Below are 144179 nucleotides of genomic sequence, written 5' to 3'. Positions count from 1 at the left end.
GGTGAGGATATACATCCTGCAAATATTTTTTCTCTCTTGGTGTTTCTATAGAGGAACGCAGAAATACACCGAAAGAAGGTATTTCCTTCTTTATTATAAGTAAATCCTAAGATTTAAAGCTTATGCACGTTTTACACAGTTACGATAAGCAAGTTGAATACCCTTAGGCATGATTGTGATTTTCTGTGTAAATAGCGCACAGGTTGATATCTTCGAAAAGCCCTACAAGATAAGCTTCACTTGCCTCCTGTAAAGCCATGACATCTGTGCTTTGGAAGAGATCTGCCTTAAAGTCTTGTGGGACTCCACGAACAAGTAGCTGGAAGGGAAGCTTTCGGATAAGTAATTCTGTTCTCTGCTGATAGCGACGAATTTCTCGCAGAGCCACAGTACCAGGCCTCTAACGACGGGGCTTTATGACTCCACCGGTAGCAGGAGCACTCTTTCTTGTAGATTTCGTGGCAAGCTGCTTTCTAGGAGCTTTACGTCCAGTAGATTTCTTTGCAGTTTGCTTGGCACGTGCCATTCTAAGAGTTTACATACTACTTTTTTTCAAATAATAGCGCCCGCCTGCTACTTTTTGAACGAAGTCGTTGGGATGACATAAGAGTTACGGGACACGATAGAGCCACTCACCAGATAGTGACAGCAGTCTTGCTTGATCAGTTAGAATGGTGCTTGTGCGACGAATTGGGAAGGCTGGCGATTTATAAGAGTTTGATAGGGTCCAATTTATGATGGCCGGACAGCTGGGAACAATTGTGACTTATCGGATGTTCACGAGCTGCTGTGATTAGTGTATTCCAAACGTGGGAGAAAGAACAGTGAAACTAGCAATAAACGACATGGCATGGAATGACTACACCTCATTAAAAATGTCATACGTCGTAGACTGTCGAGTTTGGTAACATAAAATAGGGCGCAAACTGGCACAATAAACAGCAGATTTAACAGTGGTAAAAACACGAGTGTGTGTGACCACACAGTTCAGTATACTATTAGATATGAGCCTCCACAGCTAACGTCCCACACGTGTGCGAATGTTAATCGCACGATATCGTGGATTATGATTAGAATGGGTACGTGCCATGGCACAACGTTGCATGGTCCGATAAATCATAATATTGCCTTCATTGCATCTGGTCAGAATCAGTCGTCTTCCAGTGGAACCCAGGCCGGTAGCCAACCCAAAAAGTGGGGGGAGTAGAAGTTAGGGGAAGCAATCCAACCATATTATAGTTCATTTGCAAGCCTACCGTGAAAATTTTAGGGGGCTGGCAAAAATTTAGGAGAGGTCGGCCCCCTAGATCCCCGTTGGATACGGTTCTGGTGAAACAGTTAGTCTTCTTTCAGACTATGTGGCGTTTGCCGCGTGCTCTGGCACGGCGCCGTGATTACTTGATTACCATTAGTATATATGAGGCTTTTCATATTATCTGGCAACGGCGTTTCGCCGCGTACGGCCGCCTTAAACATTACGGCGCCCATCAAGACGCGATGTTGCACCACGCCTTACACAGCGTGTTGATTACTATTGTCGCTTATGGTTCTCTTCAAACTAGACGGCGCGCGCCTGACAAAATTCTGTATTGAATGGTGCTAGGAGTTGCTTTTGGCTATCTTAAGAAATGGATTCCATGGAAGAGAGAGATTTAGAGATATTAATTAGTTTGTTGGAGGAAAGGCCCATACTGTGGGACAAATCCTTGGATTCATACAAGTAAAAGAACGAAACAATAGCTGCTTGGAGGGAGGTTTGCACCAGATTGAATTCCAATTTTGAGAATATGAGCGACAGTGAGAAAAAAATATTTTGATGAAGGGCAACTTATTTGTTTTGTGTTGCATTTATTATTTGCATAAATTAAGCAAAAAATTAAGAAAGGTATATTATAACATTTAGTTTCATCGTGATTTATATCCTGTTTTTTAAAATTAAGTTTGATGTTGTATTACTTGGGATACATATTTTCAAAACCAAGTTACAATTGGATACAAGTGTATAAATATGAAGATCAAAATTTTCGAAACGTAGAATTTCCAACTATACCTCAGAGCTACGGCAAGTCTTTCAGTCGGTGAAATGGCATATCTTAAGTGGGTATTTCGCCTTAAATTTTTTCCTTTTATTTTCTCTAACAACTCATGAAAAGCTACTATCGACATACTAAAATAATTTAAGAACTTCTTTTGATCACTTATTAATTCACTAAATAATAGTACAAATACACCAGCTACAGGTCTTTGAATATTCAAGATATGAACCCATTTTCTTCCTCTGTGTCTTCCTCTTTTAGAATTTAAGTAGAACCTGTACAAATGTAATAACCTATCTCGATCATACATATTGTCTTTATCGTAAAAACGACAAATCATTTTTTTCCGGCAAAAAAACTGCCGTGATGTTCACGACAAAAGTCATATGTATCACGGCACGAGTTTTGTACACACGGCGCGGCGCCGTTTACGGCACAGCATGTAGTGTGAAAGAGGCGTTACCCGAAACGTGGACAATAGGACAACGATAGCTCGTGATGGCTTCATTAAGATTTGGGGAACCTTCACATGTCATCATGATTCCAGTACTACGTGTGGAAGAGCACCTTGATGGCTCTTTGGCCATATTTTCAGCTGGCAGTGACATCTTTCAGCAGGTTAGCTCTCCTCGTCGTAATGCTGCTGTGCTACAGTCGTTCGAGAAGTACAGTGATGGATTTCAATTGATAGAATGGCCTTTGAACTTATCCAGCTTAACCCAATTAACCATTTTCGGGATGTCATTCAAAGTCAAATCCGAACTCATCGTGGAATTTACAGGAATTAATTGACTAGTGTGTGCAGATATGGTGCGTCATGCCTCTAGGCAATTACCAAGGCCTCATTCCCTCCATGCCAAATCGGATTGCTGCTGTCTTGTGAGCCAAAGGTGGACATTCCAGATATTTGGTAGTTGGTCATCATGTTTTGGTTTGTCAGAATGTATATGTATATAGATACACAGATAGATAGATATAACCTTATGCTATGAGGCTCTTGCAAAACTCGAGTGATTTGGATCCCACGTTAAACTATAGATCAACGTTTCACATATCCTCGGTGCTGAATGGGACGCTAAATATCGAATCAATCATATCAAGACTACTGTATATGTTAGGATCATTTACATGTTAGTATTGTCTACACACTCAATTTAGTTGTCTATGGAGAAAGGGAAACCTCTTTTCTTGCTGAAAAATAAGTGAAATTTCGTTTTTTTCTGTGGGCCTTCTCCCCAGGCGATTTCTTACGCGGTCTCAAAGGTGTTGCCTATTATGCATATCTGATCCATTCAGAATATAATAACTTTAAAAAAAGAAAGAGAAGTTTGCTATATTATAATGTATAAAATAACGTGAATAGAAGGAAATCGCATGAGAAATGACATTGTAATTCTATCAGAAAATCAGTAATATGATCCATCTCGTCCTTCCAGTGTTAATTGATAGTATATTTTTCAATTTTGTGTTATTTTAATTTGATTGTTATGTTAAATCACTTTTATGTGTTTTAGTTAATCATCAGTCATCAGTCATCAGTAAAACAGTAACTTTTCATAATAATCAATTAATTTTCTCAACATCCTTAATTTTGTCCTTATAAATTGTACATTAACTTCTACAAATCAAGATAATTTACACTAGTAGTCACAATTGTAATATTTAATTTTAATTCTAATCCGTTAAGTTTTTTGTTAATTTTTCCAACTGTGATGTATATCTATATCTCTATACAATAGAACCTGCTTCAACATATCCTTTATTAAACGGAAACTTAAATACGGAATAAGTGTTAAACGGAAATATTTAACGGTCCCATGAATTCAGTGGCGAAAATCGTGTTAAATTCCCTTCATTAAACGAAAACTGTATTACGTGGACAACGGAAATCAAAATAAGCCTCTATTTCGAGTTTCAGAGTGCAGCATTAAGGAAGTTTATTGACATCCTATTAGAGGTTAGATATATTTTTCACAAAACAGGCAACTATGTACAAAACGAAGCAGACACGACGTCACGAAAAGCAGACACGAAAAATTTCATATGGACCTGTGTGCAAAAGTGCATAGTTTCAGAGCTAGGGCTGTCGAAAATCGCGAAAAAGCAAAATTTCAAGAAGCTCTATTTCGAATTCGATAAACTGTGGATGGTAGTCCTTGTGAGCGTAAAGGAAGTCACGCATACGCCATCCAAAAATGCATATTTCATTAATGTTCAATGGGTGTACAGAGTATTCCATGCAGGGTGAAATTTCCAGACATGCAATCAACCGAATTTTGAGATATGCTCTGACTTTATGATTGGTCCAAAGTAGGCAAACGATAAGCCTTCGTAGCAGAGAACACGGAATCCTTTGGCGTGATGTCAGAAGTGTTAAGAATTGTCAGCAGTACAGTCTCTCGTACTCGGGAAAATGCATGCTGCAATGTTTTCTTTCACGCTTATAAATGAAGAAAACGTGAAATATACCGTGACGAAATACATCGCATCACACGTTATTCTGAACACACACACACACACACACACAAAAAAAAAAAAAAAAAAAAAAAAAAAATGGAGCTGCCGGTTTCTAATACTTCCGATTTCCATCCGAACCACTGGATGTCCATTGGTGTTGAGGCTTATCTCCTATCTACTTTGGACCCTCCTTGAAATCACGGTATATCTGAAAACTCTATTGAGAGCATATTTGAGAGTTACACCCTGTAGGGAATACTCTGTATACCTATTGAAAATTGACAAAATATGCACTTTTGAATTGTGTATGCGTGGCTCCCTTTATGCTGATAAGAACCACTATCTACAGTTCCTAGAATTCGAAATATGGCCTCTTGAAATTTGGCTTTTTCGCGACTTTGGACAGCCCTAGCTCTGAAACTATGCACTTTTTGCCATAGGTCCATATGAACTTTTCTCTTATTTTGATGTGAGGAATCAGCTCTTAGAGTTTGTCGGTATAATTCATTATCACTCTGTATCTATTTATCTATATCTATCTATCTATCTATCTATCTATCTATCTATCTATCTATCTATCTATATATATATATATATATATATATATATATATATATATATATATATATATATATATACATACATAGATATCTGATAAATTAGTTACTAGCAAGTAATAGAAATAATAAAACCTTAACACTTTCGTTAGATATATCACCAGATAAGAAGAGGGAGGTATTTCTGGTATTTAATATACGTGGTTTGCTGTATTACATATACATTTTCGTGAGCCGGGGGGAACTTCGATATTTAAACCCCACTGACCAAAATATTATGAAGAAAATAAACATTTACTGTATTAGGATATAATGGTATATACAAAAAAAATCACGCTTGTCCTGAAAGAATATAGGATTGAGTGTTTAAACTTTCACATTGATGAAATTCTGCGTTCATCACTGGACAAGATATCCTTCTATAATATGAAATATCCAATTAGCAAACATTATTTGAAATAGAAATAATAGCTATAGTTCGAAATATAAATGAGAATAATATTATTATTATTATTACTGGATTATTATTACGGGGAACAGGTTATTTTGTATAGACTCATCATCATCATCATCATCATAGGTATTCTGCCGTTATTGGCAGGTCACTTGCTGCAACTGAAAAGCTTCCATGCTCCACGCCCTTCCGCTAACCTCTTCGTCTTCATGTACGACTTTTCTGTTTTGATATCGTCCATTAATTTTAGTCACCTTCGCCCCCTCCCTCTCTTTCCTGCCACCATATCCCTAGCACATCCCTTATGATATAGTTTCTTCTCATCCAATGTACCAACCAGTTTCTTTTCATCTTCTTAATAATATCTAAGATTGTTCTTTTCTCTCTCATCATATCTAACATACTCTCATTAGTTTTCTGCTCAACCCAGATAATTCTTTCCATTCTTCTCCACACCCACATTTCGAAAGCTTCCAGTCGTTTCTCATCATTTTTGCGTAATGTCCATGTTTCTGTCCCATACAGCACAATACTCCACACGAAGCATTTTATGATTATTTTTCTAGAATAGTACCTTCTTCCTCTTAAAGGTTTCTTCCGCCATTCCTATCCTTGCTTTTATTTCACTTTCACAGTTCATGTCATCACTAATAACAGTACTCAGGTTTCGAAAACTAGTCACCTGTTTTATTTTGTCCCCCTCTACTTCTATATTTGACACCGATCCCTTCGTTCCAATCACCATGGCTTTTGTCTTTCTAACATTTATTTTGATTCCATATTCTTCACAGCCCTTCCTCAAATTTTCTAACATCTTATTAATTTTATTTTCAGATTTCGCCACAAGTGCCATATTATCTGCAAACCGTATACATCTAATCATTCTACCTCCTACCGAAATGCCGTTTTCATTATGAAGGTTCTTCTTCACTATCTCTTCTAGATAAATATTAAATAAGGTTGGCGAGAGACAGTATCCCTCTCGAACTCCCCTTCCAATAGCACTCTCCTCTGTTATTTTCACCCCTATTCTAACACTTACTAGTTGGTTCATATATAACTTTCTTTTATATCGACTAGTACCTAATTATTCATTCTCAATTGTGCTTTCATATGATAAAATCTAAAAATATATGCTACTGTGTGTCTTCATATAAATATACATTTTCCACATGAACATCAAAGAAAATTATTTATTTTATTTTATTATCATTATTTTTTAGAAACACGAAGCGCATTGCTGATGTTTGGTTTGGAGAATACAAGAGATTTTTCTACGATGCAAGACCGAATGCTAGAGATATAGACAGTGGCAAGTATGTTTATTCATATAACATAGGATGTTAACTAACATTACTAATATGTAGACTATAATTAACGTAGACCACAGAAAATAAAAAGGTACGGACCACCGCACTAAATTTTCTCGCTCCAAATCCTCAAACCAAATAATGTACTACAGTTATTAATCAAATATTTTCTTCTGAAATAACGAACAAAATTAGATTTTTTTTTTTTTTTTCGGAAAATTTCGTCCAAAGAAAGCTCGTCCGCAAAAGTAAACTCCCCTTCTAGGTTTTTCCATAAGAAAATGACTTACGCAAAATAACATAACCTCACAGGTACTATTTCACGAAACTTAAAATTTGATTCTGATACTGTGAACGGTATGGCCTTTAAGTGAATGTACGTCAGAACGAACAGATGTTTAAAAATATTTTTTTCGGTATGTTTGGACTATGAAACGTGTAAATCTGCTAATATCTCAAATTCGTTTGTTTTTTTCGATCATTATACTTACTTCTTTACTTTTGTCGCTCGAAAGTAAATATAATAGAATATGGTATACTAGTAACACAGCCACACACAAAAATAGAAGTACTGTGCAGCGCATCCCAGGGTAAGAATTCGATGTGTTTTGTTAACAGAATCCAAATTTCGAAACCCCAGGAGGATCGATCGTTTCAATTTTTTTATGGGCGAAAAACTTCAGCAATTTTAGATAGGGAGGATACACGTAATACAGCCATACAAAAAAAAAAAAAAAAGTTTCTGTGCAGCATACCCCAAGGTATGGATTCGATATATTTTGGTACACAGAATCCAAATTTCAAAATCCCATTACGATTGACCGTGTCAATTCGTTTTTATGAGCGAAAAACTTTAGCGAATTTGGATAAGGACAATACACGTAACACATCCATACGAAAACTTCCTATGGACAATTGAGAGAATATGGCCCGTAAAAACAAGGTAGATGGTCGAACCATTTTAAACAAGATTGTAAATGGAACGAGATAGTTGTTATTTTGAATCGTTGAATCGTTCATATAAAATCCGGTAAAATATTCTGCAATTAATTATATTATAGGAGATATATTTGAGTTGTTTTTCAGAATTAAATATCAAGGGAGCAGACTACTAAAAATGATACAAAAGCTAACCATTTTTCTTTTACCCGTTTTTCGTAAGTGGAAAGAGATAATGAAATATAACCTACCACAATGATATATGTTATTCTACACCCGAAAATACGAATCGGAAGAATTTTCAATGTTGTCATCATAGAAATTACAGTGTGGCCAGAATATGAATTACCCAAAAATCTAGATTAAGGCAGTGACTAGAAAAATGAACTCAATGGTAATTGATGACTTATTGTGTTGTCTTGGTTCCTTGTTAACTACTTTTTAAATAATATTTAAATTTTAATAATGTATGTGTAATTTTAATAACTTTCTGTTTATTACAAAATAAATAGAAATAAGCCTTCTTAGACCCTTGTCTGCAACCAAATACACATCTGAATTCCCCCCAAAAGTTAGAGAGAAATCGGCGCCCTTGCTACACCCTACGTTATGCATTTCAGGCTAAAGAAAACAGATGATTAGTAGAACTTAGTTAATGTTTATGAAAGAATTGATGAAGTTAGAAACATAAACTTCAAGCAATCCCACAGACTTAATGTTGTCCACTACAAACTGACATGGCGTAGAATCAAACCAGGGTTCCTTGCATCAAATGTGACCGCTCTCAAATTTAACCATCGTGCTCCAAAAATACTTGTAAAGTTATGTATACGTATATTATGTAAGAAACTAAAAGTATGAATTGATTTTCAGAAGTTGATTCAATGAAGAATAGAGATTTCAAATTATTAAATTTATTTGTACTTCAGAAATGTTATGTATATATTTTAAAATTCAGAACTATTACAGACATAATAGTTTGGAGTAATAATGGTATCACTTATCTCATTTTACAGTTTAAGCCTGCAACAAGAAATCAAAGAGGAATTAAAATGCAAGAGCTTTCAATGGTACCAGAATAATATATTTCCGGAGCTGAAGTAAGGGTATTTTCTATTCGTTACTTCTAATATTTTATTTATGTGAATAAAATAATTATTGTTAATTTTTCACAAAATTACATGATATTTGTCATTATCTAGGTATATATTTTGTTATATCATAATCTTCAACAAAATTATTTCCATATTCACATACAATAGTTTGAACTGTTGTACATATCTATAGTGTGTGTTAAGTATTGAGTTCTAAATACTTATCTATAAAATAAAGAGTGAATTCTCTAATGAAATTTTAAATATTTTTGGAATATAGTTATCTTAAAACATGAGCAATGCTATATTTGTATAATATATTGGTATTATAACATTTGATGTATTTTTTTTTTTAAAAAAAATATTTTTCCTTACACAATTAAGAACATATTTAACTTCCTGATTCAAACGTTAAGTAAGTTTATACTTAATAGCAAACTTAGAAACTACAGTAACAGTTACTGGCAAACTGTTTACTGTCTGTTACTAGACACGTCCGAAACACACTAGACAGAGAAAACTAAATACATAGAAGTTCGTCGGGATCGTAATACGGCAAATTATGGATGCGTTAAAATATCAAATAATACTTTTGATAAAGTGCATACTTTCAAATATTTATCTATGATCAATATTAACAGAGGAAAACCATATTCACGAACAAATCAAATGTCGACTAAAAGCAGGGAATTCGTGTTATTATTCAGTTCAAAATCTCTTGTCGTCACGAATTCTGTCAAGGAATTTGAAGCTTAAAATATATAAAACGACAATCATACCTGTTGTCCTGTATGGTTTGCTAAACATGGTCGCTTACTCTGAAGGAATAACATAGACTCAAAGTATTTGTGAACAAGATCTTGAGACGAATATTCGAATCCAAGAGGAACGGAAATGGAAAATGGCGTAAACTTCATAACGTGGAACTACATGGTTTATACGGTTTACTAAACATTGTTAGGGTTATTAAATCTAGGAGGTTCAGGTAGGCAGGAATGTAGCCAGGATTTAAGAAAGTAGAAACGCTTTCAAAGTCTTGACTGGAAGACCAATCGGAAAATGACCATTAGGAAGACCTAGGCGCAGATGGGAGGACAATATTAAGATGGATCTCGCAGAGATTGGAATACAAAGTAGAAACTGGATCCAGTTGACTAAGGATAGAAGTTAGTGGAGAGCTTTTGTGGACGCGGCATTGAACCTTCGGGTTCCATAGGCCATAGTGTTTGTTTTTTAGTTAGTTACTTGTAATATGCCATTACAGTCTAATGATATTATGTTTTTAATAGGAGGGTGCCCGAAATTTTTTGCACCGACTGTACCTGACGTTTAACAAAAAAATTTCTGGCCGTTCATATAATTCGTAATTTTATTTGTTATTCTATTTCAAATTAACATGGAAAAACTGTAAAAATTCATTAGGAATTATAGTTTTGGGAATCAATACCTTTATTTATATTTTGAATTGGTTATAAGTTTTGTATATGGATATGTAAATGGATTATTACAATTCTTACGGTGTCAGTGCTATCTGAAAATATAGATCCACTATTGGACGGAACTGTCCAGATCAAATAACCAATCTAAAATTCGACAGAATTTTCAGGACCACCCTTCACCTCTCTTTTAGATACCTAGGTCCTTCTAAAATCTAGTTTAATCCAGATTTTACCAAATTTTGTTCGCTTCAAAGCCCCACCGCCAAAATGCTTAGTTTTGATTGGCTGATAAACCCACGCTATGATATTAGGGCGCAATTATTCCATTCCAAGCCGGAAAATCTTGCTGACAACAGCCAGATTTCGATCGTCGAGCTTAAAAGGTCGCAACGGAGTGAGAAAAACTGCAGTAAAAGGTAAAACTAATATAATAGTCGAATAACTACCAAGCAGGAAGCTACGGAGCCATAATTTGTTAGTTTTTCATAGTAAAAACCGGACTGAAGAAATAAAAAATAGATGACGCCATGTTGTGCAGATATTGTTAGTTATGGACAGGCTTTGTAAAGTGCATCAGTTTGCGAGTTTTCTTAGGAATCTATAAACAGTTTCGGAGGAGTGGTGTTTTCTCCCTTAAAATATTCTTATCCTTAAAATTATTCCTTTTCTAGTTACGTAAGGCCTGCCTCACTACCGTTTGTGTTCGTGTATGTAGTGGATGTGATTTCTTTTTGTATTTATTTATTAGTAACATGGCGGTATTTAATTTTGTGGTAGTCAGTCCAGTAATCACAATGCACGTGTAAATTTCAGTAAGGGCTCCTATCTGACTCCCAAATTGGGAGTACGGCTTCCAGCGGGATGAGTTGAACATTCAGTTTGTTCCGGGTTCCTGCCCCTTCAGGGCAGGGCTCCTATTGCTAGCTAATACTCCGATATGTCCCCTCAGGGCATCGATTAAATAGGTCGAGTAAAGAATATGATTTAGTAAATATAAGGGCCAGTTGGCCCTGTTCATTTCTTTCCTTTCGTTACCTTTCATAGAGCCGATTTAACATGGTAAAATCTGAATGATTTCTGTGTATATTTATTAGTATAACATGTATTAATGTAGTGTGTAGTATGAATGTGGCATGATGTGTCTTGTAGTTCGAGTAGTATGTGTATATTTGTAATGTAGTATCAGTGATAGTGATAATTAAGTGATGAAAGAGTGTGTTGGACAGTGTAGTATTTACTATGCGATAAATTTTTATTACTCCGTCATTAAGTGAACGTAATATAGTATAATAATTCCGTGTACAAGGTCACATTCAGTTGTTCAAGGGTTCATTATATCGTCGCTAGCCCTAGTGTCAAAAGTCAGTACTAACCGCCATTCTTCTGTCGAGGTGCTTAGTGATTTAGTTTTCGTGAAATTGACCTTTCTTTTCAAAATAAAACCTGGAAGGTATAATTCACAGCCTATATGGATGTACAGTTAGGTCAAGTGACCCAAAAGTAATATATTCTAAAAAATTTCAACATTCTGCCTAGTCTAGAAATCTAAATATTTAAATAAATAAACAATACGTAAATTTTTAACAGAAGTCGGGCGATATGATGCTAGTTCTTCGCTTTGAAAATATATTAAATGTCCATTTTTCTTCGTGGCTGTAGAATTTCATTGTTGATGCAGAATTTTATAAACATTAGACATTATCGCAGATAATTCTATTTTCAGTGAACATACATAGGATTTTTTTTTCTTTCGTTCTTAATAAAGCTACCAAGTATTACATAGTATTGTGTGTGTGGTAAAAGAGTCTTGGGTTCGAGTGAGGTTGTCGTGCGGTGATCGGAATGGGAAAATGTTTGTAGTGATTATAGATTTTAAAGTATTATGATGAAATGTGTAAATAGGCTGGGCGTAGATAGAGGAAACAGGGTGTTTGTAGAATATAGCGTCGTGGCAAATGAATATTAATGTGAATATGAATATTAATAAGTATATGAATATTGTAGTAAATGAATATAGAATATAGGACACCCATATAGTTAAATATATAGTAGCCCAGTGAATACTTCGCCGCGTGTTGATATATAGATATTGAATAGATATGTGTGGCTACAAACATCTCAAGTTCTGACCCCTGCACCATAATATCACGCGGACCGGAGGGCGATATATAGTCGGACTACGGTAATACTTTGTAGTTTTATGTGTTATAATAATAATCAACCATAGTAATACCATCTGATAGAATAGGTAGCATCATATAATCGCAGACTAGACATATCGAATAATAAATTATGAAAAGACAGTAGCAGTTATACAACAGGGCTGTAGTGAATTATATTTTCTGGTCGGTTTTTTTTTAAAATAGAATATCCTGCTCCGTGAGATTTTTTTTTTTCCCCACGTTACCTACTCGGGCTAGCTTACAATGTTCATGGAGGCGACAGCTCTGACTGGGTACCGAATCAAAACAATTAGTTATTGAAATTTATTTTCGCGTACCCGGATGTCGACCCCTAGTCCCTTTAAGTATTTTCATTTCTTTTCTTAGTTTAATTAGACGAGGGAAATTAACGACATCCCAGACTGTGGCGTGTCTGCGCAGGGTAGCTATCGGTGAAGTTTGGAATAGAAATCACCGATCCAAAATTCAGTTTATTTAATTTTTTTTTATTTTGGCAAATCACTAATTAGGGATATCTTAGCTATTACTCTAATTTCATTACTATTCTGGAATCTTCTAGTTTCCAAGAGGTCGGATGATTTTTTTTTCTTTTGAAATCCTAAATTAACGCCGTCTCTAACCTTCCGGAGGATTTCGGGGTCTGCAAGGGTGTTGACCGGATACGGTGAGTGGTGGGATTTCCCTAAAGCCTTTGTCTTTCCGAAAATCCCATTGTGGACACAGACTTGTCTCATCTTCGCAGACAGTTTTATCGGCTATTTATTTGGTAAGCCGAACCCTTTTGGCATGTTAAGAATATTTTGGCTATGGATTTTGTTGAGAGCGAAATTCGACTTCTAACTTTGTAGCGTTAGTTATTTCTCACTTAAGTCTTTGGCGCCCCTATTCTTCGTCTTCCTTCTTCTCTATCTCTCTCACTGTCTTCCTTTCTTCAAGTTTTTTTTTCAAATTTTCAACCTTCCCCCCCCCCCCAAGATTTTGAACTTGTTGCTTACGATTTATTTAACGTACAACTCTGATCTGAAATTACCAGCTGAGACGTTGCAAGACACGATTCATGAATGGAGTAGATAATGATTGGGTCCTCCATCACATTTTGACCTATCGCTGAAATGAACAAAGACTTAGTATTTGACGACACTTCGATTACGTTCTTTCACCGTCGTTCCTCTTAAGTTGTTTTTTTTTTTTTTTTTGATCCATTGGTCACTTTCCTTTCTGTTTTGGTTTTCGATTACTTTGTAGTTAATCTGGGCCCAGAAATTGTATTTTGGTTTATCTAGTTATATCCTTAGAAATGCTCTGTGTTACGTGCCTGCCTCACAAAGTTTTTTTTTTCCTTCATGATTTAAACACGAATTGATTATATAAAAGTTAAAAATTTATAGACGCGCGGTATCAAATAAAATTTAAATTTGTTTCCAAATGTAATGTTGGAAGTCATTTGTTTTCTTGGACAATGTTGCAACCTTGTAAAATTTTATTGTTGGGGATGATTAATTTAAATGTGTGCGCATTTATTATAAATATATATATATAGAGAGAGAGAAATAAATACTTCGAAATGTATGTGTAATTAGTATGTGAATATGATGTTAAAGTAAAAGTATGATATTAAATGTATTATGAATATATGTAAGAGCGCTCGTGTCTGTCCCCCTAGACGTGTATTGGTTGCTATAGTTTACCAGAAGTCTTCCGACGAATTTAAGAACGTAGATTTTGTTAAGAATACCGCCGTGCACTTAAGTAATTTTCCTTTTCTTCTGAATCAATGTAAGTGATAACCTCTGTAATTATATAATGGCATGCATTGAAAAAATATCGGCAGGTCTAAACGTAACCCACATCATAACAAATATTATCTCTGAACAATTAACCTAAAACCATTGTGGAAAGTGTACCTTGAATCCGTCTCACCTTCATATGTATCCTGTGACTTGACCAGTTTTTTTTTTCTTCTATCCTCAATTTGAACCATCATACTCCGTACACCTGTGGAAGATCATTTTTTTTTAAAATCCGAACCATGTATAAACATATACGAAAGTGATCCTAATGAAAGGTCTCGTGAAGTGTCCCAGTGTTGGATAAATAACTTGAAATTATTCGATTAATAAATTTGGAAATAGACCGTCTAAGAGGAGAAACTTCCTCTAGTGAAAGCTATTTTCTCGAAATCCCTAGATGGGTATAGACGTAGCAGTGTGCGATTGCAGATATAAACTGTTACCAGTTACAAACCAAATATAGACGACGAATGGTTTTGTAAACCAATAGATATATATATATACATATAGAGATATATATAAATGACCACAAATTAAGTTAAATGGAGCGAAACGTTTTGGACACTACGACTAGTGCGTGAGTTGTGATTTGGACGCTCGAAATTATTAATATTTTAATATCTCGACGTGAGGTAGAGACTCATATAAGTTCTAATACACCAAAAGTTTTTTTTTTCTTTCCTCTTTGTCCAATTTTTTTTAAAGTGAAATAAGTGTCTTATTTGCGTATGTCGCAAATCATAATTTGGCTTTAGCATGCCTAAGATATGATACATGTAATTATTTTTTTTTTTCCCATTTGTCAATATGATTGAATATATAAAAACTTACTAAAATTTAATACTATGTACTCTATTAATATATAACCAAGAACTTGTGCTTTAATATTTTCTTCATAATTATATGTTTGTCTTTCTTTTTTCACTATGAATGTAATAAACTATTTGTACCCTTGTAGTTAGTTGGTTTCCTTTAACCATATATACACTGTCCTGAGTGAGTGAGCGAGTGAATGCATGATAGATTTAATATAAGCAATTCTAGTGATATCATTTGTCATATTAACATCCGTAATATATGTGTCATGTTTTAATATATGTGTTAAGGTAAATAACCTAGGTCATGAAGGACCGTCACTAATGGTTTAAATCGGCTCGAGGAGTGAAGCAAAAATAGCAGGATAAGCCTAAATACGACATCTTTCTTCCAGGAAGTTGAAATTCTTATTGATACGATACATAAATTTATATTGAGTTTATAAGTTTGATTTTTTTTCTTTCCTTGGCTAATTCATATGTGTGGTCGATCCTAGAGGACAGAGTTCAGATGCTGGATAGTTATCAGTCACCGGTCGGAATAACTTTACAAAGAATTAAATTTCACTTTTCTCATTTCCAGGTCTAGGTCTGGGCAACCCCATGATCGTGGTGCCTGGAGCTAGGTCTGGGTGGTATGAGGGAACATGTGTCTATTCCGAAGCATTCCAAAATTGATTAGTTGTTAATAACATTTAGAATGATTCATCTTTCAACGACTTTCCCGACCTTTTACTATATTTCCGGAATTATCCAGTAATCTGTTTCTCATTAAAATACCCTATTTCTTTTCTTTCTTCTTTACCTACCTCCTTCTTTTACCCTTCTACTTTCTTCTCTTTCTTTCCTATTTCTAAATGAAAGAAAACGGAGTCATGATTGAGAGTAGTCGCTATTGGCACGGTCAATAAGTTGTTTCGATGAGTTTTCTTCGGGAGTCCGATATGGAATAATTAACAATAACAAAAGGTTTATTGGAAGTTACTTTATTGGAAAATAATCTGGATTTCAATCAGTAAGTGATCTTTCGTAATCGTCCTCGTTAAAGAAAATTAATTTTAGCGACTCCTCTCCTCTACATTAGCTCTTTTATCTTAGTTTTTTTTTATCGTTTTCTTTCAATATTGGCGACCGTTGACATCGGACAGTTACCATGGAAACAATTGTTTTCCCTGGTAACGAATCTGAAATTATTTATTAAACACTGTTTAGGATCGAGCACATATTGACTTGGCCACAAAAGGTGCATAATTAAAAAGTTATAGTGAGATTAAATAGTTGTAGTCATTGGCTGTTCTGCTATCTTTGTCTCTCTCTGTAGAAAGGGGGAAATGAAGGAATTTGTCAAAGTAAATTCTAAAATTTGAAAATGCTGGAAGTTGACCCAAGGAGGGAATTAGATAGGAGTCCCTTAATTTATGAATAGTACCTGAATAATAAGTCTTGTTAGTTGATAAGTATATAATTGCATGTGTTTATATTGTGTCTTTTTGGGTGTAAGCTATGGCAACCAATAGAGAAGTCGTATCACACGAGAACGCGGAAGTCTCATGTACACAATGTACTTTAGAAAGTAGTGAGAAAAGAGCTCGCGTCTCTCGTAGGCTAGTGAGGTGTCACGAATGTGGTCTGAAATGGATTCATTTCAGTTGTATTAATTTAGAGGATACTGCGGAAAATGCAGAAAAGGTCCGGGCTGGTGAGATAGTCAAATACTGCAAAGAATGTGAGGGGAAGCTCCACCAGTCGCGTGAACCCATGAGTTTATCCTCGGAGAGAGAAACTGAACATCCCGATTCAGACGGTGAGCGAGGGTTTAGTACCCCGAAGAACCGAGGCCAAATATCTCCAGTGGAGATATCTGACCTCGATGATGATGAAAGAGATGGGGATCCAATTGGTGATAAACCCAAAGAAAAGCAAAGGAAGACTGGGTCATCTAATAATGACGCTCTCCTCCTTTCATTGCAACAAATGCTACAAGAAATGAATGAAAATAACCGGGAAATGAGACGCGAAATAAATGAGAAAATAGATAATAATAGCCTGGAGATGAGACGTGAAATGAATGAAAATAGCCGCGAAATAAATGAAAAAATAGACAAGAATAGTCGGGAGATGAGACGCGAAATAAATGAGAAATTTGACACCTCGAAACGAGAAACCGAATCTCGATTCGAGGTGCTAACCCAGAAAATAGACAACATATGTTTGGACTTTGCTTCTTCAATAAACAAATTGAGAGAGCAAACGTCTACTGACATCGATTTGGTCAGATGCGAGGCTCAACAGTCCCTAAAGCAATTTCAGCAGGAGACTGAGGGTAAATTAGAGCATGTAAATTCTGAAATTGAAGAAATGGATACCAAATTAAATAAAATCGACAATAAACTGGAAACACAGCAGGCCGAAATTGATAGTTTAAAGTCAACCTTGTCAGATTTATCATTAGAAACCAAACTGGAAATGACTGACCAGAAAATTTCGAAAATTCAGAACGACATAGTAAATATTCGAAAAGAAATGACAAAATCTAGTCGCGAAAAATCAGAGGTAACCTATCCTTTCCCCGGTAGCGATTTCTCAGAAATATTACCTGCGACAACAACTACATGTAGCGCAGGAAAAGAAAATTTAATGTCGGTTGATGCACGGGATATTGCGACGCACTACCCCATGCATCGGTCAGAACCAAAGTCGTGGTTCAATTCTAATAGTGTGCCGAATCAGTCGAGTGTTGTGACGACTACGGTCACTAGCGTGAGTGCTCCCTCCTTACATGGAGGTATACAATCACATAGCGTGTTGCCGGGAAAAGGAGATGGGTGCCATTCTGAGTCGTTGTTCACGGGTGCGATTGGTCCGGGGATGGAGCCCAACATATTTAATACGACTAATAGAATCCCTTTTAATTACATGGGTAATTATAACACCGCTACTACGTCGTCGGTGGTAAATCCGGTGACGACTCCGATTGTGCAGGATAATATGTTAATTCCCACTAACTATTCCCCTGCTTATGTTAGTATGGGTTCCAAGGTTTCGCTGAGGGACATCGAACGTTTTCCCACTTTTGATGGGAATATTACCAATGGACAGCCTCGTGTTTTTCTGCGTAGATTGCAGCAGTGTTTAGAAATGTATCGGCTGACCGATAGAGAACGTTTACAAATAGTGGAAAAACTTTTAATTGCAGCATCAGGCGCGTGGTTTGCTTCTATTAAATATAGAATCCATACGTTTGACGATTTCCTGATCCTTTTCAAGGAAGAATACTGCAATGAACATATAGAGAGGCTTCAGAAACGCAACCTCCAATCTTTAAGATATGATCGAGCCAAGTATGGGTCCCTTCTGGACTATGCTTGGAAGATCATCGAACTGTACTACCAGATCGCAGAAAATCCATCGCAAGCCGAGCTAGTAGACATAATAGTGAACGCTCTTCCACCAGATGAGTCGCGGGCTATTGCTTCCCACTTGTGCCAAACGGTGCGAGAAGTTACGTCACGCCTAGCTGCTCTGTGTGGGAAAGAAACTGGAGGCCCACCAAAGAGGTATTTCGCCCGACAGGCAAAAGTTGTGAAACCCGTGAAAAGCAAGGCAACGGCAAGTTGCCAAACGGACTTTCTGAGTTACACCCAAGCTGGATCTCGCTATCCGAGTGGGAGTGGCTCAGAAAGCAATCAATATAATGGTCGACGTCTGTTCCGTAACCGACCGATGTTTAATAATCGCCGGGGTTATCGCCCCTATGACCGCACAATGGGGGAATCGAACCCGAATAGGGACGATAATAGGAGGAACTTTAACGGGGCGTACCGGAGAAGAGAAAACGGTAATGGTCAAGGCGGTAATGTTAACAATAACTGTGCAAACAGGTCTCAGAATTCTGCCCCTTCGCAAATACAAACTAATGGCGGAAATGGAATTCTAGCCACTCGAGGGATTGATAGTCGCGAGACCGCTGTCAAATCGACAAACTAATTCCGCAACTACCTGATGAAATGGGGGAGGATAGTTGCGGGAAAATACACCCCATTATTCTGAAAAATCAGACTGACCATGAATGTAAATCTAATTTGTGGACACAAAATTTATCATTTCGGGACTCGTTACAATTTGTTATAAAATTTGTTATAGATGAGGAACCCTTTGCTTCAAATGAAGAACGCTATTTTTCTGCCTCTCCCAGCCTACGAGGAAGTATCGGCGGCGTTGAACTTGTCGCTACAATAGATAGTGGCTCGGAGCTCTGCCTAATGGACTGGGAGGTGTGGAAAAAATTAAAGCAACGGTTTCCATCCGCTAAATTGAGACCATACACGGGCCTTACACTTGGCGCTTTCGCTGGAAAAGAAAGTTTTTCGGTTCAGGGCGTTCAAAATTTTAACCTAAACATACAAAATCATATATTCGAAATAGCCATCTTCGTCATAAAATATTTGCGAACGGACCTAATACTGGGATGTCCGTTTCTAGATAAATTCCATTGTATCATTGACCGGGAAAAGAAGGAGATCAGAATGAAAGATAGTTTAGGAAACACTGTTGTCGTTCCCACGGATCGACCAAATATAATGCTAGTGAAATTACCAGTAGAAGAGATTACAATCGGTGAATCAGGATGGCCGGTGGTGGATCAACCCATGCTTGACCCCAATTTAACTTGTCAAGCTGCCTGTGCAGTGACACCTCTCCACAAGGGAGGGGTTAACAGGGGAGATCAGCTGGATCCACTCCTGGGCACCGAATGCAATGTCTCGGAACAAGAGATTGATTCATATATTGTCACTCGGGATGACTTACCATCACCGATTAAATCAGGTCTTCGGAAATTATTAATAAAGTACCGTTCTCTTTTCTCTGAGTACCCATGCCGCGTTAACGCGCCTCCCTATAAAATACAGTTGAAAGATGAAGAACCAGTTGTTGGACCATGTTATTCCGTTCCTCAGGCTATACAACCTGAGTTTGAAGCAGAGTTGAATAAATGGTTACGGTTGGGGATAGCAATAGAACAAATGTCTCCATATCGAAATCCTATTCATGTCGTCCGGAAGGCCTCTGGCGGTGTACGTCCAGTTTTAGATCTGAGGGCTACCAACTCAAAAATTATATCTCCACAGGTGCAGGTAGAACCAATCAATGAGTTACTACACCGTGTTTCTCAGGCAATGTGGTTTTCGTCGTTTGATGCGTCAAGTGCTTATTATGGGATCAGTTTACACCCAGACTCTTACCAATGCACCAGTTTTGTGTACAAGGGAAGACAATATTGCCTCACTGTTCTGCCACAGGGGCTGAAAAGTAGTCCTGCTGTATTTCAATCAGTAATGACAAAATTTTTTAATGACTCGACCCGTTCTTTTGTTATTTTGTACTTAGACGATGTACTAGTAAAATCAACTACTGAAGAAGAGCATTTGGCTCATTTAGAGAGAACTTTCGAAATCTTTAAACAAGCAAATTTTTCATTAAATTTCAAGAAATGTAAGTTCTTTGCACGGGAAATCAAATTTTTAGGACATATAATTAGTGGCAGAACAATAAGGGTTGACCCTCGACTCAATGAGCCAATTCGTTGTTTTCCCGTACCGAAATCCAAGAAAGCGTTACAGAAGTTTTTAGGGCTTATAGGATGGAGGCGAAAATTCATTCCAAACTTTTCTGGTCTCACTGCTAATCTGTATCAACTCCTGAAAAAGGATCAGAAATTCGTACTGAACGACGAAGCCTTGGAAACTTTCAATAAACTGAGAACTCTTCTTAGTAATCCACCTGCATTAAGTCAGCCGGATTTCTCCTTGCCTTTTCACATCCATAGTGATGCGTGCATGGAAAATTTGGCTGGCCTACTTGCACAATATCCTTCAGATAAAGATAATCCTAACGTCATTGGATATGCCAGTCGACGGGTGAAACCCTATGAGTTGTCTCTTTCAATATCTCAGCTGGAACTCCTGTCAGTCCTGTTCCTCTGTGAACATTTTGAGCAGTATATCATGGGTCGTACTACTTATGTCCATACAGATAACGCGGCAGTCACACATGCATTCACCCAAAAGAACCTTGAACCACGAACCACCCGCATTCTATTGAAACTGCAGAAATTCGACTTAATTTTCCAACACTGTCCAGGCAGAGAAAATTTTGTAGCCGACACAATTAGTAGATACCCACCTGAGGTATTGCTTGAGCCCGAAACACATTATGTTCATTTTTTAACCAAAACGCAGGATGCTGATATTAATCTAGACTTTATTCGAGAAAATCAAATAACAGATGAATTATGTAAGAACCTGTTAAAGCAATATGAAAACAACCGTAATCTGGACAGAGTAACAATGTACTGTGGGTTAATTTATATTAAACCTTTGCGTATTCAGAAATGGCTCTTAGTGATACCGCAGAGTTGTATACCCCACATTATCAGTGTTGTCCATTCTACCGGTCATTTTGGAGTTCAAAAGTGTTATCGCTTTTGTCGAGCTATATTCTATTGGAAGAATCAAAAAACCACGATTAAAAACTTCATACGAAATTGCATAGAATGTGCCGAAACAAAGTTTACAAACCGTGCTATAGCTAATCAGGAATATCATATTCAAGCCACCGTACCCCATGAGACTCTGGGGGTGGACCTTATTGGAAAATTGCCACCCAGTCAGGGATATTATTATATTTTATCTCTAACAGATATCTATTCTCGTTTCGTTACCTTCCTCCCACTGAAAAAGGCTCATACTAAGGAAATAATCACCGTATTAGAGAGACGATACTTTCATCTATTGCCTTACCCACAGGAATTCTTATCCGATAAAGGACCGCAGTTCCAATCTAAGTTATGGCAGGACTTTTGTAACAAATACAAAATTAAACATAAGAAAACTTCCAGTTATTCCCCGCAGGCTAACGGCGTTACAGAACGTAGCCATAAAGAACTCAATAGATTAGTTAGATTATGGTGTCATGAGGATCAAACCACTTGGCACAAGTACTTAGTTAAAATTCAGGACCTTCTGAACAATTCATATTGTTCCAGTATTGGCTGTACGCCTGCGGAACGCTTTCTTAGTTATTCTGCCGTTGATAGCTATAGGAAAGTGTTCCCATGGCCCAAAGAGTTAGATTCCGTAAATAACCGTTTCCGATACGCTGAAGTAGAGGTAAAATTAAAAAGTCATGTTAAACAGTCGTCAAACGCTATAAATCTGCAAGAAGGGCAATTAGTGATGTTGAAACTGCATAACTTATCCTCACTTATAAAGCATGAGTCAGCAAAATGGATGAAAGTCTATACCGGCCCGTTTTTAGCAGTTAAATTATTGAAAAATTGCGCTGTATTACATAATCTAAAAGGTGAAAGTATCGGAACTCACAATTTCCAAAATCTTAAGCTTTTCAACTGTACCGAGGACAAAAAACGGGAACTTCTATCTCAATACCCAAAGTGAATGTTACACTGTCTCATTTGAGTGTATGAGAGTATGAGTGAGTAGTTAGTCTATTAATATTAATACATGTTAATTCTATTCAATAAAATTTTGTTATTCAAACAAAATTTTTTTTTAACGACGCCGGGGAACTGTAATATGCCATTACAGTCTAATGATATTATGTTTTTAATAGGAGGGTGCCCGAAATTTTTTGCACCGACTGTACCTGACGTTTAACAAAAAATTTCTGGCCGTTCATATAATTCGTAATTTTATTTGTTATTCTATTTCAAATTAACATGGAAAAACTGTAAAAATTCATTAGGAATTATAGTTTTGGGAATCAATGCCTTTATTTATATTTTGAATTGGTTATAAGTTTTGTATATGGATATGTAAATGGATTATTACAATTCTTACGGTGTCAGTGCTATCTGAAAATATAGATCCACTATTGGACGGAACTGTCCAGATCAAATAACCAATCTAAAATTCGACAGAATTTTCAGGACCACCCTTCACCTCTCTTTTAGATACCTAGGTCCTTCTAAAATCTAGTTTAATCCAGATTTTACCAAATTTTATTCGCTTCAAAGCCCCACCGCCAAAATGCTTAGTTTTGATTGGCTGATAAACCCACGCTATGATATTAGGGCGCAATTATTCCATTCCAAGCCGGAAAATCTTGCTGACAACAGCCAGATTTCGATCGTCGAGCTTAAAAGGTCGCAACGGAGTGAGAAAAACTGCAGTAAAAGGTAAAACTAATATAATAGTCGAATAACTACCAAGCAGGAAGCTACGGAGCCATAATTTGTTAGTTTTTCATAGTAAAAACCGGACTGAAGAAATAAAAAATAGATGACGCCATGTTGTGCAGATATTGTTAGTTATGGACAGGCTTTGTAAAGTGCATCAGTTTGCGAGTTTTCTTAGGAATCTATAAACAGTTTCGGAGGAGTGGTGTTTTCTCCCTTAAAATATTCTTATCCTTAAAATTATTCCTTTTCTAGTTACGTAAGGCCTGCCTCACTACCGTTTGTGTTCGTGTATGTAGTGGATGTGATTTCTTTTTGTATTTATTTATTAGTAACATGGCGGTATTTAATTTTGTGGTAGTCAGTCCAGTAATCACAATGCACGTGTAAATTTCAGTAAGGGCTCCTATCTGACTCCCAAATTGGGAGTACGGCTTCCAGCGGGATGAGTTGAACATTCAGTTTGTTCCGGGTTCCTGCCCCTTCAGGGCAGGGGTCCTATTGCTAGCTAATACTCCGATATGTCCCCTCAGGGCATCGATTAAATAGGTCGAGTAAAGAATATGATTTAGTAAATATAAGGGCCAGTTGGCCCTGTTCATTTCTTTCCTTTCGTTACCTTTCATAGAGCCGATTTAACATGGTAAAATCTGAATGATTTCTGTGTATATTTATTAGTATAACATGTATTAATGTAGTGTGTAGTATGAATGTGGCATGATGTGTCTTGTAGTTCGAGTAGTATGTGTATATTTGTAATGTAGTATCAGTGATAGTGATAATTAAGTGATGAAAGAGTGTGTTGGACAGTGTAGTATTTACTATGCGATAAATTTTTATTACTCCGTCATTAAGTGAACGTAATATAGTATAATAATTCCGTGTACAAGGTCACATTCAGTTGTTCAAGGGTTCATTATATCGTCGCTAGCCCTAGTGTCAAAAGTCAGTACTAACCGCCATTCTTCTGTCGAGGTGCTTAGTGATTTAGTTTTCGTGAAATTGACCTTTCTTTTCAAAATAAAACCTGGAAGGTATAATTCACAGCCTATATGGATGTACAGTTAGGTCAAGTGACCCAAAAGTAATATATTCTAAAAAATTTCAACATTCTGCCTAGTCTAGAAATCTAAATATTTAAATAAATAAACAATACGTAAATTTTTAACAGAAGTCGGGCGATATGATGCTAGTTCTTCGCTTTGAAAATATATTAAATGTCCATTTTTCTTCGTGGCTGTAGAATTTCATTGTTGATGCAGAATTTTATAAACATTAGACATTATCGCAGATAATTCTATTTTCAGTGAACATACATAGGATTTTTTTTTCTTTCGTTCTTAATAAAGCTACCAAGTATTACATAGTATTGTGTGTGTGGTAAAAGAGTCTTGGGTTCGAGTGAGGTTGTCGTGCGGTGATCGGAATGGGAAAATGTTTGTAGTGATTATAGATTTTAAAGTATTATGATGAAATGTGTAAATAGGCTGGGCGTAGATAGAGGAAACAGGGTGTTTGTAGAATATAGCGTCGTGGCAAATGAATATTAATGTGAATATGAATATTAATAAGTATATGAATATTGTAGTAAATGAATATAGAATATAGGACACCCATATAGTTAAATATATAGTAGCCCAGTGAATACTTCGCCGCGTGTTGATATATAGATATTGAATAGATATGTGTGGCTACAAACATCTCAAGTTCTGACCCCTGCACCATAATATCACGCGGACCGGAGGGCGATATATAGTCGGACTACGGTAATACTTTGTAGTTTTATGTGTTATAATAATAATCAACCATAGTAATACCATCTGATAGAATAGGTAGCATCATATAATCGCAGACTAAACATATCGAATAATAAATTATGAAAAGACAGTAGCAGTTATACAACAGGGCTGTAGTGAATTATATTTTCTGGTCGGTTTTTTTTTAAAATAGAATATCCTGCTCCGTGAGATTTTTTTTTCCCACGTTACCTACTCGGGCTAGCTTACAATGTTCATGGAGGCGACAGCTCTGACTGGGTACCGAATCAAAACAATTAGTTATTGAAATTTATTTTCGCGTACCCGGATGTCGACCCCTAGTCCCTTTAAGTATTTTCATTTCTTTTCTTAGTTTAATTAGACGAGGGAAATTAACGACATCCCAGACTGTGGCGTGTCTGCGCAGGGTAGCTATCGGTGAAGTTTGGAATAGAAATCACCGATCCAAAATTCAGTTTATTTAATTTTTTTTTATTTTGGCAAATCACGAATTAGGGATATCTTAGCTATTACTCTAATTTCATTACTATTCTGGAATCTTCTAGTTTCCAAGAGGTCGGATGATTTTTTTTTCTTTTGAAATCCTAAATTAACGCCGTCTCTAACCTTCCGGAGGATTTCGGGGTCTGCAAGGGTGTTGACCGGATACGGTGAGTGGTGGGATTTCCCTAAAGCCTTTGTCTTTCCGAAAATCCCATTGTGGACACAGACTTGTCTCATCTTCGCAGACAGTTTTATCGGCTATTTATTTGGTAAGCCGAACCCTTTTGGCATGTTAAGAATATTTTGGCTATGGATTTTGTTGAGAGCGAAATTCGACTTCTAACTTTGTAGCGTTAGTTATTTCTCACTTAAGTCTTTGGCGCCCCTATTCTTCGTCTTCCTTCTTCTCTATCTCTCTCACTGTCTTCCTTTCTTCAAGTTTTTTTTTTCAAATTTTCAACCTTCCCCCCCCCCAAGATTTTGAACTTGTTGCTTACGATTTATTTAACGTACAACTCTGATCTGAAATTACCAGCTGAGACGTTGCAAGACACGATTCATGAATGGAGTAGATAATGATTGGGTCCTCCATCACATTTTGACCTATCGCTGAAATGAACAAAGACTTAGTATTTGACGACACTTCGATTACGTTCTTTCACCGTCGTTCCTCTTAAGTTGTTTTTTTTTTTTTTTTTTGATCCATTGGTCACTTTCCTTTCTGTTTTGGTTTTCGATTACTTTGTAGTTAATCTGGGCCCAGAAATTGTATTTTGGTTTATCTAGTTATATCCTTAGAAATGCTCTGTGTTACGTGCCTGCCTCACAAAGTTTTTTTTTTCCTTCATGATTTAAACACGAATTGATTATATAAAAGTTAAAAATTTATAGACGCGCGGTATCAGATAAAATTTAAATTTGTTTCCAAATGTAATGTTGGAAGTCATTTGTTTTCTTGGACAATGTTGCAACCTTGTAAAATTTTATTGTTGGGGATGATTAATTTAAATGTGTGCGCATTTATTATAAATATATATATATATATAGAGAGAGAAATAAATACTTCGAAATGTATGTGTAATTAGTATGTGAATATGATGTTAAAGTAAAAGTATGATATTAAATGTATTATGAATATATGTAAGAGCGCTCGTGTCTGTCCCCCTAGACGTGTATTGGTTGCTATAGTTTACCAGAAGTCTTCCGACGAATTTAAGAACGTAGATTTTGTTAAGAATACCGCCGTGCACTTAAGTAATTTTCCTTTTCTTCTGAATCAATGTAAGTGATAACCTCTGAAATTATATAATGGCATGCATTGAAAAAATATCGGCAGGTCTAAACGTAACCCACATCATAACAAATATTATCTCTGAACAATTAACCTAAAACCATTGTGGAAAGTGTACCTTGAATCCGTCTCACCTTCATATGTATCCTGTGACTTGACCAGTTTTTTTTTTTCTTCTATCCTCAATTTGAACCATCATACTCCGTACACCTGTGGAAGATCATTTTTTTTTAAAATCCGAACCATGTATAAACATATACGAAAGTGATCCTAATGAAAGGTCTCGTGAAGTGTCCCAGTGTTGGATAAATAACTTGAAATTATTCGATTAATAAATTTGGAAATAGACCGTCTAAGAGGAGAAACTTCCTCTAGTGAAAGCTATTTTCTCGAAATCCCTAGATGGGTATAGACGTAGCAGTGTGCGATTGCAGATATAAACTGTTACCAGTTACAAACCAACTATAGACGACGAATGGTTTTGTAAACCAATAGATATATATATATACATATAGAGATATATATAAATGACCACAAATTAAGTTAAATGGAGCGAAACGTTTTGGACACTACGACTAGTGCGTGAGTTGTGATTTGGACGCTCGAAATTATTAATATTTTAATATCTCGACGTGAGGTAGAGACTCATATAAGTTCTAATACACCAAAAGTTTTTTTTTCTTTCCTCTTTGTCCAATTTTTTTTAAAGTGAAATAAGTGTCTTATTTGCGTATGTCGCAAATCATAATTTGGCTTTAGCATGCCTAAGATATGATACATGTAATTATTTTTTTTTCCCCATTTGTCAATATGATTGAATATATAAAAACTTACTAAAATTTAATACTATGTACTCTATTAATATATAACCAAGAACTTGTGCTTTAATATTTTCTTCATAATTATATGTTTGTCTTTCTTTTTTCACTATGAATGTAATAAACTATTTGTACCCTTGTAGTTAGTTGGTTTCCTTTAACCATATATACACTGTCCTGAGTGAGTGAGCGAGTGAATGCATGATAGATTTAATATAAGCAATTCTAGTGATATCATTTGTCATATTAACATCCGTAATATATGTGTCATGTTTTAATATATGTGTTAAGGTAAATAACCTAGGTCATGAAGGACCGTCACTAATGGTTTAAATCGGCTCGAGGAGTGAAGCAAAAATAGCAGGATAAGCCTAAATACGACATCTTTCTTCCAGGAAGTTGAAATTCTTATTGATACGATACATAAATTTATATTGAGTTTATAAGTTTGATTTTTTTTTTCTTTCCTTGGCTAATTCATATGTGTGGTCGATCCTAGAGGACAGAGTTCAGATGCTGGATAGTTATCAGTCACCGGTCGGAATAACTTTACAAAGAATTAAATTTCACTTTTCTCATTTCCAGGTCTAGGTCTGGGCAACCCCATGATCGTGGTGCCTGGAGCTAGGTCTGGGTGGTATGAGGGAACATGTGTCTATTCCGAAGCATTCCAAAATTGATTAGTTGTTAATAACATTTAGAATGATTCATCTTTCAACGACTTTCCCGACCTTTTACTATATTTCCGGAATTATCCAGTAATCTGTTTCTCATTAAAATACCCTATTTCTTTTCTTTCTTCTTTACCTACCTCCTTCTTTTACCCTTCTACTTTCTTCTCTTTCTTTCCTATTTCTAAATGAAAGAAAACGGAGTCATGATTGAGAGTAGTCGCTATTGGCACGGTCAATAAGTTGTTTCGATGAGTTTTCTTCGGGAGTCCGATATGGAATAATTAACAATAACAAAAGGTTTATTGGAAGTTACTTTATTGGAAAATAATCTGGATTTCAATCAGTAAGTGATCTTTCGTAATCGTCCTCGTTAAAGAAAATTAATTTTAGCGACTCCTCTCCTCTACATTAGCTCATTTATCTTCGTTAAATGTTTACTTTGTATTCTTTCATACTAGACACGCCCAGTAAACTAATACAACCGATAAGGAAAATAAGAAAACGAGCTGCGCCTGGGATCGAACTTAGAACCTTTTGCTGTGTTTTGTATTATCACACTGAAGCATTATTTTCATAGCACATTTTCATAGCAAAACAACACTAATTATCTAACAGACTCAAACTACCATGTTTATGCAATCTGACCAACCGAAAACCCACATGTTCGCGTCGAAGTCTATTCTAATAACACACCAAGAACATGCAACATGTCGATATGCTGTTAGTTTCTCGCATGCACGAAAGGTAGGGAAAAATAGGAAATTTTGAAACATCGTTGCCATCTTTTACAAGGCAAACTTCTCAGCTTTTACACACTGCGTAATATGTCGCTAAGTACTTGACCTATTGAATTCACATCGACAGTACGATGGTCTTTATGTCACACTGACTTGGTCTATAACGTTTACCTCATAGTGTACTAGTGATGTTTTCCGAGTTCTTACACCATTTCCAAACTCATATTTTTTTTTTTACTTGTGTTGTGGTAACACTGGTTACCTGATCCTTGTACACTTGCAGTCAATTTAAAGACTACGTACCATCATTTCATTTCATTTATGCAGCTATTTTTGACCTCACTGCCAATGTATGTAAAACGACATTCAACTTTACACTTGTTTGACGTTATTTCTCGAAACGTTGGCAACACTGAACTGCAAGTGCCATCTCTTTTGTCTCTATTGTCATTGCTCATTCCAATTACGACCTGAAATCTCGGTCATTCCATTAAAAAAAATATATTGGGATGACTACACTATTCATTGGGTGATGTTGCCTAATACGTAAAAGGATGTCCTCCGCCATGTACTTGCTTCATGCACAATTTCACTTCTCTCTCTCTCTCTTTTTTTTTTCTCCGTTATAGCGGATGATAAAGATAAATTGTTCACCATATATATATATATATATATATATATATATATATATATATATATATCAAACCTTTCATTTACGGTTATGTGTGATTTCACGTTTAACAGAGACAAACATTTTAAGTATTTGTATTTTTTTAGGTATATCTTTTTAAGTATATCTATATATGTATTTTTAAGTATATCTTTTTCATAAAGTTTATGATATAAAATTACTGTTCAAAGCCTTTGTATTTTAATAAGCATTCTCTAAAATTAATGCATGTGAATTGTGCTTCCATCTTCCGAGTTCTTTTAAACTATATGTTGAGGACATTTATATGTTTGTGGTCAATCTTTTCGACAATGAGATCTCGGAAACTACAGGCTCTAGAAAGATGACGTGTTCGCTGATCGATTGGAAATTTTTTTCGTAGATTGTCCAGTTCTAATTGAATATTTAAAAAAAACATAACCATTATTGCTTTAATACATTTTTTTAGGATACACTGGAAGCGTTAAAATTAAAAAAAAAAAAAAACTAAAGCATCATATGCGTTATAAATTCCACCACCACATTGTTGTACATTGGGGTTGTATATGACTCAGGCGTTTGTTTCATGGCCAAATAATAATGAAAAAGGAAGGATAACCATTTCTCGAGTGTAAGATAAATCTTTATTTTTTGAGTGTTTGCGCAATGAACACCATATATAACTGACATTATAATTAATTGTATATGTAATGTATTTGCTTATTACATACTGCATGCAAGAAGAAAGAAAACACTGGTCATACATGAATTAGAGACTCCAACTGGAAGTAGGCTCAAATCTTGCAAACGGTGCGAGATATTGAGAAAAAATAATCGAAAAAAATCTCCCCTTTATGATACCCCTTGCCGATTTATTATTATTATTATTATTATTATCAAGACGTCTTTCAATTGTGCCTGTAAAGGGACATGTACAGATGTTGTGAGGAATGAGAAGGAGATTTATGCTCATATGCGAATGATGCGCTGTGTAGAGAGCGCAGGTTCAGCTAGTATATAATATATAATTTTAAAATAAACATGACTTTGTCCAGTGATTTGTTTTTCTAAAGCAAATTATATATGATTTGTAAATGATAACCAGAATGGAGTAAGGTCTAAGACAAAATGGTAATTGATAGTAAAATCAACAGTTAATTTTAAATACTTGTCTACATTGTCTTAAATTGCATTAAAGATGTTATATTATTTATAAAACTAGCCTTTGGATAGCTGGGGTCTCCGCCCCCAGACCCCCGCGTTCACTCGGCCTACAGCCTCGCATCTCTTAAACCAATAATTCTATCGAATTTCAAGTTTCTTTCCCTATTTCAACTATCTAAAAGAGATATTGTATCGCAAGAAAATTCACATTTAAATAACATTTGTATTTCTTCATCCCCCCCCCTTTACAGCCCTTAAAACCTGAAAAATATTCACTTTTGACAATTTTCCTGTAGGTTAGTCCCGAAAGACTACAATCATGCGAAATTTCATCATTCTAATCCTGCCGGAAGTACCTAAACGTTTTGGGGTGTAAAAGACGTTCCATATAAATAACATGGGAAAGATTTTTCAGTTTCCCTATAAAACCACTTTACAATTGGAATTTTTTTTTTATTTTTGGTGATTTACTTAAGTAACACTAACGAAAACGTACAAGCATACCGAAGTTCAAGTTGTTATTCGAATTCCAAATACCTAAAATATGAGATTATAGGTCCAAAAACAAGCCCATTTTAAGAACATGGAAAGTTTTTTCATCTCCCCCTATAGACCTCTTAAAAATTAAAAATATTCATTTTTGGCAATTTTCCTGTGAGTTAGTTCCGAAAAACTACAGTCATTCCAAATTTCAATTTTCCACGTTAAACAAAAGTATCCCTTTAATTTGTCACTTCATGTGATTTTATGTATAGTTAAAATTTATTTTTTAATAACAACATATGCGTATAATATTGTGTTTTCTTTTGAAATGTATCAACATATACTCGTATTTATGTGCACATTATATGCTGCTTATTTATTGTATAACATTTAGACCAGTAATTTAAAAAGTTAAAAATCGAAGGATTTTGTTTTTTGTAATTTTTAAAGGACAATTTTTTGTACCTTTACAGGTAAACTATATTCTCAAATATAAATTAACAGAGAAAAAAAAGAAAAAAAGAAAAAACTTTCTTACCGACTTTCTGTTCTTTTGTTCTGAATTTGTTACCACTCCATTTAGATTATCCTTCTAATCATATAGGCTCCCAAATGAAGATAATGTGGCATTTGGCCAGCTGAAACAAGGGTCGATGTGTCTAGAGTTGGGAGCGAACAACCTTTTCCAATTCAGCAGCTGCCACGAAGGATTATCCAGCCAAGAGTGGGCTTACAGCAAAGCTGGGGTACTGCATCAAAAGGAGCAATGTTTAGCAGCAGTCAGGGAAACGAATGGACTACATATCGAACGCTGTGATGATAACGTAAATCAGGTAGTAAATTGTTTCAGTTTATAGACATTCAGGGGTGTAGACAGGAGGGAGGGGGAAATTACAAACTCGGTTCCAAAATAGAGCCCGCGGTGGCTCAGTAGTAGAGCAGTCACCTCTGCTGCATAAGGTCCTTGGTTCGATCCCAGCTCGCGCCAAGTGAGCTTTGTGGTGAACAAACACCGTGCGCGTGGGTTTTCTCGGGGTTCTCCCGTTTCCTCCTCCACTATTTGATTCATTTCTCATCATCACCGTATCCTTTAGCCTAGCCGGCATAACAGTGGGACATAAAACTTGGAGGTTTCATTTTCATTTTCGGTTCCTCAACAAAGTTCCTTTGTTATGTGTTTATTTAACGCGCTTAATACATACAGTAAATGAAGAATCACGTCAATACATTGAAATAATTACGATCTTTCCAAATGAAATAATTAATGTAATAACTAATTAATAATACACTTTATTACTGTAATCTGTTTAATTGTATGGAATCAGTTGCAAATTTATTACTATACGATTGCATAGTAATAATAGTGTCTGAGATTGATATGATTTTTTTCTTTTTTTCCCTCACTTTTTACCCATATAAACGCAAATCAAACAAATGGACTAACGCAAACAGTTTTAGTTTCCTTATGAATAGTTTATTAATAAATTTCCTCCAACTTATGACTAACTTCACACACTGTCAAAACCCATGCTTTAATAGGATAGCATAGTATAAATATAATATGTATGTAAGTGTTGTAAGTTAAAAATGATTTCATATTCTGAAAAAAGACTTTCGCTCTAGGTAGTTTCTTCAGTTGAAATATGTAGCTTTAATTTGAAATGAAACTAACCAAATAAAATATAAATTTGAACAATTTAAGATTAAGATAAATACAGAAATATTATTCAGCGCAAAATGCAATTTTTTTCCCACATCTCAACCTACAGTGTAGTATGATATATTTCCAGGTCTTGCACATTACAGTAAAGTAATGCCTCCACGTAAATCGTGGTAATTATTGTTTAGAATTAACAAAACTGTATATGAAAAATTGGAAAATTAAATCAGGGACACATTCTAAAGAGCGGGGACTTCCTAAATACGATGCCTCTTTCCGCCAAGATACAGAATGTCGAAAAAGTAACAAAATTAAACGTTAGAAATTATTTTTAAAATATTACACACACACACACACACACAAATTAATTTTGGAAATATTTAATGAAAATGAAAACTACAAGTTTTTCCCTTTACCATACATATGATTACAGTAGTACACTACCATTGTCTTGGCAAAATAAGACGAATGTCTGTAGTTCAGATTCTCTTTCTTTTTGCTTGTAAGTTGCCATCCTATGAGAAAATGTGTTTACCTCGGTGAAAAGTCTTGAATATATTCCCAAAATCAAAGGATTAACAAATAACAATAATAAATTACCGAAACATATTAAAAATTACGAAAAAATCACCAAAACTTAGGAAAAATGACCAAAAAAAAATCTAAAATCGGAAAATATTACCTAAAAGCTGAAAATTGGCAAAATATGATTTAAAAAAGCACTATAAAATTACCATTTTTTGTTTCAGAATGAAGTGTAACATTATGTGTATTTGATTGGCATTGTGTCCGCGATATCAGAGAACAGATGATGTTTCATCAACTTCTGCCCCTTATTTATAAGTGTTGTTAGCAACACTTAGTCTCTCATTCAGTTAGTGTACCTTACTACGTATGGCCGTTCAGATGATGTACGAAAAAAAAAAAAAGTGGAATGAAATTATTTTAGACCCCTGACTACAATTCAGTCTTGCTACATGGGGACAGCAATCGACGAAAGATTCCAATACGGAAAACTGTGATATACTGATGGAAAGATGTAAGAAACTGATTTCAGGCAAATATTTCAAACTTTGCAGTTGGTGATGTTATTGTGTGTATATATGACTTGAAATGATGGGTTGCTTAAGTTTTCGGTTTCTCTTATGAAAACGGGGATTGTCTTCTTAGTTTCATGCATCGGCATGGATCCTGCAATGGATTCAGGTGGCCAGATCAAGAAAACATCAGCCATCAGAGCCGCCTGTGGATAGTGTTTTTCGTCAAGTACTTCTATTAGCACTATTTACCCACCCTGATAGAGTTAGTAACATTACAAAGTTAGCTGTTGAACAGGTTACATTGTTGTATACGAAGAGAACAGAGAATAATAAGGTTAGAAACTCGCTATTAAAAATGTAAGCTCTAGTGTGATTTCCTCTTGAAAAATTTTATAAAGTAGACAAAAATCTATTAGTCATATGGTGAACTTGAATTGAATGTATTCTCTCAGTGCATTTGAGTATGTAACTTCCTTATTTCTGCACGGCATTCATGCTACCACGGGCTAAATGGAATTTAATATGTCATATTTCCAAGAGGTATAGTAATATAATAATCAAAATATTATCAATTTTTATAATTTTCTTTGAAAGAGCTTTGAAAGAAATATTCGCAAAATTTGGACATAAATAAAACTGCCACAATAAAGTTTCAAAATGGCGGTTGTTTTTATTTTAAAACCATAGATATACATTTTATTTTTTGTTATAGATAATCAAACAATTCTTCACAATATAATATGTACAACCATAATACCTTTTCACCAGAACTTGTTTCTCTTTAGTATCTCTGGTATTGTTGTTTATATTAATGAAAAAAAATCAGTGTATGATTGCATACTTGTCAGAGGCTGGGACTTCTCTTCCTTGTATCTTCCCTTCCAGTACCTACTTTTCCAAAATATTTTTAAAATACTGATATATGTGAGGACTTGCATATGCTAAGCTAACTAAAATGAGTCATGGTCACCTGGCACCATTTTCCTACAATTTGTATAATTTGAAATAGAAAGAACCAATAATAATAATAATAATAATAATAATAATAATAATAATAATAATAATAATAATAATAATAATAATAATAATTATAAACCAAGCACATACAGGAAGGAACCCTTGCATAGTTCCGAAGGAAATATGTTTACAGGAAAACCTAATTGGCTATGAGAAAGCACGTGATTGCTTGCCACTCACTATTCTTGAGGGAATTTATATCGATAAAAATGAACACTTTATCGTACCAAAACTAAAGGAAGAAACTTAACCTAGCCTAGAAATTCCTATTATACAAAAGTATACTAGAAGGTTAAGTTTTGTTTCCTTAGTTTGAAGCAATAAAATTTTAATTTTTACTGGTGAGATTTCCCTCAAGAGCCACCACTGCTACCAGTTAAGACACATGACGGCAACAATAGTAGCACAGTTATTCTTTACCTTGTACACCGGTCAATCATTTTGGAAATGTATGTATAACTCTCTGTCAGAGATAAAATTAACAAATAAATATTACTAGTTACTTAATATGCTAGTAGCTCCTGAATGTCTTGCTGATCAATTCATTTTTATTGTTGTTCTTTACAGAAATGGACACGACAAGGGCGTAAACTCATTCATACACTGTCTGGATTATGTTTGGAGACGGGAGTCTCACACAAGATGTTTTTGTCAGAGTGCAGATCAGGGGCAATGTCTCAACACTGGGATTTCACTGTGGAACTACAAACTCTGGATGATGGGTTCATTACTTAGCATTTGCTGCACTCTTCGCCTACTATTATTTAGTTGAGCCTCATGCTGTGAAAATTAAAATGAGGTTTATTTATTTAAAATGAAGGTGAATAAAAATGTGGAGGCCAAAAGAATCGACGAGAACAATACAAGTCGTCAGGAATGTTGATAAAGCTAACTTCTTCACCTTGCCTCCATCTTAGAAAACTATCAACCATGGTTGTGTGAATGTACAGTGACTAGGCTGACCATATTTCTTTGAGACATAAAACGGGACATTGGGATGGTAAAAATGGGACGTGTGTGTTGTAAAAGTATTACGAAAAAAAGGTTTTACTTCATCAATATATTACCGTTACCTTTGTTCCTTAGTATCAGAAAACACACACGAAGATTTAGCTAGATACAGAGGGAGATTGTAATCCAAGTCATGCAATGTAGTTCATGTGAAGATGTTGATAGTAACGAACAATGCGATTTTCTGATTATACAATCTACTTGTATCAGTGTTATTGATACCCGGATATAGGTTATTACTTATGAATAACAGTTTACTAATGAATAATATTAAAAATGGATCAAAATTGACATTTTTGTTAAAATGACGGGACAAGCGAGAAATAGAACGAAAAAGGTACTATTCCTTTCAAAACGATACGTGTGGTCAGCCTAGGAATGCCCTAAAACAAATTTTAAAAAATAAACATTTAAGTCATGCATCTGAAGACTAGTATTATAAATGTGACACTTAGATAAGGCAATTAGAAGTCACAGATCTGTAAGTCTCAGCTCACAGTAACCTAACATTTCGACTATGATAATATAAAACTACCATGTTGAATGTTACTAGGATAGATTCTTTGTCGAAATATAACACAAAATCTGATATTACGAACTCTACGAGTAGTCTAATTGAGAGTAGGCTAATTGTACTCGTATTAGAGAGACTATGAATACAATTAGCCTATTCTTTTGCACTAAGGAGTTTAGTTCCCTTCTTCTGGATACGGCTTTGGAGTATTATTCAACTATTAATTTTTATCTGGAAGCATAAACTATTAACACAGGATGTTTCAAAACAACACCGACAACGTTTCGGAGGTGGTTCCTGACACCAAGATAAGACAAAAAGTATAGACCAACCTGGGTGTACAAATGCTTCTTTTCGGAGTTATAGGCTGCCGAAAACATGAAAAAAAAAAAAAAAAGAACTTCAAAGGTCCATAGCTTCAAAACTATGGGACTTACCGTAGTCGGATCAAGACTTCACTTAGGAACTATTATGTGCGTTATCCAAAAATACATGTTTCAGAATCCTAAGGTACTTTCGCAACTTAGGGAGTTTTGGCTACCAGGGGTGCCCACAAGGGGGGGCTATGACGAAAACTGCGTCATTGAAATATTTGGGGGGGTTAAAAATCTATATAAATATGTTTGAGAGGGTGTAAAAATATTTCGAAAATATTTTTTTTCATGGAAGAACACCTACGGATAGGCAATTGAGGGGGGTGCGTCATGGACACGAGGGGGGGGGCACCACTGTACAATCTGAAGTACTCACCAACTACCTCTATAAAAAATGTTGCGAAAATACTGTAGGATTATGAAACATGGATATTTGAATAAAGCACATTTGAGGTTGGAGAGTACTTCAAATTATATGCCAAACTCCCTCTATAAAAATTATTGCATGAATACCTTAGGATTCTGAAATATGTATTTTTGGATAGTGCGCATATTAGTTCCTAAGTGAAGTCTTGATCCGACTACGGTAGGTTCCATAGTATTGAAGCTATGGACCTTTAAATTTCATTTTTTCATGCTTTCGGCAGCCTATAACTCCGAAAAGAAGCATTTGTGCATCCAAGTTGGTCTATACTTTTTGTCTTATCTTGATGTCAGGAATCACCTCTTAAACGTTGTCGGTGTTGTTTTGAAACACCCTGTATAACTATAATAACGAATATTTAGCACTGAAAATGAACGTTTCGACGAGTTAAAAACAAAAGTAGAACTAATCAAAATAGAACAAAACATATTCTGATAAACAAAGCTGAAGGACTCCATACTTTCGATAGATACATGAGATATGTGCATTTCCTTTATAGATGGATTGCTAGGACGTAGTTTCTAAACTACAGAAACTATACAAGACCCACCTATGGAGGTTAACATGTTGTTCCATAGGAAACCGAGACTTTATTTCGATTTTAATTTATAGTAACAGGCCAAACGTCATCATTCTTTTTTCAGTTGATTTTTTTAAGGATTCAACTAAGAAGATATGTTTATCTTTTTATCTTTTACTTATCTATAGAGACGAAACTTTTTCGCTAATGTGATATGTGCGAAACGTTAAAAAATGCGTATATGTTTCTGGAAACCTCAAACGTTTAGTTTCAGAGCCAGAAATCACGTTTATATTATCGTGAATTTTTGCGAAATTCAGCATTACTTGCGATAAATGAGAATGAAAACGAAAAAGTGGAATACTTGTTAATTATTGTCAATAATAACTAAAAAGCGCATTTCCAATATTATTATTTAAATTTTAAAAACGTTGCATTTACGAAAAAGCTGTGCGAGTTATTTGATCCAGAAACTGTTTCACTTCATAAAGATGTAGACATCAACAAACTGAACTATTGTTTAAATCATTGACGGTGTTTTGTGGTGAAAATGTTCATGATTTGTTGGTTGCTTACCGTGAATTTTAAAGTAATGTATTGAAGTTCTCAACAGTGAGGATAAGGAAGTTGACATTGTATAATTTTTAAACAGTTTCAAAGTGAACCACAGATCTTTTGCTTCAGTTCGCTACGTTCAATATGGTTGCCGGTCTCAAGTGTTGATGCCGAAAGATTCTTTTCCGAGTATTATATGATTGTTACTGACAGGAGAACAAACTTCAAGGAAGAATTGGTAATGTCTTGCTGCATGTCATTCTTTAACTAAGGATGAGGTTGGAGGAAGTGTTTAAAATTTTGCATTAATTTCTATATTTCAGTGAATACATTAGTTAGAATGTGCACCTAATCAAGGTATATCCTCATTTCTGTATTAGATATACACCTTATTATCAAAAATGTACTGTTTACAAGTTCCATAATTAAAAAAAAAAAAAAAAAAAAAAAACTTTTGCTACATTTAAAAAATAAATGAGACATAAATGCGAAAATTGTGATAATTATAGCTACAAAATATCAAAATTGTTGCGAAAAAGTTTCGCCTCCACTTATCTATTGTCCAAGGTTGTCCTGTTAGTTATCCTGAAATATGAATAAAGGCTTCGAGAATACTAAGAACTATGAGAAAAATAAATGGCTGTGATATATAAATATAGTGTGTATGTGTTATGTGTGTATGTAAAGTGAAAATGTTTGTCTTGTGGGTTAGTGCTTCTTTTTCATATATAGACAATTGTTTGCCTATATTTATGTACCAATACGTATATTTATGTTTTACAAAAGTAAAATATTTTTATTTGTATTTTAATGAGAAACTACAGCGTACACGCTTTACATAAGTAATTATGATGTAACCTTATATCGTTATTTCTGTTTTTTCATCATCAAATTCAAAATACCTGTTACCAGTTTCGTCTGTATACAGCAAATTATTTCATTTTCTAATATAGTATTAACATATATGTATATTATAAGTTATACTCACTACTCTGTAGAAAAGTGAAAAATTTCTTCAGGTAATTTCAGTACCAAACTTGTATGGTATCTTCAGGTGTGAAATGATAAGGAAATTTTGTACAAAAAGTGAGGTATGATACGTAGAATAGTAATAATATAGAAATTTAACAAAATCTCTAAAATATAATATCCTACAAATGAACATAACAGAAAGGTAAAACTGAAAGAAGTTGTGTCGAGAAGGAATAAATTGTGTCATCAAATATTTGACACAATTTATTCCTTCTCGACAAATATTTGACACAATTTATTCCTTCTCGACAAATATTTGACACAATTTATCCCTTCTCGACAAATATTTGACACGATTTATTCCTTCTCGACAAATATTTGACACTATTTATTCCTTCTCGACAAATATTTAACACGATTTATTCCTTGTCGACAAATATTTGACACAATTTATTCCTTCTCGACAAATATTTGACACGATTTATTCCTTCTCGACAAATATTTGACAATTTATTCCTTCTCGACAAATATTTAACACGATTTATTCCTTATGGACAAATATTTGACACAATTTATTCCTTCTCGATAAACATTTGATACAATTTATTCCTTCTCGACAAATATTTGACACAATTTATTCCTTTTCGACAAATATTTGACAAAATTTATTCTTCTTGACAAATATTTGGCACAATTGATTCTTTCTCGACAAATATTTAACACGATTTATTCCTTCTCGACAAATATTTGACACAATTTATTCCTTCTCGACAAATATTTGACACAATTTATTCCTTCTCGACAAATATTTACACAATTTATTTCTTCTCGACAAATATTTGACAATTTATTCCTTCTCGACAAATATTTGACACAATTTATTCCTTCTCGACAAATATTTGACACGATTTTGGAGAGAAAAAATGTTCGAAATTCCTTCTTGAAACAAAGTATCGTATCATTTACCCTTTCTTTATGCTCATGTGTAGCGAAGTGATTGGTAAGTTTGGTAACGACTGTAGTTTTCGGTGGAATCAAAGAGCTTTCCTTGTCGACTTATCATCATGAAACAATTGGCGAGGCAGTTAAATTAAAAGGAAACGATTCTGATCTTGGAAGCCATAAATAATAGTAATGGGACTATACGTACATTTGCAAACTAAAATACTTGGAAAGCCAGGTAATCGAGTTTTTAACCATAAAGATTGCAGTACATTTAAGAGAGAGGAGTACATACATCAAGTGTGTGGATTAAGAACTTCTATTTAACATGAGCCATTGAACATCTAGAATACAGAGTGGCCCAAAAGTAAGATACACTCCCGTACTGACCGGTCATGACAATTTATATCATTTACTTATTGTAATCCATACAATTATTGACTTAGATTCTTCCTTATCTGTTCTTAACTTATTTTCACTTATACCTTAAGCTCGGAACAAACCAAAGCAAATAAATTCATTATCTTCATAAATTAAAATGTCATACTTGATCGATGCTGGTGTGTATACCTACATTTGGGCCACCCTGTATATCTCTAGTGTATTTTTAATGGCACCAAAAGTCAATGTAAATGACAGATACATTAATGTAGCTGTACTAATGGAAGCTTCATGGGTATATTATAATTGTAATTTATTATAAGTAGAGACCGGATGTTTAGGCATTAAAAACCTGGAAAGTAGACAGGCAGATAGGCACTTGAAATTGAAAAAAATAGGCACTAAAATGTAACTCGAAATAATGAAGATAAATACTCAATACAATAAAAAAAAATATATTCGTCTTAGATAATGTTCAAAGAATATAGAAACATACCTGTTTGTTAATATCTTCTTTTACTGTATGAATAAACACGAAGCTTGACATGTATTCCTTGTATATTTGGTAAATGCATTCTCTACAGTATTTTATCACTACACATAACAGTCCAAATTTCATACACTTATCAGTACACACAGCTTTACGACAAGTTTTACGACATATTATCACTACAAACAACACTTACATTTCTCGGAAGAGACAGAATTCTTTCTTGAAATACTAAGTTATAAATTTTCTCCCAATAAAGCATTATTTTGATGAAAATGTATAGAATAGGCAACATTAGGTACTAAAGCAATTATTTAGGACGGAGTGCGGCGAAATAGGCAAATAGCCAAAATAAAATTGGCTTAAATTGAAACTATAAGCCCCCATATAAACTTTAAAACGTTATTTTTGATCATACCTTTAATATTACAGAATAGGCATTTTGCCTAACATTCGGTCTCTAATTATAAGCATGAATAATCGATTTCTTTATGGAGCTTTGTTATGGGAAAAATGGCAGACTAGTTCAATCTAAACCACAGATACATTAGTGCAGCTGTACCAATGGAATCTTCATGGGCATATGATAGTTGTAATTTATTAGAAGTATTAATAATCAATTTCTTTATGGAGTTTTGTTATGGGGAAAAATGGCAGAATAGTTCAATCTAAACGACAGATACGTTAATGCAGCCAGGGGCGGATTAAGGCTTTTGAAACCCTGGAGCCGACTATTTCAATGGGGCCCTACGTTACGAATAAAGATAAGAATGCTGGTGCTGTATTCGATTTTGCTTCGCAGATATCAATAATTAAAGAGAATTTAGTTTCACCTAAGGCTAAGATATTAAATATCGACACACGAATAAAAGGAATTACTCAGAATTCTCTTTTGATAAACAAGATAGCAATTGTACGTTTCAAATTTAATGGGAGAACATTTCATCATGGTTTTCGCGTGTTAAGTTTTCCCAAGACATGTTGTTAGGGAATGACTTTTTAGTATCTCAGAGAGCTCAAATTGATTTGAATAGGAACGTTTTATTGTTAAGGAGATTTGGAAAAGCTCCCAGATTTGCTGTAAGTAATGACAGAGGATATTTCAAAGGAATTGTCACCAGAAGCTACTAATTTGGTTTGTAATAAGGGTCCAATATAGCTTACTCCCTATAAAAATAAGTATTGTGAAGGCGCTGGTGGAAGAAGACTTAACTGTAGAGATACCGCGAGCATAGCGAGCGGGTAAAAAAATTAGCATGGGTCTGAAGCCTATAATAGGTTGATCGCTATATTTTAGTATTAAAGAGAGAGATGTTGGGGGGCCCCGGAGCCTGGGCTCTATTGGCTCCGCCCTTAATTCGCTCCTGAATGCAGCTGTACCAATGGAAGCTTCATCGGCATATTACAGCTGTAATTTATTACAAATATTAATAATCTATTTTTCATGGAATTTCTTACGGGAATAGTGGCAGAATAGTTCAATTAAACGACAGATACGTTAATGTAGCTGTACTAATAGAAGTTTTATGTAAAATTGTAATTTACTATGGATTTCCTCATGACGTTTCCGATTATTAACATAATAAATTATAACTTTAATATGCTCATAAAGGTTCCATTGGTATAGCTACATTAACGTATCCGTCGTTTACAAGTACTGTTATTTTTTAAAAATTTCTTTTCTTTTTTTAAAAAAAAGAACTTTACACACTCGACATATATAATGAAAAGTGTTATGGCTCATGTTTAAAAAAAAAAATTAAAAAAAGCTCCTAATCCAAATTAATGCATATCAATCCATACTAATCTGTCCACTTCTGCTACCTCTCAAGTGTCAAAATTATCGAAGAATTCCGTCTGTTTTCTACGGAATTGGATCATACTTTACTCTAGATATTTGCTACATTCACATGTTTGCAACCAATTGAAAATTTATGACGTTTTGTTCCGGCACAAAGTAAACAAGTAGAGAGGGGTAAATAGAAATAATTACTTACAGAGTTGTATGACATGTCTTGTGTAACTTCATGAAGATTAAGATTAAATTGGAGAATTGACTTCTGAGAAAAAAAAAAAAAAAAGACTATAAATATTAACACACATAATACAAACGTTTCATAGAATTTTATATAAAACTCTATTTCAGCAAATATTGTAAATTAAATGCTGAATGCTAGACAGTAAGAAATGAAAACAAGTTTTACCCATACCATTGTAAATATTTGATGTTTCCTCTTTTCGTCATACGGCACACGTATAGGTGGTAGCCTAGGTCGATCCACACCGGCTGAACATTTCTTTAATGGGGTTCTTGAAGTCATTGTTGCTGGCAATGGAGATATTCAAAGAATGTCTTTGAACATATCCCAGAAGCAAAAAAGTCTACAAATTATATCTATGGAATACACGCTACGCTTTATCCGAAGAACGGATAAACACTTCCCATATTCTTTCTCCTGAAAAGTGTTAAATCTTGCAAACTAAGCTAGTGCTACAATCTGGTCAACGATAAGGAAGTAAGTCTGTAGGCGCAAATGTTAAAATTTGAAACAGATATTTTACTTGTGATTAGTAAGTAGAAAGGAACGCAATTATGATTTTAAACCATAAGCATGTAACATCTCTGAGTAAATAATATGTACATACATTGTAATAAGAGAATAATCTTAGCGTATACATATGAATAAAAGACACTTACGTGATAGGTATGAACCAAACAAAACAAAACAAAAAAAAAAAAAAAAAAAGACACAGCTTTCAAGACTAAATGTCCCATCATCATAGTCTAGAAAATACAAAGAATACTAGGAAATGTCCATTCAATTATTACAATGAATCATATTACAAGTTGCCTATTGGTTATGAGGGATTCGGGGATCATAGAGATGCACTGTCCCTCACCCCCTAAAGATATGCGAAAAATTATAGTTAGAAAACGATATTTAACGTTTTCTATTTAACTATAAATTTAACTTTAAATTTCATTGGTTACAGATTATTGTTTCTTGAAGTTTAGCGACCTTTCTCAGCATTGCGGTTACATGAAACCTGGATCTACAGTTTATGAGAAATCTAAGCACCAAAATGCATTCAAATTACAATACTCTTCCACCAGAAATCGAACACAGAAGCTCCAACGCAGGAACGCGCACGCTACTCACTAGACCAATGATGAGGGCTACTGAGTTAGAAGCATAGTTATTTCTATCGATACGAAAATATTTCATTCTTATTATTGCTTGTATTATTATTCCTTGTATTTATTCAAGTGCTTTCTTTCTTTTTTTCAACGAACTTAACAAGTTCGTTACTGAATTTTCTGTCAGCGTGTCTGTCGGTTTATTTATTTATTTATTTATTTATTTATTTATTTATTTGCGATTTTTTCAATTTTGAACCCTGCATTCGATAGAGCATCAAAAACTATCAGAGAAAGTGATTAAAGTTTTCGCGTCACTCTTACCGTTCCTGAGATATTGGCCAAAAAATGGCCGATTTCCAAAGATTTAAGGAGCTATATCTCGGGAACCGTAAGTCATACAGAGATCATATTGGTGTTGATCAATATCTAAAAGGATGGTAAATATTTTGGTACCAAATAGTAACCAGTGGCCACTGTTCAACAGGCCACTGGTTTGGCCAATGGCCAGTTGGCCAGTGGCCACCAATTAATATTGGTACCAAAATGTTTACCTTCCTCTTAGGTATAACACCAATATCATCTCTCTATGACTTAGCGTTCCCTTGATATTGGCCAAAAGTGGCCAATTTCTAGATATTTAACGAGCCATAGCTCGAGAACCATAAGTTGTAGAGAGATAATATTGATGTTGGTCAATACCTAAGAAGATGGAAAAGATTTTGGTACCAAATAGTAAGTGGTGACCATGACCACTGCTTTGGCCAGTTGGCCAGTGGCCCCCAACTAATATCGGCATCAAAATTTTTACCATCACCTTAGGTATTGATTAACACCAATATCATCTCTATATGACTTACAGTTCCCGTGATATTGACCAAAAATGGCCAATTTCCAGATATTTAACGAGCCATAGCTCGGGAACTATGAGTTGTAGAGAGATGATATTGATGTTTATCAGTACATAAGAGGATGGAAAATATTTTGGCACCAAACAGTAACCGATGGCCACTGGCCAATTGACCACTGATTTAGCCAGTGGCCAGTTGGATAGTGGCCATCAATTAATATTGGTACGAAAATGTTTAACATTCTATTAGGAATTGATTAACACCAATATCATCTCCCTATGACTTACCTGTCCCGTGATATAGGCCAAAAGATAGTTCCGATTACGGGAGATTTAAGGAGCCAAATCTCGGAAACCGTAAGTCACGCAGAGATCATATTGATGTTGATCAATACCTGGGACGATGGTGAACATTTTAATACCAAATAGTAACCAGTGACCACTGATTAACTGTCTACTGGCCAACTGGCCTCTGTTCCCCAGATATTGGCCAAAAAAGTTCGAATTTCTAGATATTTAAGCAGCCGTATCTCGAGAACTGTAAGTTATAGAGAGATGATATTTCGCGAATTTTTACGAGAAAGAGAAGGTGGTGCGGATAAAAAGATTTACTTTTACATCTAGGAACAATGACAGTTATTCTTCCCGCTCCATCTATCCATTCTTTTTAAGTTCGCTCTGGCAATGCTCATGGATCATTCTCTACTGGTTTAAATTTGTAATTAGCTTTTATTTTATTTTTTTAATTTCAGCTTTCGACATAAAATTTATTTTGTATGTCTTTTTCTCACTGAGCTGAAAACGATATTAATGATCAAAGCGTTCCAAATAGTAACTTCTTTGATTTCTTAGAGTGGTTATATAACCTACAGTTTAGATCCGAACCTCTATAAGGGAGGAAAAAGTTTATAAAAATGAAATGAAATCTTTAAGTTTTACGTCCCACGGTTACGCAGGTTAGGCTAAAGGAGACTGTGATGATGAGAGATGAGTGAAATGGTGGAATGAAGAAAGTAGGAGGCAGGGGCGGATCCAGGACGGACTTCTGGGGGGGGCGGTCGGCGGTAATACTGCTACTTTTAAGAGCTCCAAACTTGTTATGGATGGGTTTATTTATATATAAAATAAGAAAGTTTCCTCTTGTGGGGGGGGGGGCGATCGCCCCGATCGCCCCCCTCTGGATCCGCCCCTGGTAGGAGGAAACGGGAGAACCCCGAGAAAACCCACGAGCACGGTGTTTATCCACCACAAAGTCCACACGGCGCGAGCTGGGATCGAACCAGGGACCCCAAGCACCGGAGGTGAACGCTCTCCCACTGAGCCACTGCGCCTTTTGCCTTTGACGTGCACGTTATGTGAACTCTTTTCTCGTATACAAAAGGGAGGGGGAGATTAAAAATAGTCAAGACGGAGGTATGGCGTGATATTATGTACGAATATAAGAAAAAGTACCAATTATCGTAAGTGCTTTAAGGTTTTGTTTAGAAACTTCTAAGTAACTAACCCTATGGTTTGTTCAAGGACCCCTAATAAAACTCGTCTTTGGATTCTATCTTGTACCCACCATATCCAGCGAGGATTCTGATTATTTACCTGATGAAGATCTTAGTTTATATCATACGAGGGACATTCAATTTATAACCAGAATTCCGATTCGGAGGGGACACGGTGACTCGCCTCCGGTACATGCGGACAGCATTGTTTCTATGTGTTTTCTCGGGGTTCTCCCACATTTTCATTCCATTACTTCTTTCATAATCATTCACTTCCATTAATTATTCGTCTATTGCAGACTACAAGGCATAATCTTCAGTGGGACGCAAAACTACAATTTCTTTGCGAAAAATCGTAAGTCAATGTAAACTGAACACTTAAATGTAGTGAATCAAAATGATTTGAACAATTTCAGGAATTGGTTTAGAAGTTAGTTCATACTCGTAGAAGGTACAATAAAATGAAATCCATTAATGGAAACAGCAAAAGTTCGATATTCTAATCATACGCATCATCAGTTGATGACGTGGCCACCCTGTTCCGTTATCTCACTCCTCCTACGACTTCTCTTTATGAGCTGGTTCTTGTGCTGGTCTAGTGGCTAGCGCGTGTGGCTTTAGCGTACGTGGTCCCGACTTCAATTCACGGTGGAAGAGAACAAAAAAATTCACAATAATCCACTTTTATTAAACATTCATCTCTTATAATCTACAGTGCATAACCATGGGACATTATTTTTTTTTTTTTTTAAGTCATTTCATTTCTTCTCTTTGTGAGTTTACCTTAAAGATAAGCTATAAAGACTTCCTCTATTTAATGACCTTATGACTTTCTTGGGTTCGATCCCTGGACGTTCCTGTTCACTAGCTGTTTAACGCAGTATCCTCAAGTCAGACTCAGGGGCGGATCCAGGGGAGGGGCGATCGGGGCGATCCCCCCAGAATAGGAAGCTTTCTTATTTTATATATATAAATAAAATCCTTCCCAAAATTTGGAGCCCTTAAAAGTACACTCTGTAAAGAAAAAATAGCGACACTTACTCGGATATGGTTTTCGCAACATACTTTAATCAATATGATTTTTTACATGAATTCCTGATAATATTACAATGCATATTCTTAATGAGCAGTTCATTCTTAATACTTGCGCCATAGTTTCAGGCTTTTGATATGAATTTATATGCATATATAAGTAGCTGTGTGTGTTTTGAGCAAAATCGTTTATAGGAAGAGTTATACACAAAACTGAAAAAGATCAACAACAATAGCAGAAAACAAGAAATGGAATTTCTTGAGGATAAGACATATTATGTGCAAACATCGGGAAGTACCATACACCAAACTAGTATTTTGTATGTGCACCATGGGCTTTCTGCAGTGCAGCGAATCATCGGAGACCTTTGGTAACAAGGCTATTGCAAAATGCAACCTCGATTTCACGGAATAACACCCGGATTATCTGTTCCTTGAATTCCATTCTGTTTGAGATAGTTGTCTATTTAATCTTCTACTCATATTGATCCACAAATTTTCAACTGGATTCATGTCAGGTGAGTTTGTAGGCCATATGAGTTTCTAAATAGTCATATTCTTGAACCACGTATTAAGGATTTTCGCTTGGTGACATGAAGCATTATCGTCCTGGAAAAGGAAGTAGTCCAAATTTTCTTCAGTAAAGTCGTCTTTAGCTGTTGTAAGAACTTTACGTACCAGAATTTGAAGATATTTTCGTGCATCAAAAGATCCTTCACATATATCCGTTGTTCTGACGTCTTTAACGATGAACCAAACCCATACCATCACTCAGTAACTGAGTAATTGCATCTCTTAAACAAAATCCTTGTCAAGTTCCTTGCTTGTTCGTATCCACAACTTCACACCACCATCGTTTCCCTCTATTCTAAACTTCTTTTCAACGAAGAAAACGACGTGCTTCCAGTTGTCATAAGTCCAAGTTGCATATCAACTCACAAAACTAGATGTTGAAATCCTCTGTGTTTTGTCAGTTTGGACTTTCTACGCGGTTTCTTCTTTGTAATATCCTCTTCATACAGTCAAGACAATACAGTTGTACGAGTAACTGCAGTTCCAAGATCATGTCAAACTACAGAAGCGATTTTTGGGGAAATCACTCCTGAAATCGGCAGTGCTATTGATTTCATTTAGCAATCTGCTCTGGGTGATGCTTTCATTTTTCTTGCAAACTATTGACGAAGGGACGATTGTTATGCTGTTTCCACTTGTGGATTACTCTTCCTGCCGTAGAATCATGGATTTTCAGTATTCCATCTATTCCCTTAGAGATTTGCCTTAGCTGCGCAAAGCAATAATTATGTCTTGTTCACATGGCAACAAGTCACATTTCTTACCCATCTTATTTGTTTACAGTCCACATGTAGCAACAATATCACATACAAACAACGCTGCACAACAACAATTTTGTCACTTGACAAGCAAAGAACAATCATAAAACGCTATTTACCTCAGCCTATAGATCACAAATGAAATACAAAATTCTCACTACAATAATCTACGAGACGCACTCAGTGCTATCTAGTGAAAATATTACTGATACACAAACAATTGGCAAGCGATGTCGAACACCACAGGTGTCACAAATAACGCAAATGAACTATCCCACTCTTCATTTCCTTCTATTCCTCTTCTAACGGGCTGCAACTATGGTTTTCTGTGTAAGTTCGCTTGAGAATTGAGGTGTCGCTATTTTTTCTTTACAAAGTGTAGCAGTATGACAAACCACCGCCCCCCCCCCCCCATAAGTCGGTCCTGGATCCGCCCTGGTCAGACTAGCTTGCTTCTTTCGCCCGTCTCGGCTTCTAGTCCAAGGTGAATATCTCGATTTTACTAGCAGCACAAACTGAATAACTAAACTACTGATGCAGTAGTTCATTTTAGCCGTGATTACCTCAAGTCAAGGGGCAATGTGAGATTTTCTTTCTTTCTTTTCTTTCTTTTTCTTTTTTAACAAAGAAGTGAAGGAATTCAGGGCGATTTTTATCACAGTCACTAACTCTCACACACATATATATAGGTATACATTTGCGAAGAGAGAATTTCCAGAAATTTTTCAACACGAAGTTTATTTAAAAAGTTAAAAATTTACACTGATTTCTTATGGCACTGCCAATAGTGTCATAACCTGGGCAACTTAAAGATGCGTATCTGTTGAATAATAGTCGCCACCGACTAAACCTGACACGTCGTGTTTGCAAAAGCATTGGTTACATGTTGACGTCTGTTGTGTGACGAAAGGTGTTAATATTGAATGCTTATGGAAAAGAAAAAAATCCGGAGCTGCCATATGAAAATTTACATATCAGTTAATAACATATTCCGCATACATTTAACAGTGATTTTTTAACATTCAAATTATTTTGACTTACCCGGTATATGTTGGAGATTTTCTGTGGACCCAAGTGACAGGTTGTATCATATACTGAGTTCGTATCGTAGAAATGTTTGTTTATTCTTTATTGTCAATGAATGCTGGTAGATATTAGAATTCACTTTGGGAGTAATAAGACTATTAGCTCATTGGCTTCTGAGGTGTCCAGTTGATAGCACTTGAAAATTAGTCGGTTATATTATTATTATTATTATTATTATTATTATTATTATTATTATTATTATTATTATTATTATTATTATTATTATTATTATTATTATTATTATTATTATTATTATTATTAGTGGTAGTAGTAGATGGCGTACCAAAAGGGAAGTAAGGTTCTTAGCTTTCATACTTCTAGGCCTATTTGGGATGAGAGCTTCATCATTGGGTAAACCAAAACATTGCTCTTCGTAAAGTATCTCAGTTCCCTATGCCCATTTTAACTAAATTTTTCAATTTTTGATCTCCGTTTTTAGTTTAACGTCCCACGTATATGTTCCAAGGTGATGATGAGAATGAATTAAACGGTGGAATGAAGAACCTAGAGGAAATCCAAGAAGACGGTGTTTGCCCACCACACAGCTTATTTAGCGGGAGATAGTGTCGAACCGTGGGTCCCATGCACCAGATGATCTCCTTGGAGCTGAGTCGATTTTCAGCTAATTAAGTTTTAAAGTGCTATATTGATAGTCCACTGGAAACTTGTATTTTGTTATTGTAGTTATTTTTGCATCATTATATTAGAAAATTTACTCACGTAGTCCAGTCTTCTTACTGGAAATAATTTATGGACATTTTCTCTAAAAGATTCTAATATCTACTGGCCACTTGATGGAGTGAAAGAGATTACATGTTTTTATACTGTGAAAATAATTATATGTATCTATTAATTAATGTTCGCGTGTTATTTATATTTTGTAACAAGAATATTTGTAACGAATGGAAGGAAGAATAAACGTTGGATAATAACAACTACAAAATCAAATACTTCTTGTTTATTGTCCAAAAAAAAAAAAAAAAAAAATCAGAGTTGTCGAATCATAATCATACCTGCTGTCACTGAGACTTTTTAATTCACACTTGTTAAAAAAATAAAGGGAAAACTCTAGTCTTATTTATTGCTCTTGATAAAGCAAGATTTCTATTCCTGAAATTATAAGAGTAAGATTTCAGAGGGTGGCACAAAAATCAGTTTACCCCCTCCCCTCAAAGAATATTTAAGTTATATGTATATTATGATATAATTGCACATCATGGTAAGTGATATATTTCAGTGACAGGATTGATTACGTTGTCGTGTGAGTTTAGCAACAGCGCACTTGTTATTCTTTTGTCGACAGCTGAGGCTCAGAGCTGTTGTGGAGTGATGAGTTCGTTGTATATACAGTAGGTAAACCACCTTTGCACTACTCTGTATATTAATTAACAATAATAAAAAGAAATGTGTTTATATATGTTATTTACGAAATAAGACATCTAAATTTATCACTAATCAGGAAACTTACAAGATTTATCTTCAACCATTTGTGAGCTGTAACTAGAGAACGTTTTATCTGAAATACCCAGTGTATACAGTATATATATATATAGGGTGTTCAAAAAATGGGGCTCATGGACTATAGATCACTATTCTATAAGTGAAATAAAGCGAAATATATGTATATAATTGTATTCCTTTCAGGCTCTCGTTTGGAGACGCGAATTGCACTATGTGGCAACGTAACAGTTAAAGAACCATAGAGTATCCATCAAATAGTTACATCAAGTCTTTTCAGATGGCAATTAAAGTCAATAAACGTTGACAATAGCACCACCTATTAACATAACAATGTATGTAACTGTTTGATGGATTCGTAGAACAATGCTTATGATTTCAATTTACACTGCTAAGTTGCCACATAGTGAAATTTTTTATTTACTATAGTGGCTTCAGGAGACCCCGAAGGGTAATCCATTATATAAGATTTTCGCTTTATTTTAACCTGAAGAATAGCTCTCTGTTGTCCGTGGATACCATTTTTAGAAATAATGTTAACTTTTCCATGTAGGCCTACTTAAGCATACCATAGAGGCTTAATGTTTCTTTTTCTCCCAACTTTGGTAATTTGATTTAATTCCTTTGTGCTCTAAGCGCTTCAGTTTTCGCAAACCCCACTGTTTGCTTATTCATGTAATCCTATGGATTACTTCTTGACCCGATCCTTAATTCATTTTCTTCTTCTTGTGTTCGATTAAAAATAAAAAATAAAAATGATTTCGTCAGGAATTTCCTAGAGAATGAAAAAAAAATGCTTTAAGAACATGGTTTAAGGGTGCTTTCAAATGACCCAAACACAAAGAAAAGGGGAAAGTTCTGAAAGAATACAAAAGTTATTATATAAACGCATCGTAAACTCTGACATTTGCGACGTGATACGTACTTGCCAAATCTATTAGTTATGACGAAGAGAAACATTGGAACAAGGAAAAAATAACATTTTAGAAACTAATGTCAAGGCTCAAGAGGTTTGAGGATTATCATAATACCTAAGTGAATTTAAAGATTCTATTAAATGGTTTGCACACAACTCTTTCGCCCATAGAAAGAATCATTCTTCATCAGAACCAAGGACCGAAAATCATACCTCAATAATGTAGCTTAGACAAGCAATGAAACTACGTCATTAACTAGAGCAAACAATAAAACCTTATATCTTTTATCACTGCACCGAAATCATTCGATTGAACACACAGTACCGAAATTTCCACATCATTCGATTCAGCAAACTTCACTAAACAACCACCTAGTTCAGTGTTAATGGATATTGAAATATTGTATGTTTCAACAAGGAAGATGCAGGTTTTGTGTACAGTTTTCCTATTCCCCAGAAAAGTAAAAAATCACTGTATATTTAAAAAAATCACTGTATATTGGAGATGCAAGTAGCTGACTTTTTGAAATGGAGATATTTTCCCATAAATAGTCGGCTTTTGGGGGGTGGGAAGAACGGAAGTTTTCGGTTTTTTTTTTTTTTTTACATTTTTTGATTTTCTTGTTCAAGTACCATCTGTGTGTGTGTGTGTGTGTGTTTTCTTTTTTGGTAGCGGATTCTACAATTGAAGAAATGCCTTTATAATATGTATTACTCATGAGTTTTATGTTGAGTTTATTGATTTTCGAATTGGCATTACGTTGCTGTTCAACAGGCGCAAGTTATGCAACACAGCATACCACAACGATCATGCTGGTTGCCTAACCACCTTACAAAGAGCCTGAAAGTTATGAATGCAATTGTCCTGAGTGCTCCCGTCATCTTAATCCAATCCATCCATGCATAAGGCTGAACGTAAGACTTGGACGAAGCAGTCTAAGATTTAAAAAATAATAAAAAAAGCTACAATTCTTAAAATTAGCCTTCAAGAATATTATTTATATATTAAAAAAAAAATGGAAGGAAATTTTGTTTCTATAACTTGTCTTACATTAGCCATCTTTTCCTTGACATTCCTTCCATCGAACGTCCCCAAGCGCCCCTTTTTGTTCCAGCTCCCCCTTGGGTAACGACAATCTCCCTGAGGGTATTAACGACCACGTTGAGATCCACTGGTATACAAGACAACAATTGTTAAAAATATCACAATCAAGACATCTCATCTAAGACCATGCATCTACTTCTTTTGTCACATGGCCTAGATTTCTTACGACGTTTTTTTTTTTTTTATCACTGATTTTTGGTGTTTTCCTGCTTAAAGATCTTAGATAGAGGGTAACGGAAGGTGACAACTATAGTCTTTCACATTTATTATCATTTTAATAATTAAAGTGTATACAATCGGATGACATATTTTTAAAAATCCTATTATATTTCATTATTTTTGATTGGTACTGAAGAAATTAAAGTTTTGTATCCTTAATACGAGGTGTGTTTAAGAAGTATTGAACCTTTGGTTGGCAAAAACACATTTATTGATTTAGAAATCCGAAACACTAATCCATTTCAAAGTAGTATCCTCGGTAATGCACAAACTTCTCCCAGCGCTCCCGCCATTGTTGGAAACATTTCTTGGGACGCAGTTTTTTGGAATGGTGAGCAACGGTGAAGTCGCATTCCACATGGTGTCTTCTCTTGACTCAAATTGTGTTTCTTTTAAACGCATCTTCAGTTTGGGAAATAACCAAAAGTCACACGGAGACATGTCAGGTGAGTAGGGATCCTGACGACTCACAGGAAAGTTGTGTTTGGCGATGAAAACTTGAATCAAATTTCGCGGCCAATCTCCTCATGACCAAATTCTGGTTCAAAATTGAATATACTGATCCGATTGAATGGTTTACACTTGGGTATCGCCAAGCTTTTGGCAAAATTTGATGTAAGTTCGCTGCTCAAGTTTTCCTGTCATTTTACCCAAAAAAAAAAAAAAAACAAAAAAACTGAAATCCATCGACCGTTCAGTACACGTCTTCACTCGTTGGCCGACTACCAACGACTGACGCTCTCTGCGAGCGGAAAAAGAAAATCACGACTGCGCATGAGTGTCCCCTCTACTCTACACTGAAGAAAGTCTCCAGTGCGGGGGAAAATAAGGTTCGATACTTTTTGAACACACTTCGTATATCCATGACATCAGATTTTTCATGATATCTAGTTATTCGTCCTTATTACAAAAGGAATGAGGTCCTTTGATATACACTCCCGCTCTAACCATTAATTTTATCAATTTAATGTTTTCATTGATTTGTTGTTCAATAAATATTTATTACTCCAACTCTGCACAAGGAGCTGAACTCTCCGAGGAGTCATCTGGTGATGGTGGTGGCGTAGGGGGAACTTCTTTCATTGCTTTTGTCATGGTGTATATAAGACGTTCCACGAGGAGGATGAGAATGGAGGCAAAAATTCCAGCGCACAAAGTTGTCAGTGCTGGAAGCACCCGAGAGAAATCAACGCTGGAGAAATCTCGAGGCCTATCAATGGTCATCTGCAATTTTCGCTCCTTCATTCTTTCCATGGTTCCTCCCTCTTTCAGGATCAGTAAACTGGAAAAAAGAGAAATCGGATCAAGTACTCATTAACCAAATTATCAGAGTAATCAATATATATTTCTCTAGAACAATTTGAGTACTAATTCTATGGACTTAAGCAATAATAAGCACTAAATCTTTACATAAATAAATTTGCATTTCTGTAATGTAGTTAGGACAACTTCCCGTGGTTTAAGAAGTTACGTGAAGTTGGCCCAACTACATTGCAAAAATACATTTTTTTTAATGTCAAGATTTAGTGCTTAACCAGTAACTCAGTAAAGACTGAAGCTAAATGAACTGCATCTTGTTTTAACGACATTGTTCAAATTAGACTATTGATATTGGGAAAAGGAAAACAAGAGAAGGCTCAACAGGACTAAAGATCTGAAAATGGAATAATTCAAAATAAGAACACACACAAATATGACTAGCTGGCAGTGGCGTAGTTAAGGGGGGCTTCCGGGCTTAATCGACCCCGAAATTCAATAAACTATTTTACAGTGAATGAAATATCTTGCAGAATTTACACATATCCAGAAACAAAGTTAGCAACGCCCCCCCCTCCGAAACAAAACCGTAAACGGTAGCAACGCCCCCCCCCCCACTGGTAGCTGGCAACGTAATAAACAAGAAATTTATTAAATCAATAAACATAGCAATAACTAAATTAACGGGGACCTATGTCGCCTGAGATACTATATAGCAACTAACTTTTCCGAATGTGTTTGAGTATATGATTGCAAGTTAACTTACATTGTATGTGCAATATAAAGCTTTTGCAACCCCATACATGATTTCCTTATACGTTTGTTATCCAAATTCATTGACGGCAAATTGAAGAGTATGTGGATATGATTTCAAGTGATAACTATAAATACAATAAAATATTTAAACTGGGCGACAGTGATAACAAGGGAAAACATTTTTACTGCAAAGTGACCAGAATTTTCACTTGCGAAAACGGGACGCATACGAATTGGCTACGGGGGTGGGGATATCTGATTTCCAGATTGCATTTTGGGACTCAGCAGTGTTCTCAATTTACAAAATACACAAGTAAGAGTGATAACACACCGTTTCTAACTTTACGTGTACCACAACCATGAACAAATAATGGTTCCCGATTGCAAGTTCTACCCAACAATTCTTTTAACTAGTTGAACACTCAGAATTCCCACTCAATTCCCACTTGAACCACGAACACTCAATTCCTATTTGAAAATTCAGAAGTTCTAGATACGGTTGAACCTTGGCAACGAGTGTTGGTACGGAAGAGAGTGGAGTTTGCATTTACGATTTGTATTTTGAATAATAATTACGGGACACCTAGGTCATTTTTACTTAAAAACGGGACATTTAGGCGTCCCGTTCGAGAATCAGAAAAAAACGGGACAACGGTTGGAAAAAAAGGGACTGTCCCGGCTAAAACGGGACGTCTGGTCACCTTGATTTACTGTGATAACTGTGAGTATAAAATTAGAAGAAACCAAATATAGATAGTTTACATCTGAATATATATTTCTGAATACCGCTATAGCAGATTAAAATAACATAAAAGGACAAAAATAAGTAAAATTTGACAATATAGTCCAAATTTTATTACTAAGCATAGTTTGGAGAGGAAACAAGCATCCCTTGTTGTTTAGTGAAATATTCTGAGTGAGTGGCGTAGGGAAGGGGGGGAAGAGGGGCCGGCCCCCCAAAGAGGTCCGGCAATGTACTTTGGTACTTTGATGTTTGTAATTTTTTAAATATATTTTTATGTTTATATATTTTTATGTTTGTAATTTTTCTATATGTGCCTATAACAGCACTTGCCCCCCCCCCAAAAAAAAACACACATCCTGGCTACGCTACTGCTATGAGTTCATTAAATTTAAAAAGCAATCATAGATTATTATCAACTAATTACAGATGAACTTTACTAGAGCCTTTTTATTTCAAGAGTGCCCGTGCTGGCGCTGCTGTCTAGGTATGTTTTACCTTAGCCCCCTCGAAAGAGGAGGGACAAGTCGTTGTGGCCGATATCCTTCAACAGTTGGATGTGGACAGGGTTGCCACATTGAATTACTTTACGGGTACCCTGCCTTGTTAGCCTACGATCTTCACTCGTCAAGACCAAACGACTGAATGACAAATTTGGCAACACAACTGAAGTCATTAACTTCTTTCTCCAAAGCAAAGGGAAGGTTTCCTCTCGAAGAAGACGACGGGGCTGGAGCCGAAGTATGTTTCACATATTTTCCGATGACACACTTGAAATAGAAAGGATCTAGAACTCAATAATCTTACGTTACAATGGTTGGACGGGGCACGAAGAAAGGGAAAGAGAGGAAAGAAAAACAATATGTCATAGAAAGGCGGTTTCTTGTCCAATAACTGTATTATAATATAGAACACGATTTTAGGTATTAGTAAATAGTTTCGACCTTGCACTGGATTATGTTTGTTAATTGAGTTGGTTTGCAAATGTTTGGGAATAAGGCCAAATATAACTAGAGACAATATTGGCAGTTAGTTAATCTGCTGTTTGTCACGGTTGGGTCTACTGAGGGCCAATGTTGGCAGTTGGCTAATCTGTCGTTTGTCACGGTTGGGTCTACAGAGGGCCAACGTTGACAGTTGGTTAATCTGCCGTTTGTCACGGTTGGGTTTACTAAATGTTCTGAAATGTGTTAAATAAATTCTATTCAGTGCAACATAGGTTACATATTTTCTAATTCAGTTTTAGTTATTCATCACAACTACAAAATTCTAATCATATCTGTGAATTAACTGAAAGTGTTTATGCAGAATAAAGCTTCGAAAGTAAGACATATATTCTTGGCTAAAAAAGGGGGGGGGGGATTTCTAGTCACTGTCTATGAAGTTTTTTTTTAGGATAGTTTTGAGTAAGATCCCTCATATTTCTCTTCTAAAAGATTTTAAGGTGAAAAATAGAACTTACTAATAATTAAATAACTTGGTGTATTGGAATCCTTTAATCATAGCAAAAGATAGACCAGTAGTGAAGTAACTGGATTCCAAAACCACAAATGGACACTTAAGAGTCCCAGTTATATGCTTATATTCATTTGCTGTTAGAAACACATAATCTTCTTCACACATTCGATCAAAGCCTGCGCTCAATGAAGAAACTAAGTTCTGGTCGTCACTGGTTATTATCTTCTCCCACAACTGACGAAAGAGCGGATGTTTCGAGTTCTACAAAGAAAAAAGAATATTGTTAGAGATTACAAGTCATCATTATTTATGTACTTTTTTGGTAAGTAGTATGTGCATCATGGTACGGGATTGTGTGTTACTGTTAGGAGTATGTCACCGTTTGAAGACAAGCAACAATACATACAATCAGCTGGTTAACAGTGTTTTCACATATGCAGGGTGTTTGTAAATCAATACTTTTTTTAAAGTTTATATTATCCTAGAAACGAGCATTAGCTCTAGCTGGCATGTTTACTAATGTGAGGTTTCCCATTTATGATTTCAGAAGTTGATCGAGAGAAAATCGCAAAATGGCAGATGTATACAGCGTAGAAAACAGCTAAGATTGCCGTCAGGTATGAAGTTTGGAGGTCGGTGGTGCAAGTACAGAGGTGGTGGAGGCAAGAGCGAGGTAGGAATGCAACACTTAACCCTACGACAATAAAGAAAACTGTCATAAGAAATTCGATCAAGACCAAAGTTACTGTCTGGTGTGGAATGACATCTACCAGATTCATTGGTCCGTAAGTGCTACCAACACCATGAATGGTGAACGATACTTGGACATGCTTCGAACGTATGTATGACCTGTGCTCCAATAATGGGAAAATACAATTCCAGTGAGAGCATGGTTTGATGACAATTTCCCTGGCAGATATATTGGCCGCCGGGATCGACAGAATGGCCTGCACGCTGCCCTGATCTAACCCCATGCGACTTCTTCGTTTGGGGTTGAGCTAAAGAACAAGTGTGCAAGTTAAAACCAAGGAATATTAACAGTCTTGAACAAAATATCCGTGAAGTGTTTGTAAATGTTCCAGTTTAGATACTAAGAAGAACCATGGATTCTGTTCCTAAAATATTCCAGCAGTATGGAAAATGCAGGTGCATATGTTGAAATATAACTTAAAAACGAAATGGTATATCCTAATAACGTATTCAATGGAAATAAAACTGTGATAGGTTGTTTACTTTTGGAATTTTCATGGTTACAATGGGTTCTGACTTTACAATCATCCTGTACATTACACATAAATAAATGAACAATCTGTTCCAGAAAAATAAAGATTATGAATCAATATTTCTAACAAACGACATACTATTATGTGACATAAAATTTAGTTTTTGTGTGATGTTTTCAAAAATTGCGTAAGAGCTTTTACACTCACCCATATCGTTGTATTTAGATCAACGAGATCTATATATTGGAATATAAAAGGTGTTCCGGGGGCCGCGGTGGCTCAGTGGTAGAGCGTTCACCTCTGGTGCTTGGGGTCCCGGGTTCAAACCCTGCTCCCGCCATGTGAACTTTGTGGTGGACAAACACCGTGTGCGTGGGTTTTCTCGGGGTTCTTCCACTTTCTTCATTTCATTCATTTCTCATAATCACCGTCTCCTTTAGCCTAACCGGCATAACCGTGGGACGTAAAACTCAAAAGATTTCATTTCATAAAAGGTATTCCATAAAGAACTCAACTTTTGAAATGCCAGCCATTTCTGTTCTAGTAAGTTGGCAGCACTGAACGTTACACGATTTTAATCTGTCACCTTTGTGGTTAGTAGTCATGAGGCGCATGATCGCAATCTGTTTTCTATATAGCAGTGGCGGATGCAGGGTATGGATAAAAGGAGCCAGGACACTGCAAAAGACATGAGTTTCCACTGATTGATCATCACTTCCGCTCTCTAGGACGCCTGGTGTCTGCTAGCTCCTTTATTCTTACCACTCTCTAGCACGTCTGGTCTCTGAGAGCTCCTTTATCCCTACCACTCTCTAGGACGCCTGGTCTCTGAGAGCTCATTTATTATTACCACTCTCTAGGACGGCCGGTATCTGAGAGCTCCTTTATCCCTACCACTCTCTAGGACGCCTGGTGTCAGAGAGCTCCTTTATTCTTACCACTCTCTGGGACGCCTGGTGTCTGAGAGCTCCTTTATCCCTACCACTCTCTAGGACGTCTGGTCTCTGAGAGTTCATTTATCCCTACCACTCTCTAGGACGTCTGGTCTCTGAGAGCTCATTTACCTTACCACTCTTTAGGACGCCTATTCTCTGAGAGTTTCTTTTGCGAGGACCCTTGGTCTCTGCAATCATTTCCCACTCACTATAGGACGCCTGGTCTCTGGATTTTAACTCTCTCTCTCGAACGCCTAGTCTCTGAGAGGTACCTGTTCCTACAAACTAACCAACAAACCACATAAACTTCTAAAGAGGAACTTATATTTTATTTGTAATATTTATAACTACTGTACATAAGAAGAAATCTTTTATAATAGAAGGGGATTGGAAAAAGCCCAAAAATTCCCGTGTAAATTATGACTGTTGCATTTCTGCGGTGATTGACTTTCGGCTTTTTAAATAATAAAATTAGTTAGTAGTTAATATTTTGTGATTACCTCAAAGAGATCTTGCTCAGCGGTTTCAGCAATCAGCCCCAATTTGTACCCTCCATGATTGAGGAGTCCTTCTAGGCTATGGAATGGAGGGATAAATCTATCCACTGCAAGAAACGACACTAGCGCCGCCGAGTAGGCAGAATAGAGAATTACTCCTGTTAAGTAAGCGACAAAATGAACCATGCGAGCAGACATGTTGGTGATCGATAATTCTGTACCTGTAAAGACATTTGAATAACAATTAAAATATGTATATTAATAACATCAGGTAAGCGATTAAATTCAGTTCCACAAAAATGGACATTAAGATGATCTGTTTCAAAAACTATCCGACCTCTGGCGGAGAAAAATACAAATACCAGGAGACAGGAAACTAAAGAAATCTTCTTGAGACAGAGGTCTGTGAAGTTGGTCTACCCAAATTAGCTTACCCACTTTTATCTACATAAGCCGTTAGTTCCTGGTTAGTTCCCGTTAGTTCTTACTAAAGTTACGTTAGTTCCGCGATTTTAAAGAAATTATACACAAAAACCAATGGGTAGGCCAACTTACATGCGAAGTTGGCGTACCCAACAAGCTTTCTCGGATTGTTCGACATCAATCGTTAGTTCCTCGTTAGTTAACATTAGTTCTTACTAAAGTTCCGTTAGCGATTTTATATAAATTAAAGCATAAATAAAAATGTGTGGGTAGGTTAACTTCACATGTGAAGTTGGCGTATCCAACAAGCTTTCCCACATTTTCGACATGCATCTCTAGTTCACCGTTAGTTCATGTTAGTTCTTACCAAAGTTCCGTTAGTTCCGCGATTTTATACAAATTAGAGCATAAATATAATTTATGGATAGGCTTACTTCACATGTGAAGTTTGTGCCAACAAGTTTTCCCACATTTCTTGTCATGAATCGTTTGTTCCTCGTTAGTTCTTACAAAAAGTTCCGCTAACGTAACTTTTGTAAGAACTAACGGCAACTAAAAAAGAACGATTCATGTAAACTGATTCGGTATGCCAAGTTCACATGTAAAGTTAAGGTACTCATTAGTCCTTTGAGTTCCAGTGACATCCATGTGCATGTCATAAAATGCTATAGCACTCATATAGGAAAATGACATCTTTAACGCAAAGGATTAATTTTTATTTACATAGAATTTGTGTAAAATCGCGGAACAAACGTAACTTTAATAAGATCTAACCAGGGACGTAGTGTCCATTAAGGCTATAAGGCTTAGCCTATCCATTTAATTATATATCAGCCTGAAATGTTGCTTTTGGACATTGATACAATTAATTTTATAAAATGGATTATGGATTTATTTAATGATGTGCTGTTTAAACATCACGCGAGAATGGATTGAAGCTTCTGCAAGAAAATATTGTAGGCTATGGGCCGCTAGCCTTCCGCCTTTCTCATGTAATCTTCAGAATGAGGCGGTGACAATCGCTTTCCCGTCACCATTAGCAGACGAAAACCATGAGTAATACCCAAAATAACACGAAACAACGAAAGTTGACGAATGCTGACGAAAGGCTAGCCTTTCGGGTGTTTGGGGCAAGGATGTTATAAAATAGAGGATCTGCCCATATGTACAGATGGTGATCAGAAAAATGGAAACACCTGTAGTTGGCAACACGTCGGATGTATGGGTTGGCAGTGGTGTCGTGGCGCCCGCAGCGCCGGACCGCTGGTGGTGGTATGTTAGGTCGGTCTCCATACTACGTCAGGCGCAGTGGAACAGCAGTGTCCAGTGGCTGCAGCAGACGGAGGTAGTGTAAAATGGGAGACCTCTCAGATTTTCAAAGAGGGCAAATTGTTGGTGCGCCGTTATGTGGAGTGAGTGTGACGGCAGTGGCTACTGTGTTAGGTGTGTCGCGTGGGACAGTGTCGAAGGTGATGACGGGCTACACAACACACGGGAAAACCACATCGAGGAAGCGGAACAGTAGGCGGAAGAAAATCATGAGTGACAGGTCACGCCGGGTATTAAAGCGCAGAGAACCGTCGTACCACTGCGGAGTAAGTGACGGAGGAACTCAATCAGCACCTCCCCCACCCTGTTTCGACAATCACAGTCCGCCGCGAATTGTATGACATGAACTTACGGGGTCGTGTTGCACGGGCCAAACCGCTCATCAGGGACCATAACGCTTTCGCACGCCGCGACCATGCAAGTTGAACCGTAGAGGACTGGAAACGTGTGATATGGTAGGATGAGTCATCTTTCACGCTATTCCCAACCACGGGCCGTGTTTATGTGTGGAGAACGCCCAAAGAAGCTTATGATCTGTAGTGTCTCTGCCCAACTGTGAAACATGGCGGCGGCTCGGTGATGCTGTGGGCCGCCATATCATGGTTTTCATTGGGTCCTGTGGTCACACTTAGCGGACGAATCACTGCCAACGATTATATCGCAATTTTAGGAGACCACTTGCATCCTATGGTCTGGATATTATTCCCGGACAATGACGCCATCTTCCAGGATGATAATGCACCCATTCATACAGCTGGCGTTGTTGCAGCGTGGTTTGAGGAACATCGGGATGAAGTTCAACACCTCCCCTGGCCCGCCCAATCCCCAGATCTCAACATAATTGAACATCTGTGGTCCGTCTTGGAAACACGACTCCGGCGACGATTTCCACCTTCATCCTCTCTCACAGAACTGGCCGATGCCCTTCACGAGGAATGGTGTAAAATTCCACTTACTACCATTCACGAGCTCTATGCCTCCATCCCACGTCGCATCAAGGCTGTTCTGAAGGCGAAAGGTGGCCCGACACCATATTAATCTGGTAAGTTGCAATTTCGTTCAGGTGTTTCCATTTTTCTGATCACCATCTGTATCTTCATCCTATAAAATAAATGAAGCCAAAAAACAACCGAACATCGGCACGTCTGATTGGCTACTTTCGTTTCCACCATGATTGTTGAAGAACTAACGTGAACTTACGATTCATGTCGAGAAATCTGGGAAAACTTGTTGACTCAAAGTTCACATGTGAAGTTAGCCTATCCAAAATTATATTTATGCTCTAATTTGTATAAAATCGCGGAACTAACGGAACTTTAGTAAGGACTAACGGGACCTAACGGTGAACTAACGATTCTTGTTGAAAAATATAAGCTTATAGTGTACGCCAATTTCACATGTGAAGTTAGAATTCCCACACATTTTTATTTATGCTCTAATTTGTATGAAATCGCGGAACTAACGGAACTTTTGTAAGAACTAACGGGAACTAAAAAGGAAGTAACGATTCATGCCGAAAAATGTGGGAAAGCTTGTTGGATACGCCAACTTCACATGTGAAGTTGGCCTACCCGCACATTTTTCTTTATGCTCTAATTTGTATAAAATCGCGGAACTAATGGAACTTCTGTAAGAACTAACGGGAACTAACGATTTATGGCGAAAAATGTGGGAAAGCTTATTGGGTACGCCAACTTCACATGTGAAGTTGGTCTACCCATTGGTTTTTGTGTATAATTTATTTAAAATCGCGGAACTAACGTAACTTTAGTAAGAACTAACGAGGAACTAACGGCTCATGTAGATAAAAGTGTGTAAGGTAATTTGGGTAGGCCAACTTCACAGACCTTTGAGACTGCACACTTCTTTCAGGGAGTGTGTATTATTTTCATAAAATCACCAAATCCTTTAATGTAAGTATTTAACTATTAACCATTATTAACTACTATCCTGATTATTAATTATTATTGTTAATAAGTTCGCTGTAGGCCTACTATACTCTTTTCCGCGTAATTAATTTATGCCCTTTACTTCGTAGTCTAAGTTGCACTTTCGTAACTTTCAGCAAGTAGAGTAAGAATACGAAGATTTATAAAATATAAACACATTCTATCGTCTCCACACAAACACGAGAATACTTCTCCATAGCTGTTCTATATTGTCAAACAATGATAACTTTTTTTTTAAATTTTAACTTTAAATTTACTGTCATTAAGGGGGCAGACTACTAAATATTTTTGAAAAACTAATATTTTTTCTTTTGCCCATTTTTCGTAAGTGGAAAGAGGTAATAAAATGTAACGTACCACAATAATAGATAATGTTATTCTACACCCGAAAATGTGAATTAGAAGAATTTTCAGTGTTGCCATCCATAAAAATTACAGTGTGACCAGAATTTAATTACTCAAAAATCTAGGTAAAGGCAGCGACTAGAAAAATGAACTCTACGGTAATTGATGATTTATGATGCTGTCTATGTTCCTTGTTTACTACTTTTTAAAGAATGTTTCTATTTATTTTGTAATAACTTATTTATTTTGTAATATTTATGTAAGTTTTATAAAATAAATAGAAATATTATTAAAAAAAGTAGTAAACAAGGAACATAGACAGCATGATAAGTCATCAATTACCGTAGAGTTCATTTTTCTAGTCGCTGACTTTACCTAGATTTTTTAGTAATTCAAATTCTGGTCACACTGTAATTTCTATGGATGGCAACACTGAAAATTCTTTCGATTCGTATTTACGGATGTAGAATAACATGATCAGTTATTGTGGTAAGTTACATTTTATTACCACTTACGAAAAATGGGCAAAAGAAAAAAATATTAGTTTTTCAAAAATATTTAGTAATCTGCCGCCTTAATAGTTCGTTATAAGTACGTCATATATTTTCTGATTCTACACAGGGTGACCATAAAATTTTCAGCTGAAAACGGGACAGGTTCTGGTGTTTCAAAAGTCATGAGGAAGCCGTTTTACTGACTTTTGCACTATTGCCAACATCCAAGCAACACCCTCGCCCGCCAGGTGCCAAGCTGCCAGCATCTTTCGTCGTGTCTGTAAGAAATTTGACTTTAAAAAGTTTCTCGTTTAAATTTCCTCTACCTACATACAATTTACTTATAATGACTATATTTTTTTGAGACGTAAGAATGAATTTGAAAATTGGCTATAACATGGTTAGAACTGAAAAGAATGTGGCTAGGATTGCTAACGGTGCTGAATTAGCAACTCTGGACTTTTAGGCCTACCTTTTGTTCTTATCAGCGCCCTGATATCAGAGCTTCCCCTCCTCTCTCCTTTTTTTTTCTCTCTTTGATATAGGGCGGGGTCAAGTGATTCGATACTTATGAAAAACGTTGAAATTTTTCATACACGTTGAAGTCTGTCAACAAACAAGCAACTGCTAAAACGTCCGCGGAGTAAAGGTACCGGTACTGAGTTTAATATTTACTTCTTTCACTTGCATAAAACGGGACAAATACTACTTTTTTTGCACCTACTGACGGGAGAGCCGGGACACGCCCCTGAAACGGGACTGTCCCGGTCAAAACGGGACGTATGGTCGCAATAATTCTACAGTTGCATTTAACGAATTTAACATAACTATGTTATTTTATGGAGGAAGGAGGTACGGAGCATGTACTAGCTCCATAAGCGGCTATGCTATACACTATGTATGCTAGTGACATCTATCATCGTTTGTACAAATCACCTACAGGCGCGATATTTGTCTTTTCTATCAATAAATGGCAGTGTAGCAAACACGTTTGGTTCTCATCCCAGAATAATTATAAGAATTCCACAAAATGAAAAATGTAAATTACAAGGGGAAAAATCGCTGGCTCTTGCCACGTATCACAAGATGTAGCATGTTTCGTCTGCACAGGAGCAGAAATCTACTTTTTTTATTTTAAAAAAATGTAATATAGAGCATGAAATGCAATGGGTAATAAATAAGGGTATGGATTTTTGTTCTTTTTAGCATGAGACTCCTGAGAAACGTGATTTTACACCTTCTGTGTTCAACCAAATTACATAGTGAAAACTATAATTTTATCCGCTTTAACCCTAGATTAGGCGCGTGGGTGACAGGTGTCCCCCAGTGATTTTTGTCTCACGTTGGCAACACTTTGTGTGGTGTTCGGAGTCGCACATTTCAGTATCTGAACGTTGATTGTTGGTGTTTGATGTGGAGGCAGTAGCATACTTCTGTTCCCTGTCTACAGTTTGTAAAAAATAAATTATTTCTGCAGCAGTATGTTTTAATAGGTGGGTGCCACCTGTCACCCACGCGCCTAATCGTGCAACAAAATCATACGCGCCTAACGCATGGTTAATGGACGTTAGAATTAATGTTCATTCAACTCGATAAAGTTACAGTTCGTACAGTACTCCGTTTAATGGAAGTTGGGTGAAACGTTGCTTGTTTAGTTTCGTGTCTATAAATGAAAAATCCTATCGTCAACACAACGCTCTCTCTTCACAAGTGGTTTGCAATGTACTTTGGAACTTCAAACAACGAGTAAACCGCGGTGGATCAGTGGTACAGTGCTTCCATTTGGTGCATGGGGTTCCTGGTTCGATCGTGGATCGCGCCAAGTGGGCTTTGTGGAGGACAGACACTACATACGTGAGTTTTCTTGTGGTTTTCCTATTTCCTCCACTTTAATAATTTCATTCATTTTAATCATCAGCGTCTTCTTTAACCTACACGGCATAATCGTCGAACGTGAAACTGAAAGATTTCAAATCAAGAAACTACCACACAGAAAGATTGAGTGTCCGAATCAAGGATATTATAAAATAGAGGATATACCCATACGTATCTTCATCCTATTAAATCAATGAAGCCAAAAAACAACCAAGCATCGCCAAGTCTGTTTGGCTACTCTCGTTTCCTCCATCGTTTGATTGGCTACTTTCGTTTCCGCCATGATTGTTGGCTCAAAACATTGCGATCCTATTGGGCGGAGTGGGCACAGTAGGGGGGGGGGAAGCAAAACTGTGACGTATGACTTCACGATTTTGTTGTAAGGGCAGATCCTCTGTTTTATAAGATCCTTGGTCCCAATAGAAGAACTAGAGTTTTAAAAAGGGGCAAAACCCGTTTGTGCGTGCAAAAAAAGAGGATTCTCTTTTCTTGAGGGCAAACGTCACTAGATGACACCACAATCAAATCAATGGTGTTGCCCCTCGAATTGAAGAGTTGAAATATGTTGTTATGAATTTCTATACATCTTTTCTTCATAGTTATTTTACGTATTTTGAACTCCAGTAACGAATTATATCTTTAGATAATATATATTCTGCCTACCTGAGCTCAGCCTGCCACAATTCTAGTATTTACTATATTTCAACTTATTACAGCAGTACGATGCCGGAATCGAAACAAAAGATGCCATGGTTTACAAAATCCTATAACATGTGCTGTTTTACGAAGTAGTTAGAAAGATTAACAGTGATAGCCAGTGACGTATTTAGGGGGGGGGGCTTCAGGGATTAAGCCTCACCTTGAACTCTTACTTACTATAGTAAAGTATATGAAATATCTTGCAGAATTTTCACATTTTCAGGCAAAGCCCCCCCCCCGAAACAAAATTGTAAATACGCCACTGGTGATCGCATTTTTGCTAGTTTTCCTTGTAGTTTCGTTTTCTAGTATTCGACTTACCTTGCTGACAATAAGCTGCACAGATAAATAGGAAAGCATTTCCAATAATCAACGACGTGGGTTGCTGGTGTTCGAGTCGAAAAAACTTCCTGCCTTTAACTTGAGCTACAAGTAACATGACAGACAATACAATCAGCGTAGCAGCTACCACACCCCACAACTCTGGGCAAAATGGTGAAGTAAACACGTCCCAATGGTCCTTCTGCAAACTATTGTTCTTGCGGATAAACATTCTGTGACTAAAGAAAGAAAAAAAAAGATGTAATAAATTATTACTAGCATAAGTTAAAGTGTGTACTTACAAGTAAACCTTACGTTTGGGTGAATCGAGTTGCTAACTGAGACACATATGAGAAAGTAGTACTAAACGTGGTCAGTATTTCAGTGAAGTTGTAGGTGCGAAGCTCCAGGGGTTTAGGAGATATAGCTACCAGAACATCACATGGAAGTACAGAATAGTCTTCATACAGTTGGAGGTAAAAGCTCTATAAGACCTCTTGTAACGACAAAAGGTGAATGAAAAATATATGCATGCACTCTTTTCTGAACTACATATTGATTGTACTAATTGAGGATTTTTCTGGATGAAAGACCCAAGTTTAATTACGACTCAATTCCACTTTGGTCATTTTTCCTTAAATTAGCAACTTGTTTACGCGATAACAAATGCTGGTTAATGATAAAGCAAAAATTCTTATACCGTTGGATTTATGGTAAAATTTGCTATTAATAAGGTGTCAATGTTATGCATTTTGTTTAAAACTTTTGTCTGATTCAAAATATCGGATTTCAAGATGGCCGCCAGCAAAGCAACTCTTACCATAGACCTAATATTTATCCACCTGCTTTTTATTTATTATCATTAACACAAAATTTACAAGGTGGGGTAAAGGACTAATACATATGCTGCAACAATACTTAATTTCCCTGTAACTTTTTACCAATTGCGCGTAAATCAAAATTAACGTCACCATTGTTCTTCTGATTAAATTTGCGCCTTAAATCATGTATCACATGACCCTATTCCTATTTTAAAAACTTAACCTTAATTCAAAATGGCGGCTTTCAAGATGGCTGCTGTCAGGTATACCCTTACTATATGACTTGCCCCTAGTCCTAATATGTACCCATATATTTTTTATTCACCTTTTGTTGTTCCAAGAGGTCTTATAGAGCTTTTACCTCCAACTGTATGAAGACTTCTGTACTTCCATGTGATGTTCTGGTAGCTATATCTCCTAAACCCCTGGAGCTTCGCACCTATAACTTCACTGAAATACTGAACACAATTAGTACTACTTTCTCAGTCAGCAACTCGATTCACCCAAACGTAAGGTTTACTTGTCAGATGTTGAAATAAAGTAATTGTCAGGGATGTAATGGAGTGTATACGGGAATATACTGCGAACACCCACCTAATATTTTTATAGTACAGCATATTCTTACTTAAAATCAAATATATAATCTAAGGTCAAGGGCGCCCATCAGGGAGGTGCAATGTGGGGCGCTTGGCCCCCTAAGAGGAAATTGTATTTGGGAATATTGAAAACCCAATAGAATGTTTACATTAGTTACAGCAAAATTTGAAACTATATTTGAAATGTCGCTTATACTTGCTCCCCCTTGGAAACTACAACATGGGCGCCCTTGTCTAAGGTATAAGGGTGGATATATGCTAAATATATGAAAATATTTGAAAACGCTCGAGCATGTGCCTACCAAAAATTCTAACAATATCTCTCATTAGTTGTTATTCTACAATTTTATACGATCTCCAACTACGCACACATCGCTTCCTAGAAAGATGAAAGTTAAAGTCTACCCAATTTTCTTGGTAATGAAATTCCTTTTTTAAAAAAATGTTCGAATAAATCTTGTAATAAATTATCTGTGCACTCACCTTTCCTGAAACGATTTTGTTGAAATTAACACACACGAGTCCCGAAGCACCAGGTTAATCCTTTGGAAATAATTTATGTGGGTTTCTCAGGTCGAACACACGACTTTTTTCTAAATAAATCTAATCTTTTAGATAAAATATATAATTGAATGAACGCCTGACACTATATACAACTCGCTATTCACAATGTTCATTCAAGTTGCATACCATCTTGACCACAGAAAAACAAAATGCAGAGTTCACATATAGTGTATATGGATAATTGAATATACGCCTGACACTATACGTCAGGTTGTTCTATGTGAAATGTCAATTTTTGTGCTCACTGATTTTCTTTATAATACATCTTGTATAGTTTAAAGTTTAATATAAATTGCTATACATGGTTTTATTGCTTATTCTTTGCTCCTTCTAATCATATGTTTATTTTTTAATTAGCCCAGAAACACTGAAGAAATTCTAAATTAAGTATAAATTAAGTATATGACTTCTTATGCTTTATGAATTCAAACCTGGACATTCTGCAGCCCAAGTAACTCGATACATTAATGGTACTTTAGGGAAGGATCCTGCCATTGAACATACAGCAAAATGAGGGCTTGAGAAATTCTCTTTAGGAGATATGACCTTCCAAAAGAAACCTGAGAACCCCATAAGAAACCTGAGAGTATCTTCTGTGATGCTCAAGTTAACTCTTTCCTAACTGTTCGAGAATTTGTTGCCCAACTGGGAGTAAGCATAGCCACAGTTTCCAGACACTTTAAATGTCTTAGGAAGGTGAGAAAGACCTGCAAGGTGTAGTGTTTTCCTCATCAGTTGACAGAAAGGCACAAACTACGACGATTTGATATATATACATCATTGAGTATTAAACCAAAAAGTAACTTTCGGCCTAGTTTAGTTGTTTACTTCGTTTTTGTTTGACGAAATTGGAAATTCTATGATAATTGTAAACCTTCACCACAGTGGCTGGCTGCAGATCAAAATAAAAAACACACACCCAAACCAAACCTACATCGAAGGAACATTATGGTGACAGTTGGATGAAATCAAATGGAAGTTATTCATTACAGCTTCCCCTAGGAGTGGATGAAACCATTAATACACCATATTACTGTAAACAATTTGATATTGTGCACCAAAAATGATTGTCGTTAGAACCAGCTTTTGTAAACAGAAAAAAGGCAATTATTATTATTATTATGTTCCCCATGATAATTGATGACTCATGTTTGCGTATGTCTCTGAAAGAACTGAAGTTTGAGGTTCAGCCTCATCCACCATACTTATCAGACCTGTCCCTTGCTGATTACCACCTATTTAAACATTTGGAGCCTTTCTTGTCGAACAAACGCCTTGCCAATTAGGGAGCTTCAAAACAATTTTCAAAGAATTTATTGAGGTGCTCTTTGAAGCTGCCTTAAAAAGCACTTCGTAGTGGATGAGAGAAGTGTATTGGTACAGATTGAACATACCTTGATTAAATACTTTCAAAAAATTATGTGTTTATGACAAAAATAAAATCTATGTGCTAAAACAGTTATTTCAAACAAAACAACGTGATACAACTCCGTATTCATAGTTTCCTTTCTGGTTGCATCACCTTTTTACATACAGACAAACAATATAAATAATAATTAATATGAGTAATATATTAATTTTGTTTGACAAATTGGCCCAGCGTGACTAACTGGTCAAATCATTATGATTTTTTTTACACGATATGAGAGACATATATGTGTATTGTCCATAATATACAGTCTGATAGTTACACCAACGGATCAACAGCTAAAAAGTAGTATGTTATAACCCTCGAACTACATATTTATTGGTTGAATGAATAAAAGAAAATATACAGAATGCTTCACTTAATGGAAAGAAAAGAAAGAGGGTAGATCTGAGCTCGTACAGCTGGATTCAGAGTACTAAGTATTACACCATGCGACCAACTGCTAAAAATACTATGTTACACCCTACGAATTACAAACATATTGCATGAATTATTACAAAATACTGTAATACAATACTTCGCTTAATAGAAAGAAACAAGAAACTAGCTCCCACCGAGATCTGAACTCGGAAACTGGATTTAGAATTCAAAGTGTTGATATCTATCATACAAATACTACGAAACACTGGTATAGTATGTTACAGCCTCCATATATATATATATTAGTATCTTGGGTAAAGATGCCCCATTGAGTGAAGACGCCCCTTCTCGAATTGCTCAAGGCCTGTGACTTCTAGTCACAGCACTTGCCATCCGCGTGAAAGGGTAAATTTTTACACATTCTTGAGTAAATATATGTGGAAGTTGCATCGGAGAAAGAAGCTGCTTTTGTTCAGACCTGTTCACAAAGCTAAGTTACTCTTATTTCAGTGTTTATAATTTTAGAGAGTAAAACGTAATGATGCTCTTGACGATAGTTAAATAAAAGTACATGAATAAAATATAATCGCTTAAGTACTTCAGTCTTTTACAAATGCTAATATGCTTTGTTATATTCTTTCGACCATGAGTATGTCACGCGATCGTTTTTGCTTCAAAATTGGGAAAGTTGCCCCAGTGAAATCAAAGCAAATATGCCGAACTTTACAACACTAAAGGTTTACGATTTATGTTCGGGACAATCAGTTTATGATGTTACAAGGATTTGTACGTTCCTTATGTTACAAAATAGCCAATTTTATCAAAATAACAATCTAATTAATACAAAATACATTTTTTCTGCACCTCTCTGCTTGTTTCAGTGAAACGACCCAGGCCCCACGACGAGGAAGTGGGTGCAGGTCGGATTCCTCCCATGTCCATCCTACCATCCATGCACGTATGTTTAAAATTAGATCCTTGGTTCTTTGCAGGGCATAGTTTTCCTTTGTTTCTATTTTTGGGTTTACAGATCGGGATCTTAGTTTAAGTCTGATAAAACCATCTCTGCCACAAACTGCTGCAGATTCTTGTGTTACAAGTTTCACGCAGCGTTCTGTGCTCTTAATGTGACAGGAACATTTCAAACCTCTTTTTATGCCTGGATTTTAACGGTTATTACTGTGGATTTCAAGTTCTTTGTTAGAAAACAAGACAGCACTAGAGGAGGCATCACTTCAACTGATACCAATTAATAAGGTTTGTGTAATCGTTTACATTAAAATTGATTGATTGATTTTGAGTTTTGTCCCGTTCAGCTGCGAGGCTATATGAGACGTGGACCTACTGATTAACGTGGAATCCGAACCACATGAGCTCCCGCCGGGAATCGAACCCGGGTCTCCCGCGCTACATTAAAATTGAGCTTTCATAGCATATATATATTACATGTGATTCATTGTCTACTTTAGCTGTTCTTCCTTGTTTCGCCTTCCTACTATTGCTACTGTCATTATCTATACTCTTCTCGTATCTAGTCCCTTGCGTTGACTATCTTTCTCAATGCCTCTTTTCTGACATGAAGTATTTCATTGTCAACCATAGAAATCAATATATTCTCCGGATGTGGCAAATAACTTGTTGTATGTATCTTGAAGAAGTTGTCATTAGTCACATGTGTTTAACTTCATCTTTACAACTAGAGTATCTTTTCTACTGAAAACGAGCGACCTCCAGTCACTTTCCTGCATAGAGTTCGATCTTCAAGACCATCAAAGTACAAGCCTCTAAGAACCTTTCCGTTGGCCATTAGCACTTCCTTTTTTCATATCTTTTCCCTTCGCCTGATTTTTGAGCTGTCTGTCATCTGGCCAGCATTCTTTGGATCAATTATTCCCCCCCCCCAAAAAAAAATGCAATGTAGGTATTGCTATCAAAGCAGTTGCACAATCAGATGTTCCAAGTCGGTCTTCCAGCATACGAGGGGTCTAAGGACATGTCGTTGCTGCTTGTTTCTTTTTTTCTCTAATATCCTGTTGTTTCGCGAAGTAATCACCAACACTTGACTCATCGCCCTCAAGTCTTGGTGATTACTTCGATTAGTCGATAATATCCAGATTAGTCGATAATATCCAGATAATATGGAGTTCATTAGAAGTACTCGTTTGTGATTTGTAAGAAGATTGTTGGTGGGTGGTCGGTCTCTCGTGATTTCCTTTTAGTGCGTACGATTAGTTTTAAAGTCTCCTCTAGTCAACTCTCTCTATTCTGCCTACTCGTGTTGTTCTCTGATCTTGCAGAAATGTCCACTCCTTCCTAGGTACTGTCTTTCTCAATTCACATTAGCACATGGAAGTTCATGACATTTACAGGAACATATACCAACGAACTTCATGTAATCTTATTTCAATATATCCATTTTTTAATGGAAATTAGCAAAAGCTTTCGTTTTCTTGTCAGATTTAACAAACTTCTTATATACTTTCCGTGCAAGACAAGGTGAAGCTGAATTAAACGTTCTAACGACACAGTAGGGATGGAGGCCTTGTCCTAAACATATTTCACACACTGAGCAACGTCTCTCGCCACCTTCTTTACAGATCGAACATATCCTTTCTCACACTTTTCAAGCTCTACCAATTGAAAATAACGCTTCATTACATCTGATTTTGTGGGTAACTACACCTGAAAACTCAGCTGAATTTCCAAACACGGGATAAGTCGTTCTTAGTCTTTTTCTTATCTTCGGCATGGTTAGAGTTCCAATATTGATATAAAATACATATCTCACACACAGTACATACAGTTTAATTTACAGAACACAATACAAATTGTTTATACACTTGCCAATTACGTACAATGAAGTAAACACTGAAAAGCAACGTTAACACCGCAAAATTAGCTTGAAAACATCGTCCTCCACACTCGAACAAAGTTATCGAATACTAACGTTGTTTCTTTTTAATACTGCTACTATCAATTGGACTAGTCCAAATTGAGTTCATACGAAGGGGAGGAAGGTAAGCTGTATAAAGCAGTACGTGAATTTTTTAAAGGGAAAAGAGTGTTGAAGGAAAAATTATAATGAACAATGAACATATTTATCATCAATGCTAGAACCTTATATGAAACCACAAGTACAGTATATGATATACAATACTTTGTTTTGCTAAAATGGGCTATTTTATGGTCCCAAATCTGCCTAAATAATCTAGGAACTATTTCTTCAATTTTATAGACGGCTTAAGTTAAGAAATATAGGTAATAATTTTGTTTATTTACCGTAGAAACACAAGCACACCCTATAAGCACAGAAAATCATTTTTGGCGATTCGCCACCGGAAGATATTGGATTTTAGCGACGAAATTTTTACAGTATTTTATCTATTCCATGAGTTAACGCAAGAAAATATACAGAATGCTTAGCTTAGTGGGAAGAAAAACAGAGGGTAGATTACAACTGGGATTCCTAAACTCAGTGATAACTATTACACCATGGCACCAGATGCTAAAAAAAAAATATGTTCTAGCCTCCGAATTACAGACATATTGCATATATTATTACAAAATACTGTAGTACTCACAACACTTTACTTAATGAAAAAAAAGGACAGGTCCCACCGAGATTTGAACTCGGATCGCTGGATTCAGAGTCCAGAGTGCTAACCATTACACCATGGGACCAAGTTGAGGATATCTGTGTTCTAGCCTCAGTTTTATTGACATATCGCATAAATTATTATAGGATTATACACACGATACTTTGCTTAATAAAAAGAAAATGCATTCGGAAAGGTTCACTGAGATTTCAAATCGGATTGCTGGGTTCTGAATGCAGAAGGCTAATCATTACACCATGGGGCCACCCAAAGCTAACACTATATAACAACTTTTATACATTTTGTTGTGGCAAAATCATATATTAGGTTTTCAGAGTTAGATTTATATATAGTATCCTAATCATATGTTAAATCTTATGAGATTTTGTTGTATCTTATATTCAATCAGGGCCGGATGCAGGATTTTCTGAGGGGGGTGCACCAATCTTGAATCAAATTATTTTTTTAAAAAATGCCTTTAGGCATCTGTGTTGTGTATAAGGAATTGACAAACAAACTCCGCTTTCTTTTAAGCCCGAAAGAGAAACATGACATGAAATTTTCGGAAAGTATTGCTATTTTCACTGCTAGTTCCTCACTTTAAATAATGTATATTCACAACGGAGGAAGGGGGGGTACATGTGCTTCGGTGCACCCCCTAAATCCGGCCCTGTATTCAATGTTCATTAAACTTTGTGACTGCCAGTTGTTTCTTTTTTAAACTTAGTTTTTAGTAATTCCACTTTAGAAAATGAACATTCACCGTAACTGTTAGTAACCACCATCACTAAAAGAAAAATCAGAAGCATCAAATCGCATTAATGTTAATTTCATAAAACTGAATAAGGCTACATAGCAACAAAATAAAACGAGGTTAAATAGTAATTTTTGTTTAACCGGATATTTTGTAACGGGAAATGGCAATGAACAAAGCTATATTAAGGTTATTAATGTCACTCTCAGTTCTACTCCGGTTCAGGTCTGCAACCAGAGGGGAGCTAGGGGGGCCTGCTTCCCCTAAAGTTTTCGTGGCCCTTCTAGACCTCGACACAAAAAACACAATTTAGATATGTGTGAGAGACTTATTAATGACTTGGCCCCCTCTAACATGTTCATGCCCCCCCCCCCAAACCTCTGTGGCTGGTTTCGGGCCTGCTCCCGTTGTTTCATAAAATACTTTGCACTAAGTACCATTAGGTGGGTATAGGTAGGAATTTCTGGGCCTTCAGCACCTATGACCATGATAGTCCGTCACACGTCACGTATGAGGGATGACGTCACTCGGCGATATACTGCCCGGAGAATTGGGAAGAAAGGATTGAGGAACGTAGGAAGCGGTATGGGTCCACTATATTAGGTAATATCCCGACATTTCCCTGGTGTAAATAAGGAAAATCCAGAAAAAATCAATCAGGATGTCTGACCTGAGAATTCTTTTACACTTTTTTAGACTAAATGTTCCCACCCCGGAATCGAACGCGGGATCGCTCGCACAGTAATATTTATTTATTTATTTAACAATCACCAGATACAGCTCAGAGGCCATTTTACATGGGATATCTAATAACAATAATAACAATGGAAAGGATTTGGGAGGGTATCGGCCAGGGCCTGTTAAGTAGGTGTCATCCTGGCATTTGCCTGGTAGGACTGAGGGAAACCCTGGAAAACCTCAGTCAGGATGGTCGGTAGCAGGATTCGAATGAGAAGCCAACGCTTGAGCTGAGCACAGAAAAGTTTATTTGGTATCTTTATTGAATAAAAATAATAACAAAACGGGGGACCCTGAAGAGGAGGAAAGAGAAGGGATTGGCGTCCGCCATTTTCGATGTTATCTTAAAACGAAGTGATTATTATTATTTTGTAGAGTTTAGTGTGAAAGCTCAATTTCTTTACAAAAAGAATGATAATCAAAGGTGAGGAAACAATTATATTTCTAATGAAAGTAATTTTGTTCATCATAGCCTGTAGCCATAGTATCTCCCAGAGAGTATCTTTGTAGAATCGCGATATAAAAGTAAATACGTGAGATGGACTGTTTGGTGTTCATACACATAAGAAGAAACATGCTCTTCTTCAGAGGCGGTTCTAGAAGGTAAGAACCGGCGTGGGGAGGGGCAACGAGAACCCAGGCTGTGATAGGTATATCATGAATTTACCTTAAACTTTCAAAAATATATAAATAATAGCTTGAATTAGTTTTCGTTACTCAAAAAACTGGGGGCCTAGGCCCATCCGGCCCCGGGCTAAATCCGCCTCTGCTCTTCTTTATCGTTTATTTGCACCAGGTATAATTGTGCAGGTACCGGTTACCTGGGTCCATTGCGTTTTCCACCTGAATTCTTCTTACGAATCTCCTAATTGCATGATGATTAATCGCTACTATATTCGACAACCTCTGATTCAACTCTGCTCTTATATTACAGATTCTCGCATCATTCGAAGGAGTTGCACCATGAACTTTCGAGATTGATAGGGGGGGGGGGCACAGAGCAGCCCTTCCCGGTCCTACGTTTCTTCTATTATTTCTCAATCCCCATCTGAGATTCAACACTTCGTATCTCTAACTTTGGCCAATTTGAGTTTTTGATACCATTAGAATCAGTATAGGATGGCGCACAATATGGTTAAGTAGTACACCTATATCACGATAGATGGCTCTGTTATCCCTCAAAGTAATACCGCGTATGATGAGGCTGAAGTTTTTTTTTTTTTAATCTCTCCTGTAAAATTGGTGAAATGTTATTTACGCGATGTTGAATCTCAGACGTTGAAAGGTGCCTCCATGTGACAAAAATGAAATTTCAGCTCTAGTTTTCATTACTTTGCATATTAAAATTGGGAGCGATTCTAAGCAACGAGTCAAAGAACCAAGGGCGCCGATTTCTCTGTAAATTTGGGGGGCCCATTCAGATGCAGAAGGTATATATATGAGGATTTTAATACAAATTGCATTCAAAGTATGCCAAATATTGTATATTCATAAATACAATAGGGGCCCACATGAGCTTTGGGGGGCCCGAGCACCCATGTCCCCCTCAGGATCGGCGTCCTTGCAAAAATGTATGATTCAAATAATGAATTATACAAGTTGTAAACAACGAAACCCTATTTAAAACTTCGTTAAAAGATGTTTACTTAAATTGCTACGAATAAGGTTAGCTTGAAAACAACTCGATATGTTATTTCGAAGATACTAAAAGTCTACGTAAGGTCCCACCGAGATTTGAACTCGGATCGCTGGATTCAAAGTCCAGAGTGCTAACCATTACACCATGGGACCGGTTGTAGCTTCTACTTTCCTGAACCTTGGATAGTGGAAGTGAGAAAAAGTAGACTGCACATAAGATTGTCTTTCTATTCATGTGTGACTATAACACGCTCTTTGACCTTGAGAAGTCAAGAACACAGATTACAACCTAATCTGCAACGCATTTCCGTAGTATCACAATACATGGGAGATAGTGACAAAGTGTATATTTACAGATAACTTTTAAAATTATTTATTTGTGTATACATATTTCTGGGCACTCGTACCAGCAATTAAAGCCCGTTACGCATGAGGGATGAAGTTTCTTGGCGAATACATTATGGAGAAAACACGTAGCAATCTGAGACCTATACATTAGGTAACATCCTGACATTTGCCTGGTGTGAATTAGGAAAACCCAGGAAACATCTTAATCAGGATGTTTGGCCTGAAAAAGCTGTTCAACTGAGTGTTCCCACCGGGAATCGAACCGGGAACCGTTCGTACAAAAGGCAAGAGCATTAGCGACTATATTTTTTAATATTATTATTTATCTACATGTTCTCGTACCGGTATTTGAATTACTAATAAAAACAATAATATGGAGTGATGTCAATTTAGCTATTGATGCAGACAAATTGTACTGTACATAATATTTTAAGTATAGAAGTAAATTTATTGAGAAATGCCAGAAAAAATACTACAGTACGTTTTAAGTACACAGTAAACCTAAAAAAATTTTTTTTTTTTTTCATTATTAAATTCAGTTAGGTTAGAGTTTAGCAGTGCCGTACCGTAGAAGGAAGGGGGAAAGCGGGGCGACGGTATAATGGAAGGAAAGAGTAATAAAGAGTGCTGAAAATGAGGAAAAGCAGGATTAATATTTGAAAATTTTCTTACACTTGGCGCCAATTATGGTGACACTTCGCGGCTCGTCTGTTGATCTCATTCATATGTACGGAGGCGCCGTCGTGTACTCTCACCCCGGGCGCTGATTTTCCACGACACGCCACTGGGGTTTAGCCACTTTTAGCTAGATTTTGTGATCATTTTAAACCATATTTTGAAGGCAGCTGTTGGCAACACTGATAATATGACTACAAAGACGTGTGTTTGATTTTCCAGTAAACTGAGATTCTACTTAATTTGGATGGTCATTTATTAGCCGAGTATTGCTCTATTTGTAATGTGAACATCCGCCAATGATGCCATTTAAATCATTCAACAACCGGTTATGTGATTAATTTGTACTCCCACCGGAAATCGAACCTGGGTCTCTCACTCAAGATTATGCCGATATGTCCTGCAGGTACGGGTAGCAGGGGCCAGCCATCAAAACATGATTAAATATTTCGTTCATTTATTTATTTATGTTTTGATCAGTGCTACGACTTGCATTTTTGCTTAGTTTAACGTCCTACGTTACACCCCCGAGGCTAGGGACGACGGTGATGACGATAATGAGCGAAATGGTGGAACGAAGAAAGTGGTAGGGAAGAAAAAAGCTCGGACAAAACCCACGCACATGGAGTTCGTCCACCACAAAATACACTTGGTGAGAATAGGGTTCGAACCAGGAATCTCGGCCAGACGCATCTGTCCAGAACTACTGATAGTGAATTATGGTCGATTGTGAGTACATTTTTTACTTCTTCCAAATTTATTGACAAATAAGTGAGAAAGGTTGTTAGGTTTTCGTGAAACTGAAATATTATCCTGAACATAAATTTTTAATTCTCTGCCTGGTGTGGATGTGCAGGCCACGAAAACTAAAGCTTAAAAAAAAACCATTCAGTTTAATATTTAATTTATTATTTATTTATTTATTTATTTATTAGTTGGTTGAGTTGAATTACATGTTTCGCCCACAGAAATCGAATAACTGAGCGGACATCTTCGCGAAACCAGTTTTCGAAAAGAGTCCAAATTTCTGTTCAGATGGTGGGTGGCTGAAACTCTACACAGTTGCCAACTCCATTACCGCACACTATTCATTCCTCTATGACAGATGAAACTCCAGAAATACCGGCCTTGTAACCTAAATTTCTGACCCCCCCCCTCGTACATGATTCATACTATAAAACCTATGAATTTATAAAGTACTCGTAATCGTATGATTCAAAGTTGAAATAAAAAGAGCATTTATCAACATTAAAATATATTGTAAGGTTCCGCATGTCTCCATAACATGCGATAACCATGTGTGTACTACACGTGCCAATAGTAAACAAAAACAACGCAGACGACAGACCCGAAGAGGAGTCGCGCACATTCGCCAGCAATCGGCAAGACGAGGATTACCGAGGGTAGCCGACGCTTCAGGATAAAAGAGAGGAGCACGCAACAGCAAGCATCAATCTATCCAGGTTGATCGAACCACCTGAAGCCCTAAGACGCACGGTCATTGGGTTCCTTTCCTCTCTCACGACGCCCGGTCACCGAGAGAGTCACCTAATCACACAAGCTTAACCCCTCTCAAGACGACCGGTCACCGAGACACACACCTAAGGTTAACTCCTCTCACGACGCCTGGTCACCGAGAGGAACCTCACCTGCAAAAGCCCTAAGACGCTTGGTCATTGGGTTCCTTTCATTATCTTACCCAAAATATTAGAGGAACTACTTATTGTATACATTTTGTATTTAAGAAGATCTTTTATAATAAAAGGTGATGGGAAAGTCCAAATTCCCGTCTATAGTAATTTGCTCTACTAGAAAGTATTTTGCAGTATGTAAGTCATTACACAATATGCTCCAATAATAAATAAGGTTTAAATGTTGTTACATAACACCCTTCGTGGACCTTGCGTGATGTGAAAAGATTCTGATAACTTTTATATGAAATTGAGAAAAACAATCAGGGAATAAATTTTTAATGTAAGTGTGCGAAACAAGGCGAGACTATAAAAGCTTTTCGAAAATTGAGACGAAATTTATACAAAAATTAAGAGACAAGATGTGAAAAGCTTATTTCTCGACTAGACTCGTGAACAGGACTAGCACCATGGGCTTAGACTTATTCTGCTTCTAATAATGAGGGCACATATCGTAAGTGATCCCAGAACTTATAGGAACTTGACAAGGAGATTGACGATTTTTTTTTCTAAAATCGGGAAACGTATTGCTAGTTTTTATGTAATACAAATTGTTGACTACACACTGAAGCACACAGTTAAGTTTGTATAATATTATAAAGTAATTCTTAAAAAACAAAACAAAAAAAAAATGCTGAGCTTAATTCAGACGGACAATCATCACACCATAGAACCAACTGGGAGCACTACTTGTTATAAAGACATATTCTTTGATTATTACGAGATAACATACACACAATACTTCGCTTAATGAATAAAAATAGATATTAGGTCCCACCGAGATTTGAACTCGGATCGCTGGATTCAGAGTCCAGAGTGCTAACCATTACACCATGGGACCAGTTGTAAGCACTGCTTGTTATAGCCTATTAATTATTGACATATTATTTGAATTATTACAAGACAACGCACACACAATTTCGTTTAATGAAAAGAAAAAATAAATGTTAGGTCCCACCGAGATTTGAACTCGGATCGCTGGATTCAGAGTCCAGAGTGCTAACCATTACACCATGGGACCAGTTCTAAGCACTACTTGTTATAACCTATTAATTATAGACATATTATTTGAATTATTACAAGACAAGCATTACTTGTTATAGCCTATTAATTATAGACATATTATTTGAATTATTACAAGACAACGCACACACAATTTCGTTTAATGAAAAGAAAAAAAATAGATGTTAGGGTCCACCAAGATTTGAACTCGTATCGCTGGATTCAGGCTATTATTCTAGGCAGGCACATGGTGCACACAAGTGCCAATGATAGTGGTCAGGCTTGAATTAGAGCCTAGGCTTATTAAACGGCGTGACAAACATTTTGGCATGTAAAGGTGGCGCTCCAAGTTCCCTTTAAATGCTGCTAGCAAATGGGAGACCTGCTGTATTGCCACGTTTATTTTGTACACATTCACTTCAGTCTATTCCCTGCCACCTGATCGCGTTGTAGTTCGTCTGCTTAGCCAAGTCATAGCCGCACCCCTTTACCACTTGGCAACGTCGCGTGAGAGCTTGCGTTTTATTCGTTTAGCTGAAATGCCAAGATGTTTGTCACAGGCTTTAGGTTGAAGCCACATATTTGATTCCCTCTTCCCCGTCTTCAGAAATTTCCTGTATGCGTTTCTGTATTACATATTATAATACACTGTTATCTTTTATAGGGTGATTCTTCCTATAAACGTGCGTTCAACAGTAAAATTTTCTGCAATCGCGACTAAATGCAGAATCCATTGTGACGTCAATTTGGGTCGTTGAAGTTTACAGCACAACAACTAGGTCTATATTTTCTTTGAGGGAAGAATGGGCTGAAGTACAACCTTGGGTGTGAGAATATGTTAATTTGACTCTGTGCGTAGACAGTTGTTCGCTTAAAACGTAATATTTCTCACCTTTCCATGCCAGTAAATGCATAGGCGGAGCTATGGGGGGCATTGACCCCCCAACTTTTTGACTAAAATAAAAATGCCACTTATAAGATCCTTCAATTCTTATTCTTCTTACACAATGGTATACCTGAAAACTCTATTGAAAACATATCTGAGAATTACACCCTATAAGGAATACCCTCTACACCTATTAACAATTGAAATGAAATGAAATGAAATCTGTGAGTTTTACGTCCCACGGTTATGCCGGTTAGGCTAATGGAGACGGTGATGATGAGTAATGAGTGAAATGGTGGAATGAAGAAAGTGGGAGGAAACGGGAGAACCCCGAGGAAACCCATGCACACGGTGTTTATCCACCACAAAGTTCACTTGGTGGGGGCTGGGTATTAACAATTGATGAAATATGCACTTTTCGATTGTGTATGTATGGCTTCCTTTACGCTGATAAGAACCATCATCCACAGTTTCTGGAATTCGAAATAGAGCCTATTGACATTTAGCTCTTTCGCGATTTTGGACACCCCTAGCTCTAAAACTATGCACTTTTCGCCATAGATTCATATGAACTTTTTCTCATATTTTGATGCAAGGAATCACCTCTTATAGTTTGTCGCTATAGTTCATTAACACCCTATATATATATATATATATATATATATATATATATATATATATATATATATATATATAATGTGTTTAAATGATCTTGTAGAGGCTGTTCAGCCTATGTTTAGCCAATTTCGTTCCTTCCCCTTCCCGGGCAGAATGGACCCACCCAACCTGGCTCGCTGCGTCCTGCAGTGTTGTGCAGTGCCTTCCTGGGAACGGAGCTGTTTTTCCGCGCGGACGACAATACCGCACAAAACAGGACCATTGTTGTGAATTGTTGTGTTAAATTTGTTTCCAAGTGTGCGGGCTTCCGCTCTGTGACCAAATTGCCGTCCAAACTAAGCCGGTTTTGGGAAGGCTATGTTGCGGCTCTTTATGACGCCCACTTTAGTGTTTCTGTCATTACAAAATAGTGCAAGAAGAATGGTTGCAACATCAGTTTAAGTGGAATAAAAAATGTTATTAAAAAGTACAAGGGCAACGAAGCTCCACCATTTGGATCACCAACGAAGTTGCCTAGGAAGCGGGAATGCACCAAGGCCACCTCCACCATGCAGAGGGAACTTCGCAAAATGGCAATGCAAGAAAATCCACCAACACAAAGGAGTATGGCTAATCGTCTTGACGTGTCTTTGGGGACTGTGAGCCGGACGTTACACCATCAACACAAGCTGGAAAAAGTCATGAAAGCTCGCGGCCATTTTCTCACGGATGCACACCAAAACGAACGAAAGTGTAACGCCCGAAGCTGTACAAATGGCATCTGGCAAATCAAAGGTGGATGTACGTCGTAACGCTCGATGAAACATGGATTTTCCTTTCTGACTGCGGCAAACCGAGAGCCATCATGTACCGAGAGAAAGGCGCCAAGAACTTCAAAAGGCGGGTCCGCTTCTGTAAAGAATCCTTCCCAAAAGGGTTTATGGTCGTTACTGGCTACTGTTACCAAGGTAAACTGAAGATTCGTAGGATGGCGAAGAACTGCAAAGTAAATTCGCAGTATTTTCAGGAGCAGATTATGCGGCCGATCTACGAGCATGAGATTCGAACAATGTACGGAAATGACTCCAATCTGGTGCGCATTCACATGGACAAGGCCTCATCACATACCTCACGATCGTCCCTCGCATTCTACAGGGCGATGGAGGAGGCAAGTGGTATACAGGTGATACCTTTCAATGAGGTGCATGTTAAATCTCCAGATGCAAGTCCTATGGACTATTGTGGATTTGGATTGCTGAAGCGGGCTTTGAGAAAACGGCGTGTGACAACTGTGGAAGGACTTTGGAAAGCTGTGCAAAGGGAATGGGACAAGATTCCCCTCCCAGTTCTTCAGAGAAGCCTATTACAGTGGAAATTACGCAGTAGATGTACCCCACTTGGGATGGCTGAGTCAGCGAAATTTGATCCTGTTTTCCTGGAATTGGGAGGCAAGTTTCGACAAGCCTTTAGTTGCTATGGTCATAGCCTTTTACGGCTACCAGAGAAGTGCGTGGGAAAATTTTGGTTTATCTGAACGTGTATGAGAACAGTTTGTTGTTGTTATGGTGATAGTCTTGGATGGGTTCATCGTCTTGGGTGGTCATACTCTTGGAGGGATCATAGTCCTATTAGTTATCATGATCGAAGCTTCATGATTGATTGATTGATTTTTGCTTTTCGTTAGCTAGATGCTCTTGGCCTTCATAGTCTTGGATGTTCATACTGATGGACGGATCAGAGTCCTATTAGTTATCATGATCGAAGCTTCCCAATGGATTGATTGATTGATTTTTGTCTTTTCGTTATGAATTTGAATCCCAAACCCCTCCACTTCCTCCTGCGAAGAACGTAAGGGAACGTTGTTACTATGCTCATACTCTTGGACGGCGAAGCTTCCCAATTGGTTGATTGATTGATTTTTGCTTTTCGCTATGTATTGAATAGCTAAATGCTCTTGGATGGATGAGAGTTCTATTAGTTATCATGATCGAAGCTTCCCAATGGATTGATTGATTGATTTTTGTCTTTTCGTTATGGATTTGAACCCCCCAAACCCTTCCACTTCACTCCCTCCTGCGAAGAACGTAAGCGAACGTTGTTACTATGCTCATACTCTTGGCCGGCTATCGAATCTTGATGAGAGTTCTTCCAGTTATCACGTTCGAAGTTTCCCAATTGATTGATTGATTTTCGTCTTTTCGTTATGTATTGAATAGCGAAGAGCATACTTAATGTCTTAAAATATTCAATGCTTTCTCATCGAGAATCGAACCTGTACACTAAACGCAAGATCAGTGCTTCACGATTTAGAGTTGAATTAATTCTTGCATGAAAAAAAAAAAAAAAAAGAATTTCATGTATTGGTTTTAGCGTAGCATATGATATGTACATTGTTCGAAGCTCTTCATTTCGAAGCACTATAACACTTTCAAGTGTTCAATGTCCCCTTTCTCTCTCTTTTTATCATCGAGAATCGAACCCGGACCAAAGTGGTATTAAAACATAAATAACAACCATAAAAATAAATTTAAAAAATACAGCATTACATTATTATTATTATTATTTGGGAGTGAAAGTGAAGCAGACAACTAACCTTGATTGTAGCTTCGTTAACTTATGAAATAAAGATTGTACATCGGAATCGAACGCGAGACCAGTACTTCACGATTTAGAGTTGAATTAATCCTCGCACGGAGTAATCCAACTTGAGGTGGGCACTCTATCACTGAACGTCAGTGCCTCGCATATAGATTAGATTTTATTTAAAAAAAAAACTTTTCGTCCTATTTTTTTCTAGTCGTCTTGTATTGGGTAGCTAGATTCCCCCTCCACCTTAACCCCACCAGACCCATCTTGTAATACTAAGAATAGAAGTTCCCAGATTTTCTGCGAAGAAAAAAGAATGCTTTCTCATCGAGAATCGAACCCGGATCCCAAACGATCGTGGTCTTTCGTAAGTGTATGGTATATGAATAAACAAGATGATACACGTTTTCCTCATCGACATCCCTTCTTGCATCATGCATGTGTGCACAGATATTTGTATGCATAGTGTCATTAGTTTCTGTTGATCATCTGCTGAAATAACATGGCTGTGTAAATCATAAGTTACTTTATAATATTGACTTCCATAGATTTCCAACATAATTGAACATAGAAACGTAAGCAAGATTTCATTGAAGTAGACGATTAGAAAAATACGAATAGTGGAAGATTAAGAATGGAACTGCGACCAAATTCTGTATCTGAAAGGATACCACTTCAACAAATGCCAGAATTACCATATAGTGGTGCACATAAATGTTTTGCCCCTCAATATAGTCAGTATTGTACAAAGGAATTACGTTTAAGAACATTCGAACACTGGCCTATTTCATCAAAACAATGCCCGGATCAATTAAGTGATGCTGGATTTTTTTACACGAAAACAAGAGACCAAACTATATGCTTCTATTGTGCTGGAGGATTAAAAGATTGGACTGATAACGATGTTCCATGGATAGAACATGCGAAATGGTTTCCTAATTGTCCATTTCTTTACCTTAAGAAGGGATATGCTTTTATTAAACAAATACAGGAAAAGTGCCCTGTTATACAAGTATTACGTAGTGCTCCGAAATGAAAGCCAAATTAATGTGTATTGTACTAAAAAGTGGAACATTTGAATAAGTGAATCGTGTTGCTAAAGACCTTGTATTTGGATTTAAGTGAAATTTTAACAGAATGGGGAAGAAAACTTGTACATTTGATTCCGCTTGCTTTCAGACTATAAACAAAAAACTCATAGATTCAATTATGACTGATTTATTGGATAGTGTACAAACACAGTCAAGTTTGACGGAAAACGAACTTTAAAGTTGATGAGTGTCAATGAAGTGGACTTCTGTTCATAAAGAAGCAGAAAATACTTTTCATTTATACTGAACAGTGTAGTACTAATTCTAGAGCATTTAATAATAATAATAATAATAATAATATAGTGAAATTGAAATCTTTTATTATTTTCACATAAAATTTGTATTTTGTGAACGATCAATACGATAGGATTTTTAAATTAGTATACTAATGTTGTTGTTATTCCGATACTTCTGATCACAGTACAACGTACGTTTACGATGAAGAACGTTGTGTTTGTAGATTTTTGAATTTATCAGAAAGTACACACGGTGTGAACCGTGATCGAATCAGGGACCCCCAAAATACTGGATGTAAATCCTCTATCACTGAGCCATCATACTCGTCAAACCATAAAAAAACAGACACATATGTGAATGTCTGTTTTGCTAGTCTCTTTCTTTTCTCTGTTTGCTAGTACAGTGAACTCCATCTTAAAATGGTTTAGTTTCAAGAGCAACAGATAAGATAACATTGTCAAATGTTTTGATGATTCGTAACAGACTGACCTTCAGCCCTGCTAAATGAATAATAAAAGGTACAGTACATTTAATTGTATGTTAAAGAGTTTTAGTCCTATAGTTGACTACTACACTAGTAGAGAGGGAAAGTGATGATGAGAAATGATGAAGTGAAGAAAGTGGGAGGAAACGGGAGAACTCCCAAGGAAACCCATTCATACGGTGTTTGTCCACCACAAAGTTCACTTGTCTGAAGTAGAATTTGAACACGGTGCTTCATGCAATACAGGTGAACGCTCCGGGAGAACCCAGAGGAAATCCACGTACACGGTGTTTGTTCATTATAAAGTTCATCTGGCGGGAACAGAATATTGAACCTGGGACCCCTCCTCATCATGTAGCAGAAGTGAACGCTTTATCAGTGAGCCACTGATGTCCCTGATGAAAAAAAAGTATAAAATATGATAAGAAACACGACCGCCGAGCTAAGATGCCCTCCAGACAATGTATTTGCTTTGTGTTTTCCGTGTTCCATAGAGATGAAATTCTATCGTTAAAAACACATACATATAAACGAATTTGTACGTCTCACAATAAAGCCAACAAGGTCTGTCTGTCTTTCTGTTTGTAAATGAAATCTTTGAATAATGAAATGAAATCTTTGAGTTTTGCGTCCCACAATAAAGTCAACAAGGTTAATGGGAAATCTTTGAGTTTTATCCACTGGAATGAAAGATTAAACTATATTACTCATGCAATGATTGTTTGACACCCTCATAAACATTTGTCCCTATACTTGTGAAATATAAATGTAAATATATCTAAGTGTATATCTTTCTGTCTGTCTATCTGTATGATGAGCATAATCATGGTACGTTAAACTGAAATATTTTCTTACGTTTCGAACGTAAGAAATATGTGAAAGTTTGTGTGTGGCTCAGTGATAAAGCAACGACTTATTCTTTCAGATGAATACTTAGTGTAGTAGAGCATTGTTCCGCAACCCCCCAGTGCATGCGGTCCCTAGTTCGATCTCCGATCAAGTAATGCCGGTTAGGCTGAGTGTACTATACTAATGGACGGCGATGGGACAAGTGAAAAGTGAGTTTTACGTCCTACGGTTACGTCTACTAGGCTAATGAAGGAGAGGTGATAATGAAAAAATGAATGAAATGATGTAATGAAGAAAGTGGAAGGAAACTGGTGAACTCCGAAGGGAAATCCACGCATACGATGTTTGTCCACCACAAAGTTCATAGGGTACGAACTGGGATCGAACGAGGGACCCCCAAGCACTTAAGGTGAACGCTTTATCATTGAGCCACCGTTCCCCATGGAACGAAAAAAAAATGAAATGAAATCTTTGAGTTTAACGCCCCACGATTATGCCGGTTAGGCTATGTGTACTATGCTAATGGAAAACGAACGAGGGACCCCCAAGCACTTAAGGTGGACGCTCTACCACTGAACCACCCTGCCCTCTGGAACGAAAAAAATGAAATGAAATCTTTGAGTTTAACGTCCCACGATTATGCCGGTTAGGCTGAGTGTACTATACTAATGGACGGCGATGGGACAAGTGAAAAGTGAGTTTTACGTCCTGCGGTTACGTCTACTAGGCTAATGAAGGAGAGGTGATAATGAAAAAATGAATGAAATGATGTAATGAAGAAAGTGGAAGGAAACTGGTGAACTCCGAAGGGAAATCCACGCATATGATGTTTGTCCACCACAAAGTTCATAGGGCACGAACTGGGATCGAATCAGGGACCCAAGCACTTGAGGTGAACGCTCTACCACTGAGTCCACCGTGCCCTCTGGAACGTAAAAATGAAATGATAAGGTCGGTTTTCCGGGGACAGTCAATAGCATCTTTTCGTTAAGTTGTAAAGGAAGCAGGGGATTTGTGGTCACTAAAATTAATGACAAGTATATAGAAAAAAGACATGTGATTTGAACACGGGACCTCATACACCAGAGGTAAACACTCTACCACTGAGTCACTGAAGTTAATTTCATAATTTTCTAATGTTAATAAGAGTGAAATCTAACGTTAAATACACATACATAAGTCAACGAACTGAGAGAGAGTTTCTGTATCTGCAATGTCTACTTGCAAAGAGCAGAAAAATAAGATAACAGAACATGTTTTGTATTTCAATGTTATTCTCCAGCTGTCGCGTCAACATTATCTTAGGTCATGGTTTCAGACAACACGAAGCGAAGATATGTATGTGTGTGTGTGTTTTAGGTAATATTAAAACAGTGTTTGAGATCTAATACTTGACAAAACTAGTGTTGCTTATACATCTCGGATGTCGTTACCTATGTACACATGATGTTGATTGATTTTTGAGTTTAACGTTCCGTTCAGCAGCGAGGCTATATGCACCACAAAGTTCACACGACGAGAGTTAGGATCGAACCAGGGACCCCAATCACAGAAGGTGAACGCTTTACCACTGATCCACAGCACCCCACGATTTCAACATGGGGCACAAATCTTCAAGTTAAAACAATTGTCTATTCTCAAATAAGAGAACATTTCTCTATTTCTTTAAGTTGATCTAGGAAGTTGAACTTTGTATAGTTTTCTCTATATTATAGTCTAAGCTGTATGTGATATTACTTTAAAAGGACGAAAGTAGTTAAAATATTCCCTATTATTATCATCAATTTCTTTTAAAATGCTCAGAACCCCCCGTCATAGAATTCGTATACTAGCTATGTACACAGGCGTACATCAAGAAATTTTTTGTTGGGAGAGGTCCAAGCTTTGGGCGACGAGGCTCAAACACTACAAGTATCTGTGTAGTATTGAACGCGTATTATTCTACACTCGAAAAGACAATAAGTACTATCTAAGTGTATATCTTTCTGTCTGTCTATCTGTATGATGAGTATAATCGTGGTACGTTAAACTGAAATATTTTCTTACGTTTCGAACGTAAGAAATATGTGAAAGTTTGTGTGTGGTTCAGTGATAAAGCAATGACTTATTCTTTCAGATGAATACTTAGTATAGTGGAGCATTGTTCCGCAACCCAATGCATGCGGTCCCTAGCTCGATCTCCGATCAAATAAGCTTATAATTTTTTATTACTAATTGTCGTGCACTGTGACAAAGTGCATGCAATCCCTAGTTTCATCTCCAAACATCGTGTCCGTGAGTTTTCATGATCTACTCATACATTCTCATTCTACTAAGTATTCATTCATTCATTTGTCTTAATCATCCAACTCCCTCAGCATAATGGGCATAGTCGTGGTACGTTAAACTGATTTGAACGTACCTCTAAATTGAGTTTTCCTATTTGCTACGGAATAAGAACATCATATTGTGTTAAGTAATAGTTTTCGCAATCATTGAGACATCATGCCCTTCGTAAGAAAGAGAGAGAGAGAGAGAGAGAGATGAAATATTTTTAGTTTAACATTCCGCCTAACAGAATTTCTTCGTATTTCCACTCTTCAGTGAAAATCAACGTTGCCATGCCATTTTCTTTTAACATAACATGTTTTTTTGAAGGTACATTAGTGACAATACTACACGTCTGTTTCTGTTTCATTTCGAATTTGAAAAAATGTACTTGTCGATTTGCGACTTATGTCTTTTCGTACCGAAAAGTTTCTCCATTCTTGGCAAATAAATCTAAAAGTAATAATTTTTTCTTCACGAACTATGAGAATTGTCTGAAACAAAGAGAGAGATGTGTTTATGCCCTTATTAATATTATACTGAACACCTAACATTACCATCATCATCATCATCATCAGCCTTGAAGAAACATGAATCTAATAAATTCCGAATTCGTTATCTTTCTTTTTTTTTAGAGTAATTAACTGAAAGTGTGATGATTGCCAAATCTGAGGCACGGATCGCCATTAAGTTCCAGCACTTGCTTTGTACAGGATGCATACCAAGAAGCTTCAGCATTTGAAAAACGAAGTAGTGATTGTAAATCCTTTACCACTGAGCCACCATACTCCTCAAACCTAAAATGTAATAGGTTTGTACATCATGTAAAGATCCCCGGAGAAATAAAGATACGTCCCACATATATACCCTTTCTCGGTAAAAGGACATATGATTAAGACAAATGAATGACGAAAAAATATTAGTTGATAGAATGACAATATGAATAAACGTTATATCACTGAGTCATCATGCATCCTGAAATCCATTGAATTTATGAGTAGAAGAACAATACACGTACTAGAAAGAAAAGATACATGTTCTTCTAACCTGACATAATTGCTTTAGAAAAATAAGAAACATAAAAATAAAAAATACAGGAATGAACAAAGTAGAAGTAAACAGGAGAGCTAATGCTCACAGTTTTTTTGTTTACCACAATTCCCTATTAACATGAACTTGCATCAGAAGTAATCACTCTACCCATGCCCTTATCCACAGGGATGACGAGCGCCCCTAAAATTATCACGGTAGGCTTGCAAATGAACTAAAATATGATTGAATTCGGTCTTTCCTAACTTCTACTGCCCATCTCCCTACATTTTGGGCTGACTGTTGCAAATCTACCATTGGGACTCAACCATTGATCCATCATGACCATTAAAAACTAAATTGTGATTACTCATCATCTTTTACAAAAGCTACGAATATCGCCAGTGAACTTTCCAATGTGATAATAACAAGGAGACAGGAGGCTACTGAGGTAATGCTTAAAATTACTAATATTTGACGAACATGGGGCCAATGATTAGCAACCAAAAATTGGCATGTTCATGCTCCCTTTTAGAAAATTTTGTTCCAACTGGACCTGATTCAAAACGATAGTGGTTACATTAGATAGTATTTGCAAAGATGTGATGTACACAAGAGTAACATGTAATCGTTTCTTAGAAAATTAATTACTTTTCAAAACGAATGTCTAACAATAAAAATGAATCGAATGACTTCATTAAAAGATTGAAATCTATTGTACATGTTCACCATCATCATCTTTAAACATCGCAAGTTTACTTTAAAAAAAATGAACTACATACGTGTGAAGATAAATATTAAATCAAGACATTCATCAACAAAACTGAGAAGTGTTAACGTGATGTTCTGACGTAATGCTGAACAGCAAAAGATAGCATATATCTAAAGAAAGAAACACTGACCTATCCTATATACAGAAGGAGTAGCAATGTAATATTCTGCGACATAATACATGATGCATTTTTATGTAACTCTGCACATGCCGTCATCAGGTCCACAATTTGAATTACTAGCGAAAAAGGTTGCATCACGTAATGACCAATAAGTTTTGATCTATATTTGTTGGAGATACAGTAGCATCATTATTACGTATAGCCATATAATCTTCCTGTATACACGAAAAAGAAAGTATTCTTCAGTTGACAAATTTTCTTTTTCGCACTAATTCGTGAACAAATGAATTAATCTGTTTTCACGTTATCTTTGGAATAGTTATAATTTGATAACTTGTCAAGTCGGTACTGTAATAGGAAAAGAAATTTTCTCAACTGCCTGTATGGGCACTAAATGTTTATCCGCGAAGATGTATTGCTTTTTAAGACAAATAAGAAAAGGTAATTCAGATGACGAATTACAATAGTCTTGTGTTACGTTTTTTGAACAAATCTGAGAAAGTGATTAGATCTAGCAATGTAGTATTCTGTGATATAATACATGATGCATTTTACATAACTCTGCACATGTTGACATCAGGTCCACAATTTGAATTACGCTATTAAAGATGTACCTAGACTTATATTCGGTTAATCAATTCTGTAACTGTAACTGAACACTTACACTTCGAAAAATTGCACAAATCTGAAATTTTCAGATGAATCTTTAATGCGAAAAAAAGTTGCATCACGTAATGGTCAACAAGTTTTGATAAGTGATGACACTACGGATAAAAAAAATATCTATATCCTCCTAACTCTAGCAATTCCCGAAAGTCACTGCTAACAGGTGTAATATAAATCAAAAATCATCGCTGATAATGGGCTTGCGTGTACAAATTTCTAATTTCGATATCGTTTTTTCTAAAATATATTGGATCTTGGATCAAGTTATCACAAACTTTTTTGAACGTACCTATGTTTTTGTATCATCTCGAATTTGAAAATGTACTTATTGAATTGAGACTTGCCTCTTTTTGTATCGAGAAGTTTCTCTCGTTTTGTTGGCAATACTAGTTACCATAGTAATAGTATTTTGAGGTTTCAGCGTTAGATCTTCATAATAAATCTTTCAATCCCCCTTCATTTGTACATTTTGTTTCTACTTTTATATCTCTGTAGTTATTAGATAAAACATAAAATGTGAACGTGATTTAAAAACAAAGATAGAGTAGGAATATTGAAAGAAGCATTTAAATAAGAAATAACCTATCTTGTGAATCTTTGAATAAGAAGTTAGAAACATAAACTCTACTCACGCACACACGATGTTTGTACACTACAAAGTTCACTTCATGGGAACTGTGATTAAAATCGAACCCGTACACATCATTTGAGGTACAATTCATGTTCATTCCTGTTCTTTGTTTACTGTAATGAAAAGGTATGTTCTAGGTCAGATCACCAACATTCCTTAATATTCCGAATTTTCTGTAAATTTTGTCTAATGTGGGCATCTTCCTCATCAAAAACTTGGGCGAACTAGTATTGCTCATAAGTCTCGGATGTGTGTGAATTAGTAATGCTCATAAATCTCGGATGTTTCTGTATTGTCTTGAGTTTGAAAATACATCGTGTTCGTGCAATTACTATATCAATTTAAAGCTTTTATATATACCACATGTGACATTAAAACAGTGTCTGAGGACTAAAACTTCAGTGAACTAGTATTGTCTATGAGTCTCGGATGTTTCTGTTTCATTTCGAATTTGAAAAAAAAATGTACTTGTCGATTTGCGACTTATCTCTTTTTCGTACCGAAAAGTTTCTCGAATCGTGTCATATTTTGTCAGACAGTGAAGATAGGAACAAAGGAACCACTGAATGGATTATTTTACAAAGAGGAATTACAACCTGTGACGTTATCAAAGATCTAGATATTCTATGCTTGGTCGTAAAATCTAAAAGTACAAATGATGTCTTAAAAGCATTGCAAATTGTGTTCAAAGACAGAAAACCAATTACATTCCGAACAGATAAAGGAAGTGAGTTTACTAATAAAACAATACAGAAGTACTTAGTGCACAACAAAATAAAACATATTACAACTAAAAATCCTGATATAAAAGCTAGTATTGTAGAACGTTTTAACAGAACTCTAAAAGAAAAAATGTGGAAGTATTTTACAAAGTATCAAACGTATAATTATTTAAATGTATTACCTCTTCTTGTGAAATCATACAATGAAGGTTATCATTCAAGTATAAAGATGTCACCTGCAAATGTTACTCAAAATAACCTATTACAAGTATGGCATAATCAATATGATAATAAAATAAAGAAGAAGAAGAAGAAGAATCCAAATTTCTCAAAACATCTTAAGATTGGTGATACAGTACGAATTAGTAAAACTAAACGTACATTTGATAAAGGATATATGCAAAATTGGACTTGGGAAATATTTAAAGTGAAGAAGATAATACCAAGAGATCCACCTGTTTATGAAATTGAAGATTTAAACAAGGAACCACTGGATGGATTATTTTACAGAGAGGAATTACAACCTGTGACGTTATCAAAGACATTTTACATAGATAAAATCATACGTACAAGAAGAAAAGGCAGCAGAAAAGAATATCTTGTTCATTGGAAAGGATATCCTTCTTCTTTCGATTCCTGGATACCTGCATCATCCGTAAAGAAGATCGAGAAGTACAATGGAACCTGATGGAGATTTTTACGTTACGCTTCCCAGTAATAGTTCTATGGAATATTTTCCTGACAACACCTTAACATCATACACTACGAAACTTCATCAAAGAATGGAATTCCATGAAAAGTGGGAAGTGGCTATTGTTGAAATTCATTATCCTCATTCAATATTAAATATTAATGACGAAAATAATAAAATTTTTTACAAACCTGCAAAAAGTGATGAATGGAAATTTATAACTATTCCTGTACGTTATTACACTGACATATCAGAACTGATAAAGATAATAAATACGTACAACAGATTCACAAATTTACATATTTCTTATACTCGTGAGAGTAATACCTGTTTTATACGACGTCTTCATAAAGACATAGATGTAGACGTTGCATTATCACCAAGTGTTAGTGCGATGTTGGGGTTTGATCCAAGCGTTGATTTAAAGGATATGCAACAAGGCCAAAGCATTCCAAATTTACGTTTAGGACTTCCATCTACAATGTATGTGTATTGTGATATAATTCAATCTGTATTTGTTGGAGATACAGTAGCACCATTATTACGTATCATAAATATGAATCCTGCGAATCATACATTTGGAAGTAGTGTTATAGAAATTTTTAATCCTCCACATTATGTGCCTATAGAGAAGATGCATTTTGAACACATCAAAATAGATATAAGAGATAGTACAGGCTCTCCACTGGCATTCACTTTCGGAACTGTATGCGTTAAACTACATTTTCGACCAGTGCGTCAACATCGACAAATATGAATAATCCATATTTACAATATTATCAAAAACAAGCTCTTTCTGGAACTGGAAACGTTTATGTTGGCTCCCCTTATCAAGTTGGACATGGTATTGGAAGTTTCCTTGGAGGATTATTTCGTTCTGTCATGCCACTAGTAAAACAAGGAGCTAAAACAGTAGGAAAGGAATTATTAAAATCTGGAGCAAACGTTATTACTGATGTCATCATCGACAATCAACCTATTAACGAATCCTTTCATCAACGAATGGGTGAAGCGAGATCCGTCTTGCAAGACAAAGCAAAAAATAAACTGAAATCTATGCTAGGATCTGGATATCAACGAAGGAAAAGAAGAATTACACATCATTCCATCTTTAACCCTTCACCATTACACATCATCAAGCGCAAGAAGAAGAAGGGCAAGAGGAAACGTACACAGAAAACAAAGAAAAATCAGTCTTATAAGAAGAGGAAGTTATCACACGATATCTTTGATTAAATCATCACCATTATGGCTTTCTTACATCATCAATCCTGCGAGTGTGTAAAAAGTGAACTAGATATTTTTTCTACAAAACCAACGCAAACCAGTATATTGGATAATCATGTTGTTACATACAAACCAATCAGTTCACTAGCTGATAATGCTCCTATAGAGTTTGTCATCCCAGGAACAAGTGATGAATACATAGATCTACCACATACTCTTCTTTACATCGAAGCTCAAATCGTTAAGCCTGATGGATCAGCATTTGGTGAAAGTGATAAAGCTGTGGCTCCTATTAATGACTTTTTAAATTCTATGTTCAGCGAAGTGGAAGTGTATTTAAATAACAAACTGATTTCATTTCCATCTCATAATCATCCATATCGATCATACATTGAAAAACTGTTAAATTATGATGATTCTGCTAAAAATACTCATCTTCAATGTGCATTCTGGTTTCAAGATACTGCTGGACATATGGATGCAACATCTAGTGGTAATAAAGGATTTCAACAACGTTATGAATTAACAAAAAAAAGTGCAAAATTCGACATGCTTGGACATCTTCATTGTGATATTTTTAATCAAGATAAATTTTTAATCCAAGGAGTAGAATTACGTCTCAAGTTAATTCCTGCAAAGCCAAACTTTTGTCTCATCGCTAGTGATGCGTCTGTTGAGGCTAAAGTGAACATTTTAGACGCTGCTTTACATATTAAAAAGATTAATGTTAGTCCTACAATAAAACTAGCACATAACAAGCTTCTACAATCAACAACAGCCAAATATCCTCTCACAAGAGTGCAAATGAAGTCATTCGTCATTCCAAAGGATCTTCAATCAAAAACAATTGATAATTTATTTATGGGAGTATTACCAACACGAGTGATTGTGGCGTTTACACAAAATGATGCCTATACAGGAACAATAACTTCAAATCCATTTCATTTCAAACATTTTGACATCAATTTCTTCTCTCTATACATTGATGGAAAACCTGTACCTTCAAAACCATTACAACCAATTTTCGAAAACAACCTCTATGTTTCCTCATACCATACCTTATTCTGTGGATCAGGCATTCACTTTTCCAATCATGGCAACAATATTCCTCGCCTTGACTTTCCTCAAGGATACACTATCTTTGTTTTCGACATTACTCAAGATGGAGAAGCCAGCGCTGTGCAGCATTGGAATCTTATACGTCATGGGTGTGTTCGTCTGGAAGTTCATTTTACGAAGCCTCTACCAGCACCTATCTCCTGCATTGTGTATGGAGAATTCCAATCTCTCTTAGAAGTGGATCATCAGAGGAACATCATCATGGATTTTTAAAGGTACGTTATTTAAATATCATATCATATATGTACATGTCTGCATTTTTATACATGATGTCCTCTACACTAGATTTATTGAATGCTTTGCAAACAAATTCTTTATTTCACAATCATTTCGTTGGCGTATATGCAGCCAATGAATTACCAGCACATGTTCCACTACCTGCAGCTATCATCATAAATACAGATCCCTCGAACAAACTTGGCACACACTGGATTTCCGTATATATTCATACTGATGGCCGTGCCCACTACTTCGATACATTTGGATTTCCTCCATATGTAATGCATCATATTCAATTTCTACGTAGAAATTCCACTTCTTATACATTTAATAATAAACAAATTCAAAGTGTAAAATCATCCCTATGTGGGCATTATTCATATCTTTTCCTATGCTTCAAAGCTAAAGGAAAGTCCTTAAATGAATTTCATTACACTTTCTCATCAACTCCAGAAAAAAATGATCGTCGTTTGCTGTATTTACTTTTACAGGTAACCATGTCTTCATTCTTCTTCTTCGTTTGTTTTGATTACTTTCTTTTCATATTATTGCAGGTAGCCTTTTCTTCTTCTTCTTTATTATAATGTGTTTGTATGTATTATTATTTGTTCATGATTATAGATAAAATAAATTTTAAGTTTGTTTTTCAATTTTTTTCATTTCAGAGAGTAAAAGATCGTCATCGTGTGTATGGACATCATCTTCAATGTACACATTGACTTCTATCTACGTTTCATCACCAACATCAACAGCAGTAGTATCATCAGTGAACAGTATATGGCAGATGTGAAGTTATCAACACGTGAACAATGGAAACAAAATCTAACGTTCTTTTTAAAATGTACTATACTTACCGTCGTTTTAATTGTGTAAATATTTTCATCAACAATAAACACTTTGTATTATTTTTTCTCTTTGAAAACAAATGTTTTATTTCTTATTTTCTCCGTTTCCTAATAAATAAATATGTTTTATGATCAGCTATGTAATTAAATACACATATCATAAAACATATTTTTAAGTCATTGAATTAAAGAATTTAAAAAAAAAGATTCTAAAACTGATTTTTAATTCAATGATGTAATCATATAACTACATAATAATAATAATAATGAATTCAAATACTTAATCAGTTATTCTTTCGTAAATTAAATCAAGTATGTGAATTCAATATTATTATTATTATTATGATAGGACTTTTGTTTTTTAAAATTTTAATATTAATTATTTTAGTTCCTTTTTTTAAAATTAAAAAAAAAGTCCTAGCATACTTAAGACAAAGTTGTATAATAATAATAATTTCAAATACTAATTTTTATTTTAACATTCATTTCAAGAATTTGAATTCATTATGATTATTATTATTATTATTATACGTATCACTTATAATATACGAGGAAAAAAATGTTAGGATTTTTTTCTTATAAAAAACTTTAAAATCCTATCATATTGAGGTGTATGAAACGAACACAAAACACACACACACAAATAAAACATTTCACTTTCCACTATATATATATATTTTATTACATTTGATATTACGTTGTTTCGTATACATGAAAAAACAAATTAACTTTCTTCTTCTTTATGAAGAGTCGTTCACTTCATTGATACCCTCCGAAGGATGAGTTTCGGTTTCCCCCCACCATGGCTGTGTCGATACACTATCAAATAAATCAGCCATAATTGAATCTATAAGTTTTTGTTTGCAAAATACTTTCGTTTCCAATTTTAATCGTTCACCATCAATGTTCACATCACTGTTCTTATCAAGAGAGACACTTGGAAAACTGATGTTCATACCATTAATAATACTCTGTTCATCTACACAGGTATGGATTCCGGCAAGTCCTCTGCATGTAAGACACTGTAATTGTACATGATTACGAATAGTATCTGTACACAAGTCAAAATATTCACGTAGCACAACACTACAAACTTTACTGTTTTTCACAGCATGTTCAATACACGGTAATATTTCCAAGAAATAAAGCCAATCACTTGAAGATAAGTACACAGTGTTTCGAGGAGCATGAAGTGTTCCTTTCTTCTCTAACATCACTAATTTTTCACCCATTAGTTTTCGTACCACCAGTTCGTTTTTTCGACCAAGAGATTTTATAAATGTAATTTCCACTTGAGAATTTAAATAGTCCGTAACAAATGGGGTTAAATGTACAAGTTTCTCCCACTCTGCCAAATTTAACTCCACTCCAAACACAAGTCCTTTGCCAACACGAATCACTGGTTCAAATGTATCACTATCCAGTCCGATACAAATTAATTTGGTTTTCATTGAATTAAGGCCATATTCAACATTTAACAAGTACTCTTTCTTGGTATCCATAGTTGACGCACAAGCACTCAAAGACATGTTACTCCAGTCGCTGGTCAGCACAGAATAACGACACTATGCATACAGATGACTGCGCATGCATGAAGAGGTGGGGCGAAGAGGAAAATTCATGTTTCATCTTGTTTGTACATGTCACCATACACTTACGATGAGTAAACCAGCTCAGTAAATTCAAGATCGTGCATGTTACGTCCAGATACATTAATCTTCATTCCTTTATATATTAAACAGACATTCCCACTTTGTAAATACGTTAATAATGCACCATTATCTGCTTCCAATTTTTCAGTACAACGTCCAGGTAAAATCACTTTTTCATCTCCTTCAAATGTCACACAGGCCTTCCTACCATATACCGTTGTAATTATCTCACAGTTTACAATACGAAATGGTACTCCAATCTCCAAATCTCGCATTTTTGTAAAGGGTACCATTGATGGCTTATTAAGCTTATCTAATAAACTCATTGACGATGACATCTTTAAATTTTTGACGTTTCTTCCTTTGCAACAGCTGCTAACAGAATGATCTACACAAACACATACGTTCCGCTTACGCTCTTCGCAGGAGGGGTGGGGGGTTTGGGGATTCAAATTATTAGCCAATAAACGACAAGAACACGAAATATTCATGTTTTATCTTGCTTTTTACATCTGGTAGGCGTCTAAGACTATGAGCATAGCAACAGCAAACCAACATTTTCCCACGGGCTTCTGTGGTAACCGTAAAAGGATATGTACATAGCAACTAAAGAGGAGTAGGGGGTAACGGGGATTCAAATAAACCAAAATTTTCCCACGCGCTTCTGTACTACCCGTAAAAGGCTATGAACATAGCAACTAAAGGCTTGTCGAAACTTGCCTCCCAATTCCAGGAAATGACATCGATTTCTAGGAAAACAAGATAATTTTTTGCTGACTCGGCCGTCTATCCAGCCTCAATTCTACTTACGCTGTAGGGCTATTGTTAGGAACCAAGGTAAACACATCGAGCACTTACGGCCTGGCGCCATGGATTCTTCTAAATTTTTAGTTAAGTCGAAATTAGCCAAATGTAGACTGAACAGCCTCTGTATGTTCCCTTTGATGAGGTTCTGGTACACCACTGGTCCATAGGGTTAACCATTACACCATGGGACCAGCTGAAAGCATGCTATGTTATAGCTAGAGACGGAACCTTTTCACAGCACTTTTTATTTTTTGTAGCATTAATTATCACAATTTTCGCATTTATGTCGCATTTATTTTTTTAAATGTAGCAATTTTTTTTAAAAATATAGTTCTTGTAAACAGTATTTTTTGGTAATAAGGTGCATATCTAACATAAAAATGAGGATATATCTTGATTAGGTGCACATTCTAGCTAATGTATTCACTGAAATGTAGAAATTAATGCAAAATTTTAAACACTTCCTCTAACCTCATCCTTAGTTGAAGGAACACATACAGCAAGACATTACCAATTCTTTTCTTAAGTTGGTTCAACTATCAGTAACCATCATATTATACTTGGGAAAGAATCTCTCGGCATCAACACTTGAGACTGGCAACCATATTGCACGTAACGAGCTGACAGCAAATGACTTGTGGTTAATTTTTAAACTGTTTAACAATGATACAATGCCAACTTCCTTATCCTCACTGTTGGGAACTTCAATAACCTTACTTTTATATTTACGGTAAGCAACCAACAGATCATGAACATTTTCAGCCCAAAACACAGTCAAACCAGGGGCGTCATTTAGGGGGGCTGGGAAGGGCATTTGCCCCTCCCCCTGAGTTTGAGATGTATATAGATTTTATCAATAGAATATAGTAAACCAGTGAGAAACGCGAAATTTTACTAATATCAAGGAATCTTGCCCCCCCCCAAGCAAAATGTGAAATGACGCTCCTGAGTCAAACAGTGGCGTAACTAAAGGCTTAGGGGCCCTCCCGCAGACAGTGTGCAGTGCGGCCCCTACCCTACTTCCCACTTCATGATTTGGAGGCCCCTGATGGCTTGAGGCCCCCCCGCAATGCGAGGTATGTGGGGCCCTTATTTACGCCCCTGCAGTCAAAGATTCAAACAACAGTTCAGTTTTGTTCATGTCTACATCTTTATGAAATGAAACAGTTTCTGGATTACATAACTCTAAGAGCTTTCGTACTCTCCGCACAGAATTGTCGTCACTTGTTAGCGTGTAATTTGCAGCTTCATCAATACTTTTGACACGCAGGTTTTCAAACTTCAGCCTGGTGAGAAGCACTACTTTTTTAATTGACTCTGCAGTAGCAGACCCAAATTTTCCTGTTTGAGCTAACTCTAATTTATTTTGCAAGTTTTTCGTTTTCCGGACAATAAGATAAGCATAAGGGTTGCAGCTGGTCTTACGAGGAAGGTCCATAAACCGTGAGAGTTGAATTTTGATGAAAATTTGTGACAAGATTCAGTTCGAGTTGCTAAGTAATGTAGTAATAGTCACTCGATGCGCAAATGCTTCGTTGAGCTGCTACACCGACGCCATCTTGAAATCCAGTAGGCAATGTCCAAGAATACCCTTTTGGCACAAAAATGAAAAAGCTTTTGATCAATATGACTTCAGTATTGTAAACCTAGGTAGGCATCTATATGTGGGAGTACTTCCAGTGCATGATCGCCATCTTGAAAGGGGCCATATTGAATCGCAGTCAAATATGATAAATAGCAAAGGGGTCATGTGGGGTATCAAATAGCACTGGAATTTACTCCTGAATTCATTTCCGCAACCAAAGTTTACATATCTGTTTTCACTTCAGAGTTAAGAGGTCTCTTACCCACAGGAAGATATAAAAAATGTGCGAGTTAGACTTGTGTTATGAAACACGTTCGTGCAAGCACTTGCAGGATTTTAACTAATGCAGTAGTTAATGCAGTATAATAGCTACTATAGCAATCAAATCTTGAGACTAGTGAGAGAAATCGTTAATTAAATTGAAATGTCTGTAGTGAAAAATGGAATAGCAGCACTGTAGCAAATTATACCTATTTCAAAGTGCGCTATATATATGAGTATGTGTGTTGCGATTATGCATAGCATTTAAATGCTGTAATATAAGTTAGGTGCAACGGCACATATGACTTTATAAGAATATGTCTTGAAGTTATTAGAAAATTAATAGAAAAATAATAGAAAAATTATTAGAAAAATAATATAAACTGGTGCACATAAGTAAATATTAACCTACTAACCTTTTGCTCTTCAGTTGTGATGATGGAGATCCAAAACGAAGTGATTAACTCACAGCATCATCGAGCAGTGCAAACACTTAACAAATTCACTTTCGTCACAATCTTCATGACCACAGACACTATTTTTTACTAGTCTCCAGAACATTTGTAAATGAATCAACTATTGCTCCTATTACGTACCCACATTTCTGCCATGCATATCAAGCATTTCCTTTAGGACTGGCGCACAAAATTGACGATACACAACAAAATGCATTTTCTTTATGAACATTCTGCTATATAACTTGTACTACCATGAGCAAAATAAATGACGCGTCTCTTTATTTTGAAGTTTTTTGAAAATATCTCCGTTTTCTTTATATGTTCGAAATTTCGGAAGGTTTCCCCAGCAGGACAGGTTAATAACAAACCCGTTTTTAATATTTGTGTTAGATATTAGCTTAAAATAAAGAAATTAGAAGCAAAAAACATTAAATCGACAGAAATCTCGAGAATTACCAACTCTGCTAAAGTGGGAAATTTTCAAGAACGCGAGGGAATTCTGCAGTTCAACACGAAGCAGCGACATCTATGTCATTGAGAGAAGCGTGGATTAGATCTACAAACGAAAATTTTAACGAAATATTTCTAGTATGTCTTATTATATGCATTATCAGCGAACTCCAAATATATGAATCTATGCTAAGTATTAACGTATAGATAGTGCAAATAGTGGAAATTACCTATGGAAAAAGACGAATTGTTAGCCCAATCGTAATGAAAAATCGTCTTTACTGTAGAACAGGTTCAGATTACGTAAGAGAGCAAATAGCTCAGTTAGGTAAAGCAACGAGTTTGTATACCGAAGGTAGACGGTTCGAATCCCGTGGAAGTACTGTTGTCGTTTTTATCACTAAGGTTATTTTATTTATTTTTTATTTGGGAAAGAATCAAATTGTAACATATGTGTAAAACTCATGACGATACCAAAAAAAAAAGAGAAAATATCGTCGCATTTGCATTAGTGTCTCTAATTTTTGTTCGCAAACAGATTCGTAATTATTTCCCCTGTGCTCACTGATGCATAACGAATGTTTTCCAGTAAATGTTAATTCTAATTTGGAGAATTTTATAGTTTCACAATGTTTCTCACTACATAGTCTTCTACCTACGTGTTTGGATATTTTGATAACAGATTTCCCTATTAAATGTTTAATTTTCTCTAAAATATTTGTCTTAAATTGAAATTGTTTTGAATTTACTACATAAGCAAAGTTGCCCGAAGGAGGGGAGCTCAAGTAATAGATATTCTACGTAAAAGCAACCTATTGTAGAATGATGATGCTTCTTACCTTCAGAACATAATCTTAACGTTAGAGAGTCAGAGAGAGAAAAATCCTGGTTTTTCCTCCTCTATGACCACCCATCTTAAACTTCTACATATCATTGTTCGTCTCACATAATTTCGGCTCTCCAAAGACATTCATATTTATTATTATTATTATTATTATTATTATTATTATTATTATTATTATTATTATTATTATTATTATTATTATTATTATTAATAATAATAATAATAATAATAATAATAATAATAATGAATATGCCACCCTTACATAATGTTGTAACTTTACACATCTTAGTTTAAAGTGCTTTCTTTAGTAATAATTTGAGCAACCACGTCACAAAATTTAAAATGTATGAGGGGGCACGACGTTTTATTTCCCCTCCTCTCTTTTCAGCACCCTCCAACAGAAGGTATATAATTTCTGAGAAGCAGGGCAGACAAAATGAATAAGAAATATATTTAGAGCATCCTTTCCTCCTTCGTGAATGTAATATCACGTAGCATTTTTTATTCTACTGAAGACGACCCTAGGCCGTTATGGTTAGGTAACAAAAGAAATACCTAATATATTTATAGCGCCCCTTATCTGTAATATTACTGCCGTGTCGTGACAAAACGCTGTAACTTTGGCGGAGCAGTTTTGCGAAAATGAGCCGTAAAGTTTTTATCCGAAAATGTGATCTGTATCGTGTAGAACCAATATATCTTGACTTTGGAAACACGTGGTTACATGTAATGTTACGTAAATGCATGTTGTGATTAAATTTGGTGAAAATTGATTGGTTGACCATTATTGCTTAGTTACACTGGTTCTACACGATACAGATCACATTTTCGGGTGAAAACTTTACAGCCCTTTTTCGCAAAACTGCTGCGCCAAAGTTACAGCGTTTTGTCACGACACGACAGGTTACCTCTTCTTTATTTGTTCGAGGCTTCCTTACACAACCAAGTTTGACAAAAAGAATAGGAAAAGTGTCTAAAGATTACAAAAGACTTTATATTTTGTCAGAAACAAGGCAGTATATACACAACATTGCTTTCGTTAACAAGTGTTTCACCCTTGAGTCGCTTATAAAATTATACAGAATAACTTTTGCCGATCATTGTTCTAGAGGGATTTGTCCAGGATGGTTTGGTGTCGAGCTAATAACGATAAGTATATTTATTTACATCACTGTTAAAGAAATAGCAAACTTTCTGAAAGGAACTTACTTACGAAACAGATCTTCCTTCTACTTAGCCAGAGCCCACTCTGAAAAATTGCATCTGGCATTCTGAGTGAAAGTTCTATGGGACTATTAGAAAAATATATTCCCGTTTTCACGCTGATGGTAGAATTTCTTAAACAGTTATTGAATTACGTTCGAAGGGTAGGCGTAAATAGCGCCCCCGCAACAATGTGGCGTGGGGACCGCACAAGCTGCAAGGCCAAAAAAATATACAGAAAGTACGCAGGGGCGGAGCAGGCCAAATTTTCACACGAGCAAAGTGACTTTTTGGCGCCCTTCCCCTAGTAGTAGCCTATATTTTACATTTTATCATAGTGTTTTTAATAGTTTAAACCAGGAGCGTCACTTCAGATTTTGCTTTGGGGGGGGCAAGACCTCTTGATATAAGTAAAATTTCGCGTTTTTCACTGATTTACTACTATTCTAATGATAAAATCTATATACATCTCAAACTCACGGGGGGCAAATGCCCCTCCCTGCCCTCCCTAAATGACGCCCCTGTTTTAAACCCATTTTCAAAAAGAAATCCATTACCTAGGAAAAGTTCACAAAGAATATGGCCCGCTATAAACAAAATACCAACTCCACCCCCCTGGTCTAGTGGCTAGCACGCCTGCCTTCTGTGGTACCAGGTCCAATTCCCGGTGGATTACTGTTGAACGATAAAAGTGGTTCGGATTCCACTATAATTAGTATCCACATCTCCCTTGCCCATTAAGGCATAACCGTGGAACGCTAAACTTAAGCAAACAAACAAACAGTACTTAATTCCCGGCACTCTTTATTCTACATGCCATCTCTCAATTTTTCGATACAGCCCCCTTAGTACTATGAAACTCTCTTCTTCCATAGTGAAATGGAAAAATATCATATAATTGCCACTACTTTACAAGAATATAAACCAAAAACGTCAGTAGAAAGCACATTATAAAATTTACTTTTTGAGGCTCGTTTTGGTGCCCCTCTTTCTCTGGCGCCCCGGGCAGTTGCCCGGCCCTTAGTCCGGCCCTTGAAAGTATAGACGCATAACTAAGGACTGCGGAGGAGAGGTTAACCTTCATGTTATGCCACTGGTTTGACGTGTTTGAAATGTTCAGTAAGTGATCAGTTGGTGAAATAATTTCGACGGTTACTGATGTTTAAAGTTTAGCTAAGACAAAGCTAACTAATCAAATACATTTGATATCGCGATGTCACAATTTGATTTTTCCTCACATAAAAAAGATAAAAACAATAGTAATAAAAATCCTTACTCGTACTGGGCTCCTAACTAACTAACAACCTAATTCTTACAGACTAGTTGCTCTGACCAACTGAGTTTCGATTTCTTACGCGAAAGAAGTCTGTTATATTAAGAGGCATGCTTTTCATTATCAAAACTGTTCGAAGTAATACGAACATGACTTAAGAACAGAAACGGAACTGAATTACCACTCGATTGACCTTGAGGGCAAATCACCAAAGCGTAGCTATAAACGTAAGTTCAGCATGCATTTCTCTGCAGTTGTGTTCAGTATTCCTATCTGCCAGTCATGCTTGTTCGTAGGAGTAATATGTTACAAACCTAACCTTTCGATAGAGCACAATGACAGAGAATCAAAATTAATGAATTCTTGCCCTTGTGAACTTGGGATACCACCATGTGCAATAAAACTGTCGCGTCTTCTGAAGTGATATTTTATCGAAAATAACTCGTTTTCCTTTATATATCCGAAGTTTTTGAGGGTTTCAAAATGAGGAAACGTTACTGACAAACAAGGACGCATTTAGGGGTGGGTCCAGGTGGTCCGGACTCCCCTCTGAAATTCCAACTTCTCTGTAAATTTAGCCTAAATTTAAGGATTATCTTTTAAATTTTATTATAATTTATCCTAATATTGAAGTCGGACTTCTCCCGAAATAAATTACTGCATACGTGCCTGCTGACAATTTTCAATATATTCCTTAAATAAGTAAAATAACTAAATTAGGAGCAAAAAGCTTCAACACGGGCTAACTTTTGTCCACTGCCAATATTGTTAGAAGGGATATTAATAGCAAAAACTGCTAGGCAATGCTGAACCTTGGAACTTCACTCCGAACAGCAAGCTTATTATTGAGAACTACATATGAAACATTTTATCAAAACTTATCTAGCTTTTACCTGGCATGAAATTATTATATACACCAAAATTCACTCTCCTAAAATATGTATCTAAACATTGCTCTACGTATCTACGAAGCAATGAAAATTATTTATCGAAATATGTGAGCAGGGAATTCTAACAGCCAGCCATCTTATTTAAATCGTAGTAAACCCTGTAACCGGGCGTTAACGTGAAGACAAAGCTTGGTCCATTGGTAAAGTGTTGGAAGAATATAAACTCAATGTTCGTAGGTTCGAATCTATCCACTCACCATAACATTTTGTTCTTATGTGTAACGATGAAATAAGAAAGAAAAAATGTATAACCGTTAAGACAAAACTTCAATCAAGTCTGAAGAGAACAATACTAAAATAGTAATACAATGACGTCAACCAAAAATTATTTCATGTAGCGTTTGGACGAAATTACAGCTGTTAACAATTGCAGAAATAAAAACAGGCTGTAATGCAGTCTAGACTTCTGAATGCATTTACTTCCTGAAAACTTCCGTCTCGTCATTGGTATGCCGTTAATCATTGTAAAACCTTTCAATTGGAAGAGAAATGACACAAACTAAAACAGTTTTAAATCAATAAATGTCTATGTGTAAAAGTAGGTGTCTTTTATCTGTAGTTCGGAGTTCCTTTTACTTTGAAGTGACAAATGAGAGAAGAAAGTATGGTGTTCGAAAAAAAATCAAATTTGAGATTTCAACGAATTTACACGTATTGTAGCCCCTAACACCGAAAAAGTTATTTTTCGATACATGTCCATCAGTTCGTCCGTCCGTTCGCTACACTTTTCTGTGCACTCGCCTAGAAGCCATACCTGAAGCCATACCTCGCCTAGAAGCCATACTTGAACATACCGTAAATTAGTTGAAAAATTTACGGTATGTTCAGCTTATCTGCACCAAATTTTAGTTTAAGATTTTCATAGTATTTCCTATAGTTTTTTTTATTTCCCTCCTACTCCCAAAACAAGGGTACTTTCCTGTACGATGAAAATAAAAAAAGATATTTTCTCGTAACTGGTTCTAACGATCTTGTTTTCTTTCTTTTCTTATAAATCAATATTTAATTAGCAACCCTATTTTGTGGTATAAGGCATTTATCTGAGAAAAATCTACAAGGGGTAGTTTATACTTAGGGGTGAGTTTTTTCTCAGTGATTTTCTCAAAATGGACTCAAATGTTTTCGTTCATATTTCATAAATAAAGATTTCATTAATAACTTATCAATATGGCATAACTCGTTTGTCCTAAAAAAATGCGAGGGGTAGTTTATTCTTGGTGGAGTGTTGTCTGGGCGATTTTCTCAAAAACGACTCAAAAGAGTTTATTCATATTTCAAAAATAAATATTTCGTTAATAACCGAACAATATGGCAAAACTCGTTTGTCCTGAAAAAATATGCGAGGGGTAGTTTACTCTTGGGGGTGTTTTTCCTCCACGGTTTTCTCAAAAATGAGTCAAGCAATTTTGTTCATACTCAGAAATAAATATTTCATTAAAAACCTAGTAATATGGAATAACTCGCTTACCCTGAAAGAATCCTCAAGAGATAGTTTCTTCGGGGAGTTATTTTTCCCTCACGATTTTCTCAAAAATTACTCGGACAATTTTATTGATAATTCATAAATAAGTATTTCATTAATAACCCTATATTTTAGTATAAGTCATTTCTATGAAAAACAATTACAACGGATAGTTTATTTTTGGGGTCAAGGTTTTTTCCCCGACAATTTTCTCGAACGACAGGCGATTTTGTTCAAATTTCGCAAATAAATATTTCATTAATAACCAAAAGTATATCTTAACTCATTGTTCGAAACAATTCACAAGAGGTAGGTTACTCCTGACGTGTTCTTTTTGAACGACTTTCCCAAAGTGACTCATTTGATTTTTTTCATATTTCATAAACAATGATTGCATTAATTGGTCTATTATATGTCTAATGAAAATGTGCTCAAAGTGTGAGTTAGCTTTGTAGTATGGATTTTCTTCAATCGAAGTTTTTTATTCGATAATCTGACATTCGATGTATTTGAATAATGCGATAATTTTATTCGTATTATCCAAATACACACTTCAGTAACAACTGCGGCCTAACACAGTTAAGAAATTGAATTGAAAAAGTTTAGTGCGGTGGCTCTGTAATTGAATATTTTTTGGGAAACTCCCTAGCTTTTTGTGGTAAACTGAGGCTTTTCTTTTTCGAGCGACGAAAGAGAGAAGAAAATATAGTGATTGTGAAAATAATATCAAATTCAGATTTCAACGGATTTACATGTTTCATGGCGTCTACATACCGAAAATGTGACTTTTCGATACCCGTCCTTCCGGTCCGTCCGTTCGGCACACTTTTATATGCACTCGCCTAGAGGCCATACCGTTCAACTTATCTACACCAAATTTTAAACTTAGGGTTTACTTAGTATTCTTACAGGAGCTTTTCCATTTTTTCCTACCACCTAAAATAAGTGTGGTTTACAAACAGCCGAAAATCGAAAAACGCTATTTTCTCAAAAATGGTTTTAACAATTTTGTTTATTTTTCATTAATCAATATTTAATTAACAACCCTATATTGCAGTATCAGATATTTCTCTTAGGAAAATTTACGAGGGGTAGTTTATTCTTGGAGGTGACTTTTCCTCGACGATTTTCTCAGAAAAGACCCTGGCGAATTTTGTACACACTTCATAAATAAATATTTGACCTTACAACATGGTATAAGTCAATTGACCTGAAAAATATATGAGTAGTAGTTTATTCTTGGACTTGAATTTATTCCCAGTGAGTTTCTCAAACACGACCAGTTGGCAACCCTGTATCTCGACAACGAAGCTGAATTCGAAAACTGCAAGAGGACCATTTGTCTCCTTTTGATGTCACGAATCACCTCCCGAAGTTTGTGGACATCTTTCAGGTTCACCCTTAATGAAGCTTCTTTTCGAAAAGTTAACTATTAACTTTAGGCATTGTTTATCTTTTTTTAAATCACAAATGTCGTTATTAATTTTAAGGCAGAGAACTACTTCTGAGAGAATAGATCTTGAAAAATAATTTTAAAACTTAGACTTTTGTTTTCGAGACATTCCAGACAAGACTAGACATTTTACAAGCTATCTCGTGTCCAAAACATTTGCCTCGTATTATCTTGGATGTCACAAAGCGCGTCTTGTCTCTTTCTCGAGACATGTCTTATCTCGTGCGCATTCGTTAACACTTGGGAAGGATTATCTTTCTACTCAAAGCATTGTTTTTATAATGGTTGCATATTTATGATAATTGCTGTCCACATAAATTACAGTCCTTTCAGTTGAATTAATTTTTATTATTATTATTATTGAAATTGCAATATCTAGTTTAACGTTGGACGATTAAGCACCTACGCTAAGGGAGAATGATGATGAATGAAATGGTGAAATGAAGAAAGTGGGAGGAAAATGGAAAATCTCAAGAAAACACATACCCATGCACACGGTATTTGTCCACCTCAAATTTCACTTGGCACGAAGTGGAATCGAGCCACGGACCCCCTGCACCAAAGGTCCCTGCAATGCTTTATTATTTTTGTTGTTATTAATAATAATAATAATAATAATAATAATAATAATAATAATAATAATAATAATAATAATTGAAGCGAGCTTAACGAGTTTCAACCGTACGACTCAACCAACGTTTGGGTGCCTGTTCGTTCGTCTGCTCCTCTCATAAAAGACATTTCATTTTAATGAAACTAGTAAGTGCCTTCTTTTACCTCTGCGAAGTAACTATTGCTTGGAATATGAATCTGCAAAACATAAGAGGTAAAATTAACCAAATGGTGCAAGTTTTCACTTATATATACAAAACAATTTTGCAATATCAACTACGTGAATCTTGTCCCATAAAGAAGCCGAAACCCCTACACCGAAGAGCCCTCCGAGATTTGATCATTGTCCACACGGACTGAAATTGTCATTTGAAGCCAAGACTTTAATATGAAGCCAATAATTTCTTTAAAATAGACGGAAAATTCGGAAGTTATAAGCATTTTCATATTTTTGCCTTTTCCCATCAGGGAGCCGTAGCCCCCTATACTGAAGACCCCCCGGAGATTTGATCATTGTCCACTCGGACTGAGTTTGTCATTTGGAACCAACACTTTAATACGAAGCAAAATATTTCTTTAAAATAGACGAAAAATTCGAAAGTTATAAACATGTTAATAATTTTGCCTTTTCTCATAAGGGGGCCGTATTAGCCTACACTGAAGAGCCCCACGAGATTTGATCATTGACCACTTGGACTGAAATTCTCATTTGAAACCAAAACTTTAATATGAATCCAAAAATTAAACTTTTACATCAATTTAAACTGACTGGGTTCCAGTTCCCCCCACTATTGTTTAGTTTAGTTAAGTGGTAATTTGTGACAGCTTCACATCATCAAAAGAATATTTCACTTCCCCTCCCCTCCCCCAGGAGTTCGTGCTGGATCCACCACTGGAATCAATAGACACTCTTCCTATTCTTTTTGTCACCCTTGATTGTGTAGGGGCTCCCTCGTACAAATAAAGAAGCGGTAATATTACAATCAAGGGGCGCTATATATTAGGTATTTTTTTAGTTACCTACCCCTAACCGCACAGGGCCATCTTTCGTAGAATAAAAAATATTACGTGATATTCCACTCATGAAAGGGGAGAGGATGCTGTAAATATATTTCTTATTCATTTTGTCTGTCCTGCTTATCAAAAATTACTTTCTGTTGGAAGGCTACTGAAATGAGAGGGGCAAAATAAAAAGTCGTACCCCCTCCTACATGGTTGCTCAAATAAGTACTAAAGAAAGCATTTTAAACTAAGATATTTAAGATTTAAACTAGGAAACTAAGATATCCTACATTATGTAAGGATGGCATATTCAGGATTATTATTATTATTATTATTATTATTATTATTATTATTATTATTATTATTATTTGAATGTTTTTGGAGCACCGAAATTTTGTGAGACGAACAATGATATGTAGAGGTTTAAGATGGGTGGTCATAGAGGAGGAAAAACCAGAATTTTTCTCTGTCTGACTCTCTAACGTAAAGATTATGTGCTGAAGGTAAGAAGCATCATCATTCTACAATAGGTTGCTTTTACGTAGAATATCAATTACTTGAGTTCTCCTCCTTCGGTCTACTTACCTTATGTAGTAAATTCAAAACAATTTCAATTCAATACAAATACATTGTAAAACTTTTCCGTAATTAAACATCTAGGGAAAATTAAACATTTAATAGGGAAATCTGTTATCAAAATATCCAAACACGTAGATAGAAGACTATCTAGTGAGAAATATTGTGAAACTTTATAAAATTCTCCAAATTAGAATTAACATTTACTGGGAAACATTCGTTATGCGCCAGCGAGCATATGGTGAGCAGTGAGCACAGGGGAAATAATTACGAAACTGTTTGCAAACAAAATTAGGGACGCTAATGCAAGTGCGACAACAGCATTTTTTCTTTTTTTGGTATCGTCATGAGTTTTACACATACGTTACAATTTGATTCTTTCCCAAATAAAAAAATAATAAAAAAATAACCATAGTGTAGTGATAAAAATGATAACGGCACTTCCACGGGATCGAACCCGCTACCTTCAGCATACAGACTCGCTGCTTTAACTAACTGAGCTAGGCCCTATTTGTTTTTTAACGTGAACTGAGCCTGTTCCGGTAAAGACGATATTTCATTACGCTCGTCCTACCAATTCGTCCTTTTCCATAGATAGTTTCCACTATTTGCTCTATCTTTATGTTAATACTTAGCATATATTCATATATTTGGAGTTTGCAGATAATGCATATAATAAGACATACTAGAAATATTCGTTAAAAGTTTAGTTTGTAGATTTAATCCACATTTCTCTCAATGACATAGATGTCGCTGCTTCGTGTTGAAATGCAGAATTCCCTCGTGTTCTTGAAAGTTTCCCACTTTAGCAGAGTTGGTAATTCTCGAGATTTCTGTCGATTTAATGTTTTTTGCTTCTAATTTCTTTATTTTAAGCTAATATCTAACACAAATATTAAAAACGGGTTTGTTATTAACCTGTCCTGCTGGGGAAACCTTCCGAAATTTCGAACATATAAAGAAAACGGAGATATTTTCAAAAAACTTCAAAATAAAGAGACGCGTTATTTATTTTGCTCATGGTAGTACACCGGACAAGTGAACACCTGCTACAATTAGTTATTTATCACAGTTTTGATATGAAAACTAGTCTTGCCCTTATTATAAGCAAGTGTTTTATCGTTCAAGGTGGAAAGATGCAGATATTTAATTATTTAATATTGTAGGAAAAAGCAAGAAAGAGGCTTGTTTTATAGATAGCAACTTGGTATTGAATCTTGTAATATTTATTGCCATCTATTTTTAGCAGGTGTGTATGTATTCTCTTATCATTAATAGCAGAACAGACACAATAAAAGTGAATTCTAAGTTTCCGGGAGTATCTTCTTCTAAGAATAGGCTGTGAATTGATAATTTAAATCCACTTCATTGTTCAATGCTGCAGCAATAAATCGATTGTATTTAGACAAACTGGTAAAATATACATTAAAGTATTTTAACTTTGTAGTATACACGGTGAATTATAGATTATCAAGTATGAGTATTGGAAAAGAACGCAATATTCGGCAACAATGATGGTCTTTGCCTAAGGTTTCAAGTTTGGAGAAGAAAACTTAACACACTATAACGGACCACGTAAAATTGCCTAAAATAGATTTTTGGTTTGATACAGTTCAACGTCCCACACTTATGCCTGCTACGCTAAAGGAGACGTGAACCTATTGATTATAGTGGAATCCGAACCATTTTGGTCGTTCAAATAATATGCACCAATTTATATCATTTTCTAATATATATCCGAACAATCCCTTTGGTATTCTCTGCTCGTCAGCACTATTAGGCATGTGTTTCATCGACCAGCAGTCTATTCCATCGCACTTTGAAATAGGTATAACTTGTAGCATGCTGCTATTCCATTTTTCACTACAGACATTTCAATTTATTTAACGATTTCTCTCACTAGTCTCAAGATTTGATTGCTATAGTAGCTATTATACTGCATTAACTACTGCATTAGTTAAAATCCTGCAAGTGCTTGCACGAACGTGTTTCATAACACAAGTGTAACTCGCACATTTTTTATATCTTCCTGTGGGTAAGAGACCTCTTAACTCTGAAGTGAAAACAGATATGTAAACTTTGGTTGCGGAAATGGATTCAGGAGTAAATTCCAGTGCTATTTGATACCCCACACGACCCTCTTGCTATTTATCATATTTGACTGCGATTCAATATGGCCCCTTTCAAGATGGCGATCATGCACTGGAAGTACTCCCACATATAGATGCTCTACCTAGGTTTACAATACTGAAGTCATATTGATCAAAAGCTTTTTCATTTTTGTGCCAAAAGGGTATTCTTGGACATTGCCTACTGGATTTCAAGATGGCGTCGGTGTAGCAGCTCAACGAAGCATTTGTGCATCGAGTAACTATTACTACGTTACTTAGTAACTCGAACTGAATCTTGTCACAAATTTTCATCAAAATTCAACTCTCACGGTTTATGGACCTTCCTCGTTAGTGACGCACAAAGAGGCGTTGAAAATCCCAGAAAGTGACATCAAGCCATGCAAGCTTACGGGAACTTAATTTAGCGTCGTACACGTTTTCGACAAAATGCAACGATTTTTAAGTTAAATAATATTGAAAATGCGCTTTATAGTCATAATTAGCAAGAATTCCACTTTTTCACTTTTATTCGTATTTATCGCAAGTATTGCCGAATTTTCACAAAACTTCGCGATAATATAAACGTGATTTGTGGCTCTAAAACGAAAAGTTTGATGTTTCATGAAACATATGCGCAATTTTTCAACGTTTCGTACATATCGCATTAGCGAAAAAGTTTCGTCTCTATAAAACATATCGTTTCAATTATTACAAGTTAAAACACACAATATTTTGCTTAATAATAATAATAATAATAATAATAATAATAATAATAATAATAATAATAATAATAATAATAATAATAATAATAATAATAATAATAATAATAATAAATATACACTAGGTCTCACTGAGATTTGGACTCAAATCTCAGGATTCGGAGTCAGAGTGACACGATGAAATAATTATGGGAATGTTACCAGTTAAGAACGTCATGAAATTATAATAGATAACATTTTGTTTGGTTGGAGACATTTATGCAAATAAACACGCAGCTTGTTATCAAAGTCTATAAGAAGAAAATTATAATAGTTTGTACCATATAGTCACGTGACTTAGACACATCTATCAAATAAGTGTTTGTGTTGCGTCATTACATACTAAACAGCCTCTCAAAACGATTATTTGTGCTACAGAAGTATATATATTATGCTTGAGCAATTTTGCAGGTGTGGTCCCATGGTGTAATGGTTAGCACTCTGGACTTTGAATCCAGCGATCCGAGTTCAAATCTCGGTGGGACCTGTCAACACTTTTCTTTTACTTAAGTGAAAAATTATCTTAACACTGTCATACATTCTACGATATTTCATTGCCTTTCAGGGCAGTTTAAAAACTGAACCATTGCTTTAAATAAACAAATAGTCTGTACAATGATTTGACATTGGTGCAGCGAGGTAATTATAGTGAGGCATTTCATATACGAAAAGTCTTCTAAAATATGAAAACAATAATTATGAAACTTATTATTATTATTATTATTATTATTATTATTATTATTATTATTATTATTATTATTATTATTATTATATTTCAAGTGTGTAATCTTATTGGAGCATTTGGGCCTTGTCAGTGTGTAATGTCAGAATCACAAGCTACTCATAAGGAAACAAAAATTGTTTATCTAAATCAGTTTGTTTGACTGTTGATATTTGTATAAATGATTTAAAAAAAAAAATAACTCTACGAAAAAATAAGATCAAACTCTGACACCATTATGCAATTGTACAATAATAAACTTACAACTATAAGCATCCAATTAGGCAAATGAAAGTAAAAAGTTGATTAACTTCAGTTGTTTTATTTTATGCTGTTTTTATTTAATATTTTGAATTTTTTCTTTCACATTATGTTATAGACATTCTTCGTTTTGGTGTAAGCATTAAACAAATTTAATAAACATGTAATACACGAACCCCATTTCGGGGGCTTTGCCCTTCTGTGGCTACACGCCTACACCCCTATGATGTGCTTCTTAAGCTATGCTTGTCGGTAAAAGCAATACGTAAAAAATATTTCAATGTTTATAGACAAATTAAAAAAAAAAGAATGGGTCCACTGTGGCTCAGTGATAGAGCGTTCACCTCTGGTGTTTGGGATCCCAGATTCGATCCCAGCCCCCCCGCCAAGTGAACTTTGTGGTTGACAAACACCGTGTACGTGGGTTTCCTCGGAGTTCTCCCGTTTCCTCCCACTTTCTTCATTCCACCATTTCATTCATTACTCATTATCACCGTCTCCTTTAGCGTAACCGGCATAAGCGTGGGACGTAAAACTCAAAGATTGCATTGCATTTAAAAAAAGAAAAAACTCGAGTCTAAGAAGATTGATATAATCTTGCATAAGTAAAATAAAAGACGTCCTTCCTAAGCAAACATTTTAAATTAAAAGTCCAATAGACAAAATACACGGGTAAATGTAACCGTATTTTTAATGCAGTAAAAAGTAGGGATGGCCAGAACCGGTTCCTGGTGGAACCGGTTTTCGGGTCTGAACGGATCCGGTTCTAGAAGATCCGGTTCCGGAACCGGTTTTTCGGATCCAGGTCTGGAACCGGTTCTGAAAACCAGATCTCCAAGAACCGGTTCCACCGCTGGAACCGAAACTTTGTGACCATCCCTACGCTAAACCCGAGCTGCTGGCAGGCTGTGAACAGTGTGCTAGATGAAATGGTGGAAGCGACAGGCAGGCGCCCAGGCCGCAGCAGCTTGTCTCATTTGGCTAAATAAACTGAGATACTGGCAAACTCATTTGCTAAACAGGAAAACTGGCCAACTCATTTGGCTATATACCCACTGGTCGAGCAATTTTTTTTTCTGGGGACACAAGCGGGTCTGGGCGGGGAAGGCACAAGCGCATGGTCCTTTTTGCAGTGTTTTGAAGGTAAACTTTGTGCCTTTTTTACGGCTCTTTGGGGGCTTTCGGATCCAGGTCTGGAACCGGTTCCTAAGATCCGGTTCTGAACCGGGTTTTCAGATCCAGATCTGGAACCGGTTCCTAAGATCGGGTTCTGGAACCGGGTTTTCAGATCCAGGTCTGAACCGGTTCCTAAGATCCGGTTCTGGAGCCGGGTTTTCGGATCCAGGTCTGGAACCGGTTCCTAAGATCCGGTTCTGGAACCGGGTTTTTCGGATCCATGTCCAGAACCGGTTCTGAAAACCGGATTTCTAAAAACCGGTTTCTCGCGGAACCGGTTCCGCCGGAACCGGAACTTTGTGGCCATCTCTAGTAAAAAGTACGGATCACCGCACTAATCGCTCGAATTTCTCATCTTCCATGTTTAATTTTTATTTAACTTTCTTATACTATGCAATATTGGAAATAAAAATGTGTTGAAGTAATTTAAAATTTATTTTCTATAAGCTGTTTCTAAATGAATATCGGGAATATCGGGATGAGTATTTATGTCTATTACATTTAACGTACAAGTATAAATAATACATGTAATGAAAAAAACAACTCAAACAGTTTTCTACAAATATTCAATATGAGCACCATTCGTCACGTGGCACACATTGAATCGATAGCTGAGTTCGTCCCAAACCTTGATCAGTTTGTCCTGCTTTTAAGTCGTGTATGTCAGCTGGTAGCTGAGGCAAATACACATAATTCTTTATGAACCTCCAAAGGTAAAAACCGCATTGCTTCAGATCTGGTGAACGTCGAGGCCATGTGAAACAAGATAGCACTAAACACTACTAGTCTAGACTGGACAAATAAAACTAACGTTTTCTTATGGAAGACAGTGGAATCAGAGCATACGCATGCCCACAGGTGTACCAACACAATTGTTTGAGTTGCTCTTTCATTTGATTTATTATTTATAATTTCAATTACAAATTGAACTTATACGTACTACGCCTTAAAGCCCTGATATTTATTTTGAAACATATTATATTTTTAATACTCACATTTTGTTTTGATTTTGACCACAGTTTTCCTGATCCTTCATCTGCATCAAAATTTAGATTTTATTTCACTTACTTCCTTTCTATCTAAATTTAGGGATTACAAGTTGTTTGGTTTTGTTAGGAAATATGGTATCTAACACAAGGTCGTTTAATACCAATGATAGCCATGATGGGAATGGGAATAGTATATCGAGTCCAAGTTCAACGCCTAATATTTCTCGTTTTTCGTCTGAAAATTCCAGTCCTTTGTCTGATAGATTCAATTCGTCCTCTAGTGAGTTTACCCCTGAAGATTGTGACGACTTAATTGGCGATGGAGCATACGTACCCATTGGTGATACTAAGAGTGACGGTGAATGCGAAAAAAAAGCCGAATAATTTCAGATTCTCATACTTCTTCGATATCTTGCTGCACCGACATCTACGTTTGTTACAAGTCCACGAAGAAAGGTGTTAAAGGTAAAGGTAATGAAGACAAGTAGAAAAGAAATGTATTGAAGAGGACAAACGTTAATTTTAATAAGACATTCAACATTTCAAAATACTTCCTATAACAATAATTATTTTTAAAAAATTCTTCTTCTGAAATGTTGACCTATCATTACTTTCGCATTGGGGTATACTTCAAATCTGACTCAATCCGAAATAAGTCCAAATAATTAACTATTTGGTGTTAATACAAGAACGTCGTATTAGTACATGGTTTGTCTTTAAAGTAACATTTTACTACAAGAATAACATAAATCAAAATGCATATATATATATATATATATTACCGGCTTTTATAGATAAGAATACCTCCATGGCAAAGATTAAACATCTTCTATCCAATAAAGACTATATATATATATATCGAAATGTGGTAATACTGTTTCTTTATATCAATTACTGTTGAAATTATAACATTTCGAAACCTTTGTTGCGATTTTTGAGTTGTGTCATTATTGCAGCAAATGAGCGATATTTTACTCAATGTTACATACGCTTAAGATATGAAATATTCTTTACATTAAACAGTCCTAAAGAGGAAAATCCATTGGACTTTTGGCTTACATGTTAAGAGTGATAAATACAAAATAAAATTTAAACAGTGTCTTCTCCCTTTCCTCTCATTTTCAGCTTCAAGTACAAACCTCAACGGTATTTATCTTTTATCCCTACTTCGTTGTCAGTTTTTATTTTTGTAGCCGGCGACAACAAATCATGATGGAAACGTTGTTAACTCAACCGTAGGATCTGGTGTATATATAATTCGTCAGCTTTTCATTTTAACCATTCGAGTTTTACGAAGAGTTTACCTCAGCGTATACTCCGTGTTTGAGCTGTACAAAGCCGGAATGATTCCGTCTGCCTCCTCGTTATCTCAGAAGTTGTGGTCTTTGGATAGCAGTTGATGATGCATTTACCACTGACCGCAAAGCTGTTTTCTGTCGAATGCGCGATAAAATAGTTGGGTGCATTATGAAGTCTCAGTTAGACCATCATATTCGCACTTCATGTGAAAAACAATTACGAAGTGGAAAGAAGTAAGTTCTATTGACCTAGATGCAAAAATATGCTTCATTTAGCGTGTTTTACAAAGAAATATGCGAAGCAATGATTGCACGAAACCCCTTCTTAGAAAGTATTAGAAAGTATTTCGGGCATTCCTGGTAAGTGTGTCAGTGTCTGTGTATGTATGAGAAGGGGCTATTGTGCTGCCAAAATGTCTTGAGCCGTGGCAAAAATGCGAACTAACACTCACACCCTCACACACCCACGCGTTGAGCCAATAAGGGTTCAGCTGTTGCTAAGCGAGAGAAAGCGAGTGGAATTCCTTCAGCCGATAGCAGCGCTTGTAACGGAAGACGGAAGACTAGGGATCAAGTCAATGTGGCATATCTATAGGTCAAAATCAATGAGTGTTGGCTAGGTCACGAGCCACCACTGAAAAATAGTAATACATTCTGTTCTGCTCAGAGGCAAATTTCAGTCCACTTACCTAACGGAGGTAGAACCATCAAGTCAGTATAACGCAGGACAATGTGATCAGTTTCTTTCTCCTGTACATCACGAAGTCTACAAAAATTTGCAGATTGAAGGACTAGAAGCATACGTTGAGAATTAGAATTTGGGATATCACATATACAATAAATGGTTCGTTTTCACTCGATCAATACACTAATTCTCAAGGAAAATTAAAGCATTATGATCTTTAATTATTATATAAATTGCTCTTATTTAATATACTTTCAAGAACATTTATTTTATATTACCTGGTAACAACAATTGGAAGAGTAAAGTCAGCAAAGTATCTTCTTTCCTTCGTCATAGTCATGGCTACAACAGTGACATCTACATCTTGTCTTTTTAACATCTCCAACAGCTCTCCCCATTTGTCGCTTTGTGGTAAAACAAATTCTGACCTATTAAAAAAAAAAAAAAAAGCAAATTAGTAACTTACTAAATGTAAGTGTTTGTGAATTTCAGCGGCGCCGATTTCTAAAGCGTTTATTTTTTAGAAAGTGAGTGTGTGCAGGGGATGGGTCCAGGGAAGTGTTTTTTCGTTGTAAAATATCCATGCAAAGATTCATGTAAAGATATTCAGATCCCAGAAGGGGCAGAAAAATCTTTGGACGCACTGGCTCCCTCAGTCTCCCAGAATAGGAACTTTGGAAATTCCTTTTTTACCCTTTAAATTTGCTTAAATTTTACGATTCTACTTTGCTACATAAATTCAGATTTTAAACTTTCTCTGTGAACAATTCATATCGAGAAAAAATATTTATACAATAGGCTTATATTATTACTCAGGAATATTTTACAATTTGTTTAGATCTAAGTTGATCACTTTTCCCTCAAGTAATTTTGAGGAGCACTACTGTATGTCATTCGTGCTTTTCTGCCAAGATCAAAGGCAAGAAGGATCAGTGAGGCAGGCCCATAGCTTAGGTAGGATCACTATCTGTCCCGAATTAGGATGGAGATCCCAAATTTTAAGAATACTTTCAGCGTCCTAAATTATAAATAAACGTGACGCAACATGGAGCGGAGCGAAAATTATAAAACACTCACGAAATATGAAACAGAAATTGTTTATGGCCATAGGCGCCGAGTTGGGGGACAGGGCACTCCCCCCCCCCCCCAATTAAAGGTGGAGTCTTATCCCCACCAATAAAATCCAGTTGAGGAAGAATTAACAAAGAGGAGCAATTTCTGTCGTAAATTTTATCTTGCCTTTAATTCAATATTAGGAACAGCCTTCTTATTCGATAGAAAGTGCCGTTTTCAAAACGGTGTTTAAAAGAGCACTGAAGCTTCAAGCAACACTATGGCAACACTGATATGACAAGTGAAGATCAATATGGTGCAGCGAAGTTCCCAGAATTTAAACTTGAATTTGTATTAATGACTTTAAACAAATTTGACTTAGCTCATGAATTTTGCAGCGGAACGGATGCAGCGGACCGAGATCAGGAGGAAAGGGGACCTTTATCAAGCAGTTGATAGAAAACGGCTGAATATGATTATATATTTATTCATTGTTTGCCGCCCCCAATATTTTCTTCAAGTCGACGCCTATGTTTATGGCATTGGTAACTTTTGACCTACGATGTGTTCCAATGACTTTCAAGATAAAAATGTGATTTTATCGCTAAAATGTTTGCTATTCACATTAGAGAAATCTCCGCAAAGATGTTATTCTCTGTTTGTGCCCGTTCAATGGTTTTCAAAACATCTGTTCAACTATCAACAAACTAGTTCTACCAGTTTACTGTTTCATGTGTTTTTGGTTTAATTTTTCACTGAATTTTCCTTCATGAATATACATATTCCTTTCTATTATTTCATGTGTGTGTCTCAGGAACCTCCGATCTCCACATATTTAATAACTGTGTCCCGCTATAGTTTATTAAAAAAAAAAATGGCAACCCTCTTGTAGGTGTGGGGTAGCCAAGAAGTTGAGCCCCTCTTGCAACCATCTCCTGCCCCCCGAAAGTTTTAATCATTGGTTTAGATTAAAAATTAAGCAGTTGATAAGTTTTTATAGCTTATTTAGTTGCAACCAAAAATGAAAGAAAAAGAAAATAAAAGTACTGATTTGGTTTGGGACAGAATAGAAAACCCAATTTATTTTAACTTTTTCGACTCATTGTTTCTCTGAAAGAAGGTGTCAAGTATGTACAAAATGTTATCAAGTGAACATAAAGAAAGTTCATCGCTGAAGGAGGGATAGATTTAGTCATTTTTTTATTGTCAGCGAGGCAGCCAGTCTCATAAATCTCGAATTCTCACTTCACGGAGAAACCCTGTATATAGTTCAATCCGGCGAAACAAACAAACAAACAAACAAAAAGGTCGGTAAAATACCGGTCAATTATCAACCCTAAGGTCTTATATTAATTCCTATTATTGACTATGTAATGTATTACTTGTCTCGAAGTGAGAATTCGAGATTTCTGTCTGTCACAACTCCTGTTAAAAACAAATGGTTAATTAATCCAATTATATAACATCATTGCTTTATACAATACTGTCTTTCTTTACTTGAAATACTACGGAAGTCATTTCGAGGAGGCTCAACCATGCTATGAAGCCTTGTCCTGAGTGTGGTTATAGTAATAAATGTTGAGGTTTAAAAAATTCTATTTTTAATCGCATTCCAAAATCAGTGCACTGCACTAGCTTCCGTAATAATAAACACGTACCAATTTGTTAGGGTGTATCAAATGCACCTCATTCTGACAATTTTTAAAAGTGCACCTTAAGGTTAGTCTAAAGGGACAAGTTTTGCCGATAGATGTCACTACAGTCTTCCTATCTCTCCCATGTATTTTTTACCTTTCACGAAAATTTACAATTTATTTCGTAAATTTCAACCTAGAGACTTCAAATTTTTAGAGAAGGAACTTTATAACCTATTAAAGGGAACAACTCGTGCCGTTTTTTTATTTAGAATTTTCTTCATTGTTGAAGCAGTTTCATTGATAAAGATATGGATATCCATTTCAACAATCAAGCCATTTCAACAATGAGGAAAATTCTAAATAAAAAATCGGCACGGATTATTGCCTTCGATAGACTATGAAGTTCCTTTTCTAAAAATTTGAAGTCTGTAAGTTGAAATCTGTAAGAAAAATCGTGAATTTTTGTGAAAGATAAAAAATACATGAGAGATACGAAGACTGTAGTGCCATCTATCAGCAAAACTTGTCCCTTTAAACCAACCTTAAGCGCCAGTAAATAAGTTAACCCATAATCTTTTTGTATTCGTTTTTAATATGTATTTTTTAAATGTAAACTACACGATTATGACTCTTAACCAAGTAAGCCAGTGCACGAAAGTTTTGAACCAAATATGTTAATCCATTTCAACAAAGGCAAACACACTTTTCACAATAGCATAAGAACTATAATATTAGAGTGTGGCATATCACAATAGTGCTATAATGGAAATTTATATAAAAACAAGATTGGTAATACATACGTGAAATTTAATCTGTGTTGCAATGCCTTCCAAATTCTCCCAAAATATCCAGTAACAACATATGTATCGTTCTGCTTCTCTACTTCAGTCATTGGAGGATCCTGCATGTGAAAAAAGGAAGTAATAGGAGTAATACTGCACTTGTCAATATGTTAAAGTATTGAGAACATTTATTGTACGCGGTAGCCAAATTGACGTTCATCCTTGGGCGCTGCTCTCACGTTAACAGAGCAGTGCACAGTGATGCGATTGTGAGAGTCAGACTCGACCGACATGCTGATTATCTTTTAGTGACCGAGAAAAAGCTTGTGTCAGCATGTCGCATTTTTCGCCCACTGAAAACAAATTTCCCACCGAAGGTTTGATAATAGCAATTGGTTCACGCCAAACGTCAATTAGGGTGCCGCGTACTGTAGTTTATAAGCTAGTACATGAAAAGAAGCAATAGAGTAGCAATTTCTAATTCACTGCTCAATAATGTCAGAGTGAAGTTCTTTCATTCAGTAATGATTTGAAAGGCGACGAAGTTTCTGCACCAGAGCTATAAAATTTTCCTCTCGGGGCATATCTACGATTGTTCTCAATGTGAGTTATTAGTAATTTCCCAGTATTGCTTTCACCCGTCGTTCATTGAGTGTCTTCCATATAACAAATCTTTTGAAATCACCACTGCTTCGATTCTCACTACACAGGAAGCAGTGTAGTGAGCCAGTGTTTCCTTCAGAGTCTCCAAAATTAAACCACCCTGCTCCCAAACCCAAACAAAATACTAGTAAACACTTCCTTTGCAGGTTAATGCTGCAAACTGAACGTTTGATTTAAAAAAAAAAATCTTTTTTTAAAAAAATCCTAATTTTTCATGATTCGGTGGCGATATTTAATGAAAAATCAGTATTTCAGATTATAAATTCAGTAAGACATAAAGTTCCGTCGGATCTTGTTATTTCAATAGTTGATACGATTCATATATTGACAATTACATTTATTGATGTGGCTATTATATTTCTAGTGGACCAGGCAGAGGAATTGATAAAATGTAAAGTAAGCTTTTTTTCTGGTAGTGAGGCTTTGGGTTTGAATGAGGTTTGTGTTTTGGTGGCAGGAGGATGTTGGGATGCTCAAAGAAAATATTTTCAAAATATCGCTTGAAAAGGTTCAATTTTTCTTCAAGCATCTATTACTGCTTTTGTTATGAAACAACGTTAGTGGTTTGTACCATTGAAATGTCCGATTGATGTATGTCACTTTTCAAAGGCTAAAATACCTGGTTAATTAAAGTGGTATCCTGCTGCAGGCACACTTTAAGCCATCGCTCAGCTAAACTGGGTCCTACAACGATAGAAGTCTTGAAAATGCTTTTCGAAGGAGTCTTCAACATTATGATACTTTATCTTAGTCAAGAAGTGTTCAAGATACTGAAAGAGGTTGCTGTCGGTGAAGAGGCGTCAGCAGAATACGGTGAATGAGAAAGGGTTTCTTCAAAGTAAGCACCGTCATTTAAAATACATGTAGGTGTGCATTTAATGGAGTTCAGCAGTATAACGTTTTGTCCTCAACGGAGGAAGGTATGATGGATCACTTCACTAGATAGACCACTATGCCAGCATCAACACAGCTTCTGGGGATGAAGGGGTGATTTCGGAAATATTATTGGACGTTGATCTAGAGACTGTCCTGGGGCTTTACAATTTTCGTACCAGATCTTTTTCTTTTCAAATCAAAAGTGATAATCCAATACAGGCAACCTTCCTTGCTGTCCCATGCACTCAAAGCACTGCACACCTCCATACTGCGATCCTTGTTAAGCGGTGTCAACACATTAGTCCAACAATTTCACCTTACTGATTGCACGGAGTAGCCAAATAACAGTCGTATGATGTATATCTAACTTGTTTATAATTGAACCATGAGTTTCTCGAGGGTTCGCTTCCATAGTGTTCCTTAGGAGCTCATCATAACATGCTGTTGGTCGGTGGCCACGAAGCCTCGATCATTGATATATAGATAAAAAACACTCTCGTCATCCACCTTCTCTTTTACATATACACAATACACAGGTTGATTTAGCTATTTTGAGCGGAAGTCAATGTGCAACTGTACCGCCCATGAGCAACCCATCGCAATTAGATTCCCACGAGGCAAGTATCTCGACACACAGTAGAGCAGTTGGTCGAGCGTAGTCTGATGACGATGAAACTGAACAGGTTCTGGGAGGGGTTCATTGTTCAGTTCACGGCGTTCACTGCATCATAGAAATGCGTAAAGTACGTAAATTTCGTGTAGGTTGTGCCTATGTAAATCGTATTATACAGAAATATGCGGCACAGAGTTCTGGACCCATCACCCAGATGCGAGAAGCTAGAAATCGGCCTTCCGTGAAGAGGATCTCCGCCGCTACTACGTGTGATTCAGCTTTTGGTGACCTCCGAAAGTCTCCACACACAGCGAACGATGACCAGCAAATGCCATACATCGCAGGCGACAATCAACCGCGCCATTCACAGGGCAGTACGCCTCACGGTCGTTTCCAAGAGCATTCTCTGAAACTGCTTCATGTGGCTGAGCGAGAAAGGCACTACAGTAAGCTGTATGATTGTCATCTCGCTTGTGAGTGGTAGAAGTTTGTTGTTAACTTTGATCAGTCACGGATTTTACCTCACAGACTGTGGAAAAGTTCATATCTTTACATCCATGCTGCGTACTATCAGACTCGTGTCATGATTGAAATGTACCAGCATGAAATCCCAGCATTGTACGAACAAGACATAAATAAGATTAAACTGCACCAAGACAAGGCACCTAGCCGCACAGCAAAAACATCGCTGTAATTTTTATCGCCGTACGGAAGACGAAACAGGAATTTCGGTAGTTTCCTTCTCTGATATCTCATCAAGAATCTAGATGCCAGCCCAAGGGACTATTGTGATTTCGGACTCCTTAAGCGGCGCCTGTGTCGTCGTCGAGTTCGCACCGTCTCCGCCCTGTGTAAAGGAGACCTGTGTAAAGGAATACCCATGCCCCAGCTGCAACGCAATCTCCCGCAATGAAAACGCCGCTGCGGGCAATAGTCAGTAGATGTGACCTGAAGATCGAACATAATCGGTGGTGTATGGAAATAATCAATCAAACAGATGCCGCACGCTGCTGCTCCCCTATCTCCTTGGGCTCACGACTCACAACGGCGGATCTAGCCTCCGTCATCCAGCTTTAAGGGCTGGACGACTGGCTGCTGTCTCCTGATTGGCCGTGGGCATGAGGAGAATCGGACGCCAGCCCGCGACAAACTGACAGCTTTATTGAACTCAGAGGTAACATGTTTTACAGTATATGTGAATTGGTTAAATACAATGTTGGCAATAACATATAAATATGGCACTCTACATATCTTTTTGTTAAAACAATAGACTACGGCAAGATTATCAGAATACACCAAAGGTTGATGTTCAGTATACAATAAAATAGCAATGGCTGTGGCTAAAAATTCCATAATAAAAATGGGATACTCATTCGAAATGTTTAGTAAAAAGAGAGGTTGTCCCTCGTGGTCCACAATAGCGATAGAAGTAGGTGTAGCATCTGCGAACAAGGTGAGGGCAGGTGTGTTGTCCTTCCAAATATGTTGAGGGCGTGAAACAACATTAGTCACTGTTCTTTTCACAAACTCCGTAGGTCCCTGATGAAGAACTGCATGAGCTACAGGGTTAGAGAGAGATGTAACCGGGGTAATCCAGGTAATATAGCCTGCGAGCACTTGGCGAGCATGTCGAGATAGACGAATCAGAGACCATGGCATTTCCTAGGTAAGTGGCACTTTCAAATTCGGCTCAATATTAATGAATCAAGCTCTGTGGTCATACTAGAATTTAGCGAACACAAAGCAAGAAGAACGCAACACAGGAAACCCATATCCACAAACTCACAGATGTCCAAACAAAACACTGAAACTTCAATTCAAGAAAAAGATGCTACAAATTACCTTTTACATACTTATATGTAGTAGCTGAGATGACCAAGAAAATCGTTACTGAAGAAATAAAGGACCTTCTTAAAAGGGGAATTACCATGTCCCCTGTGCGATTTTAGGTAAACTTAAAGATTTAAATTTAGATATTTTCTTCCTATCTTAGTTATGATCAACTTCATTTTCTTTTCTTTTTTCTGAACGATAACTATTAGAGTGTTCTCTAAGAAATAGAAACGATACTCTTTATAAGGAAGGTACAATAATACAGCGCCAAACTGAAGCAGGTGATAGTAGACATGAAATTAAGCAAAAAATACCTAATGAACACGGGTCGAAAGCTGGATGGTTTCTCAAAAAAATGAAATGAAATCTTTCAGTTTAACGTCCTACGATGAAATGGAATGAAATTTGTGAGTTTTACGTCCCACGGTTATGCCGGTTAGGCTAAAGGAGACGGTGATTATGAGAAATGAATGAAATGGTGGAATGAAGAAAGTGGGAGGAAACGGGAGAATTCCGAGAAAACCCACGAGCACGGTGTTTGTCCACCACAAATTCCACACGGCGCAAGCTGGGATCGAGCCAGGGACCCCAAGCCCCGGAGGTGAACGCTCTATCACTGAGCCACCGCGCCCCCCTTTAACGTCCTACGATTATGCCCTTTAGGTTAAGCGAGACGATGATTAAAGCAAGTGAAAGATGATGGAATAATTAGTGGAATGAGAAAGTGGGAGTACCCCGAGAAAATGCACGGATACGATGCTGTCCACCACAAACTTAGTTGGTCGGGGATCGAACCAGGGACTGTTTCAGGTGAGAGACATTGGAAAACCGGCGAAAGAACTGATATATTGCTGAATATCTCATGAACGCGGAAAAAAATTACTGTCGGTTCAAGATACTACATAGAAAGTACCCAACAAATGCAATGGTGTACAGATTTGAGCAGAGCGGTCGTTGAGAATATGTGTGTGAATTCTTTATCTGTGAATAGGCATTTCTGTGATGCGGCGACCGCTTCGCTCTAATCTATATGTCATTGCATCTGTCCGGTACAGCTTTCACTGTACTATTTTGACCCGACAGCGATATTTTCCGCGTTTAAGAGCATATTCAGCATTATATCATGTCTTTCTCTGGTACTTCAACACATCCCACGAAAAAAAAAATCTACTTTCAACTCATGTTCTTTAGGCTTTATTTGCTTAATTTCATTTGTATATTGTCGATCTCTCGAACTGTTTGAAGACTTTTTATACTCCTATTGACAGTTGTTAGTTGCAGGATAAAATCACTATAAGGAGAGTAAGATTCATACAGTTTTATTAGTACTTTAGGTAAGGTTAATATGTATTATCATCACTAGTTAGAAGCAAAAGAGCGAATTTACCAACCTTAAGAAGTGTATTTGATAAATTTCCTAAAAGTTACTATAAAATTTTACGAATAATGTGTTTGATTTCTTGTAATATTATGTTACTTACATTAGTTGACGTTATCTTGATAGCTGAAGCGTGTAGATTTGCTCTTCTTTCCCATTTCGTAAGCCTTAGTTGCTTCCAACCACCCTGCAGAGTCCATGATCCCAAAAGGGAAGAAACGAAATCTCCTCCTTCGGAGATATGATACACTTCAAACACAGAAAATCTTTCTATGTAACCATTGGCACTGAATTCGGGAGCAGCCACTGTCACGAAACTACTGAAAGGTATCCAAAGGCCGTCAAAGAGTTCGTTTATTTCAGTTTTTTCTGGTAATACTATTAACCAGTAATTATCTTCAGTATACATTCGTTCAGCTCGCAACTGCAAAGAGACCAAAATAACGACATTTAAAAACATATGGGGTGCTAAGCACACAAAAGATACAAGTCCACTTTTCGTCAATTTGGACAGGTTTCATCTTCAAGATCTATATCCGAAGTTCGTTTCAGGGCTTAAAAGATCGTATTCATATATTGCAAATAACTTTTATAATGTACAGAGGTATGATTAATACACAGTCTTAATGTTTTCCGTGTACTAAAGCGTAAAGTACAAACTCTATACCGCTTTCTCACAACTTTGGTAAATCGGGTTTGATACTGAACACCCCATATAAACGTTTTTGTCAACATGAGGTATATGCATATACATCAATGCAAAAATGAAAATGAGAATGCGAAATGTTTCAGTTTAATGTCCAACGATTATGTTCTAAAGATCTAGAGAGAAGGGATCTAAAGATCTAAAGAAATAAGGGATGTTCTAAAGATCTAAAAATAAGGGAGCGGTGGATCTAGAAGGTAAAAACTGGAGGGGAGGAGCAGCCAGAACCGAGACTGTGATAGGTATATCAGGAGTTTACTATAAACTTTAAAAAATATACAAATAATAGCTTACATTATTTTTGTTACTCAAAAGACTAGGGGAGTAGGCCCTCCGACTAGTTCCGCCACATTGTTTAGGCCAAGGGAAACTGGTGACTAAGGCAAGTGAATGATGATACAAGAATTGGCGGAATGAGAACGTTCTCTCAAACGGAAGTATCCTGAATAAATCTACGGGCACGATGTTGTCCACCACACTCTTACATGGCCGGGTATTGAACCAGGGACCCAGAAGTAAGCGCTCTACTGTTGAGCCACCGTGCCTCCATATACATCAATGTTACAAATTATAGGTATTATATGTTTCAGTGCTAGGGATAAGTGTGTCATTCTTAAGAGAAATTGAGCAGAAATACATACAATCAACTCCATCAAACTGACAACAAACGAAATGTATTTTAACTCCATAAATGCTATCTTTTCTCGAAAACTACACATGAGAATTTATAGTGAAGCATTTAATTTTGTTCTGTTCGATGTGATATTTCATTGTTTGTAAGGGCTATCATAAATCTATAGGTAGATGGTGGAAAAAGCACAATGTATGCATTATATATTACGTACAAGGGAAATTAGTATTATTTTCATCTTATTTTAATGAAAAAAGTGTTATGAAAATTAAAAAAATATCTCCTTGAGTCAGGTTTGAACCCACGATTTTTATTGCTAGCCCACTCGCTACCACGCTCGGCTACGAGAGCCGACAGTATGTGGTCTTTGATTTGTATTATATGTATGCTATGTGGCGAGAAACGGATAACTCCAACCAATCAGAACCGTGTATTTAATTCCTATGGCTAGAGTCGAGCGTGATTAAAATATATGCTCCTTGGTGATTGAAAGCACTGAAATAATGCTCGGGTTCCTTCTTTCTTAATCTTAGTTGAAGATTTTTATCTTCAGGTACAGATCTACGTTCCAGTCACCCGCATCACTGAGTTTTGTTATAAATAATAGTTTTGTAATATAGCAATTTTAATGTAAAAAGTTATGAAAATGAAGAAAGATATCGGATGAATCTCAATCCAAGAAGATATATTGGAGAAATTCCGTGCTTTCAATGCAAAAGTAAAATTTTTACTGATGTTATTTTCCTCCAATATTCTTGATTAAGCTTTCTGTGCCCGTGTACGGGCTGTACTAGAAGGATGGTACAATATAGATAGTTGTTTGTCTTTATTGTGCAGTTTTTCGTTCACCTTATGAAAATCAATTAGAGGAAGCTATTATGTAGTAAAATATAACGAACTATCAAGACAATGCGAAATATACAGTCATCAACAAAGTAAAATGGCGTATCACATACAAAATGCACTCGTAGAATATTTTTTCTTTGGTCACGAGATGTACAATAATACTTGAAATAAATTATCCAACCCCTGCTTATTGACTCCAAATGTACACATCTTTCATTAAAAATAATGTTTTAAATATTGGTTCAATTTCATTTAACTTATCAAGTATTTTTTGCCCATTAAGGACTTATACTTACCGATTGTAAAATATCATATAGAGAATCTGTTGTATTAGCTAACACAATATACCCAATTTTTCTTGTTCTTTCACTGAAAGGGTAAGTAGAAAGACTCTTGTTATTTATCACTGATACATGCAAACCAACTGCTGTACTTTCTTTCATTAACTTCGAGCTACCTTGGATTGTCTTCCAATCTAAACAGTAAAAGAGTACATTATTATATTTAATGAGGATCTTTAAAGTTGTCAATTTACAAATAGCGTTGCTAAATAGATATATAAATAGTTTGCTATGGTTAATGAATATTTGATATAATAGAAATAATTGTTCTATGGTCTCTCCATTTATACCTAAACATTTTTTTTAAATTTCAATGATCATACGAGGAGCATCCAATAAGTTATATATCTAAATAGGAAGGAAGGGGCAGAGCGTAATGACCTGACACGCACGCCAAGGCCACTAGGGGGAACCCCGCTGCGCAATTTGAGGTAAGTCGGAGCAACGCAGGCCGTGAGCAGCGTTTGTGTTACGCATCGTAGCGAATGTTTGTGTGACGCCACGAACAATGGATTGGCAGAAGTTGGACTACCGCTCGCTCATCAAGTTTCTCACTAAAGAAGAGAAGGAACCAAAGAATATCCACGAACGACTGGTGAAAGCGACCTGAAGAAGCACCTGCCTGCGGAGACAACGTTTTTCGTCGGACAACGAGGTCCAACAGGCTGTTTCGCAGTGATTTTCAGGCCATGACAAAGATTATTATTTTCTCTAACTGTAAGATTTCTTCATAGACCTCCATGGAGACTACATGGAAAAACAGTGATGATCACGTGAGTTTATCTGCATTCCTTTCTGTCTAGATAGATAACTTATTGGACGTTCTTCGTAAATCTACTTAAAATTAAGGATTTATTCAAAAAAAAATTCATCAACAAAATCCATCAAATGAAGTGCTTGTTCTGCATTTTGTTGATGCATTTTTTTTTTTTGTGTGTGTGTGTAGTATAAAATTCCTGATTTGGTTTGCTAATGAACTTGCATTGTATATTTGCTTGTGCTTTATCAAGTTCATGCATGCTACTGTAATCAAAAATTAATAATTATTAAAATTATTATACACTTCTTTTTTTTAATTTTACGCAGAAAACTGTATGTGACTTGTTTCAAATCTTGATACACTTGTTATTCTCCTTTTGATACAACTTCATTTGATATTCTTTTCAGATTAATGGCATATCTTTCTATAAAATCTTTGGCATTTATTCCGAAGTTGGGCGTCCGCTTTCGCCACGTTTTTTCGCTGTCATCTCCTTTCCACATTTTCTGCAATTTGTTATTAGGTTCATTAGTCCGTGCTTTTCACAAACTTTTAAAAGATTTTGCTCGTTATCAACGTATTGCTTCATAAATGTTAAAACTGTTAGTTCATTGCCCTTGTACATTCGCCATTTTGATAACCTAAATGCTCGTTTCTTTCCCACAATGCAACTGTTCGGTTACCTTGCGCCAAATAGTTCCCTCCGCTCGCCGTATAGTCCCATGTTTATAGCCGCTTATATATAACAAATAAACAGATTTTTCGAGACTCTCATATAATATCAAGCACACAAACGATCAAATCATCCATCTTTCCTGTAAATTTTAAAAATTTTGCTGGAAACAGACGCCCAATTTCGGAACTTAACCCAAATCTTTGGTAGACTTCTTACCTTTCATTTCCGAATCTAAAACATATATGTGACATTGATGAATTTTCCAGTACTGAAAAATATCTAGTACAAATGTGTGAAGTATTGAAGAGCTTCGTTGATTTGAGTTTATAACTTCACTATTAAGAACTAAAAGCGTCATGCCAAAGATATAACTGTTCCTTGCCATTCTCAAGGACAAAGTGAATTCATTTGCAAGAAATGCATAAACACTTAGTTCTTAGTTATACAAAAAAAATATGGATAATAATAATCGGAATTATGATTCTTATCACCATGTTGATTATAAGTGAATTGGACAAATTAGTGACTTGAATATTCATGTACGCTATATGTTAACGTGACAGTAGATTGTCTATGTTGATACTGTCGAATGTAGTGACCTCTGGTGGAATGAATGAGAAAAATTGACTATGTAAAGAGGTGTCAAGTGGTCTGTATATTGATTACCCATGTCTGCAGTAGTAATCCCACTGCTTTATTATTTTCTTGCGAGAAAATAAAGGACTGTCAACCACGCATTGATTATTTACTGTTAAATTTTAGTATCAATTGTTTGCTTTTAATACGTCAAACTACTGTATTTTAAGTTGAAAATTAACGTTATTCAACACATTGTTTCCGTACCATTTCATGGTGAGTTTGCGCTTTTTGCATATCCCTTTTAGTTCGTGTGTTTTTGTGCAAATAGTGGATCATTATGTTTTGCATGAGTTTGTTCAGCCATATTTATTCAGGAGTATCTCATGTGCACTTATTCGATGATAAATTGATTATGTTGGCTTGATACGACACCTGTCCGTGGAATGCTTTCTTCCACGTAATCAATAATTCAAGTCTGGTCGTTGAATTAAGAGCAAATATGGCTCTTGAAAGAAAAATTCAAGGTTCAAACAAAACTTACTGAAATAATAATAATAAAAAATGAATGCAAATTCAGACGCAAAAAAGAAAAGTGAAGAATTTATGAAAGCATTAAAAATAGATAGTACACATTACGAAAAGAAAGAAAAAAACTAGAATCTATCAACAGCTGCAGAAACGATCCACTAATACGTTTAAATATATATATATATATCCTTACGATCTTTTATTTGCTTAGAACAGCAATTCTGGACCTATAGTTCACGCGAACCTATGGTAGGTCTTGTAGGTATGTTTGAGGGGTCACCGTGAACATCTCGTATTAAACGCAAAATTTTTATATTATCGTATTAGACTTGCCTCTTAGGTTCAGTTAACAATATTTTGGGGGTGATTAAAAGTGGGAACGTTGAAATTTCAGACGAAAAAATTAAATAGATTATTCCACGCTTCATGTTTGGGCGGAAGATAATGTTCCTCTTGATCTCAAGCAGAAACCAAAATGTTCATTCGTGGCTGAATGCTTAATTAAAATTTTCGTGTTAATGTGCGAAAAATTGATTCGATTCCCTGTGGATTGCACGTGGTTAGGACCTCACGTTAAAAGCTACAGTTAGACGTTCCAAAAGAACATTCCTAACTGGCACAAGTAAGAGAATGAACGCAAATGTAACATTGTGACTAATCTTCACTCAATTACCTAACTGGAATTACACTTATCTAGATATATACAAACTATGTATAGAAGTGCGGTTGATACACTTGCAGATTTACGAGTGCGATTCATAAAGTAATGCCTCCGAGATCACTATTTAGCTCATAAAATTGCAATCATTCTGAGCTGGTTTTTCATTAATGCACTGATATTTAAGCTACAGATTATCACTTGTTTTACCTTCCTATCTTTTCTCGTTCCAGAGGAATGGAGCAATCTATGGCATCCAGTAATGACGTCCGGGGTGAAACAGTGCTCTGTCATTGAATTTCTGAGTGTGGAAGGTTATACGCTCAGGAATATTCATCGCTGGTGATGAGTCGTGGATGCACCATTACGACCCGGAAACGAAGTGCAGTCGATGGAGTCCCGTCACACACCCTCTCCTTCGCCAAAAAATTCAAAGTTGTTTCATCTGTTGGCAAAGTGTTGTTGACATTCTGCCGCATCCTGCCTATAGTCCAGATCTTGCGCCCTGCGACATTTTTGCTCTTCCCCAAACTTAGAGATCATCTTAATGGCCAACGGTATAGTTGTGACGCGGAGATGGAAGCAGCAGTTCAGCAATTTTGTCACCAACAGCCATTACAATTCTTCGCCGACGGTATGATAAACCTAGTTTCGTGGTGGCGCAAGTATGTTGCCCGTAATGGGAATTATGTTGAAAACTGATGCCACCGCTGTAGCTGACATTGCCAGCTTTGCACTGATACTTGTATCGTTGCTATCTGTTAAACACAAATAAAGGTATCGCCTTTTAGGCATTACTTTCTGAATTGCCCTCGTATTTGTTTTAGTTGTCTTTTACAATATATATAAACCATGCATAAAAGTGCAGTTTATACTCTTTCAGATTGATTCCTTTTAGTTCTCAATGAGCACAATTAGGGATTTATTTATTTTATTTATTTATTTATTTATTTATTTATTTATTTATTTAAATCCGCTGACTCCAACAGGAGAATCCCAATTACAGGAGTCTTACATAAAATATTACATCTATGTTATCAATTTAAAACAAACACTAGAATAAAAAAAAATACAAAAAATAGAAAGAAACACAAAAATAAAAAAATACAAACACGTACAAGAATGCCAACATACATAAGTATTTATGTTTCGAGACCTATTACCATTACCTAATACTATTATGTGCTGCAATTTACAGACAGGGGTTTACATATACTCCAAATTTACATAAGTTTCCACCAAATTACAATAATTTTTTACTTTACAACTAAAATCCAAATCACATATTTTTACTAATTTGTTGTATGCTTCACACATTGCAAATAATGGTTAATTTTTATATCCCACTGTTTTGGGTATTTTATTTACCAAAAGATTCCTATTTCTTAATTTACACGGGGTAGCGTTAAAGCATATTCTTTCCAAAAACGTACTATCATCAATTAATCCATTGATAATTTTATATAGGAACATTTGCTGGGCTACAATCCTTCTGTTTGTTAATTTGACATAGTGAAATTCCTTTAATAACCACATATACGAAATTTTTCTCTGATAGGATGAAACAGAATATTTTTTGAAATATAAGTATCTTAAAAATTTCTTTTGTATTGCTTCAATTTCATTTTTTTGTGATTTACAACTTGGTGACCATACTATTGATGCATACTCCAATTTGCTTCGAACCATTGAATTATATAATATTTCAATAACTGATAAATCATGGATATTTTTTGTACTTCTTATAATAAAACCTAACATTCGATAAGCATCATTCGTTATATTATCAATATGACTTTTAAATGACAAGCTATTATTAAAATATACACCTAAGTCTTTAACCTCATATTTCCTTTCCAACTCAACACCATTTAAGTAATATTTACAATCAATATAGCTCCGCTTTTTAGTTATTATCATAAATTGACATTTTTGTAAATTTAGATACAACATATTTTCAACACTCCAATTGTAGACTTCCGCAATATCGGATTGTAACATATATTCATCATTCTTATTTTTTATTTCTTTATACAATTTTTTGTATGCAAGCATTTTCAAGAATTTTGTTTGGATGTTTTCTATTTCTTGAGAGTATTTTTTATGGTGGATCAAAAATAACGCCTAAATCTTTGACAATACTTGATTTAGACAATTTAGTTTCTTTCAGTGTATAGTCAAAGGTGATGGGATTTCTTTTTCTCCTAAAAGAAAGGGATTTACACTTGAATACATTTATTACTAATTTGTTGTCATCGCACCATCTTTGAACTCGCTGTAGGTCTTGTTGTAGTTGTATATAGTCTTCAATTGAATTAATTCTAGAATATAATTTGAGATCATCAGCGAATAGAATTTCAGAGTTTTCAATAAAAATTGGAATATCATTAATAAGTACGAGAAATAGCAGAGGACCCAGATAAGATCCTTGAGGAACCCCAGACAAAGTAACAAACTATTCAGTGACGTGCCCCTTGGATAGAATAGATTGTTTCCGGTTACATAAATACGATACAATATATTCTGTTGTCGACTTTGAAAAGTTTTGGCTTATTAATTTCGCCACTAGAACATCAAGATCCACGACATCGAATGCCTTACTGAAGTAGGTATAAATAACGTCTACCTGGCCGCCTTTGTCTAACTCCGTTGCTATAAAATTTGTTACAACTGCTAGGTTTGTTGCAGTAGATCTATTGTGTAAGAAACCATGTTGATGGATAGATATAACTGGCTTTACGTGATTCAAAATTCGTGTATATAAAATACTCTCAATAATTTTGGCAAAAGGAGATAATATAACTATAGATCTGAAGTTTTGTATTTTGCTTTTATTTCCAGACTTTGGCACTGGACACACTAAACTTTCTTTCCATACGTCCGGAAAAGTGCCTGTTCTTATGGCCATATTGAATATAGTATGGAGCGGATGCTTGAATATATCAATACAGCCTTTGACAACATACGGAGGAATGCCATCAGGTCCACATGACGCTTTTGGTTTGAGTGCCTTTATAGCCACTTCAATTTCTCGCAGTTGTATTTCTCCAAGTTGAAAGTTGTCCAACAGGCTAATGCATTTCGTCTTGTTAGATATAAAACAGTCTACGTCATATTTTACTGAAACATTGTTATAAACAGATTGAAAGTAATGCGCGAAGACCTGAGCAATCTCACTGTCCTTATTTAGTTCTTTTACATTGTAAGTCAAGGAGGCTGATGACACATGTTTTGTTTTGCTTTTAACAAAACTCCAAACTTGGCCCGGATCATTATGAATAGAAAGTTCAGATTCTAGAATGAATGTTTTATACGCAATTGATATGTCGGTCTTTATCTGTTTACGTAACTCATGAAATTTTTCACGATGATATAGGTTTGCAGTTATTCCATTTTTCCATTTTTTATGACGATATGGATTTTATTTTTTTAATTACACTATAAGTGAACCAGCTCGGATAATTTCCATTAACATGTCTCTTACGGGGAATACACATTCACATACTTCAGTCTTACTCACAGTTGAAATACTTCAGTAAATGTATGCACTCACAGAACTTTGGCACCGTATTTGCTGTGTATGTATAACATTATAATCAGGCTAAGGAAATAGGTGTTGTAATTCACCTTGGTAAGAAAATATTCACATTCTTGGCAAACTGTTGATTAAGTTGAAAATAATAAAAAAAACACCAAACTTTTATACGAATAATAAACAAAAAAAACTGAACAGTTTATGGTGCTGCTATGCACAGAAAATGCACGAGGAATATTTTACTTATTTTGACTCAAATAGTTCCGGTCTCTCTTAAAGTTCTTTTATTATTATTATTATTATTATTATTATTATTATTATTATTATTATTATTATTATTATTATTATTATTATTATTATTATTATTATTATTTGATCACTTCTCGGCCTTTGGCCCCGTGATTGCTCATTTCTTTTAAGATCTTTTTCCTTTCCTCTGACCAATTACCATCAAGGAGTAACTGTCGCTTCTTCCACGAGCAGTAAGTCGAGGTGCGCTAATATCTCGCAGCAGAGCTCTATGGTGGCTAAGCAGGGACTTTTCCATCTTCTCTGCTCCCAAAATTTCAAAATGTAATAAGTTTGGGTAGTGAGATCTTCAGTAATTTTAGATCCTCTGGCAGGTCGAGAAGCGGATTTCTTTAATTTTTTGAACAGATTCCTTTTTGGCCACTTGGAGCCTCTTTTTATGTGTGTGTGTGTTTTTTTAACTAGTGTTATTATGTTTATATTAAATGGCACCTCTAGCCGATAATTGTCATAATGTAATCAATGTATAAATGGAAAGGAAAAAACTATTAAATGTAATGCATGTCAAAGAAAATGTTACTCAGCTTGTCCTGAACAACTAACTAAAAAAAAGAACGTATCCAATTAAGTGAATTTAAATGTAACGCTTGTGTTCAAAAAGATATTTTTTTGTTTGTAGTAGTTCAGCTAATAGTAGACAGTTACGTGTATCTGATAATGAACAGGGACAAGATGACCAGTTATCTTGTTCTAAGGGTTCCTCTATGAACATTGAAATAATATCAAAATTAATTGAGTTTAGTGTAAACAAAATCAAAACTGAACTTTTTCATGAACTTTTTGAACTTAAAAATGAAATTGTAAATTTGAGGAAAGAAAACTATTTGTTAAGAGACCTGTTAACTGGAGAACAAGTGTATACCAGTAAAATGTTTTAACTTCTAACCAGGATTTGGAACAAGATGTTATACCGACTCCTAACATCAATGATCAAAATCATTTCCCTAACTTATCAGATAATAGTGAAAGTGAAAAAGATGAGCGACTATCCTCTAAATTAACAACTTCACTGGTCCCATGTAATATCCAGAAATAACAAATCATTTCAAATCTTCAAAGTTAACAACTTTCCGAACTCAGATTCTTGGAGAAAACCAAGGAAACTCACTGTTGGCTGTGGCTCAGTTAATTCAAATCTGGTGTCTAAATAATAAAAAAAAAAAAGCACTGTTTGTAACAAGATTAAAGCCGTTACTAACTAGTGAAGAAGTTGAAGGAATTGTTAATGAACTCAATCTGAAAGAAGTGGTTTGCACCAGATTGAAAACTAAACATAATTCTTACTCTTCCTTTCATATAGAGGTGAATGAATCAGATTTCTCCCGAATCAAGGATCCTAAAGTGTGGCCTGCAGGTATTTTCATTGGACCTTTCTATGGTAAATTGTGGAATTATGGCGAAGTTAACAATCATAATTTGAACATAAACCCTAAAATTTGGTGATTAAAACAGTGGTGATTTTTTCTCTACAATTTCTGACTGTGAATATGATATAATTGCGGTAACTGAAACATGGCTGTCCGATATTCATAAAGACTACGATTACTTTCCAGATACTTATATCTGTTTTAGTGCCGACAGATTATATAATGAAGAGTCATGTCAAAGAGGTGGTGGATCTCTGATAGCAATAAGGAAAACTTTATGGTGAATCGCAGGCCTGATCTTGAACTTATAAGCGAATGTATGTGGATTGAACTAAATTGTAATTCTCCAAAGAACCTTTTAATATCGTGTGTTTATCTTCAACCAACCTTTTTCCCTGTGAATTTTGAAAACTACCTGAACCACATTTCTAGTAGGTTGAATCCTCTTGAAAATGATATACTGATTCTTGGAGACTTCAATATATCCAAAATTGATTGGTTAAATAATGAACAGCTTCCAGGAATACATTATTATTCTAAATTGAAGTTTCAGCTATTGTTTTATTTATTTATTTATTTATTTTTTTAACACTAACCTGTGTGTTGAACCTTCTGTCTCCGCTCTTGATCTTGTTATCACAAATGCTACTTCTGTGTCAAGAAAAACTAATCAGTACATGGTGCATCCTGATTCTTTTCATCATCCGATAGAAACCATTGTGTTACTTCCTAAGGATGGTAAAGTGAATAAGTTCTTTGAACGTTTTCAGTTCGTTAACCCTTTGGGGATCCTATGGTACAATTTGTACCATATGCACTTTTCATGGTACATTGCGTTATTTCTCTTCTATTTGAGCTTTTTCGTCTGGTTTTTTTTTCCAAGTCCAGAGTCCTTGTAGAAGACATTACGTATGGTTTCAGACCGTCCTGCGTCCAGACATAGGAGGTGATGACGTCATAAGTCAAAAATTTATTTTCTCATTTTCTAAGCCTATGTTCAATATTTTTGGCGGGCTTATTTTTCTACGTAGAAGATTGAAATTTTGCACAAACATTCAGTCCACCGAGTAGTATTTACCAGATTTTTTGTTCCGATGTCAGTGCCAAAACAGGGGGGAACCAGAGGGAAAAAGGGGTAAAAATAGGGATTTTTTACCCCCAAAATCCCGTTTCTCGTCATTTTCCCGCCTCACATACAAGATAGGACCACGTGAGTCATACTGTCTGAAAGGCCGTTCTATTCTGAAGAGAATGACGGTCGAATTATTATTCTAGGGTAATTAGGGACGTCTCAGTGAATTTTTTGAAAAAAATACTTCTATATAGGGAAATATGGGGCATTGTCGGTATATATATTTTTTGGCGGGCTTATTTTTGAACGTACAAGATTGAAATTTTGCACAAACACTAAGTCCACCGAGTACTATTTACCAGATTTTTTTTCCGATGTCAGTGCTAAAACAGGGGGGGAACCAGAGGGGCAAAGGGGTAAAAATAGGGATTTTTTACCCCAAAAATCCCGTTTTTCGTCATTTTCCCATAAAAAAACATGATAGGACCACGTGAGTCATACCGTCTGAAAGGCCGTTCCATTCTGAAGAGAACGACGGTCGAATTATTATTCTAGGGTAATTAGGACAGTCTCAGTGAATTTTTATCCAAATATACTTCTGTATAGGGTAAAAGTGGGGCAAAGTAGGGAAATTTTCTCTGGCAGGCCTATTTTTTCACGTAGAAGATTGAAATTTTGCACAAACATTCAGTCCACCGAGTAGTATTTACCAGAAGTTTTTTTTTCGATTTCTGCGTAAAAACAGGGGGGGTCCAGAGGGGCAAAAGTTGAAAAAAGGGAAATTTTGCCCCCAAAAATCCCTTTTGTCAGGAATTTCCCGCCTTAGATACATGATGGAGACATATGAATGGTACCGCCTGAAAGACAGTTCTATTCTGAAGAGAATGATTGGCGGATTATAGTCCTAGGGTAATTAGGGATGTCTCAGGAATTTTTTTCCCTGAGATCATAGTGTTTTATGGTACTTTGGGGCACTGTGGGAATTTTTGATAAGAATTCTCCCGCCCTTACTATTCAAGATAGAAACTTGAAATTTGGCCCACACATTCAGTACACTAAGTACTATTTCTCAGATTTTTTTTAGATGGCTACGATCACAGAGGAGGGGTCCAGGGGGGGCCAAAGTTCGAGAAAAAAATTTTTCCCTCCGAAATTTTAACTTTGACATTTTTTCCCGCTTCTGGTATATGGTATGAGCACGCAAGTGGTATCATTTGAAAGCCAGCTCTATTCTGAAGAGAATGAGGTATGAACCATGATCCTAGGATAAATAGTGAC

The 144179-nt window shown here is 36.0% G+C and overlaps 3 protein-coding genes, 5 non-coding genes and 1 pseudogene across 10 annotated transcripts in view; 3 read left to right on the top strand and 6 right to left on the bottom strand.

Annotated features, from left to right (window-relative positions):
- Positions 1–43334, top strand: part of LOC145685768 (polypeptide N-acetylgalactosaminyltransferase 16-like) — a 257039-nt gene extending 213705 nt beyond the window's left edge. Inside the window, exons 11-14 of one of the 3 annotated variants that reach the window (XM_081758289.1) lie at positions 6728–6820; positions 8770–8853; positions 31953–32181; positions 35633–43334. In XM_081758289.1, the coding sequence (XP_081614415.1) occupies positions 6728–6820; positions 8770–8853; positions 31953–32181; positions 35633–35800 (574 nt within the window). In that variant the 3' untranslated portion in view covers positions 35801–43334. Of the gene's footprint in view, positions 1–6727; positions 6821–8769; positions 8854–31952; positions 32182–35632 lie in introns of those variants that run through there. The other 2 variants (XR_014131483.1, XM_081758290.1) reach the window with 2 other exon arrangements.
- On the bottom strand, positions 121–526 carry LOC145684599 (histone H3-like; annotated as a pseudogene).
- Positions 43335–54180: 10846 nt separating the features above from the next.
- On the bottom strand, positions 54181–133544 carry LOC145684598 (glutamate receptor U1-like). The gene is made up of 8 exons (XM_081756991.1): positions 133373–133544; positions 130997–131317; positions 125549–125649; positions 122337–122486; positions 68181–68419; positions 60749–60966; positions 58095–58351; positions 54181–55159 (listed from the first exon to the last, which is right to left on the bottom strand). Exons 1-8 carry the CDS (start codon positions 133517–133519, stop codon positions 54880–54882), a joined length of 1713 nt encoding a protein of 570 aa, XP_081613117.1. The 5' UTR covers positions 133520–133544; the 3' UTR covers positions 54181–54879.
- Positions 75560–75631, bottom strand: TRNAQ-CUG (transfer RNA glutamine (anticodon CUG)). The gene has a single exon. It is a non-coding gene; the product is annotated as a tRNA-Gln (tRNA).
- TRNAQ-UUG (transfer RNA glutamine (anticodon UUG)) lies at positions 78758–78829 on the bottom strand. The gene has a single exon. It is a non-coding gene; the product is annotated as a tRNA-Gln (tRNA).
- Positions 82160–82231, bottom strand: TRNAQ-CUG (transfer RNA glutamine (anticodon CUG)). Its single transcript has one exon. It is a non-coding gene; the product is annotated as a tRNA-Gln (tRNA).
- On the bottom strand, positions 82340–82411 carry TRNAQ-CUG (transfer RNA glutamine (anticodon CUG)). Its single transcript has one exon. It is a non-coding gene; the product is annotated as a tRNA-Gln (tRNA).
- On the top strand, positions 96951–99410 carry LOC145684597 (uncharacterized protein F54H12.2-like). Its single transcript, XM_081756990.1, has 2 exons — positions 96951–98622; positions 99292–99410. The coding sequence occupies exon 1, from the start codon at positions 97310–97312 to the stop codon at positions 98618–98620; it is 1311 nt and encodes a 436-aa protein (XP_081613116.1). The 5' UTR covers positions 96951–97309; the 3' UTR covers positions 98621–98622; positions 99292–99410.
- Positions 117344–117415, top strand: TRNAQ-UUG (transfer RNA glutamine (anticodon UUG)). The gene has a single exon. It is a non-coding gene; the product is annotated as a tRNA-Gln (tRNA).
- Positions 133545–144179: the final 10635 nt, after the last annotated feature.

This window comes from Thermobia domestica, chromosome 5, assembly GCF_964235325.1.
Source record: "Thermobia domestica chromosome 5, izTheDome1.hap1.1, whole genome shotgun sequence".
NCBI lineage: Eukaryota > Metazoa > Arthropoda > Insecta > Zygentoma > Lepismatidae > Thermobia > Thermobia domestica.
Note: the sequence above shows the minus strand (reverse complement) of the source record. Positions and strands in the feature narration are given on the sequence as shown.

Bases quoted from the DNA above. Each gene is read 5' to 3' on its own strand.
- LOC145684597 (XM_081756990.1), top strand. From the start codon at position 97,310: ATGGCTTTCTTACATCATCAATCCTGCGAGTGTGTAAAAAGTGAACTA.
- LOC145684598 (XM_081756991.1), bottom strand. From the start codon at position 133,519: ATGAAAGAAAGTACAGCAGTTGGTTTGCATGTATCAGTGATAAATAAC. The intron at 122,487-125,548 runs GTATGTATTACC...TTTTTTTAATAG, and splicing joins CAACACAGATTAAATTTCAC to GTCAGAATTTGTTTTACCAC. The intron at 68,420-122,336 runs GTAATATAAAAT...TTCTTTCTTTAG, and splicing joins CTTCCAATTGTTGTTACCAG to TCACAGAATGTTTATCCGCA.